Source organism: Suillus fuscotomentosus, assembly GCF_016647785.1.
Source record: "Suillus fuscotomentosus strain FC203 chromosome Unknown F5891scaffold_98, whole genome shotgun sequence".
Taxonomy (NCBI): domain Eukaryota; kingdom Fungi; phylum Basidiomycota; class Agaricomycetes; order Boletales; family Suillaceae; genus Suillus; species Suillus fuscotomentosus.
The window spans coordinates 1-133,618 of NW_024539610.1; the positions used below are offsets into that span (position 1 = coordinate 1).

The following is a 133,618-nucleotide window of genomic DNA, read 5'->3' on the forward strand; positions in this document are numbered from 1 at the left end:
ACCCCACCTCGGCCCACCTGTCTATGTAATAAATATTTTATAGCACCCTCGGCCCACCGGTCTATTTGATATCTCTTTCGTCGGCCCACCCGTATATGTAATACATTCCACGTCGGCCCACCTGTATATGTAATACACCCTACGTCAGCCCACCTGTCTATGTAATATTCCCCTACCTCGGCCCACCCATATATGTAATACACCCACGTCGGCCCGCCCGTCTATATAACAATATTTGCCTTACATCTCTCTTCAGCCCAGCTGTCTATAATATCCTACTCTACATATTACCCAGATGGGCCCACCCATCTCCATGAATGATCATATTCCCCCGGCCCATCCGTCAACATTAAGGATATATATATCATTGGCATACATGGGCCCACCCGTCTCCATCGGAAATAATATGAGTCCCGGCCCATCCGTCATCATCGAGAATATACACAACATGGGCCCATGATCAGCTGGCCCGTCTCATACAGGATATTATGGAGGTCGGGTGGCCCGTATAATACTGGAATTTGTCACTGAAGGGGCTCCGATTCTGCTTCTGAAGCTGTCCACTTGATTTGCAAGTGACATATGAATGTACTCGACAATTTCCTGTGGAGTAGATGGTAATATCACTGGTGTAGGTTGTACAGGAGAGTTTGGTAATTCAGACATAGTGCCAGTTGTGTTCTGGAACCCGATTCACTGATGTCTGTTTGAAGAGCTGCTCGTAAGGGCTCTTCCGGAAGGGAATGATGGTGAAAAGAAGAAAGTTATGTAAATGGAAAACTGAAGCGGTCCCCGATATCTGATCAGATCTACCACGTACTTCAGGATCGAAGGGTTCTTTAATCAACCCAACCGATGCTTCCCTAATACTAACTAAAAAGGATACGTAAACTATACTCGATCAAGTGGGAAAAACTAGGGACAATGCAATCTCCATTCTGAGGGTACAAGCCTAGGACAAGTTATCACTCTTCCAGCCAAAGCTTACAAGTGCGAGTCTCACTAGGGTATGTCTCTAAATCCTCATAGGTCGAAAGCACAGTTTGTCGTCTAGACAGTTCCGCTATTGACTCGAAACGAATGCCTACGTGCATATGAAGAAAGGGATAGGTAAAATGAAACTATAGTAACGTTGAGCAGGCAGGGTTTTGGGCCAGCACTCAAAGTTGCAGTGACACACCTAATGTCGTGAACACCTCCGTATACTGGCGGCTGTGGTAAGACAGGGCCTGGTATAGGACTACTAACTAAGAAAGATGATAGGTATGAAAATGCGCTCAAATGAGCAAAGGGATGAAATCAAAGATCATGGCGGTTAAGCTGGGCAAAAGTATAACGGCTTTGTTTCGGTTGATGGTGTGATGGGTATCAACACGACCAAGCAAAAGAAAGAGAGATGCGAGAGTGTAACGCGAGTTGGAGTCTCCTATAGTTCAAACCTAATGTCACAACCCAATAACGAATTAACGCTGGGCAGAGACTAGGACTCAAACAACAGAATAATCACACAGAGGAGGTAGGCAGCAGGTACGTCTTGGTATTGCTCACTTGGAGATACAAGAGGTTTGAACTAAAGAACTACTGACTACGATGAGCTACCTATATACACATATTGAAACTGAGATCGAAACTGAGTATGAACTAACTAACCAATCAGAATAATTAAAGGTATCGTACGATTCTATATATAACTATGATGTCATAACATGTGCCACAGCCGCAGTAAGACTCTGGAACATTCCAAGAGTGTCGCGAGGCATGACGTCAACATCTTCGGCATTGTCCGATAGATCACATGACTCTGGTAATTCTACAATAGACGCAATATTAGGAACTTCTTCAACAGTAAACATATTCTTAGGAACAGGCGCTGTGACTGGGTGCTTAAAGGACTTAGAATTAAGGAACGAATAATGGTTTGTATTTGGAACTCGTGACAACTTCACTTATCTGTGGCGAGAGATAACACTGTGTATTAAGGACACTTGCACGGCATCTTGAATTCTCCAAGACAGTCTTGTTGCGCATATCTGGGAAATCCAAAAACCAGATTGTAGACGCGTTGGGTGAATGGTTTCCACGTACTGCAGTGAGATTGTAGGAATTTTTGAAAACTCCCCATTTATATGCGACGCTCACTTTTAGGCAGTACTAAATTTTCTCTGCCAACATGCTAACCCAACACGTCGCTGATCCCTTGACAGATGGTGAGTGTGTTGATTGTCTGTCGAGCTCAAGCCCCACTGACCGAACATGCCACCGATCCCTTAACAGTCAGTGAGCATGTTGATCCTATGTCGAGCTCGAGCCTCGCTGACCGAACACGTCGATGATCCCTTGACAGCAGGTGAGTGTGTTGATTCTCTGTCGAGCTCTAGACTGATAGAACATGTGGCTGATCCCTTAACAGGCTGTGAGTGTGTTGATCCTCTCTCGAGCTCGAGACTGACTGAACGTCGCTGGCCCCTTGATAGATGGTGAGTGTATTGATTCTCTGTTGAGTTCGAGCCTCACTGACCAAATGGACCGCTGATCCCTTGGCAGAGGGTAATTGTGTTAATCCTCTGTCGAGCTCGAGCATCGCTGACTGAATACTTATCCCCTGATAGAACGTGAGTGTGTTTGATTCTCTGTTGAGCTCGAGCATCACTGACTAAATACATCACTGATCCCTGGACAGGACGTGAGTGTGTTGATCATCTGTCGACCTCGAACCCCATTGACCGAATGCCTCATTGACCCCTTCACAGGAGGTGAGTTGTGTCGATCTTCTGTTGAGCTCGAGTCTCATTGAATGAACACGTCGCTGACCTCTTGACAGAATGTGAGTGTCTTGATCCTCTGTCGAGTTTGAGCCTCCCTGACCAAACACTTCGCTGATTCCTTGACAGTGGGTGGGTGTGTCCATCCTCTGCCAAGCTCGAGCCTCACTGACCAAACACATTGCTAATTTCTTGACAGTATGTAAGTGTATTATTCCTCTGTTGAGCTTGAGCCTCACTGACTGAGCACTTTACTGACCCTTTGACAGTCTGTGAGTGTGTCGTTCCTCTGTCGAGCTCAAGTCTCACTGACCAAATATCTCACTGATCCCTTGACAGATCGTGAGTGTGTTGATTCTCTGTCAAGCTGGAATCTCGCTGACTGAAGACATCGCTGATCTCTTGACAGTGGGTGAGTGTGTTGATCATCTGTTGAGCTTGGGACTGGCCAAACACATCACTGATCCCTTAACAGCGGGTGAGTGTGTCGATTCTCTGTCAAGCTTGAGCCTCGCTGACCCAACACATCGCCAATCCCATGATAGTATGTGAGTGTGTTGATTATCTGTCGAGCTCCAGCCTCGCTGACTGAACATGTCGCTGATCCCTGGACAGGATGTGAGTGTGTTGACCATCTGTCAAGCTCAATCACTGATGTATTGATAATTTCAGTATGCAAGTGGATGTATCCTCAACCATCTCTACCTGTTGATCATGATTCATTAGCGTTATCGCCCCAAAGAAGATGAGATGTGGTCCATTTTACGATTGTTGGTATGTCCTATCTCTCATAGCTCGTCCACATAATTCTCATCTCAAACGTTTATTAGCCCTCTGGGTCGTCAACATTGGAGCAAATCATGCAAATTGGTTCTGGTGAGATTCCGCGCCACATCACAACAAGTATGCTTATTATTGATCATAAGCTGCTGTTATTGTCTTCAAAAGCACTTTTTATGTTATGGACCTGCAATGCTCTATGGTTGGGCAGCAGTCTGTTTACTCTGTTTGTGTTGCTCTTCAGCAGTACATGGCGTCTCCCAGTGCAGGTGCCGTCAGGGAAGCTCTGAGCTCTGCCGTTCGCACATATGAAGCAGGTTTCTCTCGCTGGATACCAGGGTCGGCCAAACGCTCTAAGAAGAAGGCAGAGTTAATCGACACAATCACTGAAATTGTTGTACAGCACCACCTGCATATGTGATATCTAGTGCAGTTGTCACAGTCCCGCTCATATATCCGTACTCAGCAACACCTGGAGTCTAAGCACTATAACAATATCCGAGAGATCAGGCTCAGTGAACTGTCATTTCTTGACTGGCTGATGGCATGTCCCTGGAGGTGGTAAGGAGGTGGAATTGTATGAAACATTGTATGAACAAGCAATGAGCTTCATCTATGTCATAGTGTATGTGCGGGTGATGGATGGCATCCTACCTATTTCATACGATATTGTAACTTTCCTCACATAAAAGAACTGTATAATTCCATACAATTGCTTTCAGGTTAGTTGGATCGGCGGTGGCGTGGTGCATAGCGATGTGATGGGGTAGGCTATCATGTTACGTCCCTAGTACAATGCCATGGTTGCATGGATGGCCAGGGGCATCGCTACAAAATGCGTCAAAAGTACGTTCTCAGCATGAACTAGAGTGCTGTCGTGACTAACACCGATACTAATAGAAAGTAAGCACACAGACAGTGATCAAGTTGAAAGCTGACACTTACCATCAATTGAGAATCAACGCCGGCCGGTTACAAAGGATATGACGATTCAAACCTCAAACTGCATAAGCCTCACTAGGCAAGCGAGTCTTTGGAGTGTCACCCCCTTACTGAGCAGGTCATTATCTGATAACTCCATCGCTGCCATATGATCATTTCCAACCGACTTGGATCAAAAGCGTTGATTTTACTGAGTGGTGACCAGGGCGATCAATAGCAGAGGTTAAGGATTCATCTAGGAAATACTGCCAATGTACTATGTAGTCCATCGGCTCAAGTCAAACTCAACGTGCCTACATGTTGGTCGAGAGGAGTCCTGGAGGCATCAGGACACGTTGAAACAGGAAGACAGCAATTCAGGATGGGTTGTCACCGCGACACGTTCCTTTTTGCGCCATCAGTGACCCGGATGACTAGCAACTGCGAAATCGTGGTGAGACGCGTTCATGACTGAAACGGTGGAAGTGCACCAACTATAGATAGATTTGTGTGTTTCATAGCGACATTTCTAAATTGGTAATTGAATATACTCGTTAACGCCGGTGAGGTAATTCCGTCATTAATGTCAAGTGGAACCGAACATGTCTGGGGTCTTTTCGATGGGCAAGCCGCTCCATCAATCACTTAAAGTCCCGCTGATGACTGGCACAAGATGATACGAAGCTTTCTCCACGTCTCCCCTTGTATCAGACCCATGTGCCAGTTATGACCGTTGCAGTTACACGATTCGTCTTTCTCGGTCTTTGCGCTGGAGCGAGCAAGGCTTCCTTGCGATTCTTTTCCCCCGCAAGCCCAAGATGCATCAATACTCATCCTTTCTCGCGACAAATTAAGACCCATTCCCGCCGAGTTTACAGTACTACTGCAGCCAGAACCGCCAAATCCTTTGGATCTGCAGTTGCAGTTGCTGTAATCGCTGGTGGAGCTTCACTCTTTGCCCTCGCTCGCTCTCGAGACACTGGCTCTCCAAATCCGACAGCGAAAGCCATCGTCGAGGCTGTTCCCACTGCTCTCCAGACTGGTTCTGGCCCGATACCCAATTTTGTCAAGGCCCTCGAAGATTTACAGGCGGAATTCCCAGAATCCTCTATTGTATCTACCGACCCCAGTGAACTGTATGCTTACGCACAATCGGCATACTCTCAGTTTGTTGGTCAGTTTACTTCTCAGTTTTCCTCGAACTCTAAACCATAAAATTTCACAGGATCACCGCACACCATTGTTGTACACATTCGAAGCACCGAAGATGTTGTAAAGGTAGTAAAAATATCTAACAAGTATCTAGTTCCAATTGTACCATATTCAGGAGGGACTAGCTTGGAAGGGAACTTGTCTGCTGTACGAAAATACACTCCTTAATGTCATCATACCTTTTTCTGACTAAATCATGCTGCATTTTATAGCCATCCGCTGGATCAATATGCGTAGATCTATCTGCTCTTGACAAGATCATAGCAATCAATGGTAGGCGTGATCCTACACGATCTTGAATCTCCGTTGATGCTAATGTGATGTTTGGTCACAGAGTCGGATGCAGATGTGGTTTGCCAAGCTGGTGTCACCTGGAATGATCTGAATGAAACGTTGAAGGAAAAGGGTATGTCGTTGTGTAGCCGGTATTACAACACTGACTGACGTATTCTCAGGCATTCCGTTGTTTTTTCCGGTATGTATCAAATAAAATGAAACCATTTTCCCGGAGTGATAAGGATCTGCTAGCTTGATCCTGGTCGCGGTGCCACGATAGGTGGCATGATCTCAACTGGGTGCTCTGGAAGTGAGTCAGAACCTCGCAAAATCCAAGGAAATCTTACAAACTTTCTCAAGCCAATGCGGTCAGATATGGAACAGCAAGAGGCGAATGGATTCTGAACATCGTGAGTGAGCTTCTCAGTTATGCTAAGAATATCATTTGGCTTATGAAGGAGGTTTGCAAGACAGTGGTACTTCCGTCAGGCGAAGTGATCAAGACGCGACAGCGCGCCCGCAAGTCATCGGCGGGTTTTGATCTCACCAAGTTGTTCATAGGTGCGGAAGGTACCCTCGGAATTATCACGGAAGGTGGGTGGAGGGTGTCTGTGTATTTAGTTACACTTGCTGATGTTCCTTTGTGGCTTGTCATTCTGCTACAGCTACATTGCGTCTAGCCCCCGTTCTGCCGAGCACCGTTGCCATCGCGCAATTCTCTGATATTCGGCATGCAACTAATGCAGTGTGTGACATCTTGAACCACGGCGCAGCACTACGTAAGTCAGAAGCCCTTCAGAGGTGCTAAATGCCGAGCGGGTCATATCTGTTCCCCACAGAATGCGTCGAGATCATCGATGAACTTACGATCAAGGCGCTAAATCGATATGGGACGTCTGCGAGAAAATGGCCAGAGAAAGTTACTCTCTTCTTCAAGTTCCAAGGCTCCGATAATGTGATTCAGGAAACGTCACGCTACGTGGAAAGCGTGATTACGAAGCACGGTGCGACCGACTACCAACTTGCTTCAAACGAGCAGGAAAGCGAGGATATCTGGCAGGACCGGAGAAATGCGCTTTTCGCGTGCCTTGCATATCGTCCGGGATGTCAAGGATGGATGACTGACGTATGGTAAGTACGGCGCCCTATGACGAAACCACATCATTTGCTCACCCGCGTTTCATTAACTGTATTTGTTTAGTGTCCCAGTGTCACGCCTACCCGATCTTATCTCTGCTGCGAAGCAAGACTTTGAGGAACTCGGTCTAGTTGCACCGATCGCTGGCCATGTTGGCGATGGTGCGTTCTTTGGCACACTTGTGTACGTATTCACTCATGCTGTGCTACGAAGGTAACTTCCATGCTCTTGTTCTCTACGCGGACGACGCGGAGCTTGCTCTTGTACGAGAAGCAGTTGGTAGGATTAATCGCAAAGCCATCGAACTCGAAGGAACATGTGAGTGTTGTCTTTAGTTAGTGAAGTGTTAGTGTTCATAATCTGTTTCACGCTTTAGGCACTGGGGAACACGGCGTTGGTGCAGGTAAACGGAACTACCTCTTGACTGAACTTGGGGAAGGCACAGTAGCCCTCATGAGAACGATCAAACAGACGCTAGATCCCCATAATTTGTTCAATCCAGGGAAGGTAGGCAATTCCTCTGCGACCTAGATGTTTGATACGATTATATCTTACAGTTATATCCTGATGTTTCGCCGCCATCCGACACAAATGCGTCGACAGAAGGTCACGCTAATTCGAATTCGAAACCGGCCGGTAGCAAATCTTAAGTCCCAGAGCCAGGTGCTCGTGTTTTTGTTTCGCCTTTGGAGGTTGTATCCTTTCGATGACATCCTGTTCTTAGAAGGACGACCGAGTATTTATTATTCAACAGCCCTGTTTTAAATTTGCACGCTTGACTGCAGAAAGCCGTTGTTTCCGTGGTCATCTCGAGTGGTTTCTTGGTACTTTTGGTGGAACCATCGTGCTAAAAATATATACAATTGTAAATTATTTTGCAAATATGTTCTGCATATTACCTTCCAGTCAATCTGGTGATCTCTCGGGTGATAGGATTGATAACCCCGATGTGTGAGCAGGGCCCTTAAGTTTAAGCATTATGCGATTCTAACGGGTATTTCCGACGCAGTGTTAGTTGCCAACAAGTTGAATGTATCTTGCCCCGATATTATTGAGACATGTCCTTGGCTCTTAAATTTGAACCGATAGTTATCTTGGCATTGATAGAATCGTTGCTCTGCTGCTGCAAATGCAATGGACTCCATTCCAGGCTAAATTCTTCAGGCGGTAGAATGAAAACATCAGCCATCGGCGGTCACCGTCCAAAGCCCACTCCGATGCTCTCTTGATCCGCTTGTTAGGGCTCTTATTGGTTGTGCCAGACTTGAGCGCTGAGCTATAAATGAAACTCATGTGTAAATTAGTAATATTTACGTAAATCACTTGTAGCGATCGATCAAACCACAGAAAAACAAGAAAACAATCAGAAAAGCACTACACCCGCATGACACCCACTCCTCGGTGCACCGCTTCCCCACAGACCGAGAGCAAAGAACAAATCCCGTTCTATCATATGCATGATAACCCATTAGCTGACCTGTAGATTCCTTAGTCTACCAAGTCACAGAACGGCTAGATCCACACAGGCAACCCAAATCTCTTCTCGCAGTGAGTAAACAAGAATCAGTGTCATCGTGGGACGACCGGTTTCGACTAGACCGACCGACCGACCTACGTGCGATGATGAAAAACTGATAACGAATGCACGGATTTATACCAGCAAAATCATGAATCCGGAGAATCTTCTTTTGTGGTGCATGTAGCGAACCATATATTAATGGGCTCGCTTCCCTTCTTCGAGTGAGGACTGTCTTTTTTTTTACCTACTGAGCACGACAAAATCCACTTTCACCCACAACTCCACCGGTCTCCGCGTGGTGGAGTCACTCACTGCTGTCAACTTAAGTTCCCTTCACCGGGCTACATAACCGTAACCATAACCATTTGCTACCTGGGACTCGTACCCACACTTTTCATCATTGCAGGACTCGACGTTCATCATGCCGGGAGGACTGCAGAACATCCCTAGAAGGACTTCGCAGATGCTGCGCTTTGTAGTCGTTGGAGGGAGCATCGCAGGCGTCGCTTGTGCATATGCGCTACAAGAAGCGGGCCATCAAGTATTGGTCGTGGAGCAGGGCGACGGGAGATGTAATGTATGTAATCCATTTCATCCCGTCCTGAGCGGTATGAATTTTAGACCCAATCTAGAGTCACGGCGGAATACGGTGTCCACCAAATATGACGCGCCTGCTAAATCATTGGGGACTCGGACCTGCAATCGCCAGGGTTTCGATAAAAGCTAACAGGTTTACATTCAGGAATGGTAAAATAATGCCCCAAAAGATCTCCGTTATCCGTCTGTATTCATAAAGTTTCCTTGCAGGGAAATCCGGGGAAGAACTCGGCCCTCTCGTACTGCACGAGAAGCTTATGAAGGCGTTGGCGGCGGATTTTCTATATATGCAGGTCCGCCGCGTTCGTTATATGCGACATTTTCGGATCTTTGATGAGTATGTAATAGCATGGAGCACTGCACGCGATGTTCGTCGAGTTTGCCAAGAATGCCGGCGTTCAGTTCCGATACAACACAGAAGTCGTCTCGGTCGATCCGTGGAAGGGCGTGGTGGTCACGCGCAAGGGTGCTAGATTGTCTGCGGACGTGATTATTGGTGCGGATGGTTACAGGAGCGTCGTTCGTCCTGTGGTGGTTGGTCCTGAAGGAATCAAAGGCGTTTTGGATAAGCGCGTATCGGTGAAGTAGGCACTCCTTTTACCGATCATTTGTTTTTACGGCTAATGCGGATTACCGCTCGTAGCATCACCGTGCCCACAGACCTGATGCGGCCACACAAGGATCTTTTTCAATTAACGGTCTCACCAGAGGTATGAAAATGAAGATGGTGATCGCATCTTTATATGATATTAACGCTTAATTAGTGGTCACTATGGCTGGGCTGATGATTGCGCGATGCATGGGCTACTCACCGTGTGTACCCTGGTCACGAATGCCCGATAGAACACTACCTAACTTTCCGAAAGGTTGATCCCAAGTCATTCAAACAAGAATATGCCATAGTCATGCATGTTCCTACGGATGGAAAACCAGCACAAGACTCATGGGCACGGTCACAACCTTTGGATGAGAAGTTTTTGAAGCTGGACCGCTTTGAACCTAGGTACGTTCATGGTTCATTTCCCTCGACATTGCTGATGTTCGTGAACAGAAGTACAAAAGCTAGTACGATTTGCGCAGACTATGACTCCAACTGGCCATACTATCTACGAACCCTTTGATAACTGGGTTCATGAAAGTGGAAGAGTAGTGCTAGTTGGTGAGGCCGCCCACCCATTGATGGTATGTACATTTCCTTCCTCATCGTATACATCACCCAATGATTACTGGTTTCTACAGCCCAACGGGTCACATAACGCTGCAATGTCGATAGAGGATGCCATGACACTATCGACTCTCTTTTCTCTCCCAGCCGCCAAATCGCATACCTCCGTTCTCCTTTCCGCTTACGAAGAGCTACGGCAGCCACGTTGCGCCGCGACGCAAGCTTCTGAACTACGGAAACGAGATTTCGTATGCTTGCCCATTGGTCCTGAACAGCAAGCTCGCGATGACGGTTTACGAGATGCAAGAGCGCGTGCGTTGCTTGACTGGGACGACGCAGAAGAAGAGTTTTTGCGTGACACATGGGAAGAGTATATCGACTTGTTCGCTTTTGACGCTCGGGAAGCGGTGGAGGATTGGTGGACGAAATGGGGGCGGCTATATCGTACCCGGGGGTGCCAGCATCCTGAATAGAGAGTGCGGTTGGGAAGTTTGAGTCGCTATATCTGGAAGGCCGTAGCAGGTGTGCCTTTACGAGAGGACGAACGAAATAATGACACTTATACCTTGGACGCTATTTACCCATGCGATGACTTGGTCCTCAGATCTCAAGCTTCGAGTCTAAGGACCGTATCGTTGCTTTCATATCTATTGCCACTGTCACGCAGGATTTGGACGTAGTCTCTGATCAGTCTCTTGGTGCCACAATACTAAAACGGACTACAACCCGTCGGTTATTTACCGATGCTTGACCGTTTACTTGCATGGACAGCGGGAGAACAGGCATATGGTCACGTTATAGTCTAATCCATTAGATAGGGTAGTATGTTGAACCCCGGTTTACGTGAGAGACCGTACTCACCACGATGGCGACATGCATTTCGCCGGCACATGACGAGCATATAAGCCACACCGGCACAAAGAGGCGTTCAGAAATTTCCCGTTGTGCTGAAGCCATATTTCATATTCCCATACCAGGAGTACGACAACATCGTTCGCAATACGGGTCTGTGTGTAATTTGAAGAAAAGAACAGACACACACCAGCGCCCGTGGATGCCAAATCTCAAGCGAAGAACATACACGCACCAACGCTTTGGATTAGATCTAGACCTGCGATTGTCCATGGTCATAATTGAATGTGAGATAGCGTCATGGAATATTCGAACTAGCCAACCCACAAGAAGAAGCTGCGAATGACGCTGTCACTGTCTGCACCATACGTGGAATATATAGTTCAAACTTTGAAGCATGGAGTCAAGCGTCGGCTGAGCAGGTATTTCCAACTTAGAACCATCGACCCAAAGGACGAAAAATGAAGTAATTGTGCACTGACTCCAGAAACCTTGGTTGCAAGTTAATATATAATCATGAGATGATGAGATGAATGTATCCGTCTATGGGTGGGTAACAAGTGCGAGCACTCTATAGAGGGTAGGAGGCAGTTGGAGCGTTTAGATGCGCCTTTGTTTGCTCCTCCTTCTCTCTTGCTTGCTCTACAAGCTGTATAAGGGTGATGAGCATTGTGGGTCGGCGATAAGATAATTACACGAACCAAGGCTTGCCACGAGTGGTCAACCGGCCGCTGGAAGGAATTAGTATCCACACATATGGATACATCAAGCTTGGGACTCACGCGCTGAAGGGCGGCCTGGCGCTGATTATGCGTAAGGATACCAGCGCCAATCAAGACGCCAATAGTCAAGCCCTGTGCCCACATACGCACTTGAACGATCTTTTGGGGTAACGTCTGATGTCTGCACATGTCTGTGATCAGAGACGAGGAAGAACCGTCGACGTAAGGGAGACCACAAACCTATCTCTAGAGATAATGGTGCCAGCAACTGCCACTGATAGAACCCAGCTTCCAAGAATGATGCTATACTGGTGTCGTGTTGCCCAGTCACCGATTTTTTCTTTCATTGTCAGAGCCTCCCATCGTGCTTCTTCCACTGCTGCTTCTCTATCCAGTTCCATTTTACCTGCGCCAGTCCTGCGGGGCGTTAGAGGGCGATATTCGGTTCAGGAATTGGGACCCACCAGTGTGCACGATCGAATTCTAGACCACGTCTTTCACCCTGAATGGATATGCAAGGCGCGATCACCATGACGGTACCCATAACCTTTAAAGGTAGAGGGAGTGCCCGGTAGGATGCCCATCGACGGTTAAGCAGTAGTGAACCGGGGATAGCGACGGCTGCGCTTAGAAGTGCGCCTTCTGTTGCACCACGGATGGTAGCGTTGGTGTGGCCGTCGATTTCTTCCTGGGTGAGGATCTTCATTGTTGTATTAGTGTGAGGTTTTAAAGCTTGCTCTTGTTGCCTTTCGCGACGGTGGCCTATAAATCAGTCAAACAGTCTGCAGTACTTATATTTGGTAACTGACGCCCGATCGGGGGGAGCCGTCCAGGCGTGGAGACTTGGACTTGAGTGCGGAACGATACGGGCAACCGGGACTGCGTCATTGATTGATCAGCCCGAGTAATTCCGATTTCACCACGACGAACAACAGCTGCAACATTACTACGGCACGGTATGAGTAAGGTCGAACAACCGGTGAACAGAGTTTGTGTTTTCTTTTCGCCGTGCGGAGACTAATTTAGCATATACTCCGTTATTGAATATTGAATTGGTAATTATAATTAGCTCCGACTTGGAAATCGCGTCCTCAGTTGCCTCTAGATGATTCAACTTGAACTGGTTATGCTCGCTTGCAAAATGGCATTGAAGGTCTCAAGCTCAAGCTCAAGCTCTTCACCCAATCGCAACGCGTTGATTGTTTGTGAACAGTCCGCCATAGATCTACGCCACCACGCGTGACGTCACCAGGTATGTTGTAACTTTTGTGGTGAATTTTGTGAAGAGCCTCATAAGCGAGTGTATTTAATACTATAATGGCTAGCCCTAGCATATATAATGGGCCTTTCGTCGTCCTTTCTCCTTCAGCCCTTCCCTCCAACTTCTCTCACCTTCTGCATCTTATCTCACATTCTTTTTCCAAGTCGTTCTTTACCATCATGAGGTTATCGTCATTTGCTGTCCCCATCCTCTCTGTATCAACCACATTCGCTCTCTCTAAGCTACCGCATCCTCACAGGCCTCACAGGCGCGCCCTTATGCAAGATATCTGTGGTTCTCTCAACTCTGACCTGGTTCTCAACGAGGTCATCGATAGCTATGGTACGCTAGTTTTATTTCGCTTTGAGACTCGAGAGCCGACCATCCGTTTGAATCAGGCAATCCCACTGTTGCAGGCCACATCGAAGCTTGCCTTTGCCTCTCAGATGTTGGCCAAATTCGTGGAATCCAACGCCGTTGCACAGCAAGCTGTCGAACTTCTTTGCGACGAGTCTAAGGTGGAGGCCTTGATCTCGGACATGGTAATATTTTCTGTATAATTCTCAGTTGCATTCACTGAATTTGTAATAGGTCACAGGCCTTCCGACAGCCTCGCACTGCTCTTACCCTGATCACGCTCGTGCTCTTTGCACGGATTCCAATCCGTGCGATTTTGAATGCGCTGATGGTTACTCAGCCTTCCCTTCCGAGAGGCCCACTTCTTGTAAATGTCCTGACAACTTCATGGAGTGTGATGGAAAGTGCGGTCCTTTTACGGTGTGCCCCAGCAAAGCACCTCCGTCCCGTCGTGACAATGAGCCCCAATGTGCCGCTGGCCGCACCATGTGTGGGGTCCCTGGTACTAGCACTGGTCAACCTTGGAAGTGTGTCGATGTTACAACCGATCCTACAACTTGTAAGTTGTCTCCTCGCAGTTACGTCACTAGACTCTCATATCAACAGGTGGTGGATGTGTTGAGGCATGTCCTTTCGGACACGCACCCGTCACTGGCGTGAACTGCAAGGATATCAAGGGCGTCATTCCTGACACTGTTTCTTGTGGTAACGGGCGTTGCATTGTGAAATACTGCGCAGAGGGCTTCGTCGTCAGTTCTGCTATGGATACATGCATTCCTGGGTCCGACCGTGTTACCGCTGGCTCTGAGCAACAAAGCGGAGCCGCTATTCCTGGCTCTAGTGCTTCAACTGGAAGCACAGAAAGTTTCAAGTCTTCTCGTCGCGAGGTTACCGTACCAAAACATGGTGCGGGTAGTGCTATCGCTCCTGTCGGTGGTTCGAAGACTCGTGATGTTATTGGTGATATTCAGCATGGCACTGGTATCGTCCATCGTGCGACTGAGCGTCTCACTCCCGGTGGTTCTGCAAGTCCCGCAGGCGTACAGGGCACCAAGGGAGTTTCTCCTGCCTCTGGCGCAGTTGAGGGTACCTCCGATGGCTTCAAAGCGACTCGTAATGTTGGTCTGGCTCATGATGCTGGTGTTATGCCAATCGGTGCTAGGAACCTTGCTGTTGACCATATGGGTGCATTCACTGGTACCCATGAGGTCTGTGATGTGGATGCGGACTTGATACCTGTTGCTGGTACTTGTTAAGGCCAGCGGCGACTGGTACGACGGCTGCTGGTCAAGCAGCTTAATCTGTTTGGCCCTTTTGTTATCCACTTAACGCTTTACGATAATAGCTTTATAGTGACTCGCGGTTCTACTTGGCATTGACAGCATCACCACACAGTATATAATCCTCATGTCCTCATCAGCGTTAGTCATTGAATATATCCAATTACCAATCTAAAAATATCATGAACAGTTCTCTAGAATCTCAGGGGGCTTTGATGAAATACATAAATTTATCTAGTTGATGCCGTCTATAGGTTCATCGTTCCGGTGAGGATCGTGTCTATCATCTTCTCACCACGCAATTGCAGGCTCAGAGTCATCGATGCCACACAAAGAACGTGTCGCGGAGATCATTCATCCTGAACTGCCGTCCTCCTACTTCAACGCGTCCTAGTGGCACTAATGCCTCCAGGACTCCTCTCGATCTACTAACATGTAGGCGTGCTGAGCTTGACTTGAGCCGACGGACTACATTAGGAGAAATTCCTCGATGACTTCTTGTCATTCACCACCGTGAGGCCCTGGTCACCACTCAGTAAAATGAATGGTACGCTTCTGGTTTTCATTGAAAATGATCATATCCTTCGACGACAGCGATGGACATATCAGATGATATTATCCTGCTCAGCAGCTGACACTCCAAAGGCACTCACTCGCCCAGTGAGGCTTATGCAGTTCATGTGCTTCGTAACCGCCCGGGGTTGATTCAAGATTCTCGATGGTAAGTGTCTGCTCTTATTTGGATCGCTTTTCGTTTCTGTCAGTATCGGGGTTAATCTACCGACAACACGCTGGTTCACGCTGAGAATGTATTTTTGATACGTTTTGTAGCAATGGCGCTGTTCATCCATGCAACCGGGACGAATGCGAAAGCCCACCCATCGCGTCGCTGTGCACCACGCCACCGCCGATCCAGCCAACGCTAAAGCAATCGAATGGAAATATACATTTGTTTTCTTTGACCAAAGTTACAACATCGTCCGAAATGAGTAGGACGTTGTCCATCGCGCGCGCGTCCACTATAACATGAAAACCGCCAATTACTTGATCATACAACTTTCATACAGTTCCACTTCTTTAACCACCTCCACGGACATGCCATCTCCAGTTAAGAAACAGTAATTCACTGAGCCTGATCAATTGGATATCGTTATAGTGCTTAGACTCCAGGTGGTGCTGAATACGGATATATCAGCGGGACTGTGACAACTGCACCAGATATCACATACGCAGGCGGTGCCGGAGAACAACTTCAAGAATTGTGTTGATTAACTCCTCCTTCTGAGAGCGTTTGGCTGTCCCTGGTCTCCAGCGAGAGAGGCCTGCTTCATATTTGGAAATGGCAGAGCTCAAAGCTTCCCTGACAGCAACTGCATTGGGAGACGCCATGTACTGCTGAAGAGCAGCACGGACAGGGTAACCGGAATAGCGTTGCTGGCCCCAAAGATAGAAAGTGTTTTCGAAGATAATAACGGTAGCTTATGATCAATAATAAGCAGAATCATTGGATGAGGCGTAAAATCTTACCAGAACCAAGCTGCATGATTTTCTCCAGTGTTGACGACCCAGAGGACTAGTGAACCTTTGAATGAGAATTATGCAGACGAGCTGGTAGCATTGGAACATGCCGAAAATCCGAGTCGTAACGCCGACCACATCTCATCTTCTTCGGGGCGGTGATACTGATAAATTATGGTCAAAGAGCAGAAATGGTTGAAATAAATCTACTTGCATACTGTCATTAACAGAACATCAGTGCTCGAGCTCGACAGAGGGTCAACACGCTCACAAACTATTAAGGGATTAGCGACGTATTCGGCCAGCGAGGTACAAGCTTGACAAAGGATCAAGACGCTCACAGCCTGTCAAGGGATCAGCGAGGCTCGAGCTCGACAGCGGATCAAGACACTCACAACCTGTCAAGGGATCAGAGATGTGTTCTGTCAGCGAGGCTTGAGCTCGACAGAGAATCAATACACTTACGTACTGTCAATGGATCAGCGAGGCTCGAGCTCAGGAGAAGATAACACACTCACATACTGTCAATGGATCAGCGACGTGTTCAGTCAGCAAGTCTCGAGCTCAGGAGAATATAACACACTCACATACTGTCAAGGGATCAGCGACGTGTTCAGTCAGCAAGGCTCGAGCTCGACAGGATCAACACGCTCACCTCCTGTCAAGGGATCAGCAATGTGTTCAGTCAGCGAGGCTCAAGCTCGACAGAGGATCGACACACTCACATCCTGTTAGGGGAACAGGGACGCGTTCGGTCAGCGTGGCTCAAGCTCGACAGAGAATGAACATACGCACACCCTGTTAAGAAATCAGCAATGCCTCAGGTCAGCATTCTGGCAATGATGATCGGATATTAGTGCTGCCTAAAAGTAAGCGCCGAATACAAATGAGGAGTTTTCGAAGATTCTTACAATCTCACAGAAGTGTTTGGAAACCATCCACCCAACTCGTCTACAATTGTGCGCGTGGATTTCTCAGATATGCGTGATGATAATATCTGGGAGAAGTCAAGATGTCGTGCAAGTCCTCTCAATATACAGTAAGTTGTCTCTCGTCACAGATAAGTGAGGTTTGAGGAGTTACATTTCGACTGCATATCTCACGGACAGCTCAACGTTGGTCCGCTGAGTTGAGACAAACATCTGTTTCAGCGTATCATCGTCCAGAATGTCAGCCGTGCGTTCAATAAGTATCCCACAGTCTGCATTCTCCTTGTCCATATCTAAATGTCGGGAGGAGATATAAGCAGTAGCAGCTCGAGAATTAGTCAACTTACCAGCCAAGCATATGTGGCATCTTGGAGGACGTTGGTTGCCTTTGCGGTTGTATAAGAGCTTTAGTTGTGGCCCATTGGCGAATGCTTCTTTGGCATGCTGCGGGGCTAGCGCTTCAGCATCTTTTCTTGATACTCCCTTACTTATCAGCTCTGCAAATTCATCGTCGTAGAGAGCGTCAAATTTAGTAAACAACACCATTACTGCAACTGAAGATTGAGGATTGGGAATGAATCAATGATACGCGAAGGTAGATAGAGATCCAACAACTTACTGCTTCCAGTGTCGCACTGAGAAAAAAACTTGACTTCCGCTTCCGTGAAAGATCTGCCATCCTCATCCATCGGAATGCAGTACCTATGCAAAAGATGTAAAACAACACACGCCAAAAATTGACCAAATACCATATGACATGGATTCGATCACTCAAACGGCTCTTCTTAGAACGACTTGCGATAAAATCCTTCACCTTTTTGAATTCGGACTGTCCTCCTGCCTCGAACCCACGTGAGTCGTGGAATACGAATCCCGGGTTGCTTGCAAACACCATTTCGTTCTCGATATGATGCACTCCGCGCTAAAAACTCGTCAAGTTATGTTACTACGTACAACAAACAACATGCCATACCTCTCTAGATGCCATCAACACAGCGGGATCGATCTGAGTTCCAATGTCCATTGGTCAATCAGTTCTCCTAGTAGTACACTGGTATCATGTTTCGCACCTCTTCCCCGTTGCTGTCATATATTTCTGGGTTCTCTCGTGTATTACAAACCCTCTGGAGGATGGTGGTTTTTCCTGCATTCGCTCTTCCGATAATGAGGATTCGGAAGCGCATTTTATGTCTTATCTCTGAGGTATCCATAATGGAGGAAGGTAACAGTATGTGAACTCTTCGAGTGGCCCAAGCATGATAATATACTTAGATGTAGTAGACTCGTGACCAGCCTGGCTTATATAATAACTAGGGGTTCGCTGTGCGAACTTGTGACCTTGCTCCGTCTTAAATTTCATCAAGCCCACGCCAAGTCATACAATCAGTGTACTTAGATTATAATATCTCATTTGTTGTCATTCATGATTACATCTGCTATTTCGTTGTCTTCCACGAAGAATAACGTCGCGTGAAATTTACGAGTTAGGTACGATATCAGAACCAAAATTGCACGCTCAGTCTGAAATCGATTGGAAGGGAATGTGTACTGTCCCTCGTAGGGATCGCTTATTTTGAATTCGCCTTGATATGGCTGTGATGTCCACTGCAGCGTTGATGGTGCTGGTGACGCATGTGCAAGTACGCTGCGTGAGCAAGTGAAGCCTCAAGTGACCCAGCATGACTGTGAGTAATTACTAGTTGGACTGTTACTACGAACTAAAAATGAGACGACCTGAGAACATATCTCAGATATATGGATTCAGTCAAGCACTGCATCCTACAACTGTTCTAGTAATGGTCTGAGTATCATTATACCCCCGCCACGGGTTGCGCATCTGCAGTATCTTACTATACCAGGTGTTGGGGCTGCGCGCCGTAAGGTTTAGGTACAAGTCTTGTTTGGGACAAGGTCTGACGGCGCTTGAATCCAAGTGAACTCGAACTTTTAGAATTGAGCAGCCCTTAGTTGATGCCGTCTATAGGTTCATCGTTCCGGTGAGGATCGCGTCTATCATCTTCTCACTACGCAACTGCAGGCTCAGAGTCATCGATGCCGCAAAAATAACGTGTCGCGGTGGTAACTCATCCTGAACTTCCATCCTCCTACTTCAACGCATCGGATCCTTATGCATATATGCCTCTAGGATTCCTTTCAACCAACATGTAGACGTGCTGAGCAGTTAGGGGAAATTCATCGATCAGTTCTTGTCATTCACCACCGTGACGCCCTGGTCACCACTCAGTAAAATTAATGGGATACTTCTGGTCTTCATTGAAAATGATCATATCCTTTGATGACAGCGATGGAGATATCAGATGATATCCTGCTCAGCAGCTGACACTCCAAAGGCACTCACTCGCCTAGCGAGGCTTATGCAGTTCATGTGCTTCGTAACCGCCTGGGGTTGATTCGAGATTCTCGATGGTAGTAAGTGTCCGCTCTTATTTGAATCGCTATTCGTGTACTGATTGTTCTGTCAGTACCAGGGTTGGTCTACCGACAGCACGCTAGTGCGCGCTGAGAATGCACTTTTGATACGTTTTGTAGCAATGCCGCTGTTCATCCATGCAACCAGGACGTATAATGCGAAAGCGCGTCGCTGTGTACCATGCCACCGCCGATCCAGCCAACGCTAAAGTAATCGAATGGAAATATACATTTGTTTTCTTTGAGGAAAATTACAACATCGTCCGAAATGAGTAGGACATTGTCCATCGCGCGCGCGTCCACCACGACATAAAAACCGCCACTTGCTTGATCATACAACTTTCATACAGTTCCACCTCCTTGACCACCTCCACGGACATGACATGAGCCCGTCAAGAAACACCAATTCACTGAGCCTAATCTTCCGGATATCGTCGTATTGCTTAGACTTCAGGTCTTGCTGAACACGAATATATCAGCGGGCCTTGTGACAACTGCATCAGATATCACATACGCAAGCGGTGCTGTAAAATAACTTCAATAATTGTGTCGATTAACTCCGCCTTCTTCTGAGAGCGTTTGGCCGATCCTGGTATCAAGTGAGAAATCCGCTTCATATGTGCGAACGGCAGAGCTCAGAGCTTCCCTGACGGCAGCCGCATTGGGAGACCCCATGTACTGCTGAAGAGCAACACGAACAGGGTGAACAGATTGCCCAAGTCCACCACGTTGCTGGCTCCAAAGATAGAAAGTGTTTTCGAAAATAATGACAGCAGCTTATGATCAATAATCAGCAGATTCATTGCGATGTGGTATAGAATCTCACCAGAACCAAGCTGCAAAATCTTCTCCAATGTTGACGACCCAGAGGGCTAGTGAATTTTTCAGGTGAGAATTGTGTGCGTGAGCTGTGAGCAATGGGACATGCCGAAAATCCGAGTCGTAACGTGGACCACATCTGATCTTCTTCGGGGCGGCAACACTGACGAATCATAATCAAAAGGCAGAAATAGTCCAGGATAAATCTACTTGCATACTGTGATTAGCAAGACATCAGTGCTCGAGCTCGACACAGGATCAAGACACTCACAGCCTGTCAAGGGATCAGCGACGTCTTCGGTCAGCGAGGCTCGAGCTCGACACAGGATCAACACACTCACATACTGTCAAGGGATCAGCGACGTCTTCGGTCAGCGAGGCTCGAGCTCAACACAGGATCAACACACTCACATCCTGTCAAGGAATCAGCGACGTCTTCGGTCAGCGAGGCTCGAGTTCGACACAGGATCAACACACTCACAACCTGTCAAGGGATCAGCGACGTCTTCGGTCAGCGAGGCTCGAGCTCGACACAGGATCAACACACTCACATGCTGTCAAGGGATCAGCGACGTCTTCGGTCAGCGAGGCTCGAGCTCGACACAGGATCAGCACACACCCGCTGTCAAGGGATCAGCGACGTCTTCGGTCAGCGAGGCTCGAGCTCGACACAGGATCAACACACTCACAAACTGTCAAGGGATCAGCGACGTCTTCGGTCAGCGAGGCTCGAGCTCGACACAGGATCAACATACTCACAGCCTGTCAAGGGATCAGCGACGTCTTCGGTCAGCGAGGCTCGAGCTCGACACAGGATCAACATACTCACAGCCTGTCAAGGGATCAGCGACGTCTTCGGTCAGCGAGGCTCGAGCTCGACACAGGATCAACACACTCACCCACTGTCAAGGGATCAGCGACGTCTTCGGTCAGCGAGGCTCGAGCTCAACACAGGATCAACACACTCACATACTGTCAAGGGATCAGCGACGTCTTGGATCAGCGAGGCTCGAGCTCAACACAGGATCAACACACTCACACCCTGTCAAGGGATCAGCGAGGCTCGGGCTCGACAGATGATCAACACACTCACGTCCTGTCAAGGGAACAGCGATGCCTTAAGTCAGCATCCTGACAGAGATGTTCAGACGTTAATACTGTCTAAATCTAAGCATGAAATATAAATGGAGAGTTCTCAAAAATTCCTACATTCTCACTGGAGTCGCTGGAAACCATCGACCCAACTTGTTTACAATCTGGCATTCGGACCTCGCAGATATGCGCGACGAGATTGTCTTGGAGAAGTCAAGATGCTCTGCAAGTCCTCTCGATGCACAGTGAGTTATCTCGTCACAGATGAGTGAGGTTTGAGGAGTTACATTTCGACTGCGTATCTCATGCACAACTCCACATTGGTCCGCTGAGTTGAGATAAACATTTGTTTGAGGGTATCATCATCCAGAGTTTTGGCCGTGCATTCGATAAGTATCCCGCAGTCTGCGTCGTCCTTGTCCATATCTAAATGTCGGAGAGCAAAGATAAGCAATGAATTGCTTATTAGCAGCTCGAGAATTAGTGGACTTACCTGCCAGGCATATGTGACATCTTGGAGGATGTTGGTTGCCCTTGCGGTTGTACAAAAGCTTTAGTTGTGGCCCATTCTCGAATGCTTCTTTGGCATGCTGCGGGGCCAGCACTTCAGCGTCTTTTCTCGATGCTCCCTTACTTATCAGTTCTGCAAATTCATCGTCGTAGAGAGCGTCAAACTTAGTGAACAACACTATTACTGCAACTGAGAATTGTGAGTGAGTCAATGACACACGAACGGCAGACAGAAAGGCTTACTATTTCCAGTGTTGCATTGCGTAAAAAACTTGACTTCCGCTTCCGTGAAAGACCTGGCATCCTCATCCATAGGAATGCAGTACCTGTGCCAAAGATGTGAGATGGCGCACGCTGAAAATCGACCAATTACCATATCACATGGATTCGGTTACGCAAACCGAGTCTTTCGTTAGAACGACGTGTGATAAAAGCCTTCACTTTATCAAACTCGGACTGTCCTCCAGCCTCAAACCCGCGTGAATCATGAAAGACAAATCCAGGGTTACTTCGAAAGACCATCTCATTTTCGATATCATGCACTCCGCGCTGGAAATTGGTCAAGTGATGTTACTAGCATGAGAACACGCCTTACCTCTCTAGATGCCATCAATACGGCGGGATCGACCTAATTTTCAAAGTTCATTAGTCAATCAGTCCTACTAGTAGTACACTGATATCATGGACCACACCTTTTCACCGGCGTTGTTGTATATTTCTGGGTTCTCCGTGTATTACAAACCCTCTGCAGGATGGTGGTTTTTCCTGCATTCGCTCTTCCGATAATGAGGATTCGGAATCGGTTGATATACCGTCTTATCTTTGAAGCATCCATGATGGAGGAAGATAGTCAACAGTGTGTGAATTCTTTGAGCGCCCGAAGCACCTATGACGATTAGCAACATCTTCCCGGGCTTCGATTGGGTGGCTAGGGCAGACTCTCCTAACTTCATCGTAATATATCCCCCAACCTAATCGTAGTACATCTAACCTCCTGCATACGTATGCGACTTGGTCGAAATTGATGTTGTTATTCCCATCCTCTCCTCCGATTCCATCACCACCACTTCACGGTAGTGACGAAACGGTCTGTATAAACTGATCATAATCAATTTACACCTACTCATCATTTTCTGTATGTATCATGACTCTGAAACACCCTGCTCAACTGCTTTATAACCACACAAGCGCAATCGAAGTGATCGAACATCATGATGCCAGAAGCAGCACCATCATGATAGGTGCTAGTGACGTTGAAAGCTTTGATGACAATTTGTATCAACCTAGCAGAGTGGGTGTACCGTGTGAGAGGGCAACACAACTGGGGCGACCTTGGAGTATTTCCAGATCCAATCGGTGGTCGCTACATCGGCCAGGTCTGCAGAGTGACGTCAGACAACTATAGTATCCATTGACGTCACGATTATTTTAATATCGACACTGCAAAGCCACTCGAAGAGTATAAAGCCCAGGCAAACCATGACATTCTACTCTCCCACCCAACTTAAATTAATTGATAACTACGAGAAGCGCGATGTCCTCGTCGACTGCCCACCCGTGTGCCATAGGCACTAACACCCAACCCAGAACGTCCAATGCGTCTTCCACCGAAGCCTCAACTCAACCAACGTCTGAACCTCTTGCCGACAGTCAGCTTCCGCCGCAAAGACACGCGGGAGCTATCGGGCTCGGTCCCTTGTACGGACAGGGAGCAGTAAGTTTACATCTACCACATCTCAGAGTTGAACGAAGTCGAGTTGCGTCGCGTTGTAGGGTCTTGGAGACAAGCTCGGCGGCTTACAAGAGGAGGTCAAGGGAAAGATCACGAAGAACCCAGAACTAGTCGAACATGGGCGCGAGCAGCGTACAGGGATTTTGAAGAAGAAAGAGCAGGAACAGGTATGGAATCGAGCATTCCACTACAACTCCTCGTGGAACTCATCTATGTTAACCAGGATGATGAAGAAGACCCGTTCTCAAACCCAGAAGATCATAGTAAGGCCTAAGATAGTAGGAGAAGCTATTATCTAGTCATGAATGTGCATTGGCGCATGTGGTAACTTTAACTTACTTAGTATACAAATGTCATCGCATGGCACCATCCTCATCTCTACGCACATACAAATTCTGAAAGGCTGATTGAAAGTGACCAGCACAAGTTGTCACAGATAGCCATGCGTAGTCAACTATCCTCCCGAGCCCCGTCGCGGTGATCGCGGTTCCAATATCATCGAGCCTCGGAATCCTGAGCATGACAAGCAAGTTCCTAATCTCATACACCCTCCTTCGACGAACCAACTCTCCCTTCGCTCAAATAGTCATTCGCAGACTCGCATATGCATATTGAAGATGGAAAATGGGCACGTCAGACTACAGTCCGCAGATGACCCGACCTCCACCGAGCTCGCGGGAGTAGATACGCGTTTCGATGAGGAAGCTGTCCGAGAGCTTCATGGGCATCGTGAAATGGAATGGGCGTACATGCCCTTACTGGGCGGCTGGAGGTGCACAATTCTTGATGATGGAGGTGCTTATGAGGCTAATCTGACCAAGAAAAATATCTGGTACGCACCAAAAGGTCAACCTTATTCCATTCAGGGTGTCAGCAAAGGTGGATGCGTTCACGCTAACGGAAACTTCTCAGAGGACAACACCTTCCTCCTTTCAAACTGGCTGGCTCATATGCCCAAAAAGGTGATGGCCAAGAACTTCGGCCTTGATCCCAGCGTTTTCGACAAGCTTTCACGGAAGGTGATGAATCTGACGATAACGTCAGTTCTCCTCGTCATTGCAAAAATAAGAAAAAATTATACTGTCAACAGGAAACATATTTTCGGGGGATCACGCCTGATACGTCCTCGCCTGGCTTGCTGTCTGACGTTCCGAAGTATGAGCATCGTTTCACGCACTGCCTTCTTGCCCAACTCCCGTCCAAGATACCAGGCAATACAGTCCGTATTGAGGATACCTCAAACTTCCCCGTCTCGATGACCATCGCCGCCGTGCATGTGACTGTAGAGCCTCATGGCCTGCGGGAGCTCCACTGTCGCCCGAATGCCGATGAATGGTCGTTCTTCGTTCGTAGTCGTACTCGAGTAACTGTTTCAAGCAAGCGAATGTGTTGAGTGTGACATCACCTGCAATACTTTGATCGGACTTCTAAATATTCAAGTGTCGCGGAAGATCGAACCGTAGCGACTCAACGTGACCACTCTATGCTCTTATGTTCTATCACGAACAAATAGTTCAATAGATTATATGCAAATCCGGCTATCTTCCAAGTGTTATCAGGAATTCGGCGGGTCAACTGGTCACTCGTATCGGCTCCGACCTCATCCATGCGCGGACGTCAATCTTGAGATGTCCATGAATCGGACAGTGGTTGAATTAGTCATGTCTTTCTTCTGTCTACTGTTCTTTGACCAAGATACTTACCTGAGTTATCTCTCGGTTTTTGAGTGCGTCTGCTGTGGTTACTTTTTTACCGAATGAGAACATATCTCAGATCTACAGGCACTGCATCCTACAACTGCTCTAGTAGCGGCCTGAGTACTATCCCTTCCACTGCAATCGGCACCCCACAGAAGTCGGCAGTCACGCAAATGTCACTGTGAGTCATGATATGTCACGTAGGCCAATTTTAAAGTCAGTTCGGCAGTCAAGCAAGTGGGCAAGGTCAATTAGTATTCGTTCGAATGAGCAAGTATAGTATTGAATAGTAGATATACCTAAGTACGAGGGCGACTGTTATTAGTGCCGTAGTTGTAAAATCGAGGTGGATATATAGGGAGACCATGTGTATTGTAACATGACAGAAACACGACTCACATTCTGTTCTTTTGCTGCAGTATAACCCATTTGAAATTCTCTGAATTGAAACCTGAATGCGTGGCTCATATGTCGGGTCTGACGAAGCTCGCAGCTTTCCTCGTCTACCGCTGCTAACTTAAACTTGCGAATGCGGACGCGCAGCGCTGCACCAGTCGGCACTTCCAAAGTGGGGTGCAATTTGAAACTCCGTCATGGCATGTATCGGCAGGTGACATTTCTGCGTGACTTCGGCACTTTCGACTATCTCACTCAATTCTGCTTTAATCGTGGTCGTTCAACCTCGTAATGAGTTGTATTAGAGAGAGAATGATACAGATGTTAAGAATTTTGTGTTTAAGTAGCTAGAAATACGAGTTTTGTGAAAGTGCCGACTTCTGTGGGGTGCCGATTGCAGTGGAAGGGATAGTATCATCATCCCCCGCCACGGGTGGCGCATCTGCAAAAGGGTCCCCGTATCTTCTGTGGAAGATACTTAGATGGCCATGTAAAGCACAAGAGCATACAATTACACGAGTAGTATGTACAAGAATGCATCAATCCCAATGATCAGAAAGGCACAGGATCTTCTAGTGTCAACTTTCCTTCAGCGACAAGCTTCATCATCTCATCTGCTCTGCGCAAGTGTGCTTGTATTTTCTCGTCTCGCCCGCCTCGCTGCATAATAGAGAACGCCCATATCTTCATCATCTTGGGCACGGCTGCCCGTAAAGCAATGGCAGCTGTGTTGAAGTCGCCAATAGAGACACCGGCATTTCGCATACAATCCATAGCGCAGGTCAAGTAAACTGGGAAACAGTGGTGAACTGCGCGTGCGAGTCTGTGTTGGTCACTTACATGCATGGAATTCGTCATTCTCGGGGTATGTATTAGCTGCCTGCAAGTATGCATTTACCCCATTCATATAGCTAATACACGCGAGAACACCATCGCTGTATCGAGCTTTCTGTGAATGATAGAATCCTATCGTCCTGAAAAGTAAGGCAACCATGAGAAAGGAACAGAAGCGCAGGGAAACAGACAAAGACATACTTATGAGCAATTGCAGCAGGATAAACACAAAAAGACGATACCATGCCAGGGTCAAGTTTCTCCTTACTGAGGTTATTTGATGCTATCATGATGTCAATCTCTTTGAGAAGGTCTTCGGCTTCTTCCTTCAGATGTTCAAGATGTGAGTTCAAGCTAGGGCCGCTGCTGTAAGCCTGTCATGCGATTAAACAGCTACCCAAAGAAACATGACTCGCGACGCACGTTCATAGACATCATGAGGTGCATGCTACGCACGCTTCGCAAAAACGTATCCTCGAAAATCACTCCACGATCATCTTTGTGAACATCCTTCCAAACAAGTCGTCCCCATTCAAGTAAGTCAACAGCTCGTTTCAAAAAATGAACACCGGTGTCAGGTCTGCCACCCAGATGGCTTTCCAGCATGCCTTTCATTATCCATTTACTGCACTGGACGATTAATAGATATTACAATACGAAGCTCATACGACGCACCGAACTGTCACCGACAAAGCGGGGCGTACATCATTCCATCCCTTTTCCTTCAGCCGTTTCTGTATCAGTTCTTTAATAGTTTCGACCCCGCCGGAGTAGGCTTGGTGAGCCGTAGCTTCGAATGCGACTGAAGCTCGGTCAGTGTGACTCCTCACGCAATGCTAGAATAAGATTGCCTTGGTTATTGTACTTGGTAATCCAATCGGGGTGATTTAGATGGAACACGCGCTCGTCACGCATCAAACCATTGGTCAAATACGTCAAGCCCTATACATGTTAGGTACCATGAGATTGCAAGCCGAAGAAAACAACCCGAATTTACCATCAGATTTCCGTGATAGGAAAGGCCTCCTGGAGCTTGAGAGTGAGGGATTGATTTCAATTGATTCATAGATTCTACCCCTTTCGTGAATTCCTAGTAAATGTCAATAGGACCTCATTACATAGAAAGGCGCGAACATACCTCGTATGCATATGAAATCACCCAAGCCTACATAAAAAGTACACTGTTTAGCGGTGGTATGCAACATTATAGGTGAAGCTCACACTGCTAGAAAATTGGTCGAGACCCGCTTTCCGGAGTTCGGGAAGCATCTCTGTCGCAATTTTCCAAGGGAGATTGCCATCATCGAGGTTGACACTAGCAATACATCGGTTCTTTGAGGTCTTGCCACGGGTTTGGGGGGTTTGGGCTGCATTCAGACCAGCACCATACTGATCTTTCTGCCGCTGCTCTGCGGGACTGAGGTTGGTTTTTGGAAGTGCATCCAGTGCCTTCTGCCACGCTTCAGCACTTCCCTCAAAGTCTGCGAGGGCCTATGCACGAATGTCAGACTAGGCAAGAGGGGAGCATCGCGCGCGCAAGGACTTACGCCTCGAGATGCTGCTAGTCGTGACCACGCTTTGGCATAGCCTGGATCAATCTGCGTAGCCTAAGACGCATTAATGTTTTCTCCACGTATACGATGCTGACATCAGTACCATCTTCGCATCATCGACAGCGTCTAGGTATCTATTTGAAATTTATGGTCAGTTATTTTTACTGCAGCTCTATAACTGTAACCTCACCTATTCAACTCATACTGGCAAGCAGCGCGGTTCGCATATAGAATGGCATTCTTATCATCCAGAGCAATAGCCTCAGTGTATTTTGCTAATGCCCCAACGTAGTCTTGCTTTCTGAAGAACTCGTTGCCTTCATCCTTGAGCTGAGCTGCTGTCGGTTTCGACATGTTTCAAAAACTTCGAAGGCTTCAAATAGTTGACGTGTGGTATGAAGGACCGCAGTTTGGACCAAGGTGGAAGCCAGATTTTAAACTGGTCGACACGAGGCATCCAGGGCATTTAATAGGGGAGTAAATGCCCAACGCCCCAGTCCAACGCCCAACTCGTATGCCTAGAATAAATAGAAGTAAATACAAAGTTACTTATACATTGCAGCCGACCCAAATTAAAAGCAAATATACAATTCTTTTCTGAATATCATACAACAAACGTGACTACTCTATACTCTTATGTTCTATCACGAACATGTAGTCTAATGGATTATAATCCGGCTGCATATCTCAGTGTTATCAGGAATTCGGCGGGCCAATTGGTCACTCGTATCATGAGGCTCCGACCTCATCCACGCGCGGACGTCGATCTCGAGATGTTTGCGAATCGAACACTGGTCGAATTACTAGTTATGCCACCACTATTCTTGACCAAGACGCTTAACTGAGTTTTCTCGATTTTTGGGTATCCTGCACTATGGTTACTTTTTTTTACTGAATGAGAACATATCTCGGATCTATGGATTCAGCCAGGCACTGCATCCTACAAGTGCTTCAGTAGCGGCCTGAGCATCATTATTATCCCCCTGCCACGGGTTGCGCATCTGCAGAGGGGTCCCCATATCTTCCGTGAAAGTTACTTTTATAGAAAGCACAAGAGCGTACAATTACACGAGTTAGTATGTATAAAAATGCATAAATCCCAATGATCACAAAGGCACAGGATCTTCCAGTGTCAACTTCCCTTCGGCGACAAGCTTCATCATCTCATCTGCGCTGCGCAAGTTTGCTTGTATTTTCTCGTCTCGTCCGCCTTGCTGCAGAGCAGAGACTGTCCATATCTTCATCATCTTGGGCACGGCTGCACGTAAAGTAACGGCAGCTAGGTTGAAGTCGCGAATAGGGAGACCGGCGTTTCGCATACAATCCATAGCGCAGCTCAAGTAAACTGGGAAACACTTGTAAAACACGCGTGCGAGTCTGTGTTGGTCACTTACATGCATGGAATTCGTCGTCCTCGGGGTACGTTTTAGCTGCCTGCAAGTATGCACTTGCCCCATTCGCAAAGCTAATACATGCGAGAACGTCATCGCTGTGCCGAGCTGTCTGTGCATGATAGAATCCTATCATCCTAAAAGCAAGGTAATCATGAGAAAGGAACGGAAGCGCGGGGAAACAGACAAAGACATACGTATAAGCAACTGCAGCAGGATATATACAGAAAGACGATACCATGCCAGGGTCAACTTCCTCCTTACTAGGGTTCTTTGATGCTATCTCAATCTCTTTGAGCAGATCTTCAGCCTCTTCTTTCAGATGTTCAAGGGGGAACTTGGAGTTCAAGCCAGGATCGGCGCTGTAAGCCTATCATTCGATTAAACAAGTACCCAAAGTAACATGACTCGCAACGCACGTTCATAAACATCTTCAGGTGCAAGCTACGCACGCCTCGCAAAAATGTATCCTGGAAAATCGCTCCACGATCATCCTTGTGAACATTCTTCCAAACATTTCGACCCCATTCAAGCAAGTCGACAGCCCGTTTCAAGAACTGAACACCGGTGTCAGGTTTGTTTCTCAGATGGCCGTCCAACATGCCCCTCATTATCCATGCACTGCACCGAACGATCCATAAATATTACAGTACGAAGCTCATACGACGCACCGAACTGTCACCGACAAAGCGGGGCGTACATCATTCCATCCCTTTTCCTTCAGGCGTTTCTGTGCCAGTTGCTTGATATTTTCGACCCCGTCGGAGTGCCAGGCTTGGCGAGCCGTAGCTTCGAATTTGACTGAAGCTCAGTCAGTGTGATTCCTCATGCAATGCTAGAATAAGATTGCCTTGGTTATTGTACTTGGTAATCCAGTCGGGGCCATCTAGATGGAACGCGCGCTCGTCACGCATCAAACCATTGGTCAAATACGTCAAGCCCTATACATGTTAGGTACCATGATATTGCAAGCTGAAGAAAGCGGCTTGGACTCACCATCGTATTTCCGCCGTAGGCAAAGCCTCCTGGAGCTTGAGGGTGAGGAATTGATTTGAATTCATTCATAAATGCCACCCCTTTCGTGAATTCCTAGTAAATGTCAATAGGACCTTATTACATAGAAAGGCGCAAACATACCTCGTATGCATATGAAATCACCCAAGCCTACATGAAAGGTACCACTATTCAGCGATGGTGCGCAACATTACAAAGTGAAACTCACACTGCTAGAGTATTTTTCGGGACCCCCTTTCCGGAGTTCAGGAAGCATCTCCGTCGCGATTTTCCAAGGAAGATTGGCATCTTCTCCTTTGAAACGAGAAACAGATGGGCTCTCTGTGGTCTTGCTACGGGTTGTGGCTGCATCCAGACCGGCACTATATTGATCTTTCTGTCGCTGCTCTGCGGGACTGAGGTTGGTTTTGGGGAGTGCATCCAGTGCCTTCTGCCACGCTTCAGCACTTCGGTCCCACTCCGCAAGAGCCTATGCACGACGTCAGATCAGACGAGAAGGGAGCGCAAAAGGACTTACGTCTCGAGATGCTGCTAGTCGTGACCACCCTTTTGCATAACCTGGATCAATTTGCGTAGCCTAAATCACGACGCATTGAGATTTTTCCATGTATACGATACTGAGCATCAGTACCATCTTTGCGTCATCGACAGCATCTAGGTATCTATTTAAAGATTGCAGTCAGTTATTTTTACCGCAGCTCTATAACTGTAACATCACCTATTCAACCCATGATGGCAAGCAGCCCTGTTCGCGTAAAGAACAGCGTTCTTGTCATCCAGAGCAATAGCCTCGGTGTATTTTGCTAATGCCCCAACATAGTCTTGCTTCCTAAAGAAATCGTTGCCCTCGTCCTTGAGCTGTGCTGCTGTTGGTTCCGACATGTTTCAAAAACTTCAAAGGCTTCAAGCAGTTGACGTGTGGTGGTCTGAAGGACGTAGTCTGAGTTTAGACCAAGGTGGAAGATTTTAAACTGGTCGACACGAGGCATCCGGGGCAATTCATTACGCAATCGGTAGACCTTGAAAGTTAGTTATGGATTATTACGGCTTGTCGATACGAGGATTTCACTTTACATAACATAGCGAGTGTTAAAACGTTAATGAGACGTGTTTCTGCGTGCATGTGCAATTGCAATGTTGATCTTGATCAATCGCTTGAAACTTCGATCCGGGTTGGCTCAGCTCTGCGATAAAAGGTTGAATACGGGCAACGCTAAAACCTGTCCATTTCGCACAGGTAGCAATCGCGAATGTCACCTACCCCGTTGCAACTTGCAATGCCATAAGCCTATAATGAAGGACACTGAGCGACACTAATTTCATCCCATTCCGACGAGAATGAGATGGCATTATTACCGCAGTGAGCATTGTCTAATTCATGGCATGATGTTTTAGTGCACAACAGTCACACAACATCGGACCCAGATTAGTATGTACAGAATAGAAGGAAAGCAAGGGGCGAGTAGTAACGAAGTGTAAGAGAAAATACATAGGATGATCTAGTGGGGTCGAAAACTGGGATAGAAGCTACAAATTTGGATATTTACGCTATAGATACTCGTATGTTTTAAGATGAAGGATCACATTAATACACAGGCGGGTTGTCTAACGAACTGGACACATGTTGGGTCAAGTGGCTGTGTCTTTAATGAGAGGCACCAGTACGGATCACAAGTTGCTGACTGGGTGGGATGGCATGCTCTGCTGGCACTTCTACACCACCGGCAAGGATGCCCACGCGCATCATCGCAAGGAGCTATGTAATGGAGTATTATGTATTCGCAGCGGCCAACGAGTATGAGAGTCAATCATTAGCATCGTTAGATAAGCGAACAGAAGCATGATACACACGTTGTGCGCTGCGTGAGAGTGGGCATAGATGCCACCGAAAAAGGAGGCAGTCATGTCATTTCCAGAGTTTCGTGTGAGCAGAGCGGGTCCTCCCGGATGGCTATCAAAGAAAAAGGATGCGTCGTGAATAAAACCCGAGATGAGGAGAAGAGTGCGAGTCTGGGATTCTTCCTGGACTATTGACAGAAATTTGTACTTTTTCAGGAATTTTTTTGTATTGGATAGCGTTTGCTCACATGTCTCCCACGTCACAATGGGCAATTCCTGCGGGGGTACAGGCCATTCAATCGAGTCCTGAACGTCCTTGAGAGCCTTGAGCTTCATCGTGAGTGCACCCTTTTCAATTTCGTTGCTGGGAAAGACACGGAGATGGGAGGCGAACCCGAGGGAATGGCACATAGCGATGAACCACTTAGTAGGGTCATACTGGTACCATCGGAATGCATTCCTGGTGGAAAGGCCAGACTCGTAAATAGAACTGAGAACGGCACAATGGAGGTCAACTGCTACCTGTAGTCCATGGGAAATTGGTGGTGGAAATTATGGTACCCTTCCCCCATCGTAAGGATAGCGGATATAAGGTGATCACGCGGCGAGTGCTTGTCATCGTATGGTGTGCTGCCGAGATAGTGAGCAACGGAGTTGATACAAAAAGTGCTCTAAGATGAAGGTTAAGCTTTGCCTTTGATGAACAAGATGAAGCTCACATGATGGCACGCGGTCATGCGAAGGGCACCAACGAAAAAGAATCCGCCTTTCCAGTCTCCCCATAACAAGCCAGGAATGACCATTGGAAGCAAATAGCCAAAAATAGTCAAGATAACAAAGTACCATCGGTGCTGCCATTGTACGAGAGAATCCTTACGCAAGTCAGAAATATCGGCTGGTCCCGTTTTCAAGTCCGACTCGAAAATGATCCATCCGATGTGCGTCCAGAGGAGGCCACGTTCCGAGTTATAAGGGTCAAAGTCGGTGTCGGTATGTCTGTGGTGAGAACGATGTCGGCGTGCCCACCAGTAACACGAGCCTTGCACTGCACTCGCTCCCGCAAGGATAAGGAATACCTGCAAAGGGAACGAAGCATTATACGATCTGTGCGACCAAAGCCGGTGGTACCCTAGAGTAACACGTTTCAATGCTATCTCGTTGCGAGTATTTTCACTACTCACCAGCGGTGATGCCTAGCGAAGCGAATTCAGCAATCAGAAGAGATGACTATTGCCGAGTACCTACCGAGCATGGAATAAATGTAATAGAGGATAGTGCAAACGACAGTCTTCTGAAGGATAGGAACATATAGCAAGCCGTACAGGGAAAGGGCTGGTGTGATAACGAGGACAGAAAGGTTGAACCATCGTATGCCAGTAATAGTCGGAAATCCTCGTGTCAAGTTCTTGATAAACTGCATATTATGTGACAGTCGTCACCACCACAGGAATGGCGATAGAAGAAGACACGGCCAAGAAGAACAGAAGGATGTTGCACTTGTTACCAGGCTTATTTATCATGCGACAGTGGGACATTAGTCCATAAGATTTGTCCTCGATTATATGTACCGTTGAGACATAATACGCCGGGTGAGCCGATCGGGCAGTTAAAATTCGGACGAATGTCGCGTGAAAAGCGTCTTTGTAGAGACTAGTGTAACTTGCGGTGAAAAGTTGTGGAAGACAAAGGCAGAAACTTTCCATGAGGCTTGATCCGGGTTGTTGTTGCCGATATTTGACCTAAGACAATGAGACTCATCACTATTACCTTCACAACAGCCTTGCAGATAGGCACTAACACACAGGTTTCCACCATGACCAGATGGGCTCGTGCCATGTTGTCGTCACGGAGTAGTTATGCCTCGGGGCTGAGATATTCTTCCATCCCGGTCGTGTCGGAATGAACGAACCATGATTCATTGGCTGTTGGACCCTGGTCAACTCGAGGCCCGTGGATTCAGAGAAAGTATCGGGCTGTGGCACCAAGAACTGGATTGTTGGCGGTGCGCAGCCCAGCAGAGCCTAGTGTGGTCTCTGTCACGGTTTCGGCGATGAGGCAGAGAACAAGAGATTCAAATTTTTTCATGCCGTGTCGGAAAGCGCCATGGAGTTACATACCCGATCGTCCGCAATTGCCATATTATGATTGTCTCACTAGTTATAATAGCAACTACTGGTACTATGTCCCGAACCCATTGTTTGAGTATTCGCATTCACAATGTCTTGAAATCGATACTGACCCCGAAGCACGACAATGTGTTGAATGCGACTCAGGTTTCAAAATTTCATCTACATATTGTAAAACGATTTCCAATTGGTGTTGCGCCCACCACTTGAGCTTGATCCGATTGTAAGAACGGAGCATTGCCAATTGTTGGATTTATAATACATGTTGCCTCCCTCCACGTAACGAAGTCAGTTATTCTCTATTGTCGAGAGACCAACATCTATGCTCGCCCTCATGCGATCGCTATAACGAATTATCAAGAAGATGATCCTACGAAAGAAATTTTGAAGCACTACTATGTCAGTATCACCGGTCTTGTGGTCAAAAAGATCCTCACCCTTGTAAACATACATCTTGAGATACGAAGGTTGGCAGTAATTACTAATTCTCTCAGAGGCGGGTTTCGACTCCCGTTCCATCAACGTGGTCGTGGAGGCTGACTTGGTCAGTTGCCCACCGACAACATCGTTCCATCAAAAATTTCTCAGATGTGATTGTGAGAAGCAGAAGAATGCGCCGAGATCGATGGTACTGAACCGCAGCGTTAGGGCGACGTCACTCGTCGTGAAGTTGGGGCAACCAGAGGCAGAGTGAGACAAGAATCGTCGGTTTTGCGATCAAGTACGTGGTATGCGTATGTCATAATCACCAGCAGGTTGCAAAATATCAGGGAAGACGATGTCAGGACACAGGAATGTGAACGTTTGGATTAATATGAGTAAAATCAAGATACCACCTTAAGATTCACCGCAATTATCTCGACTTCTGTGAGTGATAGAAACTAGGTAATGGCACCGGGAGAACAGTGTCGAGATGAGATAGAGGAGAATATCACTCATCGCTATCGGGTGGGCATGTCCAGAGCAATCGGGGGGAAAAGACCGCCAGATTTATAGCGTCAGCAAAAAAATATCTGATTCGATGCAGCCGTAAGCATAACAGAGAGCAAGGCAGCCAGATATCCACCTTGCGAGTCGGTGGATCACCATGGAATGACCCTGGTCAGTGTGGACCCTAGTAGGGCCGGCCATCAAGGTACCAGTTACATTTCCGCGCCCTATGCACAACATCCCCTGCCCACATCAGGAAGAACAGAATTACCAGGCCCGAGGACAAAGGGAAAGCCACAGCGCTGAGCTCGTAACATGTGTAATGGAAAGTAGCATGCACTCATACGTGCAGGCCTTCAGACTTGTTTGAACTAATCACGTTCGCTGCACTGAACAGTCAGGCGGCGGCAGAATCCGAGTCCATCCGTCCTCCTACCAAAATCTTCTTTCATGTATTCGGAACCAGACAAGAAAAACTATGAGCCCCGAGTGCCACTTCCTGCACAACAGTCGCCGCCACCAAGTTGGAATAAGACAGGATCCTGGCAAGCTATCGATGTCGTTCCCATCCTTGCTGATGACGAGAATCCTTCAAAACAACACAGCACTGAGCACTCAGGGTGCAGAAGTGAGTGTGCAGTAATGTTGTTCGTGCTGACGGAAATCCCTGCAGGGTTGATTCGTATTGGATTATCATCTCTATAAGTTGGGAACTTTCCAGGCCAGAGTCAAGCGAAGAACGTGAACGTAACGCACCTGGGAATCGTTAATTCCGGGAGTTGAAAATCTGGCCGGATAGTACGGGAATCTCGATTCTCACGACAGGCCACTTCCGTCAGGTTGTCACATTGCAGTTGCAAACTTGAGCCAGACCGCCTGCTTACGTAGTCAAGTACTCACTGATCCAATTGGCAAAATCACCTTTTGCCAGTGTACGACAGCTTCCACTCCAGCCCTAGTATCGGTTTCCAGTGCCCTAACGTGCAGGCATTCAGCTCAAAGACTGTATGAGCGCCGCAGAGATAAATCTACGGAAGAAACGTGGTGAGGGGTGGAGAAGACAATGCTACAGTTGCTAACTGCTGCTTCTTGTTCAGTGCTCTTCGTATTGGCACAAGATTGATCAGGCCCGCCTATCCCTTGTATGGATATCTTTCAAGCTTTATTGCTGGTCTCGCAAAAAATCCATGTACACACCTCGCATCATGCTGCCGAGCTGCCGTCGTCCTCGGGGCTGTCGTCGGTCGATCAATCCCGTCCTCGAACGCCGCACTCTCGAAAAACCAGACTTTCTGGTCGCAGCTGGGATAGTCTGAGGCTAGTATTTGATTTTAATATGGTTTTGAATCCGAAATCTCACGATCTCTCAACTCACGAAGTTGTACACATGCGATGGACTGCGAGCATGGAAAAATTTGTCGATGGGCTTGCCCGACGCACCATGAATGTACTAGTAACTAAACTAACACCTCCCGTGAGTCAAAGTTTCGGGGATAGGTTATTCTACAGATCTAACTTTTGATAGTATTATATCGATCCACATACGGCATGGTGACTTCAGCCAGCAATGCGAGGGGTTTTCAGTGGACCAGTGCTTCGCCCCGTTGTCTGTCATTGCGCGCAGGGTGTCCGAGGTGCAAAAAGAGCTTCACACACGAAAAGGCATTGATGCCACGCATGTTATCATGACAAGCGGCGAAAGGAACCCGGAATGGTGGTCAGATGTTAGGGCATTGGGGCGGACGCGGGTAGATTATGCAGCGGAGCGGACAGAGGAGATCTATGGACAATGGTGAGCCGACCAGATATCAAATTTTCATTCTGACGTTGTGGCTGTTCCCAGGCATCCAGCGTTCCTCGACGCTATCATTCAGTCGAATGGAGCTGGCTTCGTTAGCACTCGTGGTTCTACGATATCCACACTAGCTAGTCGCAGAGTACAGCCGTGGCATGACCGAGCGACTCGGCTCGTTAGATGGGGGTGGCCGAGCGCGGATGACCACTGATGCTGATGGAAATGGTAGAATCGAGACTACTTTGCGGTTTGCTACAATGTTCTTGTATTTTTTTTTCATTCATGATGCGCGTAATGGATGCTCTCGGGCTCGAATTAACTGCAGGCGAAAGCAACAAAAGCTTGATCATCTTGGTGCACAGTATCGGACACGTTGCCTTCCTGACGGTGATCAACAAGCAAGACGCACCATAGACATGCAGAGCTGTAAGGTGAGCGGTCATGTCAGTGAGACATAAGACTTGGGCTTGAAAGTTTGTTGCAGAGGTGTGATGCTCGCTTGATGTCTCGGCAGGGCTTGAAACTGTGAAGACAAATGTTGGACGCATGTAGCTAGTGCAGTCCATTATGACTGATCGGGAGCATTCTTGCTGAGCCGGTGATGGCAAACTACCTCGTGTCTTGGGCGTCTATGGAAGCCTAAACGAGGAAGGTTAGCGCGGTGAAGTAACATACAAACACACAAGACATGCACCTCTAACTTAGAGAAAGACACCTACAATCCCTCGGCCGTGCTCAGCACCATCAAGCTCCAGTAAAATGTCACAGCTCACTCCAAGCACCACACCCATTCGAACTTTTGAAGATCATGAGAGTGCCGTAGATGCAGTCGCAGTGTTCCCCGACAAACGACGAATGATTACTGGCTCGGACGACAAGACACTTCGTCTTTGGGACCTGGAGATAGGTGTTGTGTTGAAGAAGATGGAAGGGCATGGCAGGAAGGTGCAGGCGTCACGAAATGGTCAAATAATATAGCAAGTGATGAAAATGCAAAGGTCATCGCCTGGCACGGTAAAATTGGCGAATCCATCACTCAAACCGAGTCAAACGATCGAAGCCAAGTCCAATAGAATCGATTCTTCCCCGGATGGAACGGTGCTGGCCACTGGTTCATACTATGACAGCACGGTTGTACCAAAACGTGGCAGATGCAAGGAGATCCAACCAAGTACGCTACCCATACTGTCTTCTGCGTTCAATATTAATATTCGCCTTCTGGTGAACTTCTTGCCATCGCAGCAGGCTTCAATATTGACATGGCCCATATGTATTTACCGCTTCCTGAAAGAAGGCGTGTGCCATCAGGCGTCCATACGAGTGTCATGTCCCATGCAATGATCCGCCAGTGTGATCTGTCAAAGATGCAATGCATGATATGGGAGTGGGACACATCAACCTGGCAGCAGGTCTGTCATCCCTATGAAGGCCACACTGATCATATCAACGCCATTGTCATTCATCCCGCTGGCCGCACTCTCGTTGCTTCTGCATCTCGAGACAACCATGTCCGTCTCTGGCGGCTCTAAGATCAACGAACCATCACCATCTTCCAGCATCCATCCTACCCGAATTGTGTCACGTTCTCTGTGGACAGCAAGCACATCCTCAGCGGAGGTGCAGACAAAAAGATTTCAGAGTGAGCAATACCAAAGGATGCTCATTCAAAGGCGAGTTTCCATTTCTGACTCATTACGCAACTCGAGCATCATTTGTACAGATCCTTGACATCACAACAGCCCGCGATGCTTGTCTAACTGAGGATTTGTCTACCGCTGAAGAGCTCCTCACCCAAGAGATCCACACCAACGCCGACGACTTTACTTCATATGCCAATCGTTCGTTCGTTATGGCCCGGAAGCACGACTTGGACCACGCCCTTGAGGATGCAATCAAGGTGGGATGGACTCACCCATCATTGTCCTCTTACGAAAGGCTAACTTTCATCTGTGACATAGTCAATCAACATTAGGCCATCATTGACTGGCTGTATCTCCAAAGGTATTGCCCTCTGCGGAAAAGGTCACGTCCGAGAAGCGAGAGTAGCATTTGACGTTGCATCTATGTTCACGAACCAAGATTTAGAAACCAACTGATTTCTTCTCTTGATCAAGGTACATTCAATCCGTCTTCCACGCTATCTGCTTCATCCGGTATTCCAGGTCATCGCACTCTTCAACACAGATCAACACGAGGAAGCAATGCTGCTCATCAAAGACCTGGCTGCCGCTTATCCCAATATCGATCCTCTTACGCGTCGTGTCGTGGAAGTAAGTATCGTGTGGCCATACCTGGTCGTCGATCCTGATCTTTTCAACTCCCACAATAGACATATCTATGTGAATCAAAACTTTTAATGACGTGCGATCACCTCACCGCCGTTGTCAACTCAGGTGCTGTCTCATCGAAATACATACATTTCCAATACCAGGACTTGACCGTTGTGCGTCAAGATGATGCATACATAATACTTTTTATATCCTAGTGCTTTGCGCAGCTCTTCGGTTGGGATCTCGAGTCCTTGTTGCTTATGACACACCAGAAACGGTGCCAAGCTTTCCTTTCGGTAGGTAAAGCCGATGAAGCCCTCGAAGCATACAGATACAAGATGGACGTTATCGACGAATCTACCAAGGCCAGCTGCCTTGATTGGTCCAACGGCAATTTTTCAGCGATGTCGCCCGCCGCTATCATACTCACCCGGATGTCACTCAGTTATGCAGACAGAGATCCCCGGCCAAGATCACGATGGCTATGATGCAGAACCCAATTTCTATGGAATGCATCAAGTGTGTTCAAGAGCGTATCCTTCTGTTCTCTCTCACATAGTTCATTACAGTATTCGCAGATTTCAGGGCCCAGACTTGAACAGCGGGCTGGGCGCCTCAAAAGACTGAGGCTCGCTATGACGAAGAGGCCTGAGTCAGTTCCTGCACCTAGACCTAAACCTGGACCTGGACCTGGACCTGGACCACCCCCCACCTCACCACCAGTCACCGCCACCACCACCACCTTCAAACTCACCTACGACGCATATTTACCCTACCACTCCATCATGCAACACCACCTGTTGTTGACGTTCCTTTCACTCAAGGTCGACAGGTGCGCTCGGTTATTTTGTCATGACTGTTTCTTGGGTGTCTCACTTAAATCTACAGCGTAATGCAGCAGCGGGTGCTCCTGGGAGTGAGCACTCCTTGATACGTGATGAAGACCCTACTTCACGGGATCCCAATACGCAACAGCAACATCAACCAGTAGCAGTTCAGGTAGACACCGGCGAACATGGAGGCGGCCTGTCCTGTTGCTGCTGCTAGAAGCATTGCTGAATGTCCACGAGTATTTCAGTTTCATCGTTCATCTTGTCATGATATCCACTTAAGCACGAATACATTGCCATCCGATTTGTTCCTCAAGCGGCATACGAACGCGCCACTTCTTTGAACATTTCTCCGCAATCTGACGTCGTGACTCGCATATGCATGTTGTTCAAAAGTATCTGTAAGAAGCACCTAGCAAATTGGCTCAATGCACAACTGCAAGCAGAGAACGACGTTGCTTGGTGGGTGGATGTAGGATGTAGTTGAAGTTGATCCTACGAGAGCTGGTGATGTGACTTGTTCAGGGTGTTGGAATGGGGCGGGGTGCAGGTTCTCATTTGATATTCTACCGGACAAACTTGTGTAAGCGTCATCGCGTTTTATCTTGATCAGTTTTTGCATCCCACGAGAACAATTAAATGGTTAGAGGCAAATTTAGTGTCGCGTGTTGTTTTAACGACCTGTAGCGGGAATAAGTTATGCAGGGTCCCCCCATTGACTGCAACTGTGTATTACGATGTGCGGGAAGCCTCCAAACACAAGCTGCTACTAAACAGTGATCGCGCGCTCGACGAGTTGTAAAATATCCTTCCTCACATAGTTCTCCAGGCCATCGGCGCCTTCTGCTGGGTTCGGTGATAGGTCGTCTACATTGATCCATCCGCACAAGCGGATTTTTAGTACCCAGCAGCAGGCTACGAGGCCTGCCCTACCCAAGCCCCACGACAGTGCACAAGTATACTTGCACCACGCAATTGTTGATAGTTTTTATCAGGGATTCGTCTAATGACTGGGGCGATAGTGAAGCAAGGCTTTCAGGTAGTGGTATAATGAAAGTGAGCAGCAGAATGACTCAGCAGACGCAGTACTTACCGAAGGATGTCCATTCCTGCCCGATGCGCAGAGCTCACGTAGTTTGACCATCATATTCCAAGAAAATCGAGCTCCTCGTCAGCGAGACAACTACAGAACAGTCAACTAAGCACATGGCACACCAATACATCAACTGACCAGACAATATAGCGGGCCCTGACTTGGCTTATGCGCCGTAGATCAGTGTCGAGATCTCGACAAACGGCGCTACGCCCTCTGACCTGACCTGCGAAGCGCACTAGTAACCGTTTTGACGCTAGTCAGCGAATGCCCTCGAGCCTTGAGTAAAACGTACCCTTCCTTCCTGGACACGAGGACAGCATCAAGTTACCCGTCTTGAAACAGCACTTGGTGCCATGAATATTTGATGTTAGACGGAGCAACGTGCTGGACGCTCTCGTCTTGGCATTCTGCGATGCAGCCGAAAATGCTAGTCTACATCATCAGCCTTACACACAAAGAACAATGGCAACATGGACTCACTGTTCACGTTCACTGGAATTAAGGAAATCGAGCATAGAAGGCAAGACAACCTTGGGCAGAGCAGAAGACCCTCTTTGCGCAGATAAAGACTGATTGCTCGCCAAATCATCAGATACCACGCGAACTTTGGTACTATGTTTGAGAGTAGGAGAAAGCTTATGAACGGAAGCGACGGGCGAGTTTTGGTAGCAAGGGTCGTTAAGCGCGTGTCGATGGCAACCTGAAGAGCCTCGATTATGGACTGCGGTGGCTGGTTTATGAACGCCGAAGGTATTGGGAGGGGAGGAGTATGAAGAATAGGTTGTGATGAGGAGGAAGAATGCGCGGGTATTGAAGGTAGTAATGGAGATCGACTTGACCGACGCGAGTGAGCCTTGCGTGAGATCGTTAGAGATGTAGAGCTAGTTGTTGATGGGATGTGTTGGGCATAGTCTGTGATGCGGTGCAGGGTACAGAAGCCAGGTATATGGAATATGAGAGGTGAAGGTAGACGTCTTGACGGGGATGCTAGGATGTGATATGCCTTCGGGAATAGGTGCGGGTGGCATTTGTGAGGAAAGAGTATCCTCGGGCAGCGGATAGAGGCAAGGACAAGCGCTTCCGCCACGGAGTGCATTGCGTTATTCGGAAGCGGGTATAACTTGTGTAGGGAGGCAGGATGCCTCTAGACATGGCCACCACAGAACACCATTCATATTTGTTGCCTATGTCGGAGATTTTTTACCGGCATCATAATGGTCACGCGTTACAATCAGGCTCAAAATGATTTTGACCCTCATTACGACCTCATTACGACGCCTTAAGCGGAGTTTGAATATCATGCTGATGCAATTCTGATTCGGATTACTGATATGACTTATACCTAGGCGAGGCGACACATGCTGCATCAACGGTTCTGACTCTGTACGCCTCTTTTTCGATTCCGACACTGTACGCCTCTTTTCCAGTCTCATTTGTCTTCTTTATTCTCAACTGAACTGAGCCCTGGACCGTCTTGTCACTTTGATTTATAATCTTATTCTCTCGCATACCATCGATAACAACAACTTTTGTTCACTCCCATCGTCTATCCGAAGTCTACAGTCAGTCCAAACGTCTTCCCTATCCAAAACTCGTCGTTCTTCTGCTCAACAATTCTTCCAAGCATATCCAATTTGTTTAAACGAAACATATCATCTCCTCAATCATTGTCTGTATTCCTGACGGGCTTTGACGCTTGGTCCTCGGTATGCACTCCGTTACTCGCAGCTTTACGCTCTCACTCTAATATTATATGATCACTATCAGCTTGCTCGTTGCTCGTTTGCTACTTGACATCAATGCCTAAGTCAAAACAACGAGCATCAGACCTTGTGACGTGTGATCGATGTGGAGTGAATGTGCGTGCGCGTGGGTTAGGATCCCATTCGAGGTCTTGCGCGAAGAAGGAACGGGAACGGCAGGAAGATGAGGAGTTTGTTAGCATAGTTCAGAAAGCCGAAAAGAAAGGTGAGCACTCGAATCAGTTGTCTTTCAATGATGTACTTGATAGATGGTTGATAATTTTTTTTACAGAACTTCGAAGGCAGCGTCGCAAAATTCGTAATAATTTACAACGTTTGGAGGATGCGCAATCATCTGCAGGTGAGCACTCATATTTTAACAATAGTACTATGGTTTAGAATTTTCTTCTCGCAACACAGTGAATGCCACCGCGATATGGGCCGCAGACTCAGACATTGGTACGTTTGATTCAATTTGATTAGTGTTATACTGAGACTAACAGTATCAGTTATGCGAGGGTCTTCACCTCGCCAATACCCTCCGGCGGACCCATTACCTGACTTCCACCAAACCGATCCTGGTCCCAATGAACCAGATCCTGGTCCCAACGAGCCCGATCCTGGTCCCAACGAACCCGATCCTGGTCCCAATGAACCCGATCCTGGTCCCAACGAGCCCGATCCTGGTCCCAACGAGTCCAATCCTGATCTCAATCAGCCTGCGCACGAGCTTGACGATATCAAAGTCGAGCATCATCCTCACAGCCAAATTCCTTCTACCGTGCATCGCTTCTCTGAGTTCTCTCGCAGCTGCCCAACAGAAGACTATGTACCTCGTAACGACTCGCCATGGGAGCCATTCCGCACACGGCTTGATTTCAAAGTAGCAGAGATTGCACTCGAAGCTGCGATGACAAAGGATCAAACCAATCGCCTTATCAATCTCATACATCGATCTGCTAGTGGCAATGACACGTTCACACTGCATAATCATGATGAAGTCCGCTCCCTCTGGGACCTTGCTTCGCAACGTTATACTAGAGTAAGTGTTGTCTCGTGTAGCTACTACTAGTACATTACCATAAGCTGATCATTAGTGCATAGTTTCAGAACGATGCAGTGTCTGTTCCCCTCGGAAATGAAGTGCGCGAATTCGACATGCACTACCGCCCTCTCTGGGATTGGGTCCTTGACTTGTTGCGAGACAAACGTCTCGCACCTCATTTTGTATTTGATGCTCAATGTCTCTCGAAATTCAACGGAGAAAGATTTGTACGTTTTATTGATGAACCATGGACTGCCGATGCGTTTTGGAAGGCACAAGTATGTTTCGACATTTGATCTATTGTTTGTTTCTTTAAATTAATAATATGCTACAAAACTGTTGTAATTGTAGTCGCAGCTTCCGCCCGATGCAAAACCACTGGCATTCATCCTCTATGCGGACAAGAGTAAACTATCGTCATTTGGGAGCCAAAAAGGCTATCCAATCATTGCGCGCATCGCTAACCTACCGGTTCATATTCGTAACAGTAATACTGCCCTAGGAGGTGGTCGTGTCGTTGGCTGGCTGCCCATTGTTAGTATACTGACAAGCTTGTTCAGTTCATAGTAATGCTGACTGCCATTATATTAATTCAGATTGTTGAGGATCAAGAACATGCGAAAAAGAAGAACTATGTAGACTTTAAAAATGCTGTCTGGCATACATCCTTCTACCAGCTTCTGGCCTCGGTTGCGAAGCACTCAAATACAGGCTATTGGTTTGAATGCGGAGACGGAATCCGACGTCATCTCTGGCCCCTCATTTTAATCTTAAGTGCCGATTACGAAGAACAGTAAGTCATACTAGTACTACAAGTTAACTATTGTGAGCTGCTCATGTACAAATTATAGATGTATCATGGCATTGATCCGTGGGCTTAAGGGAAAATTTCCGTGTCCAGTTTGTTTGGTTCCACAAGACGAGCAGTCCATTCTCCGTACCCATGAGCTGCGCACAAGCCACCAATCTGAAGACATACTCCGCACTGCAAGATCAAAGCCGTCTGAGAAGGAAAAAGAGGATCATCTAAAGGCTTTCTCGCTTCGAAACGTTGAGGTATGCATTTCCCTCCCAACTTACCCTTCCTCTTACAATGATTGACTTGTATTTCAAACAATTCACGACCTCGTATGAAAAACTTCACTTCCTTCCCATTTTACCATTTCTGCTGTTATATCTATTACTATTGACAAGTTTGCTGATGTAATTCAATTGTTAGAATGTCTTCTCGAGAATCCTTCATGTCGATGTTCATCGTGCACTTTCTTTCGACCGCCTGCATACAAACGAGGAAGGATTATGGGGTGACCATTTGTGGAAGGAAGTAAAGTTTTGGATTTTGGACCTCGGGCGTGAAGCGGCTGTCAAACTCGATAAAAAGTATGTATTGTGGCTATAATACATTGACACTACTTCTGACTCAGTGTCTTAGCTTCGATGAACTTCCACGATGGCCTAATTTAACACATTTTTCATCTGTCGTCGCAGTTGATTTCACTGATGGTTCTGTTCTCGGTGATCTGTCCAAGGTTTGTCTGCACCATCATAAATGATTTTAGGTACTTACACAAACTTAGATGATCGTTTTTGCGGCACAGGATATCCTTACTTCATCCCACTGTAAACTGGGACAGTTACTTCTTCGTTGCATTCACTACTACGTCGAGTTTGATATTTATGTCTCATTAGAAGTACATACAGAGGATACAATCGCAGCTGGAAGGCTGGCACTGCAAAAGTTCTCAGAAATGATGGATGTAAGTTGTTCCGATGTTTTCGATGACAATTGTCTGACTTTTCATTAGGAATATATTGCACAATCGCACCCCGAAACCAACAAAAATTGGAACTTTCCAAAGAAACACTTGGTCTCGCATGCATTCGACGATATTCTAGCCAAAGGTGTGACACGTAACTACAGTACCAAGCCAAATGAAAAGATGCATGGCTCTTTACGAAAAATCTATCTTCAACGCACAAATTTCAAGAATGTTGCTTCTCAGGTTCGTTGCTTAACTATATTGTTATGCAGATTCAGACCAATAGTTTTTAATTGTTACAGATTCTACACTATGATGAATGGCTTCTAACTTCGACATCCATGCGCTCTGAACTCGACGAACTCGACAAGTACAATCAACGAGACACCTGTGACCCTGAGACCAACGAAGTACTGGATGACTCCGACGCTGGAACATCTAAATCTACTACTATTCACGCACATTTAGGTTCAAGGCAGGGTAATAACTCTTTTTCCGACATCATGCACTTGCATGGAACTGACAGGGCCTTCACCAACTTTCGGATGAAGCTAAACGACTTCTTAAATGGCTTCCTGCCACAGAATAACATTCCATTACCAGATGGAAGGCGCATTCACATGCAAGCAGAGGATACAGTACATTTACTTTACATTCAATTGATAATACTGATGCATTTCTATCAGATAACAGAGTTTAGGTTCTTGCGGATCAATTATGAATCACTAGTCGACTGGTGCATGCACCGAGACCTACTCCGATGCAATCCAAAGTTCTATGGATCGCCGAGATACGACTGCGTCATCGTGAACACTGCAAACACACCATTCTTCGCTCGCCTCGTATACATGTTCACTTGTTTGGTTGGCGGCACTGAATTCCCTCTCGCACTTATTCAGCCATATGACGTCGGTATTGCTAATAGTCGTCGGAGGCGGGATAATGATATGGGATTGTGGCGCGTGCAAGCCAAACCTCGCTCTTCTTCTGAAATCATTTCGGTTCGGTCAATCGTTCGGGGAGCTGCTCTCGCCAGAAATCCCGAAACAGATGGGGATTACTTCGTCATCCACACTGTGGACACTGACATGTTCCTTCGAGTCAAGGCACTCCAGGCTAGCGCTCAACCATTGTGAGGCAAGCTATTATCAGTATTGTTGGTACGTTTTTGTCTCCTCATCTTTCGCTTGCAACAAACTTTTATTGATATGCTCCTTCGCAGATCAATAACATGTACTAGTGGTAGTATTACAGATATTTCCCATGCCCTACCCACCCATTTGCACATTCCACGCAGTTCTGAACGACACCCAAAGACCTCGTCAGCCAAGATTCCCTGCAATTCCGGCAATTGAAGAATTTATGATGCGATGTGAGGACAGGCCTCTCGAGAACGACCTCACTTCTATTGTGACGCTCTATGATGGGCGCCTGAGCCTTATAATTGGCACTCTGATCGCATGCATCATGCGCAGGACGTATCTCTGGTGAAGAACTGGTACTTGAAGCACTTCCTCCTAACCAGCCAGTCAAAGTTTGTATATCACATCAGAAGTTGTTCGAGTTGCTCAAGTGTTTCGTCCTCAATGAGCTCAAGAGTCAACCTGAGAATGCGATGACTAAAAGAATCTCTTCCGGCAGTTGAAGGTGACGAAGTTCTTCCAGATAACTCCCACCACCGCCCATCCTTGATCTTGTTGTCTTGCTTCATCGCACTATCATGCCCAGTAGCTTAGAGGGCCGATGTATCAGACTTGAAAGTGAGTTACTCCATATCACCTTCGCATTCGTTTGGTGATCATCACACTCTATTTACAGTTGTCAGTAGAAAAACACCTTAAATTTCCCTTGTAGCGCATTCCCACAAGCATCTACGTATCCATCACTCTCGACTCGAGCAGGCACTGGAAATCAGCCATTGGAGTCTTACCATTTGACGAATCCATCTTACGTTCGTCTTGTATTGTTGTATTGCCTCTAATTCATTGACTTAATATTGGTTTTCAGACACAGTATCAAGCGATGCTAGAACCGGCGCCTTACCCTCGAAGTCTAAGATCTTGTACCTACTGGGACCGCAGTATTCCTCGTATCAACACCATCTTCCAAAAGCATTGTTACACATTGTCAGCATATGGCTAGGTGGGCATCTCAGCGCCATGATGGAAAGTTCTGACAACTGAGCTACTGTGTTGAGGGTAGTGTTGCAATTGAACTGAGGTGACTTCGAAGTGAGTTCAATTCGGTTCAAAAATGAGGCTCGATTCATTTACACCTCATTGTAATAAGCATCAAATTAGGAACGAACAATCCTCAAACGTGTACTTTCAAGCTTCGGGCTGAGTCCATTACACTTCTATTCGTTCCACCTCGACCATCGAACCTAGAATGAACTCTCACCTCGATTCCGATCTGTTCAATTAGAGTATCTTGGAGCACACGCCCTTCAAATAAATTCCTCATGTGGGAGGCTCAGCTTGATCGGATAAGTATTTTCATGCACGGCAAGATGGCAAGCCCTCAACATTCACCGTTTTACAGACGTAAGTGACCTTATTTTATCTGAATCGTAAGACTTGATCTGTCCGCATGATAGTGTGTAGACTTGCAACGTGTAATATCACACATTGACCTGCGTCGTGCTGCGATAATGATTATGTACATCTTCATTGCGTGTAATTTACCATTCAATTTGACTTTTTCGGTCACAGCCTCATGCCCTCAATGAGCTGATCAGCAAACCTGGACTGCGTGTATGATTACATTGAGTTCACTCCGACACCACCCGACTTCAAGATTGCATAAAATAGCATCAACTGCGAGATGGCTTTGACTCGACACCCTGTGACCCACCCTCTCAGGTTCCAGCTCGTTGAGCATACTATTCCTCCCCGTTGCATAATAAATGTCTGACTCTGGCTCAAATCCAATATCCTCAAGTTCTGATTCAGGCTCAGACTTGGTGGATGAAGAACGGCCTGTGGCTCCACCGGGTGTTAACGCTTCTATCGAGCACTACCAAGAGGTACGCTGTTGCTTTCATTCAGATCATATATACTAAATTCTAACATATGCCTTGATACATTAGTATATTAAATACCTCCAGCTTCAACAAGGGCGGCTCCAGCAGCAGAATATGTCTCTGAATGAGAGCAACAACATTCTTGCTGTGCAACAGCTGAAACGTTCTCGCAAACGCCCATCATCCAGGGTACCATCTGTATCACAAGTATCTGTAGCGCCATCTGTGTCTTCTGCATCCTCCGTCGTAGCTTCTGACTCATCGAAGACGGGTGACATCGACTCGGACAAGCTTATTTTAAGCTTGGCCAAAAAGTATGCACTCACTACCGAGATGTTCCTCCCCGACAAGGTCATTTTTCAAACAGACTGTCCTGATCCTCTAGTCGATCTCTCGAATCCAAATCGTTATGCGAAGAGGTCTACAGAAAAGGATGCACTTGTTGCTGAACTCTATGCATCCATTGACCACGTGTTGCATGCTCAGATGCGAACAAATCTGTTCTTCAACCAGGTGCGTAGTTTTTCCTACCTCAAGTCATTAATATTATCATTATAAATTTAACCAAAACTTCATTTAGTTTGGGAGCGGAATGCAGCAAGCTCGCTCTTCATTCCTAAACAGCCTGCATACCGTTGCAGGTGGCATCTTCAACATGCCTAATGAATATTTCGTTTCCAAATACGACCGTACTTCCCTCCGGCAGGTCACAGACTTGATTGGATGGGAAGCAGGCAAGGGAAAGATGTATGATATCTTCAAGGCGCCGATACTTTACCCTGACCACATCGTGAATGAGAAGAAAATTTTCAAAAATTGGATCGTCATCGCAAAGGTAGTCTACTCATCAATAACAGACCCAGCTACTCATATGTTGTTTCGAAGGTTATCAAGGTTGCGATATGTGGAAAGATGTCATTGTATTCCAAAGCGCGTGGCGGACCACCTTCCTATGCCAAGATATGGAAGCTTACAAGCTGCACTCCTGGCCTGATTGCATTTGGCGTCACATCAGTAAGGTTTCAGTACTCTAAATTTATACTGAGCTGATACTCATCACGCCCTGTAGATCATATTCATCCTATCTCCGGACCAGGAATTTTCGGGCGATGGAGTTGGTGCTATTTCCTCGATCGCATATCACTCCGTCTTTCAGACAGTCAAGAAATTCTTCGTTGTTAAGTGGGCCCACCAGTGCATCAAATCTATTGTCGACGAAATCAATGGATATGTCTTCGGTAGTACTGTAAAGATGCAGCCATCCGATGACACTCAGTGTACTGTGGAGCGCGTCACTGAATCACTCGATCGCATTATGGCTGCGCTAGATGCCAGCGATTCAGACTCGAACAATGAGTCATTGGAATATGTCAACTTGCAAGAGCAGGCTAATAAAGATGTACACCTTGCCACTGTAGCCGCAGCGCCAACCATCGCAACCTTGCAACCTACTATGTTCACTGTCGACACTCCTCGACTTGAAGTTGCAGCCCCAGGGCCTGCTGTCATTCCACAACCTTCTATCTCAACTCCACCTATTCCGACACCCATGGCACCGCATGCAGAGACTTCGGCCAATCCCCAGGATCAGAGTGAGGATGCATTACCAGCCGCTGGGCTTATTGGTGTTGCCAAATCTCAGGCAAAGACATCCAGGGGCAAGAAGAAACCTAAGTCGTCGGCCAATGATATCACAACTATTCGCCGCTCCTCACGTCACACAACAACATGAAATTAGAGTCCCCTACCTTGTAGTTGTGTTCCTAGTCTTACTATCAAGATCTGATCACACAATTCCTACAGACACGAGATTTTAGCTCCATTGTAATCTGAGAATGTTTAGGTGTCCTTCAACTCGGAATGCATGCATATACTAGCCAAACGCCCCCACATACCCATAATCGTCGAAGTTTGGCGTTGATCTTCACGCTGGACGCCCCCACATACCCATAATCATGAACGGAGCGCTGACGAGCACAACACCTTGAAGTTTGGCGTTTATCTTCATGCCAGACGCCCCCACATACCCATAATCATGAACGGAGCGCTGACGAGCGCGACACCTCGAAGTTTGGCGTTGATCTTCACGCTGGACGCCCCCACATACCCATAATCATGAACAGAGTGCTGATGAGCGCGACACCTCGAAGTTTGGTGTTGATCTTCACACCAGACACTACCACATACCCAGTTTGCGAATTCAGATGCGCCATATTGATAACCTTTCAGCTAGTTCCTAATTACCTTGTCTACAAGGTTGACACTCACAGCCGGAAAGATAAAGTTATGCGGCCGTGGGAAGCAATGGTCGATAAATTTACGATATTGTTACCTTGTATCACTGTAACTAGAACCAGTAACTCTCAACATCCTCCACGGTCTGCTTTACTTTCCACTGTTGCTCTGTCTCCTTCTCCTTCTTGGCCAACATTTATGGTCTGAATCGACCTGCATTCTTCTGGCGCTACCCAAATGTCCGTCTATTAATTTTTCAACCTACAATAAAACATGCTGACTCATTTTATTCGAAGTTACGACTAAGAACATCAACAAGAACAAGGCCGCTGGAATCTGCTAAGGACGGAATGATCACCCACCGGCTCCTGAACCCTCGCGATGTGTTTCGACCCGCAGGTCGGGGGCGAACACTCAACAGGTGATCACCCAGGAGGTACAACGTGTTCAGGCTGCTCAACGAACTTCTTTCCATCTCGTCTTAATAAAGACCGAGACACAGGAGGAAGTTCAAGACGATCGTAATGTCTTCTGATGCTCCCAAGACTGACATAGACGAGCAAACGCAACACGAGGCAGAAGTGGCGGCTGTTCTGGATGTCGATGTGGCACCTGAAGCTGACCTCGATGGTGACGAGTGGGGCGATCTCGATGCTGAGGATTTCGATGATCCATTGATGGTCAGCAAATATGTTGTCGAGATCTTCAAGTACATGAAGCAGACCGAGGTACGAGTCTCCGTATATTTTTATCATTCCGTTGTAATTAATGAAACGCCTTAAGCTTATAACACTTCCTCATCCGAAATACATGGCATCGCAAAAAGAGCTGGCCTGGTCGATGCGTGGAATCCTTCTCAATTGGCTGGTGTAAGTACATGCACGGTTCTGATTACTTCATGCGACTGTGTTCCTCTGCGTGAACATTGTCGAAAGGTTCTTGTCAGCACGCGTCGTCTCCCTCGCTAAACTTCAACTCATGGGCATTACGTCGTGTCTCCATTGCTTCCAAAGGTTGAAGAAATTGTTGCACCATCCATCTCGCACTTCCTTCACTGCGTGGACTCATCCTACACTGAATCCGATATCCTTCTCGCAGAGCGGTACATCCTGAAAACAATCGATTGGAACTTGAGCTATCCGAACCCGATGCACTTCCTGCGCCACACACGCAAATCGGATGATCACAATGGGGAAACACTGGAGTGGCGGTTGCTGGCCACGCCACCTTCCCTGCTGCTGCTGCGCCGACCTGGTTGGGACACCTCATTCTCGGCAACAATAAATGGGTAAGTAGTGTAATATGTGCCATGTTCGATGTTGTTGATAACATTTCCGGGTTCTAGACTCTGAATCATGCCCAGAGCGATGGGAAGCGGGCGAGCGGGTGTCTCTTAGCTAAGTTACCGGCCATTCATGCAAGACAAGGGAGTAGCTAGTGGCAGCAGGCTTGGACGGTGATGAGTATGAAACTTCGTAAGTCCGGTGACGTGCATTATCATTCAATATTCCTTCATCACAACTATCATTGTCCCAACACAACTGACGGTCAGCAGCAAACAGAGCAAGAAGGATGGGGGAGAGGGTCATTTTTACCGATATCATAATGTAGATTAGTATTTGTATTGACATCTCGCAATAACAATTGATATGCAATGCATGCTCATCACCACCTCGTTAGGATGGCATTAAGACTCGGTTGATATGCATATTAAAACTCAGTGGGTACCATTAAAATGGGCATTAATACTCAGTGGGTACCATTAAAATGGGCATTGATACTTGGTGGGTACATTAAAATGCCTATTATGTCATCATGTCGATGTGCACTTAAATGGGTCAAAATGCTGACTGTTTGATCATAATGTATTATAATAGGTCCGTGTCGTTAGGCCATTTTAATGGATTAAAATGCCGTAAAAAAAGTTCCGACATACCGTGCGCGAAGGTCACGACAGGTGTCTGGTGCGTTCAGTAATAGTGGCACACATGGTATGCAGCAGCGGTTAGTGAACTTAATGGTTTGAATGATGGCAAACATCGATGCACGTGCACCTCGGTGGCCACGGTTGTGCTCGCTCAGGTGGTACTGGGTGTGTAAGCTGGCGTGTGCGAGAGTGAGCTACATGTTGGCGGAATATGACTTGTGCGACCCACGGTTGTAAAAAAGATGCCAGTAGGTTGATCGAGGCGCGCGCTTCAAATATAAAACTATTATACCTGGAAGCTTTGATTTGCAAATACCGTGAGAGCATATTTTAAATTCACCTCGAGACGATAACCCTTCTTAGCTCATCCTAACCACTCACCTCTATCAGCACTTGAGGTGATTACAGATGCCAACCGCCTACCCTGGCTATTATTTCTCTGACGCCCCGTGCCTTCACTTTCCCTATTGATAAAAGCGAAGCCTGTCGCCTGCTAATTCTCCATTTGAGCCAGATCTCCGGCAGCTCGCGCTCACCCCTTCACAACCCACTCTCGTTCGCACTCTTTCCCCCCTTCCCCCCTCATCGTCCACTTCACAAGGATCGACTTTGGTCTTCTCCTCGACATCATCATTCACCACCTTATCTTCTGGCCCCAGTTCCCCATCATCGCACAAACGCCGCAAGTCGTCGATATGCAGCGACATCGAGCGTAGACCAAGAAAGGGCGACAAGGACTATATCAAGCGCCCTGAAAATACTTTCATCCTCTTCCGCAGGAAGTGCTGTGAAGAGCGACAACAAGCTCAAGAAGAGGCAGTATCAGCAGCATACGCTGATGTCCCAACTAAGAAGCGGCGACAAGTAGATCTGTCAAAAACAATCAGCCAGCAGTGGAAAGCGCTTTCTGCAGAGGAGCGTCTCTACTGGGAGGAGCAGGCGAAGGAAAAGAAGGAGCACGAGCAGATGTACCCAAATTACGTATATCGCCCCCAGCGGTCGAAGGATAAGAAGGGGAAGAAGAGCAAGCGAGGCGAGTTTGAACACGAGACGGATTGTGAGAGCAGCATCTCGTTTGTGCTTCCATTGTCACCCCCGACGGTGATGAAGCATGGCCGTTCTGCGTCCGCTCCTACTCCCCCACCTGCTCGGCAGACAATCCAAGTCCCGACGGTCTACATGCCTTCGTGTCCGACATCGCCGTCACTGTTGCCAATGATCAGCCGCCGCGCGTCGCATCCAGACCATGGAATGAACTCATCAGCGTCGCAGTTTGATTTCTTGCCCCAACAGCAATTTTCGCACCCTAACGCCTATATGTCGGGCGTTGATGTGAGTACCCGATTAACGTCCGAGTTCGAGTTCGGGCTGACAACCGCTCCCAAGGCCAATGGATTCTACCATGGGATGTTCGAGAACCCCTCTGCGCCTCATCCTCTGTCGATTTCCACCGACATGTCCATGCTGCAAGCCAGTCAACAAATGGTTTCTCCAGTATCGTCAATAGCGTCCGCTTCATCCGGCCCGCATTCCGGCCCATATACGCCCATAAACTGCATGCCTTCCGCATTCTCGTACCATGAGGATCTAGCGTCCTGCATGAATGATGGAGAACTAGACTCGCCCATGTCTGGATCCCCTCTGGATAACGTGCACTTCGGGTATCCCGAGTATTCTTGGGAAGGACAGGGCGCATGGGAAAGTCACAGTGACCTTCTTGCTGGAGACGAGTTTGACTTGAGTGCTATCCCTCCAATTCAGCTCGGTATGCCAGGATGCGGAGGAGAGTTGGCGTCCATGAGCCAGCACCCGTCGACATTCAACATTGACTTTTTGCCTGGCTCCTTCGACGGATCGTCGATGGAGGTGCACCAATATTCACTCGAGGCGCAAGGGCACGATACGTTTGAGCAGTTGTTCAACTTTGAAAATATGCTTGTGGCACCTGCCGGATTCTGATCTCTTAACCGATGTATGCGGGCGTCATCGGTCTTGGACTTTTATTTCATAGGACACCTGTAAAATCATCCCTTCATCACATCCACATCCACCGCGCTCACCTTTTCCTCCGTGCTAGATCTTGGTTTTTGTGGATACAATGTTGTTGAATTAGCTGTAATTATACATAGGTTTTATGTGCATACTCACATCGTTCCACGCACAATACCCTTCGTGCGCTACCACATCCCCCTCACTCAGTATGCCCCACTTTTGACGATTTACGTACCCTCATTCGCACTGCCTCGCACTTCACGAAGATACCCCGTTGTTGTAACTTTAAAGATTATTGCGGTTGTACCTACCGAGTTGCGCAGCAGATTTCATGCAGTCTTTGGAGACCAGTACCGTTGACGTGTGGTGAATGAAAGCTTTTAGAATGCGATGTCGTTACTGTGGTAGGAAGGAAGAGTAGACGAGTGAATCTCATGAACGTTTCACTCTGGAGCTTTTGCGGAGAGGTCAAGGTAGTGCATACTTACATGAGGTGTCCACGGAGACGGTTTCCTCCGAGTCAGAACCGTTTTGACCCTAACCCTAAAATATACAAAGGGTCGGTGAAATACCAAACACTAAGATCTACATGGCATACTCCATTCACTGTCCACTTGGTTGAGGAGCGTCGATTGTTCCAACACTGATCGAATATGTGTGTCTTACAAGTGATTTCCCACGCATCCGATGACCGCCTGTGACCAGCACGCAGCGCAACAGCAAACTTGTCCCCATCACCCCATGATGTCTCTCCCTCGCTCAGACTATGACCCCCGCAGAGTGTGTCTAAACCCATTTCCAGACCTCAACTTGAACTTGGGAAAGCATCGCCGGACTATTGGTATTTACCTCGCGGGCGCTTTGGTCCGTGCGCTTCTTGTATCTTCCTTGCTGACGCTAACTGCATGTCCTTTCCGCAGTTCGCGCTTGCAAACTGGACTTTCCTCGATGCTGCCATCCTGTCTGCGCATGCTCACCCGCCTTATGATGAACCCCAAATCCCGCCTCCCGTGCATGTGCAGTTCGCTGATTGGGTGCCGGGTATCTGCTCGCTCCTTGGCATGGTCATCATCAACTTGATCGACAAGGATAGGATTAGAGGGGACGATTATGGAGATTCTAATGCTGTGTGGAGGGCACGTCTTTTCCTGTTTATCGGATTTGCATTCATGGCTGGCGGACTGGCGGGGAGCGTGGTAAGCCTCGATGTTTTTTCTTTGACGCTACTCGATGTTCAATACCTCTTTTAGTCCCTTCTCGTGCTGAAATACATCATGATGGACTACCCCGAGCAGTATACTTACTACGGCTATGCGAACGTGTCGCAGAACGTGGCGATGATGCTGTCGGCGGTTGTGCTTTGGATTGCGCAGAGTGCGCAGACCGAATATGACTATAGCCTTACGCTTTAGTGACAGATGCGATTTCGTTGATGTCATTGAATTTCTTCAGCGTAGCTGTGAATATGTATCTGTCTTTTGCGACTGTCTCATGGGGGTGCACGGATGGACTACAAGTCAAAGCAGCCATCCAGGATGGACGAAACAATCGACTTCGACGGGTGCGCATGTTTGTATGGACATTGCCGTGTAAGTCTCCTATACGCTGTGCTCTGTTGCTGCCCGATCAGCAGCAGCTCTGTCGGTGACGGTTGCAGAACTCTAGGCGGCATTAGAAACTCACCCAAATAATTGTCCGCCAGTTTTGGATTGGCTGACTCGAAGTCTTCGACTAGAGTCTTGAGCCGAGAGGCTAGCGACCACTGCCCTGTTCTATGAACTCGACTGCCTGTCGTAGATTTCCATGACATGTGGCACATGACGCTACATCTACTGGCGGTGAGCATGCACCACCAAAAACAGTCGCAGCCTCGCGCCGTGAAATGATTGACGATCGCGTCACCACATGGTCGTCGAAAAGTTCCGAGCATACTCAAGGGCAGAGTCGTGTTGATGACTCTCAGCTTCAGCAACCCAGTTCAAAGTGATTTCCATGCGATATGGAAAGCCTTGAGTGGGATGCCACGATGCCAGCCTAAAATTCTCTACAGCAAGAGGGTCGAGCTACACTCGGTAACGAGACAAATTTATAGGCCTCCTGCAGACACATGTAACTGCATTCGCACAGAGTAATGGTCTCGTCGACACCTTCATCGCAACTCAACTATCACCAATGAAATCAGTGGACACAGGAAGGGGGATTTCAGCTAGTTCGGTGTAGAATGTCGACAAACCAGTATATTGCAGTGACATGGGTTGGGTACTGAGTACTGAGTCATGGCCATATGGTGTAGTTATTCGCTTCTATTTCCATAGTAGAGGCCTGTATACTTGTTGGGTTTCTCAAGATGATATGGACTTCATGATACGGCACGGCTTGGATAGATTAAATTTGTTCTTGAGTATACTATAACAAGCTACTAAATTCAATATGAGTTGCACGCCCGATCTTGTTAGTGGGTAGCTCAGTTCTGAATAGGATGTAAGGGGAAGCCTCCCTGGGGCCTGTGGAGGCGAGCTTTCAGGCAGGTTACTACCTACAACGAAACCTGCTCTGAAAGGCCTTTGGTACTTCTTCCAAGGATGGACAAAACAGTATTGCGTTTAGAAATATTGGCGCAAGTCGAGATAGGCTGTGGAGCAGAATGGTACATAGAACGTACCCGAACCCGATGTATTTGGATCGGACCAAAAAGACTCTGGAGATACATCAAACCCAGTAAATCTCACCACCATCTCAGCTGAGGGTGACCCACATGCTTCAAACACGCACACCATGCCGTAAAAAGCATCATATTGTCTGATCATACAAGCATTTCATACAGTTCCACCTCCTGAAACTACCTCAATGGACCACTCAAGAAACGTACATCGACTGCTAGACACGTCACTGAGCTCCACTTCGGAGCACCATCTACATCGCGTTGCATTGCCTAGCGTCAAGGTCTTGCTGAAGACGAGCAGATCAGCGGGATCACTGCCACAACATGACGGTGAAACATACGCAGGCGATGATCTAAAGCAATTTTAAGAACGTCCTCGATCAACTCCACTTCTGCATTCTCCTTCAGAGCAGTAGCCACAGCTTTTTTATAAGCCTGGACAGCATCGCTCGCACATTTCCTGACAGCAGCTGCATGCAGAGATAGTATGTACTGCTCCAGAGCGACATGAAAAGAGGGACCAGACTGCCGCTTGTCCTGAAGATTGCGCCGCTCGTCGGATATGTAGAAAGATCGTTCGAAAATAATGACAACAGCTAAGTGGTCAATCATAAGCAGGTTAACCCTGGCGTAACCTCGAAGTTCACCTGAAATGAGCTGAACAAAGTTGTCCAGGGGTGATAAGCCAGGGGCCTGGCAAATTCGCCACATGAAAATATGTGCAATCTGTGAGCAACTGGACATACCACAGGGAGTAACTTGGACTGTATCTCTACACAGTCATGGTCGTTAAGTGTTTCCTATTGATGTATCAGCGCGGCTGCTGCTCGAACAAGGATCGACACACTCACTCTCTGCGAACGGCGGGCAACGACTTGGATCAGCACGGCTGTTGCTCGAACAAGGATCGACACACTCACAGACTGCGAACGGCGGGCAACGACTTGGATCAGCACGGCTGTTGCTCGAACGAGGATCGACACACTCACTTCCTGCGAACGGCGGGCAACGACTTGGATCAGCACGGCTGTTGCTCGAACGAGGATCGACACACTCACTTCCTGCGAACGGCGGGCAACGACTTGGATCAGCACGGCTGTTGCTCGAACGAGGATCGACACACTCACAGACTGCGAACGGCGGGCAACGACTTGGATCAGCACGGCTGTTGCTCGAACGAGGATCGACACACTCACAGACTGCGAACGGCGGGCAACGACTTGGATCAGCACGGCTGTTGCTCGAACGAGGATCGACACACTCACAGACTGCGAACGGCGGGCAACGACTTGGATCAGCACGGCTGTTGCTCGAACGAGGATCGACACACTCACTTCCTGCGAACGGCGGGCAACGACTTGGATCAGCACGGCTGTTGCTCGAACGAGGATCGACACACTCACTTCCTGCGAACGGCGGGCAACGACTTGGATCAGCACGGCTTTTGAATAAGGATTGACAGACGTACTGGCTGCAAGTCAACGCCCAGTGTAAATTAGAGCAACTTTTGAATTTTCCAATAATCTTACCCAAAGATGCGGAAACCAGCAGCTTAACATCATTATCATCTTCTGATGACTCTCGGATGTTGTTGTTCCTGTGGACTTGAGATGTTTTGGGAGTATTCTGGACAATATCAGTCGCTATCACTTGTGACATGTAAATGAAATCATGGATAGTTACCTCTGAATCGCATATTTCATGCAGATCTCTAGATTGGTCTGCTGGGTGGAGACGAATAATTGCTGGAGTGCTTCGTCATCCAAAGCTGCAGCCGTCTGTTCGATCAGTGCGCCGCAATCTGCATCATCTTTGTTCATATCTGATGGAACAATGATCATCGTGTATCGCAACTAGGCCATAAACCGGCTTACTTGGAAGGCATACGTGGCATTTTGGAGGCCACCGGACATTCTTGAGAAACTGTAATTGTGGACCATCTGTGAATGTTTCCTCGGCGCATTTCGGGGCCTGTAGTTTAGCGTCTTTCCGCGAAGTTCCTGTATTCATCAGCTTTCGAAATTCGACGCCATATAGCGCATCAAACTTTGTAAACAATACGATCACTGGTACTGAGGATTGTGATTCTGCGCATTAGTCGAACATCGATGAGGGTAGGATGCAAAAGCTTACTGCTTGCTGTGTCGCACTCAGTGAAAAACTTTTCTTCGCCTGCAGTGAACGACCTGCAAGCCTCGTCCATTGGGATACAAAACCTATGTTGAAACCGTGAGAAAGCGCATGTCTTGATTGATAGGTTGCAATTACCAGATAACATGGAGTCGTTTTGCGATTTTGGCTTGTGTCGAACGGTCAGTGATGAAAGCCTTGACCTTGTCGAATTCGTCTTTGCCGCCTGCCTCGAAACCGCGTGAATCGTGAAACACGAAGCCCGGGTTACTTTCAAACACCATTTCGATTTCGATTTCGTGCTCTCCACGCTGAGAACACGTCAGTTCATGTCGTCAAGTAAGAGTACACCTTAATACCTCTTTGGATGCCGTTAAAACTGTGAGATCGATCTGATGTCGATGGGTCACTACCATCCTCCCACTAACAATGTGATGGGCCTACCTCTTTGTTGAGAGCCGATGTGTCCGAGGGAAGTAAGGCCGAGAGAGAGAGAGCTGAGAAAGGAAAGGACGATACGGCCGAAGAATAGAGCACATCGAGTGCGAGCGTCTCCAAACGGAGAACGTCGACGACGTGTCAACGTCGGCAATCTTTTCGTTCTTTAAGTATATATTTTTCATCAAAGCTATTGCTGGCAGACTCACCGTATAAGAGGACGCTGTTTTCGTCGAAACGTCTCAGATTCGAAACGAATACTGAGACGTAAGTACAAGTCCCACTGTAACGTTCGAGCGCAAGCGCTGACGTACATCTAGTCGTACCTTTGTTCTAGGTACAAACAATTGTTAATAGAGATTCGAAACGAATACTGAGACTCGTACCTTTGTTCTAGCGTGTCGTAAAACCTCCCGCGTGTATCGTTCCTCCACAGGTTATGAGCCCTGTCTCCTCCATGGACTTGTCGACTCCCAGCACCAATTCAAACCTTTTTAACATCCCGAAGCTCGCCGAAGATGGCTCGAACTGGATAACCTACAAGGAAAGGACGTTAACGGCTATAGGTGCACGAGGACTTACGAGATATACCGATGGACGAGCTAAAGAGCCTACGCCTTTCGTAAAGAGCTCTACGGGGGCCGTTACGAAGCCGGATGGTACAACACCTACGCAGAAAGAAATCGATGAGCTCGACGCAAAGACCGATGAGTATCAACAAAAGAACTCACTCGTAAAACAGCAAATATTTTGCACGATCACAGATCGGCTGCTGTTACGTGTCCAAAAGTTAGCATCCGCGTCCGAAATCTGGAAAGAAATATGCCACATACATGAAGGCAAAACCGAACTCGTCCAGATAGATCTGAGACGGAGGCTCCAGGAGACGAGGTGCGAAGAAGGTGGTGACGTCAAGGCTCATTTTTCAGAGCTTTTGCGCCTGAGGGAGTCGTTAGCTGGAATGGGGGTAGCCGTCATTGATACGGACTTTCATGCCATCATCCTAGGGTCCTTACCTGAATCCTACCGGCCGCTACTGTCGTCGATGAACGCAGCGGCCAAGATAACGAAAACTCCCCTCTCGCCCTACGAACTCATCACCATCATCACAGAGGAATACGAGCACCGGTTACTCACCGAACGACGTCCCAACAAACGCGGGACCAACAGTGCGCTCTCCGCGAGAACAAATGCAGGGAGGAGCACGAGCTCGCAGAGCTCGGCTCCAAAATCCAACCCCGACGCAGTCTGTACGAACTGCGATCGTAAGGGCCACTGGAAGAGTGACTGTTGGCGAAAAGGTGGAGGAAAAGAAGGTCAGGGGCCGAATCAACGGCAGAGACAAGGAGGACGCACCCAAAAACAAAGTGCCAATGTAGCCAAAGAGCCGGAGCCAAAGGACAACTACGCTTTCGCTACGTCAGACCTCGCAGTCATAGCAAAATCGATGGACGTACCTCCAGAGCGCCGAGGAGCAATAGTAGACTCCGGCGCGACCTCTCATTTCTGCCCGGATAGGGCAAAATTTGTATCCTTCGTTGAGATCGCCCCGCAGAAGATATACACTGCGAATGGAGCTACTGTCAATGCGACAGGACGAGGAGACGTGAGGATGGACTTACCGTTGGGCTCGAAACGAACGACCGTGACGCTAAAAGACGTCCTATATGCCCCCTCCATGGCATTTACCCTTATCTCCACCAATAAGATCGCCTCCGCCGGTTTGGCCGTGCTGTTCGAAGGAGGAATGTGCAGGATACTGTCTGCTCCCCCCGAACGAAGGACGATCGCAGAAATACCCCAAGTCCAGGGACTTTACGCTGTAACGTCCGACCGTAAGCATCGTGCCAACGTCGCCAGGACAAAGCTTACCATCAATGATGTCCATCGTGCCCTAGGGCACGTATCACATGCGGCCCTTCTTGACGCAGTCAAGAAGGGCCTAATCCTGGGCATAGACATAGATCCGGCGCCCGCCATCCAGTTCTGTGAAGTCTGCGTGAAAGCTAAGTCAGCTCAGCAGTCCTTCCCAAGAGAAACGAAGATGCGCGCACTTACATACGGAGAACTAGTCCATACGGACCTCTGGGGACCGGCGCAGACGACGAGTTTGGGAGGCTGTAAATATTATGTCAGTTTCACGGACGACTTTAGCCGGCAGACGCGACTCGAGTTCCTCAAACAAAAGAGTGACGCACTTACCGCGTTCAAGTCCTATGAGGCATGGGTGGCCCGTCAATCACCAGGTGTGCGCGTGCGCAAAATCCGTTCGGACAGAGGAGGAGAGTATCTGAGCGCCGAGTTCGATCAATACTTGCGTCAGCAAGGTATAGAGCGGCAGCTAACAGTGCACGACTCACCCCAACAGAATGGTGTCGCCGAACGACTCAACCGGACACTCGTCGAGCATGCGAGAGCAATGCTCCTAGGCAGAGATATGCCAAAGTACCTGTGGGCCGAGGCCGTTAGTTACGCCACTTGGCTCAAGAATCGCCTACCTTCAAGGGCGATCCCAGGTAGCACGCCCTACGAGTTGGTGCGCAAGTCCAAGCCGGACTTGTCGCAGGCCCATGAATTTGGGGCCAGGGTCTTCGTCCATATGCTGGAGGCTGGTAAGCTGGAGGCGAGGGCGGAGGAGGCAGTTTTTGTGGGGGTAGACGCTGAAAGTAAAGGATACCGGGTGTATTGGCCCGGCAGACGGCGTGTCTCGGTGGAGAGGAATGTGACCTTCACGCCGATCCTGGCAGCCGATGGTATGCCGGACGAGGGGGAGTCTGCTGTAGTCAACGAACATAACAGCGGCAAGGGTAATAATAACTCACCTAGTAGCGTCCAGCCCATCACCATGCCACAGCAACCTCAACCATCTACTCCTCAGCAACCTCAACCGTCTACTGCCCAGCAACCTCAACCATCTACTCCTGAAGCGAGGTCGACGAGGGTAAGACCACCCCCAGGGTACTATGCGGCGCTGAATGAGGGCCAAACGGCAGCCCTAACCATGGAAAGCCTGTTGGAAGCGTCAGAACTCGACCTCTTGGATGAAGAGGCGCATATTCACCTAGCATTGGCCGCCGTCCAACCAGAACCGACCCTCCAACAAGCCTTGAAGGGCCCAGACGCTGCAGAGTGGCAAGAAGCCATCAATTACGAAGTCAGTCAACTCGAGAAGCTAGGTACGTGGGAAATCGTAGATGCACCTCGAGGCGTAAACCTTATCCCATGCCATTACGTCCTGGCCACAAAGCGCGGGCCGGACGGCGAGAAGCTGAAGCTTCGCGCGCGCCTAGTTGCAAATGGGCAGCGCCAGAAGTACGGGGTCGATTTCTTCGAAACCTTCGCCCCCACGGCCAATATGAGCACAATACGTGCAGTCCTAACGATGGCTGCTCAGCACGACTGGGAAATACACCAAGTCGATATTAAAAGTGCGTACCTATATGCGAGTCTGCAGGAGGACATATATATGCGAGCGCCCCCTGGATACTTGAAGGATGGTCAGGAAGGGAAGGTACTGAAGCTGAAAAGAAGCTTACCTGGACTCAAACAAGCAGGATATGAGTGGGCGCAGGAGCTAGCTGGAGCCTTCAATGAAATGGGCTTCAGCAGGTCAAAAGTAGATCAAGCCGTTTTCTACAAACGCACCTCGCGCGAACACGTCGTCATCACCGTCTCTGTCGACGACATGGCCGTCACCGCCAACCATATATCCCATATCCATCGGTTTAAGTCCGAGCTGCGCGCGCACTTCGAGATTAGCGACCTAGGGGAGTTGAGCTGGTTATTGGGGCTGAAGGTGACGAGGGACCGCGTAGCACGCACCTTGACACTTTCACAGAAGGCATACGTCGAGACGATCCTCGAAAGGTTCCACCTGGAGGACGCGAAGGTCCTGCACACGCCCATGGAACCAGGTACTGTCCTTTCCATAGATCAGTCCCCTGCAACACACGCCGAACTCCAAGCTATGCGAGACATACCATATCAACGCGCGATCGGTTCGTTAATGTACGCAGCTACGAGTACCCGGCCAGATATCGCTTTTGCGGTGGCAACACTGTCGCAATTTATGAGGAATCCGGGGAGACCCCATTGGGAGGCCACCAAACGCGCCCTGCGGTACCTGAAAGGCACCGCAGACTATGAGCTGACGTTGGGATCCAGCGAGGGAGGAATTGAGGCGTTTGTCGATGCCGATTGGGCATCGCAGCCACATAGGCACTCCATGAGCGGGTACATCGTACTGCTCCATGGAGGCCCCGTTTCGTGGAGCGCGCGCAAACAGCCTATCATAGCCCTGTCAACAGCTGAAGCTGAGTACATAGCGTTGACCAGCGTGGCAAGGGAAGTACTTTACCTGCAACTCCTCATCCGCGAGCTCTACGACGTCCAAGACCTCCCCACACCCATCTTCTGCGACAACCAAGCTGCTATAGCGTTAGTCTCGACGGGAAAATTCCAATCGCGCACCAAGCACATAGACCTGCGATACCACTTCGTACGCGGCCACGTGAAGGACGGTACCTTCAAGATAATCTACTGCCCCAGTGACGACAATGTCGCGGACGCGTTCACGAAGCCATTGGCACGTCCCCGACTCCAGAGGTTGAGGACATTGATGTGTTTGGATAACGCTCGAGGGGGAGTGTTGAGAGCCGATGTGTCCGAGGGAAGTAAGGCCGAGAGAGAGAGAGCTGAGAAAGGAAAGGACGATACGGCCGAAGAATAGAGCACATCGAGTGCGAGCGTCTCCAAACGGAGAACGTCGACGACGTGTCAACGTCGGCAATCTTTTCGTTCTTTAAGTATATATTTTTCATCAAAGCTATTGCTGGCAGACTCACCGTATAAGAGGACGCTGTTTTCGTCGAAACGTCTCAGATTCGAAACGAATACTGAGACGTAAGTACAAGTCCCACTGTAACGTTCGAGCGCAAGCGCTGACGTACATCTAGTCGTACCTTTGTTCTAGGTACAAACAATTGTTAATAGAGATTCGAAACGAATACTGAGACTCGTACCTTTGTTCTAGCGTGTCGTAAAACCTCCCGCGTGTATCGTTCCTCCACACTCTTCCCCAGCGCTGTCGTATATTTTTGGTTTGTCTTGTGTGTTGCAAATTCTCTGCAGGATGGTTGTTTTTCCTGCGTTCGCTCTTCCTATGACGAGGATTCGAAAGCGACCGATTTTCTCTCTTATCTTTGAAGGATCCATTGGGGAAGGTAAATGTGACTGATTGGAGAAGCGTTTGTGAAGCCTTATAATCATTGCAGTGTGTGAACCCGGCAAATGCGCAACCCGAAGCCTATCTAGAATAGTAGAATCAGTGGGGCAATGGGCAATGGGCTTGCTGTGTACCATGAGGCATCCCTATTTGAAATTAGTCACATCTCGTACACTCACTAGGCCAAAATCGTACCCTTCCGAAGTACTTTGGCTCCCTCAAGCTCCTGAAAACAGCGAACGGGCGTTACCTCACTTACAACAGAGGTCAAGACCTCTAGCACCATAAGGTCAAGTAGTGGCACCCATCGCGCGTCTATTACTGCCCACCACGCCCAGCCTGCAGTCTCCCGCTACCCTGGCACCAGGCTACCACAACTAAGTTGAACTAACCCAACCCATTTTCATGAAGCCTTGAAACGTCGCGCTGCTTTCGACCCCCACGCCAAAGCCGAGGCCCTCCTGCCACTTCCTGCTTTTGCCCAGTCGCACCAGGAAAATGACGGAAAGTTTATTCAAAGCAGAATGTGATTTAGCAATACAAAGAAATTTGTCACTCTAACCACTTAAGAAGGATTGCCGCAAAGAGATGGGAAATGAAGAACGTTGAGTTTAGGTGACGCCTTTCGTGTAGACGAATGATCGTTGGCGTTATTGAGCAGCAGAAACAAGTTGCTGGTGCGACCAGGTTTAAGTTTTCGAGGTCTCGTCATTATGTTATGCTCCACATGGGCATTGGGAACCGAAGGCCCCAGGACAGCTCGTAACTTGCGGTATTCTCTTATCGCTTATCGCAAGGTTATACCGTGTTTTCTATCTTATAATCAACGAGGTGCTCAGAGCCGAACTCTTCCTTAGATCACATCAGCATGGCTAATGCTACAACTTCCCTTTCGTGCCGCATTTTTGGTCACTCAATTCTTGTCATCATGTAGCCCCGCTGAATATATCCAACAGGTATCAACATCGATTTCAGCGAGTCGAGAACGGATATAGAATTTGCTGAAGTATGCATTGGCAATGATTTCCGTTCACCAATTAGACGCCGAGCAGGAAGGAGTTGGCGAGAGACATTTTCTGAGACCATGTAACTTTCAAGTACTCGACCCTAACACATGTTCAACTCACTTGAGTTGCTTCTGTGTCTTTTTCCCTCAGAATGCTTTCTTATCCGGATGCGTTTCTCTTACGCATATGGTACAAGGAACATTTTAAAACCGAACTCAAGCCTGAAGACATTCGTATCGACCTAGATGACATATTCCGTGCGTATAGCGCAAGCGAAGGACAAGGTGAAACAATAATTGCACTCTCGCCTAAATCACTCACTCACACAACCTCACATCTGTAGCATACGTAAAGTGGCACGGAAAAATTAGAATCATCGTCGACCTTTCCGAAAATACTTCAACTGAAGTAAGGATCCACGTTTGGCACCGAAACTGTCTAACTCGTAGATGAAGCTCCTCCCCCTCCCTACCACTTCCGGAATGTTTGAGCGCTGTCCTCGGTGAGTTAGGATGATCATAATGTGCCATTCTTGAGGTTGACGCTCCCAAGATTCCGGATTCTGGTGATAGGAAAGGTATCTGGTTTATCTGATCTCAGGCCAGTGCTGACGACGTGACTTTAATAGGTTGGCGTTGGAAAGTCATCACTGATTGACCACGTTTTTGGAGTAGGCACAAACACGGTGGGTTGAATGTAACGCTTCAACGAGCACAGGTACTCATATTGTCAATAGACCGTTGCGCACGATCAGCGAGGCAAGGCCAACATTGACACACAGTTTACCTCACCGCACAACGACAGGCTCGTTCTCCACGACAGCAAAGGTTTCGAACCAGGGGAAGAAGACAACCTCGAACTTGTCCTAGATTTTATTCGCCGTCGGAAAGCAATGCCTGATAAAGATCAGCTGCACGCTATTTGGTGGGGATTCTATCTCGACCATTCCGTTATGGTGGACTGACAAAATACACGCAAGGCTTTGTTTTCAGACACCTTTTGCAGGCGGACGTTTCCTAGAGACGGGGGCCGAGGAATTCTTGACATGTAAACGTGATGGAAGACTGGGAGACAGTAAGTGAATCAATGAATATACCTTTGCTACATTGGATCTCACCCTTTGTCGAAGTTCCCGTTATCGTGGTTCTTACTAAATACGATATGCTCGTTGATGACATAGAGCTAAATCTAGATGACTCTACCGATGGATTGAGCGACGAAGCCATCAAGGAACTTGTCAAGGACAAAGCAGATGTCGAGATTCGCGATAATTGCATTATACCTCTAGAGCGATTTGCAGGGTCTGATATTCCCCATGCTACGATATCCAGTGTGTACCAATACCCCGACAGGCTCATACGTGCCTCTGAAGCCTAATATTGCAGCTAAAGCTGACTACAAGGAGACGCTCGCCGGCCTAATCCAACTAACTGAAAAGCGCGTCAGCAAGCATTCTACGCCTGAGGCTGGGGTGATGACCTCCATTGCTCAGCGGGTGGATTCTGGACTCAAAATACAGGCGTTGATTAAGTGAGTCTTGCTTACTTTATTCTTATCTGGCGATTTACGCAGCGTCAGGGTTGGCAAAGAAAGTTTGTTTCAGTTTGGCGTTGATGATTAGTGGGTACGATCTAAATTTTTATGTCTGGCAGGATATTGGAAGGCGCTTCGATCAGGCCCATCATTCAAGAACTGCCAGATGTGGGATTGTCTGGATGTGCTTCACACTGACATAGTCGAAGTATGGAACTTCCGTGACCCTCACAAGGTGATGGGTATCTTATTTGTCGTCGTCGCGTCCTCCCTAACGTGATTTATACGTAGTACTTGCGCAGTCAAGAGTTCAGGAAATTGATAATAGACATGGTCGACGGGACACAAGTTGGACCGATAGCTGATCCCGACAAAACCGTGTAGGCTGGTTTTCTACGTCACAGATGATTTTTTATCTCACTGAATGTTTACAGAACTACTGGATTCTCCATGGTTGGCACTGTCGCAAGCGTCCTGGCGGGACCTGCGGCTCCTGTCGTGGTACCAATCGCAGCATGTGTCGTATTTGGTGCATGGGTTTATGATATATACCAAACATCGTGCGCACCACTATTTTTTCATGTGCGGAAGGATATTGACACTTCTTTGTCAGTGACGTGGTGCTTCAGCGCTTCATGGCCTACATCGCCCACCTAGCGCTTGTGTCGCGGACACTTTTTATCGTGTCAGAAAGCCAAGAAGTCACTCGTAGGGCCATCAAACTCGCAGTTGAAGTCTACCTCACCTCTCCAATGTGCGGAGAAGTTGTTATTCGAATTCAGGATCATATTCGGCAATTGAAAGTCTTGGAACGCCGGGATGGCGATACCTTGAACAAGATTGAAGAGGTGGTACAATTTTATAAGATCGATGCGGCAGAAATTTCCAAACATCGGGAAAAGCTCCATGGACATTTGGTGGACGAATCATGGTAAATCGAGAAGTGGTAGCACCTGATTGTTTCTTGAATGATTTTGCGCGTGGGTAGTGTCAGTGCTGGCACGATTGCAGACAGTGCTCGCTTGCACTATACAACTAGATTCATGGCCGATCATAACAATGTAACCTATGTCATACTGTGTTTTATTAATGTTGTGCACTTACCGCTAGACTCGAGCCCTCCAACGTGCCAGGGTAAGTATTGCAATAGTTCATAAAAACTTGGCACCATGCGCAGACAATTGTTTGACGCCTTCTGACCAGGCCTTGGTGGACTGGATGGATTTGGACAGATGGTCATAATATGATTCTTCCCCGACTCGCCGAGGTTCTAGATGAGTCTGGTGCAAGGAGCACGTGCTTGCAAGTTGTGCTTCTTTGAACTTGGATCTCACTCTGAATGACCTTCATGCATTTGCCTACCTCCCTATAGTATAGCTTGGCACCCTTATTTGCAACGAGGTGAGCGGTTCGGTGTAACGGGTAGGACTGTAAGGAGAACCAAGGCCAAACCTCTATAGCGGGAGGCTACGGCTCTGTCTATCGAGGACAGACTACGACACATGCGAGGACTACCGACTACGAGCTAGGACACCTGCCACTCCCGTCTTGTCCTGCCAGAGCGCCCCGCTCCATCGGTCGAGCCAGTGAGTGCTGCCAACTGCTGGGAAAATTGAATGTTCTGACGAATCCGCACTCGTTGAAAGAATCTTTCATATTCATACAGGTGTCATAGAAAGGTCCTGCACTGGCAGGAGACCACTCGAGGTCGAACTTGTGGTCAAGGTGTGATTTGATCGGTTCGTTTTGAGTTTGCATGTTATGGCAACGAACATTGGTGGTCCCTTGCTCGTAAGGATATAATGATGCGCGACGACCAGTCTACCACAAAACATGACGGTTTTACTTTCATCAGATGACACCTGATGTACCAGGAAGTATGAAACGTCCAGTGTTGTGGCTGAAGACACCGTCCCTGAAGCCAAGGTAGCCCAAGGGTTGCCAGATTCTTCCACGGTTGTTCTGCGTTTTCTTCGTCCTTATCTACACGCTGACTGTCATGCGACAGCTTAGGGCAGCTCTCCGTAACCAGAATGACCGTCTCAATTAGCTATCCGTGAAACGCCGACAAACGTGCGATCATGTTCTGTTGAACAATGAAAATTCTGTATGCAACAAGGGCTGATTTCTGAGCCCCCACTTGCCGTACACCCTCTGTCACTTGTGACGATCTAGCTGATAATACAGTCCGACCACCGGCTATCTCTGAAAACTGGAAATAGGGGAGATGCATCTTAATCAAAGATGACAGCATCAACAAAGGGTGCGATTTTGACTGTCACAACGGCTCTTGTGTGGTGCGCGAAGGTCTCGGCGAGTAATTCTAACCTTACCGTGTCTCCCGGAGCGGTATGTCAAAGATCGTGATGCTGCAGTGCTGTACCTAACGTCCCTTTGCAGTACGCTAATCCTCTGATGTACAATGTAGGACCCAACTACACAGTATGGCGCACCTTGTCTACTGTTGGCTTTAATCCCACCAACACTGCACCCACATTCATTCAGGTCTTTGACCCTTTGTTCCTCCATGTCACCAGATCATCCCAGACCTCAACGCAGGCCTCCTTACAAGCAACTGATGCACTCGGGTACAACGGCTGGTACAAGAACAGCATCTCAGCATGATCAATATGACAGAAGTTGACATGGCGCTGGCTTCTACAACGGGAGATGTTAATATACAAGTTCAAATGGGTTGGTTCCGCTGACTTACTACGCACAGATTGTTGATCTCGACCGTCTTGACTTCCAGCTTCACCTTCTGCGGGGCGCTGTCCAAATGTTACATGGGGGCATAGGTCTATACGACGGAGATATTTTGTTCGTCACTTCGATCACGCTTTGCTTTCTCCTCCGATTGTGCCTAGTAGACCTGCCACTGTTATTCGGGACAACTTAACTCGCTCGATGATATCAGAATTCTGAGTGGCACGGACGTCATATTCTTCACTGATCCAATGTGAGTTGATCATAGGAAAATGACGTTTACACTATTTGATATAATAACACCGGTTTAATGGTTAAAGGACTTACTAGTTGTTTCAGGCTAGAGCTGAAAAGAGGGTTGCTCGACGTTCGAATCATTCTGTGTTGGAATCAGAAATGATTTCTGAATAGGCGCACTCTTACCTTCAGCCACTTGTCTAACACTTTCGGCACACCGGTCCGAATGGTGAAAAGGTCCCTCAAGAGTCAAGCTACTCGTTGAGGATGGGAGACTACACAGGAAACTACACGCTAGCCTCTATCGAATCATGTAGTGCGTCCGACTCTAAGCATTTTCTTGGTGGTGGTAATTTTGAACCTGCCGCTGTCAAGGCCCATTTAACTTGTGGTCCTGGAAGCATCAGTTAATAGATGCACAGGGACATCGGAGGAGGACATCTCGAGGGTGATAGGCGAAAGAATATCATGATGGTGTGGAGAGATGTGAGCTACTATATCAAATTATCGTCATGTGGGTATAGATGAGCTCGTAGGGTCACTCTTACCGGACCGCGAATAAGCTTCACAGTGCATGTCATGGACTGCCAGTGTAATCGTCGTGCTTTGGCTGCCATACATAGCCTATGGTCAAGTTCCTGCAATCATCACTGCTTAATGAATCCTCACTGGCATTTGATTCACAAAGATATGTACAATACTACTACAACTGATGCGTTTCAGTAAATGATCTTGAACGAAGATTAATTCGAACAAGTCGATTTAGGTACTCCCAGTGGCTTCTTCATCTTCAAACAACTTGAAATTCATACCCTGCGGAAACCCATCCAAAATGAAGTCCAAAAAATTCCTCCTGTGCTTTCCCAACCACGAAAGACAACCGACGATGGCCATCTCATCTATCCACTTTCCGAGGGTTTGACCTAGAGTACTCCCTCCAGGCGAAGGCTCATATCCTGGGAGCGCTTTCCGCAGTATCATCTTCATATTCAAGAAAAGTAGCTCTGAATGCTCTTCTGACATCTTGAACAGGAGCCGGGCCTTGGGCCTCTCGCGCGGCTGCGAAGAGTATGGTTCTGGTAGGGACCCCAGCGTCATGCGACCAAGACATTGAATTATAGATGCCGTTAACCGGTAATAGTTCTGACTGACGGGATTGGTGGTTGGCCCAGCCATGCCACATATTCCTCGTAATGAATATGCCATATGAAAACCAGAAGAGAAACCAGATGATGAAATGCGCTCATGCATAAACCGAGTGACGTTCACAACAGTTCCATCTCTTGGAGTGCCTTTCTTGAATAGCCTTGGCAAGATTTCAGGGGCCTGTGGGCTGGTACACGAGAGGGCATGCCACACTGCTGGGCTGGTCGACGCACGTGCAAGAAAGCACACTACCGTGACTTCATCTTGAAGCTTTTCTAAAATCCCTTCACCTCCAGACATCACTGCGCCCAGTCTGCTCATGCAAGGTATCATGAATTGGAAGAGTTGAGAAGACGACTCGTTGGAAATCGAAGAGAGTAGGGGGGCGAAACTGACGCCCTCTCCGACAGGCATCTCATCCTCCGAATCTTTGCAGACCTTGAAAGCCTTCTCGACTTCTCGGCTGATTTCGTCTGCGAATGAAGTGGGCTTTGATTTCTCCATGATTCTGAAGACTAGATGTGCCCTGTCGTATGCCGTTTCGAACTGCCTGATACCCATGCATATTTGCATTAGAAGCACATAGAGCACTACATCAACGAGTGTGAGTGCGTCAACGTCCTGGCCGAGGACAGCCGCTGGCGACTGTGATGGTGGGCAAAGAGCCGACACTTCTGTCTCCATGGTATCTGTTAATCGCGCAATGAGCGGAACAAGCAGCTCGCTCGCATGGAAATTGGCTGGCAAACTCCGGAACGCACGCGCAGTGCGGAGCATACTCCTCCTAGACAGGAAGGTCAAAGAGCCCGTCTTCCTCACGTTGACTAATAGGACAGAATTGAGCTCCAATGTCTGGGGTCGCGACAGTTTTGTGATCTTGAACACAAAACTGTCATTCGCCCCTTCCTGGGAGGATCTGTAACGTGCAAGTGACGTTGCAGAATTCCAATCTGCATGGCCGATGTGGGTACCGTCTTTTCCACTGACGTAACTTGGAGTTGGTGGTGCTGGATTCACATTGAGCAAGGAGCTCAGCGAACGGAATCCGCTTTACGTATGCTTGTAATCTCTGGACGCAATACGATGTTACGCAGGATGAGAGCAACGCGAGGGCTAACTATGAATATGCGGTGCAAGTCGGGGTGGCCATCTGCCTAAACCTTCCCACAAGCCAAATGCGTTGTGCGTGAGGATAAATTCTTCCCCTTCCGCTGCTTCCCAGATACTGAAGAAGTAGTTGTTCGCGTGAGTGTGGTAAGTGTAAGCTGGGAAGTGTTCGAGATCAGGTGGGATATGCGATTCAACTATCATTTTTTGAAGGACCTACTTCGCCGTACTTCTCTACGAGTTCTGCAGCATCTCGCATGATGTCCTGAATGAGATGAATCCAGGTAGTATTTGAGGAAGTGTAGCCATATCTCGACAGCAGAATGAATACCCTTCGCCTTCATGAAGGACTCGATCCACTGACGGCCTCCTGCGTTCTCTGGGTGATCCACTTGGAAGTAAGTGCCGGAATATGATACATTGCGATAATGCATGATAAACTAGGAACTTCCTCAGGAGTTCTAGCGACCTCCGCTTCAGAGTGAACGTACCCTGAGGAAGCGCTTATGCAAGTCCATGATAATGGAGGCCGCATGACGTTCGAGATCCGCTAATTTCTCCTCTACTTCGTTGATATTATGAGGTAGTTTCGGACGTCCTGGTAGACATTCGGTACGCCGTACACCTTTCCAATAGGACGAATGTCAAGGCTACCCGTAGCAATATCGTAGTAGTGGACGTATTCAGGATCAACACCGGTGCGTCGGAATTCTTTTTGTCGTTCTGCTTTGGACCTGCAAAGAACATCATTCAGTGCCCTTGTCCAGTGTCTACACACAGAGTGCTCAAGAGGACTCTGAAAACACACCTCACTGGTCCGACTTGAAATCTTCGCAATATGAACCGTGGAATGAAATGTTGGTATTGTGTCATAGGTGCACACGAACTCGGAGAGCCATCTGTCTTCTGAGCTTCTCCTGCAAGCTCTGTTCTGGCTTGTTGTTTTGGCGTATTCCTGCGGCGTCGTGTCATTCTGTAGAGTTCAACAAGTCTGAGGACTGAGTACTGAGCGCTTGAACGTGCGATGAACACGCCATATCCATGTGGCGGTGTTGTCGTTAAAGGGTATACCTTATTAAGTTATGTGATTGATGAAGTTCAAATTTAAACTTCGTTTTAACCAGTGACTACCGGGCATCCATGTCACAGACGAGGCAATTCGAGATCGTGAAAGTCAAAGTAGGTCATAGTCTCAGTATCAGGCGAAGTTATAGTGGTGCTCACGAAAGTCAGAGTTAACCGGTACTCAAACTCCGCCATTTCGTCTCTGAAAGTTTCAACCAGCTTTTATGTAAACGTTTAGAAGCTCCTGTGCATCGATAGTAGAAGAGCTTTACACAAGGAGGTGGCCTCCAACTGCAGGTATTTCTTTTCAACGATAAGATATCGTCGTTCATGTGTGCTGCTCTCATTCGCAAGGCATTTACCCCTTCCACAAAATGCCAGGTCTTGTCGAAATCGAGGACGTCCCTGTCAGAGCCGGTCTTCCCAAACCCTTCGTTCCTCTATGTTACCGGATCATCTGCCACCATTCCCTCAATTGCTTCAGATATTAGCTTTGCATTTGCTCACAAAGCACCAGATCTCAATGCAGTCTTAACTCTCAGCTCAACCTTCGGACATTTCCAAATGGTAAATGGCGGCACAGGTCCATACAAAAGATACCATCACTTTGGGTCGCGCTTTGTTTCCTCGTTCGGTTGTACGTATCAATCATAGCCCTCCCTACAATGTCACTGTTATTCTAGACAGCTTGCAGACGCTTTAACTCGATCAATGATGTCATATTTCTCCCTGGCACGAACATCATGTTCTTCATTGATCCAACGTGAGTTGATTGTAGCAAAATGATGTTTACGATATTTTCTATGGTTCTATCACAAGTATATTGCTTTTATCCATCCACTGGGCAGGTCAGAGTTGTTGCTGATCAGTTTGTGCATCCGAATGGTATCACATTCACCCACGACGGCAAATGTGCATTTGTGTAAGTTTTTTGTCCTTGGATTGCCTTTTGATCCAAGGATAAAGTGATAATTATCAGCATCGACAGTGGTGTTTTTAGAGGCTTCCTCGCAACGAATCAGACTCTTTTGTCTATGGTGTGAGTTTCTTCCATCAATCATGATTGCAATGAGGTTCTGAGGCAAAACGCCTCCGATTCCGGTATTCCCGATTGCATTCAGTTTGATGCCATGGGAAATATCTATTCAGGTTGCGATGAGGGTACTCACATCTGGAACACCGAAGAGACACTCATCAGGAAGCTATACATTCACAGTACTTCGGCTCAGCTGATCTTCATGCAATCGAAATCTGGTCTCTTTATTTTGAATGAGGCGATATATCTGGCAAATGTTCAAGCTCAGGAACTGAGTCTTGCCACATTGTGTATTCACTGTATAGCCACCCTAATATGATCCGTACAAATATCTACATGGCATAGCGCAATATATCATGACACATCTACGCAACAAAATCAGTCTGAGAGGGGGTAACGTCTGCCCACACGCACCCTGCATATGATGCATCCCTGTTAGAGTGTCGAGTCAACAAGAGCAGCAACAAACATCCCCACGTGAAAGGATATAATGCTGATGGTGGCCAAGCTAGACTGTGAGAGTCAGTGTGGCAGCGTGTAAAGTGATTCGTGCATTTCAGGTCAATGTCAATTTCGGCACCTCTTGGCACTTGCACATAGATCTCTAGTTCGTGTACATGTCGTGACATGAATATTGGATCCGCAGAGTGTGACTGACCTTCGAAAATTAGTGCCCGTCCTTCAAATCTCTCCGACTGCCTGAACTTGAGAGCATGATCGAATGTTACACTGGGGAGGCACTCCCGTGCTACGGCAACATAAGTCTACCGACCTCTTCAAAGCATCTGTCAAGGACTCCAACAAGGGCACTAGCGAAATGAAGAAGGGTGAATATTTTGTGGGCAGGATCTCGGAGCGCCAGCAAACTTTATGCCAAACTTGAAGTGCTCCTACGAGTTACGAAAACTTCAAATTTGATGGTTGAAAGACTTACTAGTTATTTCAAGTGAGGGCTGCTCGACGTTTGAATCATTCTGGGCCAGAGTCAGAAACACACACTACGATTCCTGAATACGCACCTTCTTCCCTAAGTTACCTTCAGTCGTTTGTCTGACAATTCCAGCGCATGGGTCTGAGTGGTGAAAGCGTCGCCTCGAGAGTCAAGCTACCCATTTGTGGGGGATACTACATATCAGCATCTATTCTCGTCTATCAAATCACGTAGTGAAGCCTTTACTTGGTAGCGGTAATTTCGAAGTTGTTGTCAAGGTTCATTCAAGTGGTCCTGGAAGCGTCGGCCAATTTGTTAACAGGTGCATGGGGACGTCGGAGGAGGACATCTTGAGGAAGGAATATGATCATGATAGTCGCGGTGTGGAAGGTTGTGAGCTAATGGTTAGTACGTATACAACTGGTAGATCTACCGTAGAGACAGCAGTTTCAACGCCGCACGAGTCTGAGTCGGACGGACCTTGAATCACTTTCGACTTCACAGAATCACCGTGACAGTCCACGCCATGGACAAAGTTACTCACTGCCAGTGTAATCGTCATGCTTTAGCTGCCATGCAAAACCTTCAAGTTCCTGCAATTATCACTGCTTAATCAATCCTCATTTCATTCAAAAATATACAACTGATGCGTCTCAGTAAGTACACTTTATATAGAAGATCAATTCGAACAAGTCGATCTAGGTACTCCTAGTGGCTTCTTCATCTTCAAACAGCTTGAAATTCGTACCCTGCAGAAACCCATCCAAAATGAAGTCCAAATAATTCCTCCTGTGCTTCCCCAACCACACAAGACAACCAACGATGGCCATCTCATCTATCCACCTCATGAGGGTCTCTTCTGGAGTGTTCCCTCCTGGCGATGGCACATAGCCCGGGAGCGAATGCCGCAGTAGCGTCTTCATATTCGAAAAAAGTAAGTCTGAATGTTCTTCTGGGATTCTGTAGACAAGCCGAGCCTTGGGCCTCTCGCGTGGCTGCGAAGCATATGGCTCTGGCAGGGGTCCCAGCATTGTGCGACCGAGACATTGTATTATAGAAGCCGTTAACTGGTAGTAGCTCCGACTAACAAAATTAGTGGTTGGCCCAGACATCGCGCACATTTCTCGCAATGAATATGCCAGGTGGAACCCGGAAGAGAAAGATGATGGCGAAGCCAGCTGACGGTACACAAACCGCGCGAAGCCCACAGTAGATGCATCTCCTGGAGTGCCTTCCTTGAATAGTTTTGACAAGATTTCAGGGGCCTGTGGGCTGGTACACGAGAGGGCATGCCACACTGCTGGGCTGCTCGATGCACGTGCAAGAAAGCACACCACGGTGACTTCATCTTGGAGCTCTTCCAAAATCCTTTTACCTCCAGACATCACTGCGCCCAGTCTGCTCATGCAAGGTATCATGAATTGGAAGAGCTGAGAAGACAACTCGTTGGAAATTGAAGAGAGTAAAGGAGCGAAGCTGACGCCCTCTCCGATGGGCATGTCATCCTCCGAATCTTTGCAGACCTTGAAAGCCTTCTCGACTTCTCGGCTGATTTCCTGTGCGAATGGAGTGGGCTTTGCTTTCTCCATGATTCTGAAGACTAGATGTGCCCTGTCGTATGCCGTTTCAAATCGCTTGATATCTGTGCATATCTGCATTAGAAGCACATGCACTACATCAACGTGTGTAAGTGCGTCAACGTCCTGGTCGAGGACAGCCGCTGGGGACTGTGAAGGTGGGCAAAGAGGCGACACTTCTGTCTCCGTGATATCCATTAATCGCGCAATGAGCGGAATAAGCAGCTCGCTCGCATGGATATTGGCTGGCAAACTCCGGAACGCAATGCGAAGCATACTCCCCCTTGACAGGAAGGTCAAGGAGCCTGTCTTCGTCACGTTCACCAATAGAACGGAATTGAATTCCAAAGTTTGGGATCGTGACAGCTTTGTGATCTTGAACACAAAACTGTCATGCTCCCCTTTCTTGGAGGATCTGTAACGTGCAAGTGCCATCGCAGATTGGAAATTTACTTGGTCGATATGTGTACCGTGTTCTCCACAGGTGTAAATGGGAGTTGGCGGTGCTGGATTCACGTGGAGTAAGGAGCTCACGAAGGCACCAGGCTTCATATGTTCTTTCAATTCTGGACGCGATAGCACATGACGCAGGACGATAGCAATGCGAGGGCTGACTATGAATATGCAGTGCAGGCCAGGGAAGCCAAATCCCAAACCTTCCCATAAACCAAATGCGTGGGATGTGATGATGAATTCTTCTCCCTCTGCGGCTTCCCAGATACTGAGAAAGTAGCTATTCGCCTGAACGTAGTAAGTGTAAGCTGGGAAGTGTTCGAGATCAGGTGGGATATGCGATTCAATCATCATTCTTTGAAGACCACCTTCGCCGTACTTCTCTACGAGTTCTGCAGCATCTCGCATGATGTTTGAATGAGATGTATCCAGATAGTATCTGAGGAAGTATAGCCATATTTCGGCAGCAGAATGAAGACCCTTCGCCTGCATGAAGGACTCAATCCACCGACGGCTCCTTGCGTTCTCCGGGTGATCCGCTTGAAAGTAGATGTCGGAGCACGATACATTGCGATAATGCATGATAAATAGGAACTTCCGCAGGTCCTCTAGCGACCTCCGCTTCAGAGTCAAAGTACCCTGAGAAAGCGCTTCATGCAAGTGCTTGATAATGCAGGCTGCCTGACCTTCGAGGACCGCTAATTTCTTCTCTAGTTCGTTGATATCATCAGTGTTGCGGACGTCCTGGTAGGCATTCTCCAGGCCATAAACCTTTCCAATAGGACGAACGTCAAGACTACCTGTAGCAACGTCATAGTAGTGAACACCGGTGTGTTGAAATTCTTTTTGTCGTTCTGTTTTGGACCTGCAAAGAATATCATTCAGTGCTCCGGTCTAGTGTCTACACGCAAAGTGCTCGAGAGGACCCTGAAAACGCACTTCACAGGTCTGACTTGGAATCTTCGCAATATGAACCGTGGAATGAAATGTTGGTATTGTGTCGCAGGTGCACACGGACTCGGAGGGCCGTCTGTCGTCTGAGCTTCTCCTGCAAGCTCTGCTCTGGTTCGTTGTGGATATCGTGTCATTCTGTGGAGCTCAACGAATCTAAGAACTAAGCGCTGAGCGCTGAGCCCCAGTGGGAACCCACTCTTCCCAGAATGGCTGAGGTTGTGACAGATTAGTTGATGAAGTTGATACTAATGACATTAATAGCACTGGCTGACCCGAGATCGACTCCCTCCTAACACACCGGCGGCAAGCAAAATGACAAAGCACAATAACACATTTGTACAGAAAGAATTTCGTCACATCATGTGATGCTACTAGACGCGGATGTCACATTGAGTTGTTAAACTTACACATCGGGGTGAACGATATTTAAAAGAGGTTTATATGTTGTACAAAATGTGAAGACAATATTTAATATTTAAACTGACATAAAGATGGGTGCACGACTTCAAATTTTGGTGGTGTTTTGTGTGTCATCCAAAATATCAAATATTCACAACCATATTCCCACAGACAATATGTCAACAAATATAATAAATATAATCAGATTTTCCATGTCTGCTTCAATTTAAAGTTTGATTCTTACATAAAACTTTGGAGAAAACTTGAAGTTTTGCCAAAGCTTGACATTTAAATCGAGTTTTAATGTCATGTCATCTGTAAAACTTCAAGTTTTCTCCAAAGTTTTACATGGAAATTGAACTTTAAGTTGAAGCAGACATGAAAAATCTGACTATATTTCTTATGTTTGTTGACATATTGTCTGTGGGAATATGGTTGTGAATATTTGATATTTTGGATTACACACAAAACACCACCAAAATTTGAAGTCGTGCACCCATCTTTATGTTAGTTTAAATATTAAATATTGTCTTCACATTTTGTACAACATATAAACCTCTTTTAAATATCATTCACCCCGATGTGTTACAGCAATTTCAACAAGATATTCCTCGCTTATGATCTTCATTCGCCGAGTTAGCACCATCTCTTGCAACTTGAACTTTGAGAATCTATTCGTATTCTGAACTCTCGTACCATTAACTGAGTTCATTGTTCTCATGGACAATCTGACAGCCATAGTATGTGCTTTGCCTATTTTCCCGCCATCTCCATATCGCTGCCAGAGTTGCAGAGGTCCTGAGTTCCAACGAACGTGAATTATTCTATCCCACTCGGATGCTACACCGATTGACCGGACTCCTAGGTTCGACGCAAGGCCAATGTCCTGAACCTTTCCCAAACATTTCCAGTGGTGAACCAGCACTGCAAATACGAACCTGAGTAATTTATTCTATGAAAACCGTGTGCCCTGGGCCTGGGCCACTCAACCAGTTTAGGCTGGAGGATCATCGTTGACTTAAAGGTGCAGACGAGCCGATGCGATTTAGGGGATAGCACCTACATGACGCGCGCGAGAATGAGCTCATAGTCGGAGAAGATGAGATGAATGAATTGTGCATAGTTATCTATTTTTCTCTACTGGTCTAGCTCATGGGAGACTAGCAATTACCTATAGGCTATCGTGAGTTTTTGTCATTTTCATAAGCCTTCAATCTGAGGAGATGTCCCAGATCCAGCTCGCGCACTACCATATGACAATGGAAGTGAGATATGTGATGATAAGAAGAACAGACGCGTTCTCTATGTAACACATCTGTATCACAGCCTTCCCGTGTCATAGCAATCTCAGTACACACTTGAAGTTCCATGCGTTCCGCTTCACTCATCTCCTGCGTTCATCTCATCATTGTTTTGTCATAGATATATCATGATGAAGCTACTTGTATAATCGTCTGAGATACAATGGCAGGCTGTTATTACATGTACATGTATATGATCTACATGATGTTCGCAAATGGCGACTGACCCTCTAAAAATAATGTCCATCCACAAAATATGTCTGGCAGGACATAGAACGGCTCGCCACTGTACAAATGTCGCAGAGGCACTCCCATCTCAGTGCACAAAGACCGGATTTCTATGAAGTATCATGCAGCTAACGCAAGGTCATCATGCGCAAAGGCAATCTCCCCCAGTCCCCGTTTGCTATATGCCTTGAAATTAAGATGTCCTTGGATATCACAACCTTCAATGGTAGCTATGAAATGGGATTCGGCCTTGTCGTATGCGCCCGCAGTGAGCTCGATGCATGCCGCGCCACAAGATCTGTGGAGAAATATGAATGCACTGCGCAGCTCGAAGAATTGGGAGGATTTTGGGGCTTTGTAGATGAGCTCCCTTGCAAGGGTATGATCCCCCTGCTTGCTTGCAACAATGGCCTTCAACACAGTATACCACAAGATATCATGCGAACGTTCTCCCTCAGACATCTCTACGATTTGTTGTAGGATATCCATGGCTTCGGATAGCCTGCCTTCGCAAAATGCCACCTCTGCAAGCCCCATAAGTGCCTCGCGGCGGGCGAGGTATCGAGTACATGTGCATTGTAGAAGGTTTTCTAAGTGCTCGTTCACCTGGACAATGTCTCCCCTGTAGTAAAGTTTGGCCCGCCAGTGCCAAATCTTGGACAGCAAGCCATAAAAGTGATGTTCCGAGTCTGAGGACTTCACATATAATTTGTCCGCAGATGCTGTAAATCTGCGCATCCGAGCCATATCCAAGGTATACCAAACTTGGGGTTTCATTGGTTCACTACATCAGACATCCAATGATGGAATTGTATAGATATATAAAGAATTACAACAAGTAAAATGCCTATATTATATGCAATATTGATAAGTTACATTGTGAAGTTTTATATAGTAGGATAGAGATGACGGGGCTTGCCAAGTATGTAAGGATGAGCTTCTTTGATAAAGGTTCTAACGAATGATCATGTGGTATCTAGCATTGCAATTGTGACAAATTTGTGGATCATAGTGCCTTTGATTACAAGGGACGCTTGCCTTGACAGAACTCACAAATGTCACCATGGTGATAGTAGCAATTGCAAGGGGGTGTCTGCATGGCAAGGAGGGTCAAGTTTTAAAATTGTGCAGCACCACAAACTCTAGTATCTACGTGTATAATGGATGCCTGCCTTTATGGCATGTCCAATCAATATCATTCTTATCAGCATTGTCCAAAAATACATTTGTTGTACTCGTTACCAGCAAAGTAATCATGACCTTGCTGGTGAATTTGGAGCGAGAATACCAGACTAAATCTGCAGTACAAGACAGACACTATAGTTGGCCACAGCATCAGGACTACCTTGATTGCCAAGGATTGATAAAAACATACAAAAATGAGTGGAATTGATCATTACATTTTCAGTTTGATGTTGGGTATAACCTCGGTATCATAGCATCATAACTATCTTGATTGCTGCCATTGGCAAAAACATATAAAAATGAGCAGAATTGATCATCACATTTCAGTTTGATGTTGGGTATAACTTCGGTGATGTGTTACAAGCTCCTCGCGGCATGCACAGTGTATAGCGGGATCACAAAATATAGATTCTCTACCAGTAGTTACAGTGGAAAATCGAACATTATGTCCTCACTTTATGCTACACACCGCCGTTACCACTATTAGGGACTAAAACTAATTCTTTCATCTGTGCTCGCTTCTCTCGAATCCTCGCTAGCGCACTATTCTTGGCAAGGGGTCGTTGAGCAGTCGAGAATGAAGGGAAGACCTGCCTGGAACGCACTAGACTCAGCGGAACAGAATATAACTTCCAAGTAATCAATTACCTGTTCCACCATACGATAAGGTTATCCACTTCTTGTTTCTCGTCTGGGTCTTTGAAAACGTCCAAAATGGAGTTGTAGAACCTTTCAGAGTCAGTGACCGTGTCAGTGCGTGAAAACACAGGTGATGACGTGAGGGCAAATCGGACCTGGAAGGAATAGTCACTCAGTATTATGGATATCGGAAATATAGATTGGAAACATTGACACACCTGCGTTGCAATGTATGCAACCGAGGGCAAAGTAACTTGGGTCATCTCGTGAATCCGGGCATTACCTGAACGAGTTGCCTTTGGTTCTCTGTCTACAGAACTGGGGGACGTAAAGACGTGTTTGTAGGCCTGTAATCTTAGTTGAGACATTTGGAAGCGACATGATGGAGCTTGTATCATACACAAACCAGTAAGGCGCTTTGAAACAAACCGTTCCACGGATCTTCAGGATCGTAACGATAATCGGCATACAAGAACAGTGGCCACTGGTCTCCAGTCACAATGATCTCGCCACTTCGTAGCTTAGCTTTTGTTCTGTACTCTATCAGTATTTACACCAAGGAAAGATATAGATAAAATATCACGCACTCTGAGTTTGACCAGTCGATACCGGCAGGACATAGCAAAGCACCTGTCCGTTCATGATGAAAGCCGCGGTCAATTTTCACATTGCGAGCAAGAGGAGGAACAAGATTCTGTCCCTTTGGGGTGATCCAGTCGAGTACACTACCTTTGAGGCTTTTTGTATCATCGCCCCTGGCACCAGATGCGCCTTTGGTGAGCTGATGATATGTAAGATAAGTAACTAACTCGAAGTAGTACTAGGAACAGTGGACGGTACTTGCCAGCTCTGCAATGATGTCAACTTCGTCACCTCTGTCCTGCATCAAGCGTTCTTCCAGTCCTGCAACAGACTTCAGGAGCTCTTGAAAAACACGATGCTCGCACCTTTCCCTTGGAGTATACACTTGGTTAAATACAGCAACACTGCAGGAGAGTAACATACTCGGCGGTAAAGTTTTCTTCTGGCGCATCGACCAGTTCTCCCATCCGTAAGATGCCGTTTGTCAGAAGGGCTTGGAAGTTGCAAAGAGCATGAACAGTTCGTCCAAAATGACGCCCATAGTGTACCAATGGGTCAGTCACGCTTCTATATTATAATTGCAATCTAAATCAGTAGCGAATGGCTCCTGCAAATAAGGCACTCACGGTCTTTTCCTTGGACCTAATTGAAGGGCGTCAACTTGTTTGCAACATTGGCCACAAGATTTCTCAGGCTGGTCGTCAGACATGGTTCTACTAGGTGCAAACGATTGCAAGAGAGGATGATAATCAGTTCCGAGTACGCCATGACAACAACTCAACTTACTAAATAGTTCGGCCGTGATGTTTGGTGCAGTTTTGAGTAAGGAGCTCAAACTGTTGCAGGTTCCAGCAATAACGCACCAACCTAAATTAGTATGACAGAATGACAATTTGCCTCCCCTTATGTTTGTGGGTCGGATGAACCTTTTCCTAGCCCTGACTCGGAGTCGCTCCCTCCGATTGGTACTAGTAGTTCGACGTGACATTGAGAATTTAATCCGAGTCCACCGCAGCTTAGTTTGAACTTAGATCTTCAAAAGCTGCTAAACAAGTATCAGTATCCCTTGGTCACACTAGTAGGTCTTGGTTTGTAGGACTTAATATGAGGTGACTGAAAGAACCAGATCCGCACATGATCCATCTGAAACCCGAACTCGTAGTACTACCCTAATCTCAAATCAACAAAATAAAACTTAAGCCACATAGATATAATCAATAACAAACACCAGAGCTACATTTTGCAATGCTTGTCGACAATAAATTATAATAATTACAATGGTGGGGAGCCACGAAAACATCGGATCTATCTGTCCGTCTATATCTGAGAACGTCATCACTGGCACCCTCTGCGACTCGGGGTCATGATATTCTGAGTCATGTATGTGATTACGTGAGTTTTCCTTTTTAGTCGTCCCAAACTATCATAGCCTACTACCACCACACTTAGTTCTCGTAGTCTAGGGTATCGTACTCATCATAATCTAGACACTGTTCCGAGTCCTCCGAGTCGTTGCCTGAATCAGATCCTGAGTCTGAGTCGGACACTTCACTATCTGTGCCGCAATCTTGCAAAGAAGTCACTTCCCCTTCTGCTTCGAAGTCCTCGAAATCTTCCACGTTTACTACTGTTGTGTCGGTATCTTCGCGACTAGTATCAGTGTAGGTGTGTCCAACTCCTAACCCCAAGTGATACCGCATGAACATGTCGCGGTCTACGAAACTAAGTGGCCATATTAGGGTGGGGATAGGTTAATAAAGCTAATGGACACACCAATTGATATAATAAGATTTCCAGTCCAACTTATCCTGCGCATAATTAGAAACACCCTTGCCATCTGAGTGCCGTAGGCCTTGCGAGAACTGGGGAATAATATGGCAGCCACGAAGAACATCGCTAGGATCAACAAAACCAAATGCGTCTGGTTCTGCCATAGGCAGGAAGCAAGCTCGGTCTAACGATGAGTACCTACTTGGGAAATGACCCATGTATTGATACCAGCGCACCCACAGGAAGTCAATTCGATGTGAGCGATAGTCAATCATGCCAGGACCAATATACGTGGCATTGACATGATAAATGCCAAGCACGCGAGCATAGATGTATGGATGTCATTGGTCGTCAGACTCCAAATTGGTCGTGGCGCCAGCTTGTCCCAGGAGCATGATATTGCAGTGTGATGTTGATGGATTTATAATGTCCTGTGCTCGGCGGACATCATACGTTGTGTGATTGAGACGCATCAGATTGTGTCTGTACATGCAATCGGCCTTAATAAAGACATGGCCTTCTGAGTCTGAAGATGCTGGGGTACTAGTAGTTCCTGGGACAGCGGTGGAATTGTTACGATCTGAAAAACTCCTTTCTCCAGTTAAGATCTCCTTAATTTTGGGCAGGAGGAAGCGCTGAAGCTTGGGTAAAAAGTCCTGTGACTCAGAATCAGCACCATGTCGTATTCGAGCTATCGCAACACTTTGTCACACGTACTTTCACAGCAGGATCCCCTAAGTTCCTCTGGAGGAACAGCGTAATATTCTCTGGGTAGTTTTGGGATTTCCCGATGTGGAAATGAGCTTCGGGCGATGTCGCAACTTCCTCCTCATTTGCTACACTGTGTGGCGCTTGTTCATCGTGAATGTGGTGCATACGGGCCTGATGTCGTTCAACTCATATATATTTTTACATACCTACTCGGTAGCGCTTCGGCTCCGCATGACCGCGCTTAGGCACGCTATATAAGCGCCAGCAGTACATACTACACTTTACCTTACTTTACCTCGCATTTTACCTATTACTACTTACTTACTACTTAGCAGAACATAGTAGAAACCTATTCCTTTAGATCTTGCGCTCTCACATCTCTTGCATCATATTATCACTTAAGTCTAGTCTATCTATCATTTCCGCATACGCGCGCGCGCTTTCCCACGCTTCGCGCTAATACGCGCGCGTGTTCCCGCGCCTTGCGCGCACCTGCGCTTTCTCGCGCTTCGCTGAAGCGCGTACCTCTAGATCTTCGCAGCACTCGCTTCCCCTAGGGTCGAACGCACTTGTCTCCTCAAGTAACGCAGACTAGGCAACGCGCGACCTCACAACTTTTTATAGATACTGTCAGGAGCATCATTTGTTCCACTCAGTATTGTTGTTTCTACAGCGGGTAATCTGTTCCACTTATTCTTTCCGGTCTGTTCGATGATACCTAGCTTTTGACGTGCGGTGCTCTAGCTCTCCCTACAATCCACGAAGGATTAAGTACATGATCGATAAGTAGTAGAACATGTTTATTCACCGGTTCAGTGCTGTATGAGTCAGTTGTGCCAAATTTGTGTATTGATGTTGAATAATCCCTGAGGGCGTGCAACTTGTAGGTTTGTAGATTGAAAGTCTTCAGTCGCTGAGTTGACTGATGAGTTGTCGTTACCTCTGCCTCGCCAACATGGCTTCGTGACTGCTGGCGCTGGCGATGTTCTGCTTCCCGCCTTAACTCTCGAGTCTTGAAGGCTATACAGGTGTCTTTCTGGAATTGACGAAGCTGTTTTCCAAGTTTAACAGTGACAGCGTCAAGGAAAACGAGGGTTTCGTCTGTGTGCATGCACAACTTTGCAAGGGCGTGCCAATGGGCGCAAGTAAAAAGCAAAGTTAAAATATCTCTATTGTATGGCTCTGGGAGGAGACCTTCAAATGCAGGGATAGCACACTGAGAGGACAGATATAAACCGTGAAAATGGGTAGGAAAAATATGAAGCATTACCTGAAGAAGGTCTTCGAAGTCACAAGCCCCATTTTCTTCATTTCAGAAGCATTTGAGCTGAATTTTCGGATGGTATCATGGCCAAAGGTCGGAGTGAGTCTATAGCTTGAGTGTTCCAACAGTCAGATGGCCTATATCATGATTATTTAATGAAACATACCGACGATCGAGTTCGTGCACCAATGCGTCACCTGTGTGAGCAGCGCTGAGGATGCGTATCAAGTGGGTGAACAACGCTTTCCAGACACCAAGTTCAAATTCATGCATAAGGTCTACGACCAGCATGATGAACAGATTGAAGCCGAGGCAGCCGAGTCTCTCTGAAAACGCATTCTGAAAGGCCATGGTCAGTATATGTGCAGGGTTCAATAACAATGCGAATGTATTACGGAGGTCGGCACTAATGAATGCTCTTTCAGTATGTTTTCAACGACATTGCTACGAACACCATAACCACGATCATAAATGTGTGAGCGGGAGACGGCGACTTTATCTTGCCGCACATTGTCATCCAAACGTGCAAGCATCTGGCGTTGTTTTATGTCGAGTGACATGCCCAGATTCTGCACACGGGACTTCGGAATAAGGCATCGAGGGCATGGACACCCACCCATGGTCTGTATTGTAGCAAGCAATGCCCTGATGATGGGGTGGGCAGAAAACTTAGTTAATCAACTCTCTACGTTTAATTTTGACTTACTTCTCTGGATAGTCGGCAGAATAGGTGAAGATCCGGGGGTAAAAGTGGTGTTCGATCCCATCACAACAACGTATCACAATACCATGTTTACATGCTTCTAAAAACTCGTCATCCAGCATGATCTTCCATTGTTCATGAAACAATTCCCTGTGGCAATGCGCCATAAAATCAGCGCCAGGGCCTTTACCACCAAAGTGACTTGTAGCGAAATCCTTAAAACTATCTGGAAGCTTCAAGACAATGTATAGCACATGAGTATGACAAACAGCGGAGAGTATGTGGGTACATACGTGGTTGAAGTAGGCAACATGATTGCATAGATGACAAGAAGGCTTACACCTTCTATACTTCGACTCGTTCCCGAAAAACATATAACAGGGCCAGAGTTTTGAATTACCGAAGGAGGTCAGATGAGTCGAGTCTGACCAAAACATGAGAGCAACAATGACCCGCTCCAGCTCACACCCAGGCTCAGGTTGAGACTCTTGAAGTTTACAATGCGCCTCGATGAAGGCCTCAGAGGTATACAGTTCTCCATGAACGCGGGTGGGTTTCTTGGATGGTCCACCATTCCAAAGTAGTTCGTATGGTTGATAGTGGAATAGTTCGTCGTGTGTTTGATTTTTGAGCTTTTCACGAATGACAGATACAAGTGATCGGTGAAAGAAATCTGCAGTCAGGTAGTTGTGAACGCCAGGGTTATCCGCACGTTTGTGGATAGGTATCTTGATATTAATGGCAGTTTTCTTCCATCCGGCGCCTTCAAATGGCATAGTCAGCCGTCCCGCACCTTCAGCACTAGATCCAAGTTTATCGTTGATCAGGTTCCACCGCGTAGCAGATATATCCTCTGGCCGAAACTGAGGATTACCGATGATCTGTAGTAGCTCCCTGAAGCTTTTGTGGGACTTCTGGAGACCGCCGTTCCAAAACAAGTCGCCCAAGAGAAACGATGATTTATTTGGATATGGATAGAAAAGGTTCTTGTCTCCCCCACCAGCGTTCTGATCCCGACTGACTTGGTCCGACGGTGTAAGGGTGAGGTTCTCCAAAGTTGTGACCTCTTCTGGGTCATGAGTCGGCAGTTGATTGCCATAATATCGACGTGAAAGTCCAAACATGTTGGGAAGTGTGACAAAGAAGCGAAGGGTACGTGAAAGCAGTGAACTTGTGTCCGAGGTGGGTGGATGATCTGTGGCGGATGACAGAGTTGACTCGGCCGTGTGTGGGGGCAGTGGTTGAGGAAGAATGTCTCGAAACCGTGCAGGAAGATGGCGATTGAGGAGTCGTGGGCGACGCTGAGCAAGCGACCCTGAATCGTCAACCGAATGTGAAGATTCTGAAGGGCCACAGACATCCTAAAGGACCGTGCCGATATTCAAGTTAATCATAAGAAAGATAGTTGATACTATTCACCACGGCACTCACATTGTGTTCAAATTCGATACCAGTTGCACCTGCACCTGCAAGGTCTAATCTTGACCTTGAATTATGTTCCACTCCATCAATAGCAACCTGCTCAGAACCGATGAATGAAGTCTGACCTGGAGTTGCGGTATCCAAGTCATGCCAGGTTGGAGAGAGACTCGGAGCTGTCTCGTCACGTTCATCTTCTCTACATGGCCTTTTCCTTGCAGTCCACACCTCCTTTGCCTTCGCTAGTGCATTCGAAAGATATTTCTTCCTCTTTTTACACGTCCGCTGATGATTTGCATATGCATTCAGCTGAGTGAAGCTTCTTCCGCACTTGCAAATGGTCGAATATCCTGCTGGGATCGCATAGGAGGAGGATGCAAATGAGTCGTCCATTGTCAGGTCTGAGTTGACGGAAACACTTAGACAAATGGATGGTAGTAGTTCGCTTTCGAAATTGGTTGGACGCTTACTGGTACCTAGTCCGTAATTGCCACGACACGAAATCTGTATAGAATTCAATTAGGAAATAACATGGCGTGCGTGTATCAACTGAGCCGAACCACGAGGAATTGAATAACCCTGACATCGGCTGGGGTTGTCACTGACAAGTCGCGCAACTAGTAAGCAGAACTCGCCTAAAAACTTGAATTGGGAAGTACGATGGCACACATATGTAAGCGCACCAAATGATGCCCTAATGACTCGCCTGATAATCATCTTTATGACAGTGTGGTACTAAACAACATTAAACTAAGGCTAGCATATTAAATAGTATAAATGCTCACCGACCTGAGGGGTGTGACAAGTTACACAAGTTTGATCCGCTCACAGATGGCACCTGATCGTACGGTACAGTCCGGCATTACAGCTGACGAACTTCACGAGTGTCAGCGAGCAAAGCTTGCGGCTCAAGCCAGAAATAGTACAAACATTGTGCTCGAACTGGACAGTGAGACTGGAGAAACGCTAGATGTATGGTATTGGTGCGTTAGCCAAATAGTCAGGAATTATATCGAATATCTTACCCATTATTTGGATCCAGGCCAGTCAACGATAACGGAGCGCGTGTCGTCCCTTCTGACCTCGCAGCATATCGAAAATCCCACCAATTCCGAGGACCTCACTGTCTATGTGCATTCATAGATGACCATAATCCCAATGATCCCCGTGAGGCAGCAATAGTGATGTCAAAACGGGGACTGCGTACAGGAGAGTACATAGCCTGTTGTGCCTTGAGCAAATGTGGATATGTCAGTGAGTTCTGTTGATCAATCAATTTTGGTTGACTTTATCATGGCGCTAATCACTTATGAATGTAGTTTTCATTGAGCAAACATTCAATTCATGCGGATTGCCTGTAAAGCGTTACTCGCGACGAAGTAAGATGCGGCTTCGTACTATTTGCGATAGCTGTTAACAATACTAATCCTAATGTCAATAGGCCCTGACGAGGCCAGACCACTAGATATCGTGTTTGTTGACGGAGAAGGCATGTCCATGGAGAAACTTACATGATAGATGGATGCTGACTTGTCCGCCCATAGACATTAAGCTAGATTTCATTCAGAAACGGCAGCTTCAACGGAATAAAACTCACACGCTCGACAGGCTTCTAAAATTAGATTCTTTCACTCAGCCGGGCCTCACAGAAGCTGAATTTCGTCGGTTTCTTACGCAGTGTAATGATTGTCAGCTTATCATGACAAGACGGACATTTGAGCGCCACAATTGCATAGGAGAGGCTGGGCGAAGAGACCGCGGAACAAAGGTCATTGATCTGACTTTAGAAGATGACTAGTAGTTACTAGTACTAGTAGTGACACGGTAGCCTGAGAACACTCAGCACTACGCTCGGGAAATCATTTTACATGGCTCATATTGCATTTCTCTGATTACAAAAACATAAAGAACAAAGTAACCAAGATACTGGTGCGATATACCTGTGATGTATTGAACAAGAAATACATGTACTAATAAATGATAAGGTCTTAGGAGGAATCCTCGGAATTGTGTATTATACTCGACACATCGCTATCGACATCGTCGAATATCTTCCCTGCAGGTGTCAGCCCACACGCACGAAATACGTCACGTGAAACACCAATGCTGGTGTCGGCTTTCCGAAGTCTGTGATTGGTATGTTGCTCCATATGACTATAGAGTTCTTGTTCGATCAATACCCGCTTCAAGCGTCTCCGAATAAGTCTACTCTGCACGACGCTCTGAACGTTGAGCGTTAATGAGGGCAATTGTGAGATTGCTATCACGACTTGTCTCCCAGAACGGAGGAAGACATAATACGTCCATCTTGTTAATTGTTATTAGTCACATTTTATGAAATCTACTACTCAAGGTCCACACACAGATGATAGAGCCTCTTGTGTTACAGTTTCGTGCGAAGCAGGAGGAGAAGGGTATATCGCATCTTGATCGTGGATAACATGGTCACGCCATGTGGCGCAGCTTAGGGAATTTGATTTGTCAACGACTGGCATAGTCATGGTTGTATGTGGTTCGAGTTGATCTCTAGTAGGGTTAGAGGAGGTGGGAGTTTTGAACAGGTTGCTTCGTATAGTCATTAGCTCGAAGTTCAAGTAGGTAGTAGTTCGGATTGTTCCGAGGGGTTTGCACAACCATGGATCACACACAGCTATGTCCCTGTCCTCATCAAATCACTGCCAGTGCTGTTGTTAGACGCAGCACGCCAAATAAACCACCTATTGTTGTTGAGATGGTCCACATTTTGAACATCTATTTGAGTCCGCCAGGGCACATCACTGGCGCACGAACTTCCTCGATATGTAGAGTCAGCGCGCAAACCCCACGCTATTAACTAAGTCAAGACTCGAGGTAAGTTGCATAATAATATTATGTATTGTTCGGTAATTGAATAACCATGTGCTGGTGCCAAGATCGTGTGGTGCTGCCTATGTTTGGGAACCGGTCTGCTCTAAAATCGACTATCTGGCTTACACATTGCAGGCCTGAGGGGCACGAATCAAGTGCACGAACTCCATCAATGATATCATCAACAGATGCCGCTGGTCTAAGTTTATACCAGCGTGGAAATTGGTTCCATTGGGTCTACAAATTTAACGGGTCCGCGAACCAGCATGGAAATTGGTTCCACTGGGTCTACAAATTTAACGGGTCTGCAAACCAGCGTGGAAATTGGGCTTATTGATTTAATTTGGGGTGAGTGATTCTGGCGTGCGAATTGGCTCTATCCGTTTATTTACCATATGCGTGTTCACTGTTCAGCGCTGCAGCGCTTGAAGTCACAGCACTCAACTCAATATAGATTCATGAACTTATGCCCGCAGGAGCCTCCTTCAGTGATACTAACATGAGGTCAGGATTTTACACAACTGAATTGAATCTTATCGTGATGGACCCCTGACGCTCCACAGCCAATATCTGACCAGGACCTAGCAATCACCATCGTGTCTTGTACACCACACAACAACTACGTACTAAATCTTCTGGTTCATTGAGTCAATGTAAGGACTTGCAAGTCTTAAAAGCCTCGTGAGTATCACAACGATTTTTCAACACGAAACATTCCCCCTACTAGTTTATTGAAGTCAATCTACTAGTACCATCTGAGTGGTCACTGTCGCCGTCATGGAGTCCAATAACTCCTACCATATAGGCTATGTTTATACTCCCACTCCTGAGAATAATTCGGTAGAACTTCATGGATGGTTTGGTGACACGGTAAGTTGTCCGAGTCAACTTTGGCATTTTCTGGGCTCAGTAACGGCTCACTTGAACAGTTTCTCGAATTTGCCGCAATCGAAACCTCATACGTTAAAGTCGCATATGTGCGGTGTAGATGAGGAATCTTGACTATACGTGAAAACACTTAAAACAAAAGGGGTGCTCAACAGCAAGACCGGGATACGAGACAACGACTCGACCCAAAGGACAACCACTGAGAGAAGTTCCTCGAAATAAAGTGGAGGGAAACTCTGTGAGCTAGGCGGGCGCTAATAGGCGCGAGAAGATAACGCGCGCGAAGGCGCGCGTGAGCGGGAGGTCCGAGAATGCGCGCGCGCGAAGTGAAGGCGCGCCTAAAGTGTTAGAGGCAAGATCTTACTGAGGAGTGAGTGCAAAGGTGGAGGATTGACAGGAGGATATGATCAGATAACAAGTGGGGAGGTGATCTATTCACTTTCCAGTACACAAAGATAAGGGAAAAGTAAGTACCAGAACCAAAGGAAACCCTTCTGTATTTAAGAATGGAGAAGGCGCGCTTCCGAGCGCGCTCCCGAACCGAGTAACCATATCAACTCTAATTATAACTAAGTTTAAATAAACTTTCCATAAGTAGCGCGGATGTCGGACTGAAGATTTTATTAGTTCAATGGATAAGATAGAAATAACGCACCAGCGAATCAGTAAGGACATGGGACGGATGGACGGACGATAGCGCGAAGACCTATGGGGAGGCGCGCGAACGCGCGCGTGCGTAGGTAAGGCGCGCCTAAGTGCGCGCGAGTTCGGATAAGGCGCGCGCGAGACTGGTCCTTAGGAGTAGAGCTGTAACATATAGGAATGTATGGTTAAAGGCCGGATATTCGTCATTGAGACGCGCGAGTCTCTACATCTCCTGGGGACTTACATTCTGAGTGTCCCCACTCAGTGCTATAGCGCGGGATCTTGGACTTAGAGAGGTGGTGATAGACAGGGATCAGGTGATTGCGAGAGTAGGGTTGTCCATTGATGATCGCGAGCATCGATGATGTAATCGGGGGAGATGTTGATAAGAGGATGGACGCGTTCTCGCGATCTCTTAACTTCTTTCTTATCAATCTCTCACCATGCCTACTTTCAATGTTGCTATGCTGAACGCCACTCCTTCCCCTGAGCCTGTTCCAGTGGCGCAAGGGCTTCCTGAGGACGCGCCTATGGGCGACGCTAGCGTGGAATCCGATACCGATCGCCTCTTCACCGCTTGGGCCTCCATCTTAGTCTCCCTGGAGGGATGCGTGATGTCCGCGCCTGAACTCAAGGCGGAACTCCTCGAGGATCAAGAGATGTGGTTGCGCGAGTGGTATTCTGTGCTGGTGAGTGCGCTTACATGTATTGGACTTGGTTATGGACTGACACTCCTAGGCTACTTTGAACGGTTGTTCTATGCGCGCGGGTGTGTTAGCGGTGGCGCTGGAGATGGATGACAAGAGCGCGGAATTGTTAAAGCAGGGGCGGAAGAGTTGTAAGGAGATTGAGGCGGTGGTGAAGGACTGGAAGGCGAAGGCGATTGCGTCAGTTCCTCAGGCGCCTCCCATGCAGGCTGCGCGCGCCACTGGCGCCTCCGAACTCGAGGCGCGCGCCACTGACGCGTCTGGTACTGATGCCAGCAAGAAGGTACACCTTCTGTTTCCTGTTGGCGCGCCTCTCTATTAACATGTTTGGTTGCGCTAGGCGCGCGTCGGGCGCATGTCTATGAACAAAGCGCGGCGCTGTGGCGCCTGCATTGCCAAGGACATTGACTGTGGAGGCGCGCCTGGTCGCCGGTGCCCTCCTTGTGATGTGTCCAAGCGCGCTTGCACTTTCTGTAAGTCGCGCCTCTTGTCTTTTATTGGCGCGCGCCGCTGACTGCTGTGGATTAGCTAAGCGCAACCTTACTGATGCGCCTAAGGCGCGCCCGCGCAAACCGATGCCTAAGCGCCCTATTGCTGAGTCTGCAAAGGAGACCGCTTCCTCCATCGCTGTTGAGGATGAAGAAGAATCTGAGGAGTCTGAGATGGATGTAGAGATTGTTGGAGAGCGCTCTGTGGAGGAGAAAGTCGTGCGCGCCTCGCGCGATATTCCAGTGCGCGCCGTTGGTCCTTTGGCGTCTGGTTCTGCGCCTAAGGGAAAGGACAAGTTCAAGGATCCAGCGGTGGAGTTGAAGGAAGCGCGCGCCGAAGCCGCGCGTTTGAAGGAGGAAAATGCGCACTTGCGCACTTCCACTCTCCAGATGCGCCAGTATGCGCGCGCCCAACAGGCGGACCTCCTCAATTATTCCAACAAGTTTTTCGCCATGTCCAACGCTTGGGCTGAATTGGAGAGGCAGATCAATGACTCTCTTAAGTAGATGTACCTCTCTTTTGTTTTCCTTGTCTCTTAAGCGCCAATGCGCCTGTACAATGTATCCTGTGTTGCCTTGTCCATGTCCATGTCCTTATCTGATTCACTGGGCTTAAGAAATTAGAATGATAAGTATGTAAGTAAATGACAAGCGCGCAACGAGATCAAGGTAATGCAATGGACTTTACTGAATTTTCTGCGGGGTGCGCGCCCGTCTTGTCTTCTTCGCGCGCCTTCCATCATCTATTCCTGCCGTGTTGCGCTGCGCGCGTCGAAGCGATAACGCGCGCGCGCTTAAATGAAAGTTAGGAAAAAAAGGTGCGCGGCGCCGCGCGCGCGTTAGAAAGTGAAAGTCTAATGAGGTGATTATGCGCGCGCTATACAATTAAGGTAGTGATCAGTATGTACTTGCGGGGTATTAGCGTGTTTCTTGGTGTGTTTGTTATATTCTAGAGTCTGTGGGGTTTATGTGCAGGCAATGCGCGTTATATGAACAAATGATATGAGAGATATCACCGGACGAAACCCGGGGTAACACTGAGAGTATGTACTTAATGGAATATTTTTGTGTTCTTCGTATTATCTGGTGTTTTTGTTTTTATGTTTTGAGGGGTGCGCGTTCGCGCGAATATGATTGAGTGATGCGCGGGCGTGCGGAATATGGTCGCGCGCGCTAATCGTCTTGCGCGCGCTCAGGCTCGTCTTCATCGGGTTCAACGGTTTCATACGCTTCTAGTTCGTCGATGCTCTCGTCGTCTACTCCAGTCATTTGGGTTACCGATACGCGCTCCTCGCTACGCGGGTAGTAAGGAATGACGCGAAATGCGGCGAACCGAAGTTTTGAGATCGCGCTGTCCAACTCGGCCAACATATATGAGCCTCCCTTCGTGCGACGCACTACGATCATAGGTCCCAAATAGCGTGGCTTCGTCTTCTTGCTCAGCTCGTATTCGACTTTCGAGTTGCATACCAATACTAAGGCACCGGGTTCGAAGTCGTGCGATTTGATAGACGCGCAGAAGCGTCTCTCAAAATCGCGTATGGACTTGTAGCGCGCCGCGACTACTTTATCCCTAATCGCGTTAATATCTTCTATGCGCTTCTGCAATTGGCGCGCGCGCCATGCTATAAGATCAGTAGTGGTGAACGCGCCTCGGCTTGGTAAGGGCGCGAGGAACGTCGCTTCTGCAAGATCAAAGGGAAATATCGGCTCGATGCCATGCATCATGAAATAGGGCGATAAACCCGTCGCTTTATGAATGGTGATGCGCTCGGCCCAGAAAACTGAATGAACTACCTGATACCAGCGAGAATCATCTCCATCGCAGCTTTTAATGATGGCCTCCCGGACATCGCGGTGTCGTCTTTCGACTATACCGTTTGCCTGAGAATTATATGGCGAGATGCGGATCGGGTGAATCCCGTATTTGCGCGCGAGTTCGTCTACTGCGAGCCTATATGCGGGCGCATTGTCCGTCACTATCTCTGTGATCGGGCCCCACCTACACAAGAGCTCCTCGAAAATAAAAGCGGTTAGCGCGTTAGTATTTTCTTTGCGCAGCATGCGCCATTCCGGATACGACGTTAGTGCGCATCGCGCTTGCACGAGGTATCCATATCCGCCCGCCCTGGGCATCTTCATCGTGTCGATGTGCGCTTTGCGAAATAGACCTCCTGGTATGGGGACAATTGGAGGAATATGCAGCCTCCTCGTTTGGCGAACTTGGCATTCGTGACACGTTTGTCCGTACCATTTGATGTCTTCGATGATGCGCGGCCACCAAAAGCGTAGCCGTAGGCGCGCGCTGACGGTATAGATACCCTTGTGCCCTAAGTCGTCATGCGCCTCCTTGAGAACGCGATAGCGCTTGTTTGGAGGTAACACAAGTTGGTGTTTGCCGTGCGATGCTCTGCGCCATAGGTTGCCTTCCAGAACGAAATAACGCGCCGCGTTGCTCACGAACTTCTCGAATTCTTCACCTGAAACGTCAGTGGGTCTTTCGCGCATGGTAAGAAACTGTTCTATAGTGGTCATCAGCGCGTCTTGCGCGCGCGCCGCGTCCGAGCGCGGAATATCTGGTTCTGGTTCTTCCGTCTGTGCGACATCAAAATATACGCGCAACGCTGGTACGCGCGCGCTCTGCGAGATGAAACATGTGCGATGTGCTTCGTGGCGTATGTCACCCGAACCACCAGCTATACGATGCGTGCGATCATTCAGAAGCGCGATAGCGAACGAGTATGCGCGATCAATCCAATCCTCATGATTATCGTCCTCTATGGGATCTTCCTCGGCGACTAGTCTCCTTGAGAGGCCATCAACGCCTTTATGCTTTTGCGCGGATACATGAACGAGTTTGAATGAAAATAAAAGGATACCCGCGATCCATCGGTTGATGGTCGCGTTAGGCTGCAAGTCCGGATTATTGATCATACCTTTGATATACTTCGCGTCTACCTCCACCGTCAGATTCTTTACCCCGAAGATGTATACGCGCACCGCGCGCAACGTGCGGAAGAGTCCAAAGAGTTCTAGCTTTGCTTGAGAGTAGCGCCTTTCCACGTCGTTTAGCGCGATTGAGCCAAATCGATTTGGATAGCGCTTTCCGTCTTCGCCTATCTGCAGCAAGATAAATCCTACAGCGATATTGGAAGTATCGACTGCTAGAATGACTTTGCGCTCGCTATCATAGTCGATGCGCCTTAGTGCGGGCGATTCTAGAATTGAGTCCTTGAGAGTCTGCATGGCTTCGCGCTGTTCAGGGCCAAATATAAATGGCGCGTCTTTCCTGGTGAGGTTAACTAGCGGGCGCGCGATGCGCGAGAAATCGCGAATGAATATGCGCAGGATGCCGCAAGTTCCTAAAAATCCGCGCACTTGCGACTGATTGGTGGGTTCTGGCCAGTCGCGAATCTTCTGTACCTTGGATTCTTCTGGTACGCGCCCTTCAAATGTGCATTTGTGTCCGACGATGATTGCCGTAGGCGCGGCTAGAACAAACTTTGATGCGGATACGGTTGCGCCTACGTTCTCTAGGCACTGTAGAATGCGATTGACAACAATGCAATGCTCCCAGATGAAGCGCCGGATTCCTGCATTTTCGGGTATTGTCTCGTAAGAACCGTCTTCGCGCTGATAGCGCGTTCGCACTGATTTGATCGGGACATCATCCACGAATGGCGACGTGAATTCTGGAATCTCGTGTTGCAGGATAAACGCGGTATCGCCTTGGTAAACCTGTACAGCATTAGCATGTCCTTGAGGAAGAGTGGTTAGCCGATGGGGACCCAAAGGCGTTCCAAAGGTTGTCAAGTCGCACGAGTCTACGTGAAGCGCGCGCTGGTCATAACCTGAATATAAGTCCAATATTGCGTACACCGCGTATCCAGCGAACGCTTCTGCGAGAAGTTCAACAAAAGGCGGAAGCGACGCGTCACAAATTGTTACTGCATTAAGCGGCTGCAAGTCGTGAACTAGGCGCAAGGATTTCCCATCTTTCTTTACTATGCAGAACCAGCGCGAGCGATACGCGGCCGTTGATGGTTCATATACTCCGGACGAGATCTTCTCCTTGATAATGCGCACTACTTCATCTAAAGTGGCTGGTGGAATTGGAATATTGCGCTGAGACCAAGGCATGTGCGGAACCATAGGAATCTTGTATGGCGGGAAGTAGGTCTCGTTGAGGCGCCCGCGCTCTGAGGCGTCCCATGCGAATGCGAGTTCGTGTACGCGCACGAGCCAGTGCACTAACTTGAGTTCTTCTGGCCATAGCCAATTTGCTGGGTCAAGGTCTAGTTTATCTGCGCGCCTGCGTAAAGCGCGCGCCTGGCGTGAATTCTGGGGGATGGGTAGGTAAGTCGGGTAATCCTGCTAACGGGTCATCTGGCAATTGGCGCACTACCCTATACTCTGCGGGCATAGTGGTAGGTACCGTACGCACTTTCTTCGCGACTGGTTTATAAACCAGCGCGTGAAGTACGGGATCATAATAATAAAAAGAATTGAAGGCGTCGATAGTCGCCTTATCTATAACGGTCTGCGTGGATGTTAGATGCGCGTAACGCGTCGAATACTGCGGGATAGAAGAGGAAGGAAATTGATGCGTAGAGACTAAAGGTAATGCGTTGTTGCTCCTTAAGAGCGAAGAATGGGACGTGCTATCCGCGCGCGCTGTGCGTGGCGCGTTAGGCATGATGCGAGAATGCGAAACTTGATGCGATAAGGAAAATACTTGGGAAGGCGAATGCTTAAGGGCTTCTCCCCGCGAATGCTGCAGATCATCGATACTTAAAAACCCTGTTCCTCCTCCTTGAGCGCGTGCGAATGCGCATGACTCGCGCACTTCGCGTCTCTTGCGAGCTGTCGCTTGACCCAAGGTAGGGTTGGAATGTGCAGTTCTTTGCGCGCGTTAGGATCAGTTAGTATGAGATCCTGCTCCCCGTCGGGCAGATCAAATGTGCGACACGAGGTAAGCTTAAAGAATGGGCGCCCTAGTAAAACTTCAAAGGTCGCGCGCTCGATAACCTGGACTTGGAAGTATAAGGGTCCTGCGCCAAAATCAAGCGGGACGTTCTCTATGACTCCTAGCGTCGCGTCGCGTGACGTGTTCACCGATTCCATATTGAGGCTATGGTCCAACCTGAGCGGTACGCCGAGCTCTTTCCATACTTCCCTTGGCATGACTACTACTTCCGCGCCTTGATCTAAGACGCAGGTGAGAGTGCGCCCTTCCAATGTCTTGGCGCGAATACAGCGCAGGGGCGCGAAGTGATCCGCGACGATTTTACCGTCGTCGCTTCGCATGCGCACATCCTCATATTGCTTTAGCCATTGGTCGGTTGCGGGGTGCCCTGATAATTCGTGCACAGATACTGCACCTACTGTGACGCGCTTCTTGGTCGTAAGTTCGCGGAAATGTTGGCGAACGTCGGGAGATACAGCTAATAATTCCCTTACTGGGATATTGAGATTGGAATCGAGAAGGCGCTCGACAACGCGTTTGTCGGCCTCCTTGTCTTCGAGCGCGAATGCATAACGATATGATGATGACTGTGCTGGTGCTTGGGTTGGTGTTGATGACGACGATGGTGGCAATACTGAAGATTGAGATGGGGATGACGACGATGACGATACTGGCGCAGACGATGATGGTGTTGACGATGCGGGCGAGGCGCCCTTAGGAGGCGCCTTGGCGCTTGTTGGCGCGCTTATTGGCGCGCTTAACGGCGCTACTTTCGCTACCTCTTTTCCTTTACCTTTGTCAGACGAAGCCTGTATTTCGGGAGAGATTATCTCCTCCTCTACCGTGGCTTGCCTAGATGCAGGTCTCGGACGCGCGCGCGTTTCGCTGGGTATTTCTACACCATCGAAGCGCACACTTTTACCTTTGGCATTGCGCTTCTGGTCGCGCCTTGCAGCTACATAGGCTATCGCTTCTGTCATGAGATCCACCATCTCGTCGTCCTCTTCGAGTTCCGTTTGCGCGACTGTGTGCACAAACGCAGATGAGCCTACATCAATTACCGCGTCGATCTCGTCGGACGCGCGATAGAATAGTCCCGCTGTCGCGCCTGTACTAGCGGTCGTATCCGGTGTCGCGCGACTTGCGTGATGTCGATCTAGACGATCCTTGAGTAATCCTCGGCCTGGAATCCAATCGCCATTTGGCAAAACAAGCTTGCGTGTCTCTTCGCTAACCTTACATTTACCCACGTCAATATACCTTTGTTTCTCTGCGCAACGAGGGTAGTAATGTTCGAGACTGCCGCAAAAGGCGCAGTCATTGAACGTAGGCGCGTCGCGCTTATATTCACGCTTGGTTACTGTGCCTTGCGCGGGCGATTGCGCTGACGTGGTAGCTGTGACTAGGTTAGTGAATGGCGCTGCCGTAGGCGCGCTAGGCGTCGCGCTTGCTGCAGGCGCATTCGCGGGCAGAACGAAATGTCCAGCTGTAAAGACGTCCATGAACGGGTATGGATCCTGCAGGTAGTGATCAGGAAATTTAATCATTAGGCGCGTGCGTATTAGCGCCTGAGTATCCTTGGGAATCCCTTCCATGAATATGCGATCGCGCTTGGCTTTACCAATGCGATCTTCTGCCAATAGCGGTTGCATGACTTTCTTGAACGCGCGAAGGTAGTTGCTTAACTCCTGGTACGAGGGCATCGTCTTGTTCGCGTATTCGTGCACGATGGCTTGTAGGTCCGAAAGCGTGTAGCGCCTTTTGCCATCCCATCCGGGATACATTACCTTGACTTCTTTCATGAACGCGTTGTAATCGCTTACTTGCGCCTCCGGCATTCCGCCCCATAATTCTCGGTCATCGCGCTCAAGGTAGCGGATGATACCCTTAATGCAATCGAGACCTTGTAGACCTACGTCGTCAGCGAGCTGCTCGTATAGGTCGATAAAGTCAGCGAGGCTGTCGGTTGTGCCATCAAATTTAGGCGCGTCCGTTGTTCCACGGACAGGCATTCTGGTTCTTACTGTGGACATGACGGGCGGTTGGGAAATTGCAGGCGCGGGGATCTTGTGACTGACAGGTGCTTGGCGCGCGTACGCGAAAGGAAGGTTTGATATAACGGTACCGCCTGGGATTGAAAATGGCGCGCGCGGGGTTTCTAAAGCTTCTTGCTTGATCTTAGGTATTCCCGTTGTAGGAAGCGCGTTCTCGCGCGCAGGAACTACTGGCGCGTTAAGTGGAGTGTCGCTAGAGTCGTCAAGCTCGGTTAGCGCGCTTAGCGCTGACAGGTTAGAAGTATTAAAAGGAGGTTGATTGGGCGTGTGGAGGAATGCTCCGGGAAGTTGGCTCCTTGGGTTATCTATTGCTTCGAAGCCGTCGGATGACTCTTCCTTGACGGATTCTTCAGGCGAGGGCGTGACTGGCGATATCAGTTGTCTAGGCGCGCGCGCGAAGAGTGCTGGATCTGGTCGCGGAGGTTCTGATATATTGCGCGAACGACCGCGCGTGTGTTGAATGAATAAGGGTCCTGGTATAATGGATTCTACCGCTCTGTCGAATGCGGCGATGGCTTCTTCTCTGGCTATGCGGCGACTGTTGGGTCTGAGGCGCCGACCTTCTATCTCAGAAGTGTCCCTCGCGGTGGGCTCCAGTTGTAGATGAGGAATCTTGACTATACGTGAAAACACTTAAAACAAAAGGGGTGCTCAACAGCAAGACCGGGATACGAGACAACGACTCGACCCAAAGGACAACCACTGAGAGAAGTTCCTCGAAATAAAGTGGAGGGAAACTCTGTGAGCTAGGCGGGCGCTAATAGGCGCGAGAAGATAACGCGCGCGAAGGCGCGCGTGCGCGAGGCGAAGGCGCGCGTGATGCGCGCGTGAGCGGGAGGTCCGAGAATGCGCGCGCGCGAAGCGAAGGCGCGCCTAAAGCGTTAGAGGCAAGATCTTACTGAGGAGTGAGTGCAAAGGTGGAGGATTGACAGGAGGATATGATCAGATAACAAGTGGGGAGGTGATCTATTCACTTTCCAGTACACAAAGATAAGGGAAAAGTAAGTACCAGAACCAAAGGAAACCCTTCTGTATTTAAGAATGGAGAAGGCGCGCTTCCGAGCGCGCTCCTGAACCGAGTAACCATATCAAATCTAACTATAACTAAGTTTAAATAAACTTTCCATAAGTAGCGCGGATGTCGGACCGAAGATTTTATTAGTTCAATGGATAAGATAGAAATAACGCACCAGCGAATCAGTAAGGACATGGGACGGATGGACGGACGATAGCGCGAAGACCTATGGGGAGGCGCGCGAACGCGCGCGTGCGTAGGTAAGGCGCGCCTAAGTGCGCGCGAGTTCGGATAAGGCACGCGCGAGTTCGCGCGAGACTGGTCCTTAGGAGTAGAGCTGTAACATATAGGAATGTATGGTTAAAGGCCGGATATTCGTCATTGAGACGTGCGAGTCTCTACAGCGGCTTGATGCGCATGCAACTGTGCAAGCCGCCAATTTAAAGGCCGTCTATGTGGTATGTCAGTGTTTGAAGTTACCGAATTCTTATTCAATTCCTCGCTTGTACAGGACTCAGATCAGTATCCCACTGTTTCGGTAAGGGTTATTCTTGGGCTGCCGAGTATCTGTAGTGTTTGATAACACCTCACTCAAATGATTCCAGCATACTTCTTTGATTGTGCCGACCGGGTGGAAACAAGTGGCTGTCTACACAGATCAGGACCTCGTCACTCGTAAGGTGTTTCAGGTATGTATGCAACATTCAAGATGAACATGGTCGTGATTTTTGGTAAAAGGTCGATCCAACGAGCACACTCTTCTCATCAAATCATAGCTCCAGTGCCAGTGTATTTGAAGAAAACGAGCTGTTCATGTCCACCATGAGTTCTCTTAGCGAAGGACATTGGATGTCAGACGTGAATTCCTTGGTGCTTGACGCTCCCTCTAATCCAGCGGCATCTGCGTCTGGCAACATCCCGGACCGAACCACTTTCCTTGACTCGGAGGTGATCCCTAGTACCATTGCCGCAACGAATAACACTCTTTCTCCGACTCATTACCAGCAGGGTGCAGTATATGTGTCGTGCAGTCCGCAAATCTTCACAAAGGGTATTACATATGACCACGATTTTCTGCAAAAGCACTTTTGCAATGCTTATGTCACGATCAGCGACGCCAAAATTTTGGCTAAAAATTATCTCTGCTCCCGCCCTCATGTTCCTATTGGCCAATTCAAGACGTACTGTACGCAGGCCATCGTCGAGATGTTGACTGTTGCTGCCAGCGTCGGTCAAGCAGTAGAGCTAGGTGGGCATGACCTGACTGATGTTTGCCTCAACATGCTTATGTTATAGCAGGGTTTCGCTGTAGTAAAACCGGTCACACCAAACAACTGAATCTTCAGATTGATGCCGTCTCTCTTGTACGTTTTTAATTTGGTTTATGTAGCCTGAATGACACTCACATGCACCTGCAGGTATCCAATGAACGGAAAGCATTCATGAAGTCTATAAAAACTTTTGCGATCTCCTTCGTCGACTACCCAGACAGAGAGCGTTTGGGCGGATATAATATCCAGAACATCGATGTGACAACAACTGAATACATCAAGATGCTCACCGGCTTGACAAGTGCGAACAGTGTTGTCACTTCGATCGCATTTACATGTGACAATCAAGGGGTATTGTTTCCTGTTTCGAAAGCGACTAATTATTGATTTTGGATATTCAATTAGAGGCCATACTGTCGGTGGATTATCATTGTGTTACTCACACATCGTCTGTTGCGACCCATTCAAAACCGTAGTGATTCGTTGCTTGATCTGTTCCTGGATGATTACCATACCTTTCTGGAACACCTTCTCTCTGTCATTTGCGCAATGATAGGTCACATTCACTGATTTATGCTCTTCAAAACACGAAACTTATTTTTATAGTTGGTGATGGTGCTCAGAACCCGCTTCCCTGGTGAAGTTCCGAACAATTTTGCCAAGGAGGCGTTCATGGACGAGGAGGCTCGACAACTGGCCCTCTTCAGGTCATTCCGTAACAGTGGGGTCCCACAAGCCATTGAACTGAACACCTGGCTCACAACACCCAATGGCTGGCGTCATGACCTGTGAGTGTTTTTTTTAGGCTCGCCAGTCTAACTCCATGATCTGGACAGCCAACACAGGCTTGTATTAGGGAACAGCCTGAGAGGTCCGCACTGAACTTTTGGAAGGGTTTCACATGTACAGTACAAGTCATAGTATCACAGTCACAGTGCACCAGTACAGCCGTCATGTAAATATATGCCAATCATGATACTGTTAGTTCCTTTCCACTATGAAATCATAATGTCTGGCCCAGACTCACATAGTAAATCCGTTGAGAAAAGTAAGTTTTGTGGGCACCGTGGAGTATCGGAAGACCATCGGAAGATTTCGGATCATCGCAGCAAACCTTGATAACAATCTGCTCCATTGTGTCTCAATCATCCTCAACAGGCTGCACACACTGCAGCAGTCCATACTCTGGTGCTTATTTAATTTCAGTGTTCTAGAGGCTGCTAGGCAAGATCTCAGCCCTCGACATAAAATATAAATGAACAACATAGTGCATTCTAGATAGTCTCAAAAAGATCATCCAAGATGGCTGACCACCACCGTGACAACAGTCTGTCATCTAAAAAAGTCTGTAGCATTCCTCCATGTCCTTTAGAGTCAGCACATCTAAACTTCTCTTTTTTTAGCGAAGCTAGGTTGTTGGATGTCAATCCCAATCACTCTGGTCCTTCCTATCTCGCAGTCTCTCAGAGGTTGCCTGGATTGCCCTGAAGTGGCAGAATCTTGTTCCTCATCTTGCTTGCAATGTGAAAATTTATCACGGTTTTCATCATGGACGGACGTCTGCATTACTTTGTCCTGCTGGCCTGACCTGGTGTTATCAGTGTGTGGGATCTTGTTTGTTTACTTGGTGTACACAGTACTGATGACATGCACAAAGCCAGGCTACCCGTCTCATGTGCCATCCTTGTTGATTCCGTATTGCTTGATCCGTGGAAGTAGGTTTCTTACAGTAGACTTCACTCGTGAGTCAATTGGTTCTCAGGCTCTATGTCAGCGGCTCTTTACAGACACCAACACAGCTTCTACGCGGCGCAAACTCAAGGACCTTACTATCTACGACGTGAGCTCCAATTCGCAGAAGACCATGGGCGCAGGGTTTGATGGTGTGGTCAACAGCCTTGAAGCAAACCCAGTTCGTCGCGGGTAATGTACATATTATGGTAGAGTATGGTTCCAGCGACCTCGTGATGTTGTTCAGCGGTGGAAGCACAGGCCCCGTCTCGTATAAAAGGACACTGTCCTCATCAACATCTAATAACTTAGACGACCTACAATGAACTACCCCCCGCAATTAGCAATGCAACCTAGTTCAACTTGACTAGGTTACAATCAATTCTCCCAATGACCCACCTCCTCCAGCATGTCCTTTGGAATGCCCATGACCACCAATCCCGGCATCTCCCAAATGAACGGTGCAAACATGCCCATGAATCCCCCGTCATTCTAGTATTCTAGGCAATGCCTTTCTCGCCCTGCTTGTCTCCCACAAAGACAGCAAATGTGCCTGCCACCGCATTCGCCAAAATCCCTCTCCCCCATCCAGATTATCCTTCCCTGTTGGCTCAGAGGGAAGTACCAGAAAACCACCTTATAGCTATGAACAACGTTCTGAAGTGCAGAACCCCGTACACAACCCTGCCAACCCCTTCCAGATGACCGTGCTTCAGCTTTGAACAGCTTCTGACATCAGAGTGGACACAGGTACTTAGGGTGGGCGTTGGGAGTATCCTCGTAGATTGTCTGATGGATTCCACGACGATTGAGCGGACTGCTGTTGATAAGCGTACCAACGAAGAGATGTAAGTTTGCCTGTCTCTTGTATGTTGCATCAGTTGAAAATTCTCTGCAGTAAAGAGAATCAACCAGTGTTCTACCATGCGTATGAATATGTGCGCGGGCAGAAACTCGGTGTTATTCGGTTAAAACAGTTCAGAACGCATCGCAAAAGATGGCTTGCGCGAAACGCTTCACCCGTGTCATCTGCCCATGCTCATCAAGCCCAGGCCTTGGCTCAACCATGACCGAGGTGGATATCTCTACAATTGATGTGAGTATACCCGCCAGCCTTTATCAACGGCTCACTAACATTGGTGCCAGTGATATCTACACTTTCATTATTTTCGAGTGATAGCTCGTACATTGCTGGAACAAATGGCTACTCGAATGGCATTGTTCCTATGCTTCGCGCATATGATGCCACAGCACGCTATGTTGATCAAGGTGGCAACAAGCGGCCGGGAGCTTTCGCGATCTACCTTGAACCATGGCACCCTGACATCTTCGATTTCCTCGACCTGAGCAAGAACCATGGTAAAGAGGAGTCGCGCGCCCGTGACTTGTTCTACGCACTGTGGATTCGTGACCTGTTGTATGTGTTCGACTGTAATCCCCCTAGCCACCCTAACTCTCCCTTATCAGCATGAAACACGTCGAATCCAATGAAAATTGGTCGCTGTTCTGCCCAAACGAAGTGCCTGGTCTTCACGAGGTTCATGGCGAGGAATTTGAGGCTCTATATGAGACGTACGAGATAGAGGGACACGCACAGACGGTCATTCCAGCTCAAAAGTTGTGGTATGCTATCCTTGAAGCTCAGATTGAGACTGGTGGTCCTTTCATGGTGTACAAAGATTCCGCTAACCGTACATCAAATGACTTTGTGGCACTTTCCTTGCTCACAATCATCCGTAGGCAAATTGAACCAAAAGAACTTGGGCACCATCAAGTTGTCCAACTTGTGTACTGAAATAATAGAGTACTCGTCGCCGGAGGAAACCGCCATTTGTAACCTTGCCTCTCTTGCTCTCCCTACTTTCATCTCAAACGGCAAGTATGATTTCCAAAAGCTTCATGATGTTGCGAAGGTCGTCACCTGCAACCTGAATCGCATCATCGATGTTAACATGCGCCACCGTCCCATTGGTCTTGGTGTCCAGGGTCTCGCAGATGCTTTCATGATTCTCCGTCTACCATTTGACTCACCGGAGGCAAGGCAACTCAATTTTCAGATCTTTGAGACCATCTATCACGCTGGACTCGAGGCCAGCTGTGAGGAAGCTGAAATAGATGGGCCATACGAGACTTTCAGGGGTAGTCCTGCCGATCTCGGTCAACTGCAGTATGATCTCTGGGGTGTCACTCCCTCTGACCTTTGTGATTGGACCAGTCTCAAGGAAAAGATCGCACAAACTGGATTGCGGAATTCATTGTTGGTTGCACCCATGCTGACTGCATCAACTAGTCAAATTTTCGGTTTCAATGAATGTTTCGAACCCTACACCAGGTACGTTTGACTTCCTTGTCACGTTGTGCAAGCTGACGCGTTCGATTAGTAATATCTACACTCGTCATGTCCTTGCTGGTGAATTCCAGGTTGTATGTCCCTGGTTGCTCAGGGACCTTGTCGATCGTGGGCTCTGGAATGACGACATGAAGAACATGATCATTGCTCATAATGGCTCTGTCGCCAACATCCCCAGCATACCAAATTATATTAAAGCCATTTACAAAACCATTTGGGAGATCTCACAGAAGAAGGTTATCGACCTCGCTGCTGACCATGGAGCGTTCATTTGTCAGAGTCAGAGTTTGAACATCCACTTGCAGTCGCCTACTGTAGGCCAACTGACTAGTATGCACTTCTATGGCTGGAAGAAGGGCCTCAAGACTGGGATGTACTATTTGCGTACTCGTCCGGCAGCGCAAGCCGTTCAGTTCACTATTGACCAGAGCGTGCTCAAAGCAGCCAAGGTGCAACAGGGCGAATCCGGCAAGGCTGCCACTGGCATTCCTACCCCTTCTGCATCTCCATCCCCTCTTCGCCGAGTTCCTCCACCATCTAATTCGAATGACAATGGTGTTGCACTGAGTTTGTCAGGCCCCCACTGCCATGATCGCAGTCTCGACCAGACGACCCCAGTTCTGTGAGTCTTTTTCGTCACTGCAAAGACGACGTATGGCGGTCCTCATTGCAAATACAATTTCTTTCCATTTTCTCACATGCGACATTTTTAGCATATGGCTCTTCGGGCTGCCGTGTCTTCCCTTCAGCGATACAAAGCTCTTAGGACTCGACGTTCTCGGTAGTGATGTGCACGGCCCGGCTTCAAGCCATGGGCCGGCCCAAGCCAGGGGCGAGCTGAGCTCGGCCAAAGTCATGGCCTGACCACGGCCTAGGCCCTGGCTTGTGTTGAAAAGCCGGAGCCGGCGGCTTTATGTACTACACAGTACAGACTATCGAGAAGACTTTGCGAAGGCACCGTTTCACGCACAGAAAGGTATGAGGATTGTGAATTTTATGCTACTTGCCTCATTTCCATACACGGCCAGGATGTGAGGCTGTTTGCTTCCACGCCTCCAGCACCGTTACAACAAGAACGCGCCCGCGCTCGAATCTGACTATCTATCCTACACGAGTGCGTGTATATTGTTGGTTTTCCATCCTTCGAACGTCCGTCTCATGTTACTTTAGTGTTCGAAGCGTCCCTTTTCATCACAATCCTGATATTTTACATTGACATAAAAGGTATCCATGCTTACAGTACTGATACGTCGTTCTTGTTCCACCTTGGAAAAAAATTCTAACGATCGGGACGGTCCATACAGACAGTGACGTTCTCTGATCCCACCAGCTGGTACGTGTATGGAACGCACCCATTTCACTGATTCCTCCTGATATCCAACAGCTTCCTCATTTCGTTCAACTCCCGCCATGCACTATCCAAGCACCTCATATACTCTTCCAACTTGTGCTCCCTTCGTAACAGAATCAAGTTCAACCAACACTTTTGTTCTTCTGTCGTGTTGATCGGCTCATGTGGCAGCGCCGTACGGTGGTGAGCAACACGGTATTGGGCGATTTGCGTCGTGGCATTCCAGATTGCCTACCTTTCGTTTAGTCTGTGACGGTTGGATTCAATATTTTTACTTACAATTGCCGAGTCAGTGATGATCAGTGGCCCTGGTATCGTTGTAAGATCAGGGAACATAAGTAGCTAGTAGTTTGGTGGGATCAGACTTGTCTGTTCACAACACGTTACAGATCTACTTACAGATTGCACGGATTGATCATTTTGTCCTTGAATGCTGAACCGATCGTTCTGCAGTTGAATGTTTTGGTCCATGGACTCAATGTCGGTAGTAGCGATCTCTCAGATTATTTTGATAAGTAGTTGAAGAGTTTGGCATACTAGTTTGCATGTGTCCTACTAGCATTTACGTAACGGCGCCTGCACGCCATAGCGTAGTCAGCCAATTAAAACTTGTTTTATCGTTTATCCTGTCACACCATTCTGCTAAAGTTTGTATATTATTTTGTCATATAATGACCGTACTGAGGAGTTAATACACATTTCTGTCGGAGTTGTGACCTTCTTATAATACCTTATCCTGTCATGCCATTCTGCTAAAGTTTGTATATTATCTTGTCTTATGACGACCGCACTGAGGAGGTAATGCACATTTCTGTCAGAGTTGTGACCTTCTTACAATACCTTATCCTGTCACACTACTTTGCTCACACCTGTACATTATTATATATTATCATATAACCGCACACAATGTGATAAAATTCTGGTCTAATTTTGTCAATCCTATCTACAAAAACAATGCTCTCCTCAATTTCCTGATGTAAGATACTCCCACGACACGGAGCATTGAAAGCCCTCTAAAAGCTGTTGGGATTGGATGTAGCACCCTTGACTTATGTATATGTCTGCACAGTGGATAACACAATCAGCTACCATTTCGTGGTTGCCGGTGGCGAGATAGAGTGCCCTAGCAGCTTTGAGAATCTTCATTGAGTCTGTGAGCTGGGAGAGAGTGAAGTAGAGCCAGCTGAGATGCCACAAGCAGTCTGCTTTGAGCTCATACGTGGAGGAGTTCTTGACGACATCCAAAATAGTGGGGGTTAGGGTAGTTGGGTGAGGAAGATGACACCTCAAGCAAGCCAAAAATTTTGAGCAAGTGCGAGAAGTCTCTTCAGGGATATGGGCGAGGTCGAAAGCAATGACACACTCAATGTTGAAGTGATCCGAGATAATGACATTAGCATGACCGTCTTGTTCTTCCGAACACTGCTGGACAGTGCCATAGTAGAAGGTGCGTATTTCTTGCAAACGTGTGGGGTCAGGTACTGGCAACAAATCTTGCACATAATGTCAAATGGGTGCGAGTACCTTGATGAAGTTGTCTTGATGATAAACAAGAGATTGCATGCATAGAACATCACATATAGTGTTGATTTCTTGGAGCGATGGCAACAAATCGCCAGCCAGGTTGTCATTAAGACCCTGGGGCAAGAAGGCGATTATGGCTAAAGTACGACAACCATCCTCGCCAAGACCCTGGATGGATGGCGAGTTGAGTGATAGCTGCATGGTGTCTGACAAGCTTTGCAGCTTTCCCTTGCCGGGGTTGAGCACGGCGCTGTGCCGATCATTCCATCTCTTCAGTAGTATGGCTGGAGACAAGTCATTTTGCCGCGCAGTGTGTGCGAGCAAATTAATGGAAAGAGGGTGAAAATCCAACTCCCTGAGTAGGTCCTTTATTTCTTCCTTGGCATCGCTGCAACGGGTGCAAGGATAAGTTTGAAAGAACACTCTTTCCACAGAACTCAAGTCCAATGGCGGAATGTCCATCATTCTCCATAATACATCTGTTGCATTCCTTCGACTGCGTGACGTGAGGATCAGGATGACGCCACGGATGTCTGCAATCTTCGCAATTGCTGGTGGTATTTTTTCGAGCGCTGACAATGCACTGGCCTCTTCGAAGGTCTCGGCATTATTGAGGACGACAAGGGCACTAGCGGAATGAAGAAAGGTGGATATCGAGCGCAAAGGATCAGCACCGGTGATCTCTATACCAAGGGCTCCCGCGAAATGAGTCATGAAAGTTTCAAATGTGATAGTCGAAGGATCTAGATCATCATAAGCCACAAAGAAGCGCCGATCAGCAAATTTTTCGATGATAAGTGGCTCGTGAAGGATGGCTTTGGTGAGGGAACTCTTTCCCATGCCTCCCAGACCAATCAATGCAATGTGTTCACCATTGACAACGAGGGTCGTCAACTCCGCCACGAGATCATCACGGCCATAAAACATGGAAGGTCGTGATGGAGGCTCGATTGAGTGATACCTGACTGCATTTAGAGGATATCCACAACCCTCAGAAAATAACAACTTACTTTAGAACATTGGCACTAGTTGTATTGCTGTCGAGTCCCAAAGTAAGCCTTTCCACCTTCATGGCAATGCCAGCAATCGCTTCAGTCTTGAGATGTCATTCAGCAGTAGAAGTTCGGGTCGAGTCACAGAGACGTACATTGAAGAGTTTGAGGGCACTGCCTATGTCCTTTTCCCAACTAGCAATCTGGTCGCGATCAATCGTGGCAGAGAAGAACCTCTTCAACAATCCTTGCTCCTTCCTTGAGACCACCTTATTATTGATATCGTTAACTGACCTGCTTAGCATTGTTAGTTTCTAACGACAGTAGAATTGGGTTTGCTTACGAATTAAGTGTCAATAAAGCATGGACCAAATATCTTGGCAGATTGTCGTTGGTAGTGTCTTTGGTCACCCTCTTGAGGATTTCCCCGATGGTCTTACATTTATTGACTATTGCCCGGAAATCAGATTTGTTCTTGATCACCGACTATATGGACGTGAGGATGTTTTAACCTCATTTTCAAGAGAGTGACACCGATGCACCTGCACAACCATCAGGATATTGGCGACTGTTCTGAGTATACCTTTCGCCAGGTCACTAGGTACGACAGTTTGTACAGCGTTGATGCCTGCTATAGTGACATTCAGCAGTTGGCTCATATTTTTGGCCTGGGACTCCTGAATTTGAGAAGAGGGCTGTTTAGTATGTGGGTTGTTCTATCACAATGTTAGATCAAACAGTGACGCCTAAAGACGTTCCTTCTTGCCTTTGGTTTTTTGGATATTCTTAACTTTGTGCTTTTGGATAGCATCATCTCAGTCTGAAGTTCTGTGGTAGATCCTGGACCGTATTCCATTAGGTCTCAGTCGATTAGTGAGTGAACGTCGCTGCCTGCCTTGACTTGGATGCAAGCCACTTGTGTCGACGGTGAGAAACTGCACAGCATAAATGCATAGCATCCCAGGCCCCGGCACCTGATAGTACCCTAGGCAGGGAACCCTAAGCAGTAACTCTCTATTGGTTGATTAGTGATCATGCTTGCGCTGAGTTTTCGAAATTGCATGACCATGCTAGTACTGGTCGCATCCAAAACTACCTGCATGTGATCAAACAAAATATTCTTGACTGATCGTCTTGTTGTCTTGACATACTGGGGTATCAAAGTTCCGTACATGAAGGACACATTCTTTGCATGCACCTTCAGGGCCGCCCGAGTCGATGATATTTTCGAAGCATACTCCGATGATTATATAATCATCAACCAAGCAATTTGCCAAATCTACATCTATATGATAGAAAAGGAAGCTCTCTCCAACGTCGAAATCATTTTGAAGACATCTTGGCCACATCCATGTGCCAATCCAATGCAGTATGCATAGTACTTTCCAAATATGGTAAACAATAATTTATTTTCTCATGATATCGGGCACTGCCAACCTTTTTGCAAAATAGCTGTAACATTGTCTTTGTTCCCTCTGCTGTACTGCATCACGAAATACAACTCGTTATCATTGTGCTGCTTTGTTTAGGGTCACCAATGCATCCTCCCATGGCACATGCTGCCACTCCAATGTAAGCAGGGTTATTCTCATCACTACTTATCTTCCTCACAGACTCACAGTTGCCTCCCCCCAAATCCCAAACACCAAGCTACTGCCATACTTCACATCATCTTCACCTTGTTGAAGTTCCATTGCACGGTGTCTCCAAACAACGTCCAGCCTGTGTGTATTCTGGCAGCACCAGACATGCTGATGGGGCTTGCGCTGGTTACCGAGGAAAAATTCAATGTCACTTTAAGGCATCCCATCCTACACTGGTGGGAGGTCTGTTTAGGGACAAAATCATTGATTTGACCCTCACGTCGTGCTCATCTTGGCAGTATGGGAGCGGATGTTAGACAGGAAAAGGGGGTACAATCACTGATGCTGGTGCTGGCTAACCTACAGAACGGTCGTCCTCAGGGCCTCAACTTTTATCAATGCTACAACTGCACATATTACAGTGACCTATTTCCATATAATACGAGGGAACAGACGTGCATAATATCCCATATGATACGGGCCAGCGGACCATGGGCCCATGATAAAAATATCCTCGACTATGATGGATGGGCCGGGAGGCAAATTATTCCCGATGGAGGCGGGTGGGCCCATGCAGGGGATATATAGAGTAGATGAGTGGGCCGATGTACATGAATATTAGGTAGACGGGTGGGCCGAGGTAGTTGGATATTATGCAGATGGGTGTATTAAGGTAGATGTGTATGAGATAGATGGGTAGGTACTTGTTATCACATTCACGGGTGGGCCCAGACACATATTAAATTAGATGGGTGGGCCGAGGGTATTATACAATATTGTATTATACGGGTGGACCCAGACGCATATTAATTAGACCGGTGGGCCGAGGGTGTTGTATGGGATGTTGTATTAGACCGGTGGGCCGAGGGTGGTATAAAATATAGATGGGTGGGCCCATGTGTATCATAATTGTAAACACGATGGAGCTGAGGTAGTTGTACATCAACCAAATCAGAGGAGGTAATAAAATCAAAGTTACCAAGTTCCTGGAGCAGCAGGTGATCTCCTGACATGGCCTTTGATGGTGCACAGGTTGTCTTGCAAAATTTGGAATCCGGGGTGCGAAGCTTGTGTTACCCTATGAGAAGCCAAGTTCCGATTACCAACCTTTGGGTCAACCATACTCAGAGGAGGTAATAAATCAAAGTTCCCGAGTTCCCGGAGCAGCAGGTGATCTCCTGACATGGCCTTTGATGGTGCACAGGTTGTCTTGCAGAATTTGGAATCCAGGGTGTGAAGCTTGTGTTGCCCTATGAGATGCCAAGTTCCGACCACCCAAATTTGGGTCAACCGTACCGACTTCCAAGTTCCGGGACCCGGGAGTCGACAAATGAATATCTGATAACCAGCACACTTCCAATCAGGTAGTATTTCATTGAGCAATGAATCATCCAAGGGGTCTCTTATCAGACTCGGTAGTCAATATAGGCAAATGATAATGAAAACATGAAAGTTGTTATTATGCTATTTTTCAAACCCGAGACCCTGAAACCCATTGTTCAACATGTCCATTTTTCACTCACTGCACAAATCACCAAGTTTCGAGTGCCAAAGCGTGAAACTTGAAACCCAGTGTGCAACATGTCCATTTTTCATGTACATTACACAATTCATTGAGTTCCAAGTGCCGAGGGCCGAAACCCGAACCCTGAGACCCGAAAATATGTACACAACATGTCCATTTTTCACTCATTGCACAAATCACCGAGTTTTGAGTGCTGAAACCCAAAACTTGAAACCCGGCGTGCAACATGTTGATTTTTCATTTACATCACACAAATCATTGAGTTCCGAGGTCCGAGGTCAGAGACCTGAACCCCGAACCCCAAAAATATGTGCACAACATGTCCATTTTTTACTTGTTGCACAAATCACCGAGTTTTGAGTGCTGAAACCTGAAACTCAAAACCCGGCATGCAACATGTCCATTTTTCATTTATATTACACAAATCATCAAGTTCCGAGGGCCGAGGGCCGAAACCCGAACCCCGAGACCCGAAAATATGTATGCAACATTTCAATTTTTCACTTGTTGCACAAATCACTGAGTTTCAAGTGCCAAAACCCGAAACTCAAAACCGGGTGTGCAATATGTCCATTGTTCAATTATATTACACAAGTCATTAAGTTCCGAGTTCCAAGGGCCGAAACCCGAACCCCGAGACCCGAAAATATGTACACAACATGTCCATTTTTCACTCATTGCACAAATCACTGAGTTTTGAGTGCTGAAACCCGAAACTCGAAACCCAGCATGCAACATGTTGATTTTTCATTTACGTCACACAAATCATTGAGTTCCGAGGTCCGAGGTCCAAGACCCAAACCCCGAACCCCGAAAATATGTGCACAACATGTCCATTTTTTACTTGTTGCACAAATCACTGAGTTTCAAGTGCCAAAACCCAAAACTCGAAACCCGGCATGCAACATGTCCATTGTTCAATTATATTACACAAGTCATTGAGTTCCGAGCTCCGAGGGCCGAAACCCGAACCCCGAACCCCGAAAATATGTACACAACATGTCCATTTTTCACTCATTGCACAAATCACCGAGTTTTGAGTGCTGAAACCCGAAACTTGAAACTTGGCATGCAACATGTTGATTTTTCATTTACATTACACAAATCATCGAGTTCCAAGTGCCAAGGGCCGAGACCCGAAGCCCAAGACCCGAAAATATGTATGCAACATTTCCATTTTTCACTTGTTGCACAAATCACCGAGTTTCAAGTGCTGAAACCTGAAACTCAAAACCGGGTGTGCAACATGTCCATTGTTCAATTATATTACACAAGTCATTGAGTTCCGAGTTCCAAGGGCTGAAACCCGAACCCCAAGACCCGAAAATATGTGCACAACATGTCCATTTTTCACTCACTGTACAAATCACTGAGTTTTGAGTGCTGAAACCCGAAACTCGAAACCCGGCATGCAACATGTTGATTTTTCATTTACATTACTCAAATCATCGAGTTCCGAGTGCCGAAGGCCAAGGCCCAAAGCCCGAAACCCAACATCATGTACACAACATGTCCATTTTTCACTCATTTCACAAATCACCAAGTGTCGAGTGTCAAAACCTGAAACCCGGTACTTCAAATGGACACAAATTGTATTTGTATGTATTATCCATTGGTGTAGGGCTCAAATAACCTGGGAATTGGTACTTGGCACTCAGTGATCGGTGGTCAGTGGTTGGTACTTGGGACTCGGTACTCGGTACTCGGTACTCGGTACTCGGTACTCGGTACTCGGTACTCGGTTCTCGGGACTCGGTACTCGGTACTTGGGACTCGGGACTCGGGACTTGGGACTCGGGACTTGGGACTTGGGACTCGGGACTTGGGACTCGGGACTCGGGACTCGGTACTTGGTACTTGGTCCTCGGCACTCGGTGATTGGTGGTCAGTGGTTGGTACTCAAGACTCGGTAGTTTCTCCCTGATACCCACCAAAAAACCCACACCCACAAGGTGGGTGTGGGTATATCATGGGGTATGGGTGGGGGTAGTGCTACTCATACCCCGGGGTTCACCCACACTATTCCCTATCGGTACTCGGTACTCAGCACTCGGTGATTGGTGGTCAGTGGTTGGTACTCGAGACTCGGTAATCAATATAGGCAAATGATAATGAAAAATGACAGTTGTAGTCCATGTCAAGGTGAGTGATTTGGTAGTCTTTCCTTGTCATTCAGCAAAACATCAGCAATAATGAAAAAATGAAAGTTGTTATTATGCTTAACTTCCTTACCAAAGGTTGTAGTCCAAGTCCAGGTGAGTGTAGTGGTAGTCTTTTCTTGTCAATTGGTTATCTTGTTACTCATTACGCAGTACTTGGTACATGGTAATTGGTACTCAGTATTTAGTTTTGATACTCGGTATCTGGGAATCAGTAGTCAGCTTAATCAAGGTTGTAGTCCGAGTCTAGGTGAGTTTATTTGTAGTCTTTTCTCGTCCATTGGTTACCATGTGACCAAGATATAAGCTAAAGAAATCCAAAACATCAATAATGACAAATGAAATACATGTGTGCAGTAAGTGAGTCTAAAGATAAAGAATGAATATTAATAGCGAGACTTGCACATTATGTCGAGATATCCAACATGACAAGCCTGTGATGTGATCAGAGACCTGGAATAACACCCATATACATCCATTATAATAGCTTAAAAGCTTAGAAATATTCATGAAGGATTGATGTAATGATAGGCAAAATGATGTGTGGAGAGTGACAGTAGACATCTTTTATACAAAGTCACATTTATATATGATTCAGGCCAAAAATATCATTACAAATATGTAGGATAGATTGTAAACTACCTAAGGAACCCATACTGCCTACTGCCCTGAGGGTAGGGGGTGGGTAGAAGGGATATAGTGAAAATATGAGTTGACCCAGCATTAAAGTCCTACCACTGCTCAACTAACCATTTTCGATGCTTTGGGTCTTTGAAGTTTCCCACACTCAATTTCTTACCCATTTCACTTCCTCAGTACTCAATTCTTGGTTGATTTGTCTGTAAATTTATGTCTATGATACTTAAGATATTTGAAATGTACCCCAGGTTTCTGATTATGAAGATTCAATGTTTTGAAGGCATGGGCCCCTTATCAGGCAAAATGGCAAGTATGCACACTAGCTCACAAACTCCAGCCTATTGTGAGCTGATCTTGGTCATAAGAAGCAAGAATATAAGCTATGCTCATTATATATTAAAAGGTTGGATCATGGATGCAAGGGAAAGATACTGAAAATTGTGAAAAAATATCACAAGTGCAATTGTCTATGCTTTGTTCCTGGAGAAGGATCCCGTGTGTCCTGGGCTGGTTATATGATATATCTACTCCGAATATGCTCAGGAATAGACTCCCTACAGTCCTTGAGGTCCAGCTTTACAGGGAAAAACCCCCAGCGGGTGAACCACCAGAAGAGGGGGAGGTACACTATACAATAAAGGATTACCCTATGGTCCTCAGCTCCTGATACATTGTTTCTAATGTTGAATAGATGATTGAGATATAATTCCAAAGTCTGTTCACCTAGAAATGAACACATAGGAACATATTTTGTATTTTTATGTATATATGCAATATCCATTTAAGCACCAAGTCTCAACTACCGATTACCAAGTCACAACACTTGATAGTTGATAGTCAGTATTTGAGCTCCAAGTGCCAATATTGCCTACCAATATCTCAGTCAAATGATAACCAAACCAAGACCCAAGTTCCAAACCTGACTACCAAATACCAAATATCAGTACTCGGGACTCGGGACTATTGGCTGGAGTACCCAACTATTGATTCCCAGGTACCGAGAATTAGAACCAAGTACCAAGTACCTGACTACTGATTCTCGGGTACCAAGTATCAGAACCAAGTACCAAGTACCCGACTACTGATTTGAAGTACCGGGTTTCGGGTTTCGGCACTCGACACTTGGTGATTTGTGCAATGAGTAGATGGGCATGTGGCATACATGTTTTTGGGCTTCGGGTTTTAGGATTCTGCCCTTGGCACTCAATGATCTGTGTAATGTAAATGAACAATGAACATGTTGCACACCGGGTTTCGAGTTTCGGGTTTCGGCACTTGAAACTCGGTGATTTGTGCAACAAGTGAAAAATGGAAATGTTGCATACATATTTTCAGGTCTCGGGGTTCGGGTTTCGGCCCTCGGCACTCGGAACTCAATGAATTGTGTAATGTACATGAAAAATGGACATGTTGCACACTGGGTTTCAAGTTTCACGCTTTGGCACTCGAAACTTGGTGATTTGTGCAGTGAGTGAAAAATGGACATGTTGTGTACATATTTTCAGGTCTCAGGCTTTGGGTCTCAGCCCTCGGCACTCGGAACTCGATGATTTGTGTGATATAAATGAAAAATCAACATGTTGCACACTGGGTTTCAAGTTTCATGCTTTGGCAGAACTCGAAGTTGTTGATTTAGATATCACCCGAAACCTGAACACCTGAATGTCAAATTTTCAGTGCTGAACCCCCAACCCTGACTGCCGGGTGCTGAGTCCCGAAGTCCGGAACTCAGGATTTGACATTTGAGATGAACAAAATTTTTCAGACATGTTTGAATTAATCTACGTATATCTATAAACATTTCACTAACCCCTGAACCCTGAAAGATATTTTTGTTGTCTTACATACCAAATTCCGAGTTCCGAGTTCCGGGACCCCCGGACCCCCGAAACCCGGCAGTCCACAATTTCGGAGTTCGGGGGTTGGTAAAATGTGTATGGATATATGAAGGGTTGGTTTAAACATTTTAAAAGATGTCTCATATCAAATGTCAAGTCCCAAGTTTCGATTTCCGGGTTTCAAGAGTGCTGAGTCCCGAAGCCCGGAGTCCTGAAACCCGGAAATCAAAACTCGGGACTTGACATTTGATATGAGACATCTTTCAGAAATGTTTCAATCAACCTTTCATATATCCATACACATTTTACCAACCCCTGAACCCCGAAATTGTGGACTGCCAGGTCTCGGGGTTCGGGGGTCCCAGAACTCGGAACTTGGGAAATTTGGGGAGATCAATAAAATTTGATTTACCCATGTTTAAAATATATTTTTGTTCTACATACCGAGTTCCGAGTTCCGGACCCCCGAACCCCGAGACCCGGCAGTCTCGGGTTTCGGGGTTCGGGGTTCCCGGCACTCGGAACTTGGGGAGATTTGGGGAGATCAATAAAATTTGATTTACAATTGAGTTGATTGGCAAACACATTGACTTACCCATGTTTGAAATATATTTTTGTTTACACATACTGAGTTCCGAGTTCCGGGTTCCGGACCTCCGAACCCTGAAACCCGAGACCCGGCAGTCCACAATTCTGGGGTTCAGGGGTTGGTAAAATGTGTATGAATATATGAAAGGTTGAATGAAACATTTTTGAAAGATGTCTCATATCAAATGTCAAATCCCGAGTTTCAACTTCCGGATTTCGGGAGTGCCGAGTCCCGAAACCTGGAGTCTTGAAACCCGAAATTCGAAACTTGGGACTTAACATTTGATATGAGACATCTTTCAAAAATGTTTCATTCAACCTTTCATATATTCATGCACATTTTACCAATCCCTGAACCCCAGAATTGTGGACTGCTGGGTCTCGTGTTTTGGGGTTTTGGGGTCCAGAACTCAGAACTCGGTATGTGTAAACAAAAATATATTTCAAACATGGGTAAGTCAATGTGTTTGTCAATCAATTCAATTGTGAATCAAATTGTATTGATCTCCCCAAATTTTCCCAAGTTCCGAGTTCCGGACACCCGACACCCGACACCCAGCAGTCTTGGGTATCGGGTGTCCAGAACTCGGAACTTGGGGGAAATTTGGGGAGATCAATACAATTTAATTTACAATCGAGTTAATTGACAACACATTGACTTAATCATGTTTGCAATATATTTTTGTTTAGACATACCGAGTTCCAAGTTCCGGACACCCGATACCCGAGACCCGAGACTGCCGGGTTTCGGGTGTCGGGTGTCCTGAACTCGGAACTTGGGAAAATTTGGGGAGATCAATACAATTTGATTCACAGTCAAGTTGATTGACAAACACATTGACTTAACTATGTTTGCAATATATTTTTGTTTAGACATACCGAGTTCCGGACACCCGATACCCGAGACCCGGCAGTCTCGGGGTTCGGGGGTCCGGAACTCGGAACTCGGAACTCGGTATGTCTAAACAAAAATATATTGCAAACATAGCTAAGTCAATGTGTTTGTCAATCAACTTGATTGTGAATCAAATTGTATTGATCTCCCCAAACTTTCCCAAGTTCTGAGTTCCGGACACCCGACACCCGACACCCGGCAGTCTCGGGTATCGGGTGTCCGGAACTTGGAACTCGGTATGTCTAAACAAAAATATATTGCAAACATGGGTAAGTCAATGTGTTGTCAGTCAACTCGATTGTAAATTAAATTGTATTGATCTCCCCAAATTCTCCCAAGTTCCGAGTTCCGGACACCCGATACCTGAGACCCGGCAGTCTCGGGTTTCGGGGTTCGGGGGTTGGTACATCTCGGTTTGGGGTTTGGCACTGAAAATTTGACATATATATTTTTGTGAGTGTTGTGCTTCTGGTGTCCATGCTTAGAAATAGGATTTGTTGCACACCAGGGTTCAGGTGTGGGGTTTTTCCACTTCAGTCCTGGATTATTGGTCAATGCCACACATGATCGATTCATGTTTTTGTGCTTAGGGGTTTAGATTTGGTGGTTGATGGTAGGTATATGCACTCATAGTGTACATGTATCCTATGTGTTTGATTCACTGGTGGCTACATCAGCTGTATGTCTTGATGGAACATATCTAGGCTCACCCATATATGTAATACACCCCCGTCGGCCCGCCCATCTACGTATTATCCCCCACGTCAGCCAACCCATCTATGTAATACATCCTATGTTGGCCCACCCGTCTATATAATACATCCTACATCGGCCCACCCATCTATATAATTATACCCCACCTCGGCCCACCGGTCTATTTGATATCCCTTTCGTCGGCCCACCTGTATATGTAATACACCCTATGTCAGCCCACCCATCTATGTAATATTTCCCTACCTCGGCCCACCCATATATGTAATACACCCACGTCGGCCCGCCCGTCTATATAACAATATTTGCCTTACATCTCTCTTCAGCCCAGCTGTCTATAATATCCTACTCTACATATTACCCAGATGGGCCCACCCATCTCCATGAATGATCATATTCCCCCGGCCCATCCGTCAACATTAAGGATATATATATCATTGGCATACATGGGCCCACCCGTCTCCATCGGAAATAATATGTGTCCCGGCCCATCCGTCATCATCGAGAATATACACAACATGGGCCCATGATCAGCTGGCCCGTCTCATACGGGATATTATGGAGGTCGGGTGGCCCGTATAATACGGAATTTGTCACTGAAGGGGCTCACAACTGTCAGCAGCCCCCTACCACAGCGTGGCTTGCAGAAGTCAGAGTCATGAATAAATACCTCGTATATTTTTGCACTCTTTTGAGTGATGGCGTGGTGCTTTACTTCCAACAATATAATTATTCCTATCCCTAATTTTATGTGCCTCTTTGGCCCGTTCTGGAATCAACTATTTTAACTGTGCCTTGACCATCCTCCAGCAATGTTGGCTGCCAGTGAAAGGCAGGATTGAAGTTTATCAGGCTCAGCCTCCAACACATCCGACTGATCCCAAGCCAGCTTGATCACATATCCAAGTCTCTTTGAAATATATTTATTGTGTTATGAGCTAACTGAATAGGCACAAATTACGTAAGTTGTCCCATGCTGCACCATACCCCCGAGACAACTTCTTTTGTCAGCCTGTATTCCTGGCCAACCATAATGGTTTCAAGTGGCAAATTGTCCTCCATTGCTCACTCCAGAGTGACTCATTCTTCATCCAAATCTCGAGCTAGAAAGAAAATTAAACTTGGATTGAAATCCAGAGGCACTCATTCCAACTCCAACACAAAAATTGGTTCACAAGGCTTATGGCCATCTTCCAAAGATGTTGATGTTTCAACACGTTCTGTGGAAATGTGGCTCAATCTACAGCTAGTAGAGATAAAGCAGTCTGTTCAATCAATAATCAGCCTCATGGTCCCTTCAATCCCAGGTCAGAGTGTGTGCACACTCAGAGACCTGGTCAATGCAACCCTGGCTGCAATCAACTCGTGCGCTCTCCTCAAGTTGGTCCAATATGACTTAGAGTTGGTACTCTCCCATGGGACTACCACCATAAGGAAGGGGCAGTACAGTTTCTACACAGTCAACTCAACTGTTGATGAGTAGGTACATGTAATTGTGCCTGCTGATAAGAACCTAATTGCACTACAGGTGGCCAGCACTAATGTATGTTTTCTCTCGACTGACATCTAATGTCCTAACCAACCACTCTCTGCATCTCAGAAAGCATCGCCCCCCAAGGAACAGTCTGAGGAGAGCTGCAGGTACTCAACTGCCATCGCTAGCGCTGACCAGTTGGCCTTGATGTTGAATGACTTCCAACACAAAAACCCAAATTGCAAGAAAGATTGGAAGTCCCTATGGGACACAATGCAGATGTCACAGGCACCAAGGAACACCTACGAGCTGTTTCGAAGGTCAATCTGGCCCATGTACAACATGATAAGTGTTGCTGTACCCTCCTACCCTTCATTCACTCAGTGCTGCAGGCTGGTGTGGAGGAAGGCCAGTGTAAAATGAACCAGTTTGTCGCAACCCTCACTAAGTACGACAGTATGACAGATCTGTTGGCAAGAACACCCCAGTTGTTCATGGAGGAGAAGATCAAGAGTATAGATAAATACATAAAAGCCAGTCCAAAGGCTCAAATTGGTGGAAATAAAATGACTAGGGGCTTTCATGTTGGGCTTCATGAGTTTTTGTTCATCACCTATAGCAGATCTGACTACTCTACAGAGATGTTCCTGAAAAGCGCCACAGCACATGTACCCTTGCATGACAATGTGGACAGCCTGGACGACAGCAGCCTGAAGGACGACAGCCTGGAGGATGACCTGGAGGATGACGCCTTCGAGCAATGGAAGGGCATTGCGCACAATACAGGCACACATGATGAGCGCTAGCCTTTGGGTTTGTCACAAGTATGTAAATGAAAGAGGTTGACATTAAGCCCAAATGTCTGGACGGTGGCATTTCAACCTATATATCCTCATCCACACTACATCTGTCTACATATTATAAGGACAGAGTGATTTCCAATATAGTGTTGACATTATGTGTGTGCTCTACTTGAGCCCCTTTGGGGCACCACCAGGCATCAACAATGCCATTGACTCCCTTTCAAACGGCTTAGTGTGAAATGTGTGAGCGTGAGTCTTGGACTCATCCATAAAGAGATGGTATCGAGAGGTCGTGTGAGTACATAGTAACAGGTCCATTTCCAGTAGTGGAATGGAGGTAGCAGAAAGAAACATGTTGAAGATGTTTTGACCACTCAGAGACATACTTGTACGGAGTTAGAATAGTTGTTGATAGATTTATTAGTATGATGTCGACGCATGAGATCACAGTGAAAGTGATGTGATGTGCGACAAAAAGGGCAATGAGAGTGATGCAAATGGTGCAAACAATGTGCAGCACAACACGAACGATGTGAGAATCATGAATGATGCAAATGATGCAAAAATGATGCGAGGACAATGCACAATGCGATGAAGACGATGCAATACAACACATCTTGGTCGGAAATCTCAGAGCTTGTCATTTTTCGTATTATGTAAATATAGAATTATCACATTCCACCCAATCTCATCATGTTGGGTTTTCACTGGGCTCAGTACTGATCTGAACCTCGATGAATCTGCCATGAAGACTGCCAATGCAGACCGGACTTTCGAGAGAACAAAGACAAAAAGACAACGGAGAACATAGTGTACAGGCCCAATGATCTCTTATTGTAATTCATGGTAGAAAATGTCCAAAGGTGAACAGATCGTAACACATTTTGACATCTAAATGTATTATGTAATAGTGAAGAAATGTTAATGTGTGGATACAATAAAGTGAGTATTACAATGCGATGGATGGTGATAGTAAATCTGGGAGTGGAAGTGGGGGCAAAAATGAGCAAGCAAGAGTAGTGTGCAAAACGAGTGAGTGGGTCATACTATGGTCTGGAGGTTGAACAAATTATGAGGAAACAGGCAACGCTAGCTGCTGCTTAGCTGGACGTTCAAACTCTGCGATTTCCTCTGAAGGTTGACTAACTTGAACGTTTGGAAGCTCCTAATGTAAACTTTTGTGTAGATTTGAATGAAGACTTTGAGATAATTAATTGGACTGAATTCTCTATTCGAAATAATACTACAGTATATATATGAAGGTACGCTAAATGTAAGTACCCGGTCCGTGTATATGTAAACACAGACTTGTCTATGGTCCACGAGTCAATGACAAATCTTGTCTGTCTTGGACATTACCAGTTATTAGTCATTCCCTACATTACTCATCCTTCTATGTATTACTAAGCCTTTTACTCCTGTGCTCGTACCATCATCATGTACGGCTGAGTCCAACACTCCCCCTCAAGCACAGCTTACTCCTATTGTTTCTTTCAATTCTCGAAAATGTGGTACCAGCAGCACCTTTGAAAATGCGTCCAGAATATTCTGGTCCGACAGTTCGTATTGGAGTTGGAGGATATCATTTTGGACAAGGCCGCGGATGAAGTGGTAGCAGAGGTCTATATGCTTGGTGCATCCATGAAATTTCTTGCTTGATGCCAACACTATAACTGCTTGATTATTGCAGTATACCTTCACAGTTGTCTTCATCAGCCCGTACAACCCTTTTGTCAAGGCTTTCAGGTAAAGTACTTCCTGTGCTGCTGATGCTAACACTTTGTATTTTGCTTCAGCGGTTGATAGTGCGACAATACTCTGTTCTTGAGTGCGCCATGTGATCGGGGACCCATGCAATTGGACGACATGTCCGGATATCAAATGCCTATGCGGCTGGCTTGTCGCATGTGTTAGCGATCCAATCGCTTGTTGATACGGTACGTGTTGTTCGGATATTTCAGATTCGGTGTCTGGTGAATGATCTGTTGACTCTTTCTTCAGAACTATCCCTATTCCTATGGGTGTCTGCAACATTTTCACATCCTCGAGATGGAACCTTTCCACAACTGCGTTGATTTCATAGGTCAATGTCTTCTGCCATTCTGCAGTGTCTGGGCCGCTGAAGGCCTCATCCAGTGCCAGTTCCTGATGCGCGGCTGATGCCAATGGCCTATGAATGCCTGGTATGTCTTCCTTTTCTATTGCTGTATCATCTGTGTGGCTCAACGCCTATTCCAGTGTCGGCTCTTGATGCACAGATGCCATTATATGAATGTCAGTTCCGGTTTCACCTGGTGCGTGTATTGCTCCTTCGTCTTGGCTGCTCAAGGCCTCATCTAGTGTCAGCTCTTGATGTGCAGCTGCTAATGCTCTGGGTGTTGTTGGAATTGGTAGGAAATGTGTGCTCTGGAGAGTTTGTGCGATGGGCTGGACGATATTCGGTGCATTGATTTGTGTCACCTGGCTAGACTCCCCCTCGTCCAGTACATCGTCATGAATGTTGACATCTGGCGGGACAAAACTAATGTTTCATTTGACAGAAACTTGTTCTTCTTCCAGCCAATATGCTCGATATCCCCTCCTTTCCTCATCTATACCAGCAAACAAGGCCTCCTTCGCTTGTGCTTCAAGCTTCCTGTTATCTGGTGAGTGGACATAAGCTTGTCTTCCACATTCACGAGCTACTGCTGACTCGATTCAATATAGTCCTTTGATCTGCAGGATTTCAGCTATGGTCTTTCGTTCTGGTACTGGGGTGAGTATTTTGCACATTCGATCTTCGAAGTGCACTGCGAAACCGGCCATAGTGATCCTGTTGGCCGATATTAGTGTGAAGGCCATCTTGGGAGTGTATAGAGTGTCCTTGAGGGTGACTGTTGTCTTCTTTGTCCCAAGGGGTAGGTCTATCCTTACATATATCTCCTCTTCCTATAGCGCTGATAATAGAACCATCTGCTGTGTGCACATCTTGTGCTTCAATGGGGATGTAGGTTATAAACTTTGAGCGATCGGGGCAGAAGTGGGACGTTGCACCGGAGTCAATGATTGCTCCTTGGTGTTCCATAGGTATGTTCATTTGTTTTGCAACATTTGCAAGGTCTGACGAGGCAAAGGCATAGTTATCATTGCTTTCTGCTGTGTTAGCAGTCTGGTTCGAGTGTCCTCCCTTCCTCTGTCCTTGGCGCAGTCCCTGCCCTTCCTTCCCTCCTCTGGGTCTCCAGCAATTGGACTTGTAATGTCCTTTCCTGTCGCAATTGTAACAGGTAATGTCCTCATTCCTGTTCTTCCTTTCGTTTGTCTCCGCTGAGAACGCATTGTTTCCTCCTTTTCTAGGAGCTTTGGGATGGGCTATCTGCTGGTGCTCGTACTCCTCTGTGATGACATTCATCAACTTGTATGAGGTAAGTGGCTGTTTCATGATGCGTGCAGCTGCATTGATTGATAAGAGTATTGGTCTGTAGGATTCTGGTAGTGATCCCATAACAATAGCATAGTAGTCTCTTTCGTTTATACTTGCTCCCATTCCTGCTAACGCTTCTCGGATCCTCAATAGGTCTCCAAAATGTGTCTTCACATCTCCGCCTTCTTCGCACCTGGTCTCCTGCAGTTTCCGTCGCAGGTCTATCTGCACCATCTCCGTCTTTCCTTCGTGTATGTGGCATATCTCTGCCCATATCTTCGAGGCCTCCCCAAGGCTTTGGATGCGCAACAATAGTCGATCCGAGCACCCCTGGTCGTAAGGTTTGACCTAATAATGTGGTTGCTGCCACGGATCCATTGTCACTTTTCATGGTTGTTGCCACTCAGCCCATTTGACCTCATTTGATCTCCCATCTGGCTCCTGCCAGTTCTCCTACCCGCAGCTTGCTTACAAACCCATTAAATAGATGTATACCATTTGCGAACCTGTTTATTCATGAATATTAGTTTTCCTACCCACAGCTTGCTTACAAACCCATTAACTATGTATACCATTTTCAAACCCATTAATTCATGAATATTAAATCGCCACAATACACAATATATTCGATATCAAAAAAGGTAATGAAGAGCACAAATCAGTCTACATCATCTACCTTGTCCTTGTCCTCCTCTGCTCCATCCACCTGTATTGAAAATGGCTCATTGTCAGCATCCGAATCTTGTACACCACCACCGAACATACGTGAAAATTTGTGACTTTGGTTAAATGCGGATTGAGCCTCCCATAGAGCAGTGCATGCTGAATTGCAGACTGACGATATGCATATGCACGTGCACCCTCAACAATACCTTTGTCATGATGGTCTAGCCACCATTGTGCTCGCCAGCCTAAATACTGGCGAACTCGTCGCATTTCTTCCTTGAGTAACAGAACCTCTTCTGACCACCTCAAGGAGCGAGCACATGCTTTTGCCCACTCAACACACACAGCTAAAAAAAAAATTTAAATAAACCACATGGAAGGATATTACACATACCATCGTTCAGCAATGCATCAGAGTTATCACCGAGCACACCTCTGGTGGTCCAAATCCATGAGGTCACACGAAATCCTTTGCCCAGGCCATTTTGCATATCTTGCTCTCGCCTAATTGTACGTGACGATGGCTCTTCCTCCAGTGGATCGTGAGTGTTGGAATGTAAACTCGTCTATTTCCTTTTTTAGTTTTGACATGTGATTCTTTTGGTTTATCTTCTCGCTTCGTTCGTCTTCTGATACCTCAGTTGTTGATCTCCAACACTGAGGTATGTCTGTCTTCATCTTATCTCGCCGACTTTGTCTTATACTATTTTCTCTCATAGCGTGTTATACTCTTAGGTACTATCAATGTTTAGTTGTTGATCTCCAACACTGAGCGTGTTATACTCTTAGCTTCTAACAGGTTATGAGCCCTGCTTTCAAGCGGAACCACACACAAAGTCACTCAGTCGCAACAACTCATTATACATCCTTCCTGTTTCCGTACTTCCTCTCGTTATGGGAAAACTCGACCATATTCTGGAACTAACAGGTCCGGACAACTATTTCCATTGGAAACGCGAAGTTATCTATGCGCTGGGGGTCGAGGACCTTTGGTGTCATGTCTCGACTTCCACTGACCCTACAGATATACTTGGTGTCGCATCCAATTTACCTGTTGTGGCAATTCCGGGCGCTCCAACTGCTGATGAGACGAAAAATATTCGTGCTTGGCTCATTGACGACCTAAAGGCCAAAGCAATCATTACTCGGCGTTTATCTACCTCCGTCCAGCAGTTTATTTCAGATGATCATACAGTATCCGCACGTGCAGCGTGGAAGACACTTGCCAACCATTACAGCCGCACGGACATAGGTTCACAGTACCTCGTACGGAAAGCTCTTGGATCTCTGCAAATGAAGGATACAGCGGATGTCGCCAATTATATTGGGAGTCACACAACCTTGCGTGAACGCCTCCTTAGAATGGGAGGCACATATTCAGACGATGACGCAATCTTTCAACTTCTTTGTGGTCTTCCGAACACGGCGGCCTGGTCACAATTTGAAGTCCTCTTGGAACAGCGCATCCAGGATGCCAATGCAGCTGCGACTCCACTCACGTTTGACAACTGTGTAGCTCGTATTTCTGCTGAGGCATCGCGTCACAGTGCCAAGAAAGGTTTCAGTGGCCCCGGCTCCGAGTACACCAACGCTGCAATGACTGTGGCAAGTGGCGCACCAGCAGCGTCTACTAACGCAATCACGGGTCTTCGGAAGCATAAGCATAACCCCAAGGGTATTTTTTGCGTCACGCCAGGCTGTGGGAAAGGTGATCATGACCACTCCCACTGTTACAGGAAGGGTGGTGGCATGGAAGGTCAGGCTCCTTGGCAAAAGGCCAAGAGGGCAGAGACAGCTGCCGCTGCAGTTATAACACCCTCACCTACCAACCCACCAGTACCTCCCATCGCTGCGTTCGCGCTCGAAGATTCATCAATTGAGGCATTTGCTGGATCCTCTGCTGCAGCTGCAGGCTTCTTCGGCGACCTTGCGTGCGCATCCATCGCGGAAGTTTCAGACGTCCCGCCAACCAATATGGTGGCCTTCATGACAGCAGCGCTCTCGACCATTCTAGATTCGGGCACTACGACGACCCTCATACGGGATCGCAAGTATTTCTGGTCTTACTCGATGGCAGACCCCGTGATAGTGCATACCGCAAATCACGGGAGCTTATCTACTTCGGGCCGTGGCGATTGTCTAGCAGTTTTGACGATCGGAGGAAAGAAGTACCGTATACGCCTGACCAACTGTTTACACGCACTGGAGGCCATGATCAACTTACTGTCTGTGGGTTACATGGTGGATCGGGGCTAGGGGTGTAACTTCCTTGGAGCACCAGCACGCTGCGACCTATCATACGGAGGAGCACTTCTTGGTTCGGCCCTCCTCACCAACAAACTCTGTTTTGTCGACCTAGAGTTCCTTCTTCCTCCTGACCCCATGGCGACCGTGCGCAAAGCGCCATCAGTGGACATTAGTGCCTTTGCGCATGTTCCTTTAACGTTGGACTTGTGGCACGCCAGGATGGGCCATTCAGGTGGAAACGCCGTTCGCCGGCTCCCTCTCTTCACCAAGGGCGCATCTGTCATGTCCGCGGCACCGCTCACCAAATGCGAGTCTTGCATTTTAGGAAAGCATCCTAGGCAACCATACCCCCCTTCTGATTCGCCTCTGGCCTCACGCTTCCTGGAGCTCGTCCACTCTGATCTCTGCGGACCTATTCCTACAGAGACACCGCATGGGAAAAAGTATTTTGTTGTTTTCCTTGATGATCACACAAATGTCCTTGATCTACAGCTTCTGGCATCTAAGGATCAGGCGCTTCATGCATGGGAGCTTGTTCGTGCCTGGTGGGAGAATATGTCTGGTCAGCGTGTCAAGGTCTTTCGTAGTGACAACGGAGGAGAGTTCCTCAACGCAGCTTTCACAAAGTCCTTGGAACTTGCAGGCATTGAGCGTCAGTTATCGGCGCCCTACGCACATCAACAGAATGGTAAGGCTGAACGTGTCCTCCGAACAGTTGAGGGGCGCATGTATGCAATGCTTGACCATGCAAAGCTGCCCCAATCATTGTGGGGGGAAGCCGCCTTATGTGTTGCGTATCTTTTCAACCGGTCTGAATCTCATGCACTCCTGCCCAGCAAGACACCCTACGAAATGTTCCATGGAGCCCAGCCAGATGTCTCGCATTTGCGCGTTTTTGGTTCGCGTTGCTTCGCTCGCATCCCTCCTGAACTTCAGGAGAAGCTTGGACCACAATCACGTGAAGCTGTCTTCATGGGGTATCCGCCTGGCGTAAAAGCATGGTGCCTTCGCGACAAGGTCACTGGAGCATTCTTCAATTCGCGGGATGTCATCTTCGACGAGTCCTTCTCTGGCTCACCCTTTTCAGATTCGGATGACGAGGACGACGATACACATTCAGCCATGTCTCGCCCGTCACATTCAACCACAACTCCCCCGTCACATTCAGCCACATCTCCCCCGTCACATTCAAGACCATCTGCGCCCGCCAGTGTTCCTCCACCTGCCCAGTACCATCTTCCCCCACCTCGGACCTCTTCTTGTGCTCATGTCGACACTGAGCGCGGCCGTGAGTATCAAGAGAAACTGATGGCAGATCGTGCTCGTCTGGCACATCAGCATGAGCTCTGTTTGGCACGAATCAACGGTGTACCTCCTCCAGATGCTCCTGAAGGATCTGACGTTCCCCTCGTTCCTGTTGTCCCTCACCCAACTGTAGTTGGCCCATCGGTCGAGGGTGGCCCAGAGGAAACGCCTGCCCTATCTACCGCTGAAAGGACAGTTAATGCACTTACCGATCCCTTCACAGCGTCAGCAGTTGAGATCAGCGACGAGGATGAGATAAAGCCTGACACTATGATGGTTGGTTTTCCTATCGCGGTTGCAAATCTGATTGTTGTCGAGCAAGCGTGCATTGCAATTCGCAGCGACACTCGTCGAAACCCGTCAACTCCTGGCTATGATCTCAAGATCCCGCCCAATACTTACGACGAGGCACTTCGCCGTCCAGACCGCGACAACTGGCTCGCTGCTATGCGCAAGGAGATGAATCTGATATCGGAAATGAACGTCTACGAACTGGTCGCCTTACCTGTGGATCGCAAAGCCATTGGATGTTGTTGGGTACTGGAGTTCAAGGAGGATCTCAAAGGCGGACCTGCATTCAAAGCGCGTCTGGTAGCACAGGGATTTTCACATAATTCAGTACTTTATTTTCGACTTAGTCAGACAGCCAATGGTTGAGAATAGACCCAGTTAGGCGGGCCGTCCAACGTGGGCCCATGTGTGCTTATGCACGGATGGGCCCACAGTGTGGAATAGCACCCATGCTAGCAGGTGGGCCAAGTGTTGATGCCATAGCATGAATGGGACAATTGTAATGGGCCACAAGGTACATGGGCCCAGTTATATATCTCGGAAGGGGGGTACGGATGGGCCTAGCTACTTATTCTTGGGGAAATTTGATGTCGGAAGAGCCAACAGGAAAATTTTGAGCCCATAATAGTATCAGGCATGGCTGGCGAATGGGCTCAGCTCGTATCGGAATAGCTTACGGATGAGCCCAGCTGGTTATTGACAGTATCGGAAGAGGGCACAAGTGAGCCTACCGGTCATTCCTGGGCCCATCACAATACTGGGAAGGGTTAGTGGATGGGCCAACTGGTTATTTTGGGCCCAGTAGATACCAATTCAGTGTGCGGATGGGTCAAATATGCAAGACCTGGCCTGGCACATAACAAATTCAGGTGCGGATCGGCTCAGTACACAA

The 133,618-nt window shown here is 47.5% G+C and overlaps 37 protein-coding genes across 37 annotated transcripts; 18 read left to right on the top strand and 19 right to left on the bottom strand.

Moving 5' to 3' along the window:
• Nucleotides 1-3,356: 3,356 nt before the first annotated feature.
• Nucleotides 3,357-3,963, top strand: F5891DRAFT_1196325 (uncharacterized protein; the record flags this gene model as incomplete). The annotated part of the gene is made up of 4 exons (XM_041368274.1): nucleotides 3,357-3,380; nucleotides 3,489-3,536; nucleotides 3,593-3,638; nucleotides 3,689-3,963. The coding sequence occupies 4 exons, from the start codon at nucleotides 3,357-3,359 to the stop codon at nucleotides 3,961-3,963; spliced, it is 393 nt and encodes a 130-aa protein (XP_041219053.1).
• A 379-nt stretch (nucleotides 3,964-4,342) lies between these two features.
• On the top strand, nucleotides 4,343-7,739 carry F5891DRAFT_1131243 (FAD-linked oxidase-like protein; the record flags this gene model as incomplete). Its single annotated transcript, XM_041364642.1, has 16 exons — nucleotides 4,343-4,388; nucleotides 4,443-4,445; nucleotides 5,464-5,637; nucleotides 5,689-5,822; nucleotides 5,888-5,948; nucleotides 6,010-6,081; nucleotides 6,131-6,150; nucleotides 6,204-6,261; nucleotides 6,312-6,361; nucleotides 6,422-6,545; nucleotides 6,617-6,730; nucleotides 6,791-7,082; nucleotides 7,153-7,250; nucleotides 7,303-7,407; nucleotides 7,466-7,596; nucleotides 7,647-7,739. The coding sequence occupies 16 exons, from the start codon at nucleotides 4,343-4,345 to the stop codon at nucleotides 7,737-7,739; spliced, it is 1,575 nt and encodes a 524-aa protein (XP_041219054.1).
• A 1,290-nt stretch (nucleotides 7,740-9,029) lies between these two features.
• F5891DRAFT_1196327 (uncharacterized protein) lies at nucleotides 9,030-10,843 on the top strand (the record flags this gene model as incomplete). The annotated part of the gene is made up of 8 exons (XM_041368275.1): nucleotides 9,030-9,185; nucleotides 9,241-9,355; nucleotides 9,416-9,498; nucleotides 9,554-9,789; nucleotides 9,849-9,915; nucleotides 10,072-10,219; nucleotides 10,257-10,387; nucleotides 10,445-10,843. The coding sequence occupies 8 exons, from the start codon at nucleotides 9,030-9,032 to the stop codon at nucleotides 10,841-10,843; spliced, it is 1,335 nt and encodes a 444-aa protein (XP_041219055.1).
• Nucleotides 10,844-11,774: 931 nt separating this feature from the next.
• On the bottom strand, nucleotides 11,775-12,955 carry F5891DRAFT_770367 (uncharacterized protein). Its single transcript, XM_041373196.1, has 5 exons — nucleotides 12,409-12,955; nucleotides 12,185-12,361; nucleotides 12,005-12,125; nucleotides 11,924-11,953; nucleotides 11,775-11,871 (listed from the first exon to the last, which is right to left on the bottom strand). Exons 1-5 carry the CDS (start codon nucleotides 12,648-12,650, stop codon nucleotides 11,794-11,796), a joined length of 648 nt encoding a protein of 215 aa, XP_041219056.1. The 5' UTR covers nucleotides 12,651-12,955; the 3' UTR covers nucleotides 11,775-11,793.
• Nucleotides 12,956-13,820: 865 nt separating this feature from the next.
• On the top strand, nucleotides 13,821-14,341 carry F5891DRAFT_894828 (uncharacterized protein; the record flags this gene model as incomplete). The annotated part of the gene is made up of 2 exons (XM_041373354.1): nucleotides 13,821-14,121; nucleotides 14,169-14,341. Coding segments are annotated over 2 exons (474 nt in total), but the record flags the coding sequence as incomplete, so codon positions are not given.
• A 3,098-nt stretch (nucleotides 14,342-17,439) lies between these two features.
• Nucleotides 17,440-18,473, bottom strand: F5891DRAFT_962890 (uncharacterized protein; the record flags this gene model as incomplete). Its single annotated transcript, XM_041375949.1, has 6 exons — nucleotides 17,440-17,582; nucleotides 17,637-17,843; nucleotides 17,909-17,991; nucleotides 18,039-18,211; nucleotides 18,263-18,295; nucleotides 18,360-18,473. The coding sequence occupies 6 exons, from the start codon at nucleotides 18,471-18,473 to the stop codon at nucleotides 17,440-17,442; spliced, it is 753 nt and encodes a 250-aa protein (XP_041219058.1).
• Nucleotides 18,474-21,913: 3,440 nt separating this feature from the next.
• Nucleotides 21,914-22,975, bottom strand: F5891DRAFT_985833 (GTP-binding protein; the record flags this gene model as incomplete). The annotated part of the gene is made up of 6 exons (XM_041377655.1): nucleotides 21,914-22,056; nucleotides 22,124-22,324; nucleotides 22,384-22,466; nucleotides 22,514-22,689; nucleotides 22,736-22,768; nucleotides 22,883-22,975. 6 exons carry the CDS (start codon nucleotides 22,973-22,975, stop codon nucleotides 21,914-21,916), a joined length of 729 nt encoding a protein of 242 aa, XP_041219059.1.
• A 699-nt stretch (nucleotides 22,976-23,674) lies between these two features.
• F5891DRAFT_985834 (RmlC-like cupin domain-containing protein) lies at nucleotides 23,675-25,849 on the top strand (the record flags this gene model as incomplete). Its single annotated transcript, XM_041377656.1, has 8 exons — nucleotides 23,675-23,854; nucleotides 23,914-24,039; nucleotides 24,096-24,135; nucleotides 24,323-24,891; nucleotides 24,963-25,217; nucleotides 25,394-25,502; nucleotides 25,654-25,750; nucleotides 25,774-25,849. The coding sequence occupies 8 exons, from the start codon at nucleotides 23,675-23,677 to the stop codon at nucleotides 25,847-25,849; spliced, it is 1,452 nt and encodes a 483-aa protein (XP_041219060.1).
• A 436-nt stretch (nucleotides 25,850-26,285) lies between these two features.
• Nucleotides 26,286-28,855, bottom strand: F5891DRAFT_1282054 (uncharacterized protein). Its single transcript, XM_041370516.1, has 12 exons — nucleotides 28,543-28,855; nucleotides 28,456-28,486; nucleotides 28,347-28,406; nucleotides 28,021-28,290; nucleotides 27,938-27,964; nucleotides 27,797-27,889; nucleotides 27,630-27,741; nucleotides 27,475-27,601; nucleotides 27,223-27,424; nucleotides 27,001-27,173; nucleotides 26,806-26,939; nucleotides 26,286-26,756 (listed from the first exon to the last, which is right to left on the bottom strand). The coding sequence occupies exons 1-12, from the start codon at nucleotides 28,704-28,706 to the stop codon at nucleotides 26,518-26,520; spliced, it is 1,632 nt and encodes a 543-aa protein (XP_041219061.1). The 5' UTR covers nucleotides 28,707-28,855; the 3' UTR covers nucleotides 26,286-26,517.
• A 603-nt stretch (nucleotides 28,856-29,458) lies between these two features.
• Nucleotides 29,459-31,639, bottom strand: F5891DRAFT_1131246 (uncharacterized protein; the record flags this gene model as incomplete). Its single annotated transcript, XM_041364643.1, has 12 exons — nucleotides 29,459-29,697; nucleotides 29,747-29,880; nucleotides 29,941-30,113; nucleotides 30,163-30,364; nucleotides 30,415-30,544; nucleotides 30,594-30,684; nucleotides 30,740-30,832; nucleotides 30,881-30,907; nucleotides 30,966-31,226; nucleotides 31,275-31,334; nucleotides 31,451-31,463; nucleotides 31,485-31,639. 12 exons carry the CDS (start codon nucleotides 31,637-31,639, stop codon nucleotides 29,459-29,461), a joined length of 1,578 nt encoding a protein of 525 aa, XP_041219062.1.
• Nucleotides 31,640-32,086: 447 nt separating this feature from the next.
• Nucleotides 32,087-34,131, bottom strand: F5891DRAFT_771053 (uncharacterized protein). Its single transcript, XM_041373199.1, has 7 exons — nucleotides 33,842-34,131; nucleotides 33,778-33,789; nucleotides 33,316-33,725; nucleotides 33,119-33,267; nucleotides 32,845-33,056; nucleotides 32,609-32,784; nucleotides 32,087-32,513 (listed from the first exon to the last, which is right to left on the bottom strand). Exons 1-7 carry the CDS (start codon nucleotides 34,014-34,016, stop codon nucleotides 32,403-32,405), a joined length of 1,245 nt encoding a protein of 414 aa, XP_041219063.1. The 5' UTR covers nucleotides 34,017-34,131; the 3' UTR covers nucleotides 32,087-32,402.
• A 1,971-nt stretch (nucleotides 34,132-36,102) lies between these two features.
• Nucleotides 36,103-37,658, top strand: F5891DRAFT_985838 (uncharacterized protein; the record flags this gene model as incomplete). Its single annotated transcript, XM_041377657.1, has 5 exons — nucleotides 36,103-36,280; nucleotides 36,813-37,126; nucleotides 37,178-37,203; nucleotides 37,277-37,444; nucleotides 37,496-37,658. 5 exons carry the CDS (start codon nucleotides 36,103-36,105, stop codon nucleotides 37,656-37,658), a joined length of 849 nt encoding a protein of 282 aa, XP_041219064.1.
• Nucleotides 37,659-38,206: 548 nt separating this feature from the next.
• Nucleotides 38,207-40,648, top strand: F5891DRAFT_1282058 (uncharacterized protein; the record flags this gene model as incomplete). The annotated part of the gene is made up of 9 exons (XM_041370517.1): nucleotides 38,207-38,392; nucleotides 39,168-39,344; nucleotides 39,406-39,501; nucleotides 39,562-39,717; nucleotides 39,777-39,890; nucleotides 39,945-40,013; nucleotides 40,171-40,236; nucleotides 40,287-40,549; nucleotides 40,606-40,648. 9 exons carry the CDS (start codon nucleotides 38,207-38,209, stop codon nucleotides 40,646-40,648), a joined length of 1,170 nt encoding a protein of 389 aa, XP_041219065.1.
• Nucleotides 40,649-41,210: 562 nt separating this feature from the next.
• Nucleotides 41,211-42,739, bottom strand: F5891DRAFT_1176441 (uncharacterized protein; the record flags this gene model as incomplete). Its single annotated transcript, XM_041365763.1, has 5 exons — nucleotides 41,211-41,730; nucleotides 41,779-41,878; nucleotides 41,936-42,075; nucleotides 42,124-42,255; nucleotides 42,288-42,739. The coding sequence occupies 5 exons, from the start codon at nucleotides 42,737-42,739 to the stop codon at nucleotides 41,691-41,693; spliced, it is 864 nt and encodes a 287-aa protein (XP_041219066.1). The 3' UTR covers nucleotides 41,211-41,690.
• Nucleotides 42,740-43,896: 1,157 nt separating this feature from the next.
• Nucleotides 43,897-47,326, top strand: F5891DRAFT_962919 (uncharacterized protein; the record flags this gene model as incomplete). Its single annotated transcript, XM_041375951.1, has 11 exons — nucleotides 43,897-44,427; nucleotides 44,490-44,708; nucleotides 44,782-44,964; nucleotides 45,027-45,223; nucleotides 45,282-45,486; nucleotides 45,650-45,810; nucleotides 45,863-45,959; nucleotides 46,008-46,187; nucleotides 46,236-46,433; nucleotides 46,493-46,828; nucleotides 46,877-47,326. 11 exons carry the CDS (start codon nucleotides 43,897-43,899, stop codon nucleotides 47,324-47,326), a joined length of 2,757 nt encoding a protein of 918 aa, XP_041219067.1.
• A 2,490-nt stretch (nucleotides 47,327-49,816) lies between these two features.
• On the top strand, nucleotides 49,817-50,575 carry F5891DRAFT_923955 (uncharacterized protein; the record flags this gene model as incomplete). The annotated part of the gene is made up of 3 exons (XM_041373839.1): nucleotides 49,817-50,047; nucleotides 50,098-50,226; nucleotides 50,282-50,575. Coding segments are annotated over 3 exons (654 nt in total), but the record flags the coding sequence as incomplete, so codon positions are not given.
• Nucleotides 50,576-51,971: 1,396 nt separating this feature from the next.
• F5891DRAFT_985843 (uncharacterized protein) lies at nucleotides 51,972-52,630 on the top strand (the record flags this gene model as incomplete). The annotated part of the gene is made up of 3 exons (XM_041377658.1): nucleotides 51,972-52,175; nucleotides 52,231-52,316; nucleotides 52,546-52,630. 3 exons carry the CDS (start codon nucleotides 51,972-51,974, stop codon nucleotides 52,628-52,630), a joined length of 375 nt encoding a protein of 124 aa, XP_041219069.1.
• Nucleotides 52,631-53,489: 859 nt separating this feature from the next.
• On the top strand, nucleotides 53,490-55,333 carry F5891DRAFT_1131249 (uncharacterized protein; the record flags this gene model as incomplete). The annotated part of the gene is made up of 4 exons (XM_041364644.1): nucleotides 53,490-53,539; nucleotides 53,783-53,859; nucleotides 53,889-54,706; nucleotides 54,731-55,333. 4 exons carry the CDS (start codon nucleotides 53,490-53,492, stop codon nucleotides 55,331-55,333), a joined length of 1,548 nt encoding a protein of 515 aa, XP_041219070.1.
• Nucleotides 55,334-55,944: 611 nt separating this feature from the next.
• F5891DRAFT_1066453 (uncharacterized protein) lies at nucleotides 55,945-56,833 on the top strand. Its single transcript, XM_041363104.1, is given in 4 exon segments — nucleotides 55,945-56,230; nucleotides 56,287-56,562; nucleotides 56,617-56,798; nucleotides 56,809-56,833. The coding sequence occupies 3 exon segments, from the start codon at nucleotides 56,054-56,056 to the stop codon at nucleotides 56,776-56,778; spliced, it is 615 nt and encodes a 204-aa protein (XP_041219071.1). The 5' UTR covers nucleotides 55,945-56,053; the 3' UTR covers nucleotides 56,779-56,798; nucleotides 56,809-56,833.
• A 1,310-nt stretch (nucleotides 56,834-58,143) lies between these two features.
• F5891DRAFT_1116835 (uncharacterized protein) lies at nucleotides 58,144-58,796 on the bottom strand. Its single transcript, XM_041363805.1, has 2 exons — nucleotides 58,371-58,796; nucleotides 58,144-58,315 (listed from the first exon to the last, which is right to left on the bottom strand). Exons 1-2 carry the CDS (start codon nucleotides 58,770-58,772, stop codon nucleotides 58,280-58,282), a joined length of 438 nt encoding a protein of 145 aa, XP_041219072.1. The 5' UTR covers nucleotides 58,773-58,796; the 3' UTR covers nucleotides 58,144-58,279.
• A 909-nt stretch (nucleotides 58,797-59,705) lies between these two features.
• On the bottom strand, nucleotides 59,706-60,442 carry F5891DRAFT_1258848 (uncharacterized protein; the record flags this gene model as incomplete). Its single annotated transcript, XM_041370106.1, has 4 exons — nucleotides 59,706-59,881; nucleotides 59,916-60,100; nucleotides 60,162-60,244; nucleotides 60,297-60,442. The coding sequence occupies 4 exons, from the start codon at nucleotides 60,440-60,442 to the stop codon at nucleotides 59,708-59,710; spliced, it is 588 nt and encodes a 195-aa protein (XP_041219073.1).
• A 5,045-nt stretch (nucleotides 60,443-65,487) lies between these two features.
• F5891DRAFT_771438 (uncharacterized protein) lies at nucleotides 65,488-65,951 on the bottom strand. Its single transcript, XM_041373200.1, has 2 exons — nucleotides 65,618-65,951; nucleotides 65,488-65,557 (listed from the first exon to the last, which is right to left on the bottom strand). The coding sequence occupies exon 1, from the start codon at nucleotides 65,862-65,864 to the stop codon at nucleotides 65,625-65,627; it is 240 nt and encodes a 79-aa protein (XP_041219074.1). The 5' UTR covers nucleotides 65,865-65,951; the 3' UTR covers nucleotides 65,488-65,557; nucleotides 65,618-65,624.
• A 1,106-nt stretch (nucleotides 65,952-67,057) lies between these two features.
• F5891DRAFT_771469 (uncharacterized protein) lies at nucleotides 67,058-69,450 on the top strand. Its single transcript, XM_041373201.1, has 13 exons — nucleotides 67,058-67,111; nucleotides 67,171-67,329; nucleotides 67,380-67,404; nucleotides 67,456-67,512; nucleotides 67,564-67,751; nucleotides 67,807-67,901; nucleotides 67,957-68,157; nucleotides 68,213-68,357; nucleotides 68,406-68,419; nucleotides 68,480-68,595; nucleotides 68,652-68,740; nucleotides 68,795-68,920; nucleotides 68,974-69,450. Exons 2-13 carry the CDS (start codon nucleotides 67,277-67,279, stop codon nucleotides 69,293-69,295), a joined length of 1,431 nt encoding a protein of 476 aa, XP_041219075.1. The 5' UTR covers nucleotides 67,058-67,111; nucleotides 67,171-67,276; the 3' UTR covers nucleotides 69,296-69,450.
• A 911-nt stretch (nucleotides 69,451-70,361) lies between these two features.
• F5891DRAFT_771510 (uncharacterized protein) lies at nucleotides 70,362-71,050 on the top strand. Its single transcript, XM_041373202.1, has 2 exons — nucleotides 70,362-70,709; nucleotides 70,761-71,050. Exons 1-2 carry the CDS (start codon nucleotides 70,605-70,607, stop codon nucleotides 70,983-70,985), a joined length of 330 nt encoding a protein of 109 aa, XP_041219076.1. The 5' UTR covers nucleotides 70,362-70,604; the 3' UTR covers nucleotides 70,986-71,050.
• Nucleotides 71,051-71,962: 912 nt separating this feature from the next.
• Nucleotides 71,963-74,528, bottom strand: F5891DRAFT_1176447 (uncharacterized protein; the record flags this gene model as incomplete). Its single annotated transcript, XM_041365764.1, has 6 exons — nucleotides 71,963-73,456; nucleotides 73,568-73,714; nucleotides 73,777-73,996; nucleotides 74,048-74,181; nucleotides 74,211-74,290; nucleotides 74,365-74,528. 6 exons carry the CDS (start codon nucleotides 74,526-74,528, stop codon nucleotides 72,066-72,068), a joined length of 2,136 nt encoding a protein of 711 aa, XP_041219077.1. The 3' UTR covers nucleotides 71,963-72,065.
• A 3,904-nt stretch (nucleotides 74,529-78,432) lies between these two features.
• On the bottom strand, nucleotides 78,433-79,706 carry F5891DRAFT_962905 (uncharacterized protein; the record flags this gene model as incomplete). Its single annotated transcript, XM_041375950.1, has 2 exons — nucleotides 78,433-79,483; nucleotides 79,558-79,706. Coding segments are annotated over 2 exons (1,200 nt in total), but the record flags the coding sequence as incomplete, so codon positions are not given.
• A 1,914-nt stretch (nucleotides 79,707-81,620) lies between these two features.
• On the bottom strand, nucleotides 81,621-82,247 carry F5891DRAFT_1258866 (uncharacterized protein; the record flags this gene model as incomplete). Its single annotated transcript, XM_041370107.1, has 1 exon — nucleotides 81,621-82,247. The coding sequence occupies one exon, from the start codon at nucleotides 82,245-82,247 to the stop codon at nucleotides 81,621-81,623; it is 627 nt and encodes a 208-aa protein (XP_041219079.1).
• Nucleotides 82,248-83,146: 899 nt separating this feature from the next.
• F5891DRAFT_1131252 (uncharacterized protein) lies at nucleotides 83,147-84,615 on the bottom strand (the record flags this gene model as incomplete). Its single annotated transcript, XM_041364645.1, has 8 exons — nucleotides 83,147-83,279; nucleotides 83,334-83,479; nucleotides 83,543-83,671; nucleotides 83,731-83,857; nucleotides 83,912-84,105; nucleotides 84,169-84,277; nucleotides 84,330-84,473; nucleotides 84,533-84,615. The coding sequence occupies 8 exons, from the start codon at nucleotides 84,613-84,615 to the stop codon at nucleotides 83,147-83,149; spliced, it is 1,065 nt and encodes a 354-aa protein (XP_041219080.1).
• A 1,402-nt stretch (nucleotides 84,616-86,017) lies between these two features.
• F5891DRAFT_1196353 (uncharacterized protein) lies at nucleotides 86,018-86,552 on the bottom strand (the record flags this gene model as incomplete). Its single annotated transcript, XM_041368276.1, has 2 exons — nucleotides 86,018-86,332; nucleotides 86,394-86,552. 2 exons carry the CDS (start codon nucleotides 86,550-86,552, stop codon nucleotides 86,018-86,020), a joined length of 474 nt encoding a protein of 157 aa, XP_041219081.1.
• Nucleotides 86,553-90,604: 4,052 nt separating this feature from the next.
• F5891DRAFT_985852 (uncharacterized protein) lies at nucleotides 90,605-91,288 on the top strand (the record flags this gene model as incomplete). Its single annotated transcript, XM_041377659.1, has 4 exons — nucleotides 90,605-90,756; nucleotides 90,816-91,027; nucleotides 91,093-91,152; nucleotides 91,215-91,288. The coding sequence occupies 4 exons, from the start codon at nucleotides 90,605-90,607 to the stop codon at nucleotides 91,286-91,288; spliced, it is 498 nt and encodes a 165-aa protein (XP_041219082.1).
• A 690-nt stretch (nucleotides 91,289-91,978) lies between these two features.
• F5891DRAFT_1196355 (uncharacterized protein) lies at nucleotides 91,979-92,274 on the bottom strand (the record flags this gene model as incomplete). Its single annotated transcript, XM_041368277.1, has 2 exons — nucleotides 91,979-92,080; nucleotides 92,137-92,274. 2 exons carry the CDS (start codon nucleotides 92,272-92,274, stop codon nucleotides 91,979-91,981), a joined length of 240 nt encoding a protein of 79 aa, XP_041219083.1.
• Nucleotides 92,275-103,739: 11,465 nt separating this feature from the next.
• F5891DRAFT_1196359 (uncharacterized protein) lies at nucleotides 103,740-105,446 on the top strand (the record flags this gene model as incomplete). The annotated part of the gene is made up of 8 exons (XM_041368278.1): nucleotides 103,740-103,841; nucleotides 103,895-103,921; nucleotides 103,989-104,072; nucleotides 104,122-104,632; nucleotides 104,683-104,747; nucleotides 104,802-105,005; nucleotides 105,060-105,191; nucleotides 105,261-105,446. The coding sequence occupies 8 exons, from the start codon at nucleotides 103,740-103,742 to the stop codon at nucleotides 105,444-105,446; spliced, it is 1,311 nt and encodes a 436-aa protein (XP_041219084.1).
• A 1,446-nt stretch (nucleotides 105,447-106,892) lies between these two features.
• Nucleotides 106,893-109,361, top strand: F5891DRAFT_1258869 (ribonucleoside-diphosphate reductase; the record flags this gene model as incomplete). The annotated part of the gene is made up of 8 exons (XM_041370108.1): nucleotides 106,893-107,047; nucleotides 107,102-107,233; nucleotides 107,284-107,323; nucleotides 107,368-107,485; nucleotides 107,532-107,802; nucleotides 107,853-108,076; nucleotides 108,126-108,717; nucleotides 108,767-109,361. 8 exons carry the CDS (start codon nucleotides 106,893-106,895, stop codon nucleotides 109,359-109,361), a joined length of 2,127 nt encoding a protein of 708 aa, XP_041219085.1.
• Nucleotides 109,362-110,092: 731 nt separating this feature from the next.
• Nucleotides 110,093-110,557, bottom strand: F5891DRAFT_985855 (uncharacterized protein; the record flags this gene model as incomplete). Its single annotated transcript, XM_041377660.1, has 3 exons — nucleotides 110,093-110,317; nucleotides 110,366-110,428; nucleotides 110,486-110,557. 3 exons carry the CDS (start codon nucleotides 110,555-110,557, stop codon nucleotides 110,093-110,095), a joined length of 360 nt encoding a protein of 119 aa, XP_041219086.1.
• Nucleotides 110,558-111,049: 492 nt separating this feature from the next.
• F5891DRAFT_1196361 (uncharacterized protein) lies at nucleotides 111,050-114,352 on the bottom strand (the record flags this gene model as incomplete). The annotated part of the gene is made up of 7 exons (XM_041368279.1): nucleotides 111,050-111,579; nucleotides 111,664-112,571; nucleotides 112,621-112,706; nucleotides 112,758-112,896; nucleotides 112,946-113,088; nucleotides 113,145-113,318; nucleotides 114,281-114,352. 7 exons carry the CDS (start codon nucleotides 114,350-114,352, stop codon nucleotides 111,050-111,052), a joined length of 2,052 nt encoding a protein of 683 aa, XP_041219087.1.
• A 9,221-nt stretch (nucleotides 114,353-123,573) lies between these two features.
• On the top strand, nucleotides 123,574-124,820 carry F5891DRAFT_985857 (uncharacterized protein; the record flags this gene model as incomplete). The annotated part of the gene is made up of 4 exons (XM_041377661.1): nucleotides 123,574-124,019; nucleotides 124,069-124,083; nucleotides 124,141-124,181; nucleotides 124,261-124,820. The coding sequence occupies 4 exons, from the start codon at nucleotides 123,574-123,576 to the stop codon at nucleotides 124,818-124,820; spliced, it is 1,062 nt and encodes a 353-aa protein (XP_041219088.1).
• A 4,055-nt stretch (nucleotides 124,821-128,875) lies between these two features.
• Nucleotides 128,876-129,374, bottom strand: F5891DRAFT_1196364 (uncharacterized protein; the record flags this gene model as incomplete). Its single annotated transcript, XM_041368280.1, has 3 exons — nucleotides 128,876-128,923; nucleotides 128,983-129,230; nucleotides 129,278-129,374. 3 exons carry the CDS (start codon nucleotides 129,372-129,374, stop codon nucleotides 128,876-128,878), a joined length of 393 nt encoding a protein of 130 aa, XP_041219089.1.
• Nucleotides 129,375-133,618: the final 4,244 nt, after the last annotated feature.

What these genes read in the sequence shown, in the direction of transcription:
- F5891DRAFT_770367 (XM_041373196.1), bottom strand. Translation starts at nt 12,650, where the DNA reads ATGAAGATCCTCACCCAGGAAGAAATCGACGGCCACACCAACGCTACC. An exon ending in GCCAGGCCGCCCTTCAGCGC is followed by an intron (nt 11,954 to 12,004) that starts GTGAGTCCCAAG and finishes AATTCCTTCCAG; the next exon opens with CGGCCGGTTGACCACTCGTG. An exon ending in ACCACTCGTGGCAAGCCTTG is followed by an intron (nt 11,872 to 11,923) that starts GTTCGTGTAATT and finishes ACCCTTATACAG; the next exon opens with CTTGTAGAGCAAGCAAGAGA.
- F5891DRAFT_1282054 (XM_041370516.1), bottom strand. Translation starts at nt 28,706, where the DNA reads ATGTCGAAACCGACAGCAGCTCAGCTCAAGGATGAAGGCAACGAGTTC. An exon ending in TGCCAGTATGAGTTGAATAG is followed by an intron (nt 28,487 to 28,542) that starts GTGAGGTTACAG and finishes AATTTCAAATAG; the next exon opens with ATACCTAGACGCTGTCGATG. An exon ending in CCTGCTGCAATTGCTCATAA is followed by an intron (nt 26,940 to 27,000) that starts GTATGTCTTTGT and finishes CTTACTTTTCAG; the next exon opens with GACGATAGGATTCTATCATT.
- F5891DRAFT_771053 (XM_041373199.1), bottom strand. Translation starts at nt 34,016, where the DNA reads ATGCAGTTTATCAAGAACTTGACACGAGGATTTCCGACTATTACTGGC. An exon ending in CAATTTCCCATGGACTACAG is followed by an intron (nt 33,057 to 33,118) that starts GTAGCAGTTGAC and finishes CCTTTCCACCAG; the next exon opens with GAATGCATTCCGATGGTACC. An exon ending in CATTGTGACGTGGGAGACAT is followed by an intron (nt 32,785 to 32,844) that starts GTGAGCAAACGC and finishes TTCTGTCAATAG; the next exon opens with TCCAGGAAGAATCCCAGACT.
- F5891DRAFT_1066453 (XM_041363104.1), top strand. Translation starts at nt 56,054, where the DNA reads ATGACCGCCTGTGACCAGCACGCAGCGCAACAGCAAACTTGTCCCCAT. An exon ending in TTTACCTCGCGGGCGCTTTG is followed by an intron (nt 56,231 to 56,286) that starts GTCCGTGCGCTT and finishes TCCTTTCCGCAG; the next exon opens with TTCGCGCTTGCAAACTGGAC. An exon ending in GCGGACTGGCGGGGAGCGTG is followed by an intron (nt 56,563 to 56,616) that starts GTAAGCCTCGAT and finishes TACCTCTTTTAG; the next exon opens with TCCCTTCTCGTGCTGAAATA.
- F5891DRAFT_1116835 (XM_041363805.1), bottom strand. Translation starts at nt 58,772, where the DNA reads ATGTCCAGTTGCTCACAGATTGCACATATTTTCATGTGGCGAATTTGC. An exon ending in TTGCTTTAGATCATCGCCTG is followed by an intron (nt 58,316 to 58,370) that starts CGTATGTTTCAC and finishes GCTCGTCTTCAG; the next exon opens with CAAGACCTTGACGCTAGGCA.
- F5891DRAFT_771438 (XM_041373200.1), bottom strand. Translation starts at nt 65,864, where the DNA reads ATGATTATAAGGCTTCACAAACGCTTCTCCAATCAGTCACATTTACCT.
- F5891DRAFT_771469 (XM_041373201.1), top strand. Translation starts at nt 67,277, where the DNA reads ATGAAGCTCCTCCCCCTCCCTACCACTTCCGGAATGTTTGAGCGCTGT. An exon ending in TTGGAGTAGGCACAAACACG is followed by an intron (nt 67,513 to 67,563) that starts GTGGGTTGAATG and finishes TATTGTCAATAG; the next exon opens with ACCGTTGCGCACGATCAGCG. An exon ending in TGATGGAAGACTGGGAGACA is followed by an intron (nt 67,902 to 67,956) that starts GTAAGTGAATCA and finishes CCTTTGTCGAAG; the next exon opens with TTCCCGTTATCGTGGTTCTT.
- F5891DRAFT_771510 (XM_041373202.1), top strand. Translation starts at nt 70,605, where the DNA reads ATGACAGCATCAACAAAGGGTGCGATTTTGACTGTCACAACGGCTCTT. An exon ending in TTACCGTGTCTCCCGGAGCG is followed by an intron (nt 70,710 to 70,760) that starts GTATGTCAAAGA and finishes GTCCCTTTGCAG; the next exon opens with TACGCTAATCCTCTGATGTA.